The sequence below is a fragment of the Cherax quadricarinatus genome, chromosome 18, assembly GCF_038502225.1.
Source record: "Cherax quadricarinatus isolate ZL_2023a chromosome 18, ASM3850222v1, whole genome shotgun sequence".
NCBI classification, from domain to species: Eukaryota; Metazoa; Arthropoda; class Malacostraca; order Decapoda; family Parastacidae; genus Cherax; species Cherax quadricarinatus.
In genome coordinates, this window is record NC_091309.1 from 40,073,699 (window position 1) to 40,217,877 (window position 144,179).

Here is a 144,179-nt window from a genome sequence, read left to right on the forward strand (position 1 = left end):
CATACTTCCATTCAATTCTACATGTAATTGATTTGTGGTCGCTAGCACCCAGTTCCTCTGAAACTTCTAAATTATTAACAAGGGATTCATTGTTTGCCAGAACTAAGTCAAGCAGGTTATTACCCTATGTAGGTTCTGTCACAAACTGCTTCAAAAAGCAATCCTGAACTACTTCTAAGAAATCGTATGATTCTAAATTCCCAGTCAAGAAATTCCAATCAATATGACTAAAGTTAAAGTCTCCTAGAATTACTACATTATCGTGCCTTGTGGCCCTAACAATTTCCTCCCATAGTAGTCTCCCCTGGTCCCTATCTAAATTTGGGGGACGGTATATCACACCTAAAATTAATTTTTCATGCCCCTCTGAAAATTCTATCCAAACAGACTCTGTATGTGTTACTTCAGACTTAATACTCGTTTTTATGCAACAGTTCAAGCGATCTCGGACATACAATGCCACCCCACCCCCCTTCCCGATACTTCTATCTACTTGGAACAATTTAAAACCCTGAATGTGACATTCTGCAGGCATGTCCCGACTTTTTGAATTAAACCACGTCTCAGTAATGGCAAATACATCTATGTTACCTGCACTAGCAACTAGTCTCAACTCGTCCATCTTATTCCTAGCACTGCGACTATTTGTGTAATAAATATTTAATGACCCTCCTATCTCTTTACCCTTCCTGCTCCTTTCTGTTATTCCACTAAACCTATTACTGTCATTGTCAATTAGTGGCACTGGCTTTCCAATATCCTCCTCATTTTGCCTATTACTAGTTCTCCTAGTACTCATGTTACTACCCTGCGACTTCACAGTTTTCTTGCCAAAACCCATACCACTAACTATTCCTAGTTTAAAGACCTAACAGCTCCCTCCACTGCGTTGGCCAGTGCTCCCACCCCACACCTAGACAAGTGAACCCCATCCCTGGCATACATGTCATTTCTGCCATAGAAGAGGTCCCAGTTGTCAATGAATGTTACTGCATTTTCCTTACAGTATTTGTCCAGCCAGCAATTGACACCAATTGCTCTGGACAACCATTCATTTCCAACTCCTCTCCTTGGCAAAATGCCACATATGACAGGTTTCCCACCCTTCTTTCTAAATAATGTAGATCTTAATATTACGGATTGCGAAAAAGATTTAGGAGTTCTGGTTAGCAGTAATCTGAAACCAAGACAACAGTGCATAAGTGTTCGCAATAAAGCTAATAGAATCCTTGGCTTCATATCAAGAAGCATAAATAATAGGAGTCCTCAGGTTGTTCTTCAACTCTATACATCCTTGGTTAGGCCTCATTTAGATTATGCTGCACAGTTTTGGTCACCGTATTACAGAATGGATATAAATTCTCTGGAAAATGTACAAAGGAGGATGACAAAGATGATCCCATGTATCAGAAACCTTCCCTATGAGGATAGACTAAGGGCCCTGAAACTGCACTCTCTAGAAAGACGTAGAATTAGGGGGGATATGATTGAGGTGTATAAATGGAAGACAGGAATAAATAAAGGGGATGTAAATAGTGTGCTGAAAATATCTAGCCTAGACAGGACTCGCAGCAATGGTTTTAAGTTGGAAAAATTCAGATTCAGGAAGGATATAGGAAAGTACTGGTTTGGTAATAGAGTTGTGGATGAGTGGAACAAACTCCCAAGTACCGTTATAGAGGCCAGAACGTTGTGTAGCTTTAAAAATAGGTTGGATAAATACATGAGTAGATGTGGGTGGGTGTGAGTTAGACCTGATAGCTTGTGCTAACAGGTCGGTTGCCGTGTTCCTCCCTTAAGTCAATGTGACCTGATGTGGCATGCAAAGAGTACGTAACCTTTATTCGGCGCATGGACACACCCTCATTTACAGGCTATCTCCCCCAACCAGCGAACCAGGTTGCTAAGAGTTGATGATGGGGCCCCATCGTTCAACTAGTGACCAGGTTCTAGCCAATAAGAAGGTGGGATTGACAATCGCAGAGGTTATGTGGATACCGCTCTCCTGTCTGCCCTTGTCATTCCCACTCTAGAGCTGGTTGAAGCACGGTCTGCTATCTTGTGGCTTCTATTTCTGCCTTGCTTACCGTGGAGTGCACTATATTTATCACTGTACATAGTGTACATATTGCTGTTATAATTGGTGAAGGATAATATAAGTCTAAACTTTTTCTACTGTGTTTATTTGCTCCCATTACACCTGGGATAACAGGCCATTTGAAATCCTAGGTTGTAATATGGGTAGCCTGTCCGAGAGCTGGACTTAGAGAAACGGTTGAGCTTAGGGTGAAGCTTGTAGCAGGAACATTGTGTAGCTTGCTGTTTCGCTTCGCTTTACAAATTTTGCGTGTCAGTTGCTTATGATCAGCCTTGCTATTGTGTGATCGTTCAACAGCTCGCTACTAGCTTGTTCAGTGTGCTCGCTTCGCTACGGTCAATCTTGTGTGCAGTCGGCTTTGCTTGTATGCGTATTCTGCAATCGTACTGTGCATAGCTAAGCGTGTTCTGCAAATTAACGTGTTACGTTGGGGTATTCGTACTGTGCATAGCGAATAACTTATGCCACCTAGACGAGTCAGACGTCTGGTGTCGGCATATACTTTGCATAACCTACCTAAATTGTCCCTACAGCGTTGTTGGCAAATTGCTCGTTCCATTGGCATTCCCTATAAACGCACTCTTACAGCTGCGCAACTGCGTTCACTTATTGCTGACATACTTATTGAAGAAGAGATGGCACATCAGACTCCTCCCTCTACGGGAGCTAGGGCAAAAACTACTATGTTCTCGCAGGAGGAAGATGATACACCTACGGAGCAAAATGGTCAGTATAGTGCAGCTGGGTTGTCTCAGGGTGAATCAGCGTCGTTGGCACTTCAGCTGGCAAAAATCAATCTTGAGCAAACTAGGGAACAGAGAGCATTCGCAAGGGAAGAATTTGATAGGGAAAGAGAAAGGAGGCAGTTTTCGCATTCTGTAAACGATTTCAGTTTACAAAAAGCAGTACAGCTTGTTCCCCGCTTCAATGAGGCCGAACCAGAGCAATTTTTCGAAAGCTTCGAAAATCAGGCTCGAGCCTTGAGGTGGCCGGAACAGCACTGGGCAGCGTTGGTTCATACAGCATTATTGGGTAAGGCACAGGAATTTACGTCGGTATTAACTGACGCTGAATTCTCTGATTATCAAGTAGTGAAGACCACAGTGTTGGGAGCATATACATGTATCCCAGCTAAATATCGTAAGACCTTCAAATTGAACAGGCGGCAGCTTGGTCAATCCCTGGTGGACTTTGTGAGACAGCAAACCAAAGCTTTTACCAGCTGGTATAAAGCGAGTGGTGTCTCTAACTTTGAGGAGCTGGTGCAGCTTATTCTGATTGATAACCTGCTGGAGTCTGTGGGACCAGAGGTTCGTGTCTTTCTGCAGGATCGTGACTTAACCACTGCATTGGAGGCGGCCAGGTTGGCTGATACCTTCGAAACGAACCGCTCCTTGTCCGAGCGGTCCCGTCTCTCTTTTCAACAGTCTGGCGTGAGCAGAGATCGACAACATTGGAGAATGAAGTGCCAGCCGGAGGGAGAGCGTCTACGACATCCAACCAAGTCACCTGGTGAGCCACGCTTCTCAACATATGGTCCCCCTGCGGAGAGGCAAACTACTTATGGAGCATCTCGACAACAATATCCAGAGAGGCACCAGCCAGAACGACACCACTTGCAACGTCATCAGGGAGTAAAGGGCAAGCCTGTCGTCTGCTTCAGGTGTAATAAAGTAGGTCATATCAGTTCCAACTGCCCCCAAAAACCTCAACCCATCGGGAAAATCTCTAATATCCCTAGTAACATGTCCCCTAGAGAAGTAGAAAAAGGTATGGCCCCTTATTATTGCGAAAGTCTTATTTCCCTTCAGGAAAACTCAGAACCAACTAAAGTAAATACCTTTAGAGATACTGGAGCATATTGCTCACTTGTCAGAGAAGGAATATTACCCCTTTCAGAGAATACTTCCTTGAATTCATCAGTTTTATTGGAAGCCTATGGAGGAACTATATATTCTGTTCCTTTGCATAAAATTTATGTACAGTGCAAATATTACACTGGGTACTTGACTGTAGGTATCTCAAAAGGATTTCCCATGAAAAATGCCATGTTATTACTGGGTAATAACATTACTACTGTTACTTCGTGTCCTGAACCTATAATGATTAATGCTTCTCCAGTGTTGGCCATAACTTGGGCAACATCCCAAGGGCTGTCTGGGGAGAATGTTGACCTATCCTTGGACGACTCCGATCTCGGAATAGCCACGTTGTTTTATGAGACACACCGGCCGGAGTCTCGTAAATCAAGTGAACAGACCCCGATCAAGCCTTCCTATTCCCAGGTTGCAGGATTGCCAGATGTCTCTGTTTCCATGCCCGAGGGACTGTCCTTCCGGGAGGAACAACGTAAGGACCCTTCGTTAAAATTCGCTTTTGAGGCAGCCATGGGTAAATCCTCTTTGGGTCATCCAGTCAAGTATGAAGTTAAAAATGATTATTTGGTATGCACTGAGACTGGTAAGGAGACAGAGGGCCGGCAATTATACGACAGGTTAGTGGTTCCAACCAAGTATAGACCTCAGATATTAAATATAGCTCATAATACGTCATCAGGAGGTCACTTAGGAATTACAAAAACCTTGTATAGAATCACAAAAGAATTTTATTGGCCAACATTAAAGAAAGATGTGAAGAATCATATTAGGTGTTGCCGAGAATGTCAGCAAGTTGGAAAACCTGGACATTCTATTAAACCTGCACCTCTCCAACCCATACCTGCTGATGGAGAACCTTTTGCAGATTTAATTATAGATTGTGTAGGTCCACTACCTAAGTCAAAGTCTGGAAATCAGTATTTATTTACAATTATGGATAAAGTAACCAGATATCCTGAAGCGATCCCAATGCGTAGTATCAATACTAAAGCTATTCTCAAAGCTTTAACAAAATTCATTTCTTGTTTTGGCATTCCTAAAACTATACAAAGTGATCAAGGTACTAACTTCACTGCCAAAGCATTTAGGGAAGTATTAACTAGGTTAGGGATAATTCACAACTTATCCACTGCCTATCACCCTCAGTCCCAAGGCGCCTTGGAAAGATTCCACCAAACATTAAAAACAATGATGAGAAGTTTTTGCATGCACTTTCCGACAGATTGGGATGAATCTCTACCATTGTTGCTGTTCTCAGTACGAGAGACGGTGCAAGAGTCTACAGGGTATAGTCCGTTTGAGCTGATCTTTGGGCACAATGTACGAGGTCCTCTTCGGGTGCTCAAAGAAGGATGGATGGGAGAAGACGTAAGCTCAGCACTCTACAACCCGTCTTCAAGGTTGCAGGTGGCACGTGAGTTAGCCACGGCTAAGCTAAAGACAGCTCAAAGTAAGATGAAACAGAGGTATGACAGAAGTGCACAATTCCGCTCCTTCCATCCAGGAGACAAGGTGTTGGTGCAGGAACCTATACCTGGCCACACCTTGAAAGCTAGATTTACGGGACCTATGCAGATAGTAAGTAGATTATCTGATTTAAATTATGTGGTAGCTCCCATTGATAAGACCTCAAAAACAAAAACTTACCACATAAATCAAATCAAGGCCTTTCATACACCAGATAAAGTCCCAGTAATGACTCTGTCCTCTACCTCTGAGGACGACTCTGACTCTTTGCACTCTATCTCTGAAATTAATACTAAACTTTCAAATTCTGTCCTCCTCAAGGATCCTAGCCCGTTAATGGATGGATTATCTGAAATACAAGCAACCAATTTAACTGAGCTTCTACAGTCATATCCTAATATTTTTTCGGATGTGCCGAAAAAATGTACGTTAGGTTACCATGATGTAGATGTGGGAAAATCTAAACCAATTAAACTCTCCCCCTACAGAGCTAATCCTGAAAAGCAAAGGTTACTTCAGCAGGAAGTAGACTTCTTGTTAGAACATGGTTTAGTGGAGGAGTCGTCTAGTCCATGGGCTTCACCGTGCATCCTAGTAAAAAAGGCTGATGGAGGGTTTCGTATGTGCACAGACTACCGTAAAGTGAACGAGGTCACAATTACAGATGCTTACCCTCTTCCTCGTCTGGATGACGTAATTGACTTTGTGGGTAAGGCTACTTTTGTGTCCAAATTAGATCTCCTTAAAGGTTACTATCAGGTACCTTTGACAGATAAGGCGAAGGAAATCTCTGCCTTCGTGATTCCAGGAGGTCATTATCAGTATACAGTTACCCCCTTCGGAATGAAAAATTCCCCCTCTTCATTCCAGAAACTCGTCCATCAGGCTATTAAAGGACTTGAAGGCACGGCAGCATACCTAGATGATATTGTTGTGGTGTCTGATACTTGGGATCAACACCTACTTAGACTTAAAGCTCTGTTTGAGACCTTTAAGAATTCCCAATTAACAGTTAATTTGTCTAAATCTTCCTTTGGCCAGGCCACTGTCACTTTTCTAGGCCATGAAGTAGGTAGTGGTAAAGTTGCACCTAAACTTGCTAAAGTTCTTTCGATTAAAGAATATCCAGTTCCTCATGATAGGAAATCTCTTCAACGTTTCCTAGGCATGATAGGATTTTACAGAAGATTCTGTAAGAATTTCTCAGATATTGTAGCCCCTCTTACCTCTCTTACCAGTCATAAAGTTCCCTTTAATTGGACGTCAGATTGTAACACTGCTTTTAATAAAGCAAAAAGATTATTGTGCTCTGCACCCATTCTCTTGTCTCCAGACTTCTCCAAACCTTTTTCATTACAGGTTGATGCTTGTGAGTCTGGGGTTGGGGCGGTACTATTACAAATCGGGAACAAGGAGCTGCAGCCAATCGCATACTTTTCAGCCAAGTTCCAGCCACATCAGAGAGCTTACTCTACCATTGAAAAAGAAGCCCTCGCGCTGGTAATGGCTTTGGAGCATTTCGATGTTTATGTGGGCCAAACATTGCAGGTGGTCACAGTCTACAGTGATCACAACCCGTTAGTCTATCTCCAAGCCATGAAGAATCACAACACAAGGCTTATGCGTTGGACTCTCAGGCTGCAGCCCTACAATATTTTTATTAAATATATTGCCGGCAAAGAAAATGTGTTGGCAGACTCTTTGTCAAGAGTCTAGTTTAATATTTTATTTAGGTTAGGATGTATTTGTGGTAACCCCCCTTTCAAGCTCTTTTTTTTTATCCCCTGATGTGGGGGTTTTTTTTTAGTGAGGGGATACGGGCTACCGTCCGCTTGTATCTTGGACCTATGTTGGCTTATCTGACTGCTGTCTCACTCTGAGTTTAGGGTTTGGCTTTCAGGCACTAGGAAAGCTGAGCTCTATCTAAGAGTTGGATGGTGGAGAGGATAGGCGGTCCCATTATTTTGTGCCATGGCGGCACGGTTACCACTGGGAGGTGGCAGCCTAATCCTGAGCCTTCTCGGGGGTGGGGGTGTGGCATGCAAAGAGTACGTAACCTTTATTCGGCGCATGGACACACCCTCATTTACAGGCTATCTCCCCCAACCAGCGAACCAGGTTGCTAAGAGTTGATGATGGGGCCCCATCGTTCAACTAGTGACCAGGTTCTAGCCAATAAGAAGGTGGGATTGACAATCGCAGAGGTTATGTGGAATAAGAACATAAGAACATAAGAAAGGAGGAACACTGCAGCAGGCCTGTTGGCCCATACTAGGCAGGTCCTTTACAATTCATCCCACTAACAAACATTTGACCTACCCAATTTTCAATGCTACCCAAGAAATAAGCTCTGATGTGCAAGTCCCACTCAAATCCAACCCCTCCCACTCATGTATTTATCCAACCTAAATTTGAAACTACCCAAAGTCCTAGCCTCAATAACCCAACTAGGTAGACTGTTCCACTCATCTACTACCCTATTTCCAAACCAATACTTTCCTATGTCCTTTCTAAATCTAAACTTATCTAATTTAAATCCATTACTGCGGGTTCTCTCTTGGAGAGATATCCTCAAGACCTTGTTAATATCCCCTTTATTAATACCTATCTTCCACTTATACACTTCGATCAGGTCTCCCCTCATTCTTCGTCTAACAAGTGAATGTAACTTAAGAGTCTTCAATCTTTCTTCATAAGGAAGATTTCTAATGCTATGTATTAATTTAGTCATCCTACGCTGAATGTTTTCTAACGAATTTATGTCCATTCTGTAATATGGAGACCAGAATTGAGCTGCATAATCTAGGTGAGGCCTTACTAATGATGTATAAAGCTGCAGTATGACCTCTGGACTTCTGTTGCTTACACTTCTTGATATAAATCCCAGTAATCTATTTGCCTTATTACGTACGCTTAGGCATTGCTGTCTTGGTTTAAGGTTGCTGCTTACCATAACCCCCAAGTCCTTTTCGCAATCTGTATGGTTAAGTTCTACATTATTTAACTTATAAGTGCTAGGGTTATGGACACTCCCGAGCTTCAGAACCTTGCATTTATCTACATTGAACTGCATCTGCCACTTTTCTGACCAAGAGTAGAGTTTGTCTAAATCCTCCTGAAGTTCCCTAACATCTACGTTTGAATCAATTATCCTACCTATCTTCGTGTCATCGGCGAATTTGCTCATATCACTAGCAATTCCTTCATCAAGATCATTGATATATATTATAAACAACAACGGGCCCAAGACTGATCCCTGTGGAACGCCACTTGTTACTGATCCCCACTCGGATTTAACCCCATTTATGGACACTCTTTGCTTCCTGTCTGTGAGCCATGATTCGATCCACGAGAGCACCCTTCCCCCAATGCCATGAGCTGCTACTTTCTTCAACAGTCTTTGGTGCGGAACTCTATCAAATGCCTTACTAAAATCTAAGTAAATAATATCAAATTCTTTATCGTGGTCAACAGCCTCAAAAGCTTTACTGAAGAAAGTTAATAAATTAGTTAGACAAGACCGGCCTCTTGTGAATCCATGCTGAGTATCATTAATCAAGCTATGCTTATCGAGATGGCTTCTTATAATCTCAGCTATAATTGACTCTAGTAATTTGCCTACAATTGAGGTCAGGCTTATTGGGCGGTAATTTGACGGTAACGACTTGTCCCCTGTTTTAAAAATAGGAATTACATTAGCCATCTTCCACATATCAGACACTGCACCTGTTTGAAGAGATAAATTAAAAATATTAGTTAATGGTTCACAGACTTCCATTTTGCATTCCTTTAGAACCCTTGAAAAAACCTCATCAGGACCCGGTGACTTATTTTGCTTCAGTCTGTCTATCTGCTTCACAACCATTTCACTAGTGACTGTGATGTTACATAATTTATCTTCTTCTGATCCACTATAAAAATTAATTACCGGAATATTATTAGTGTCTTCCTGTGTAAAAACCGAGAGAAAATAATTATTTAAAATCGAGCACATTTCATTCTCTTTGTCAGTAAGATGCCCATAGTTATTTTTAAGGGGACCTATCTTATCTCTGACTTTTGTTCTATAGACCTGGAAAAAACTTTTTGGGTTAGTTTTAGAATCCCTAGCAACTTTAATTTCATAGTCCCTTTTAGCTTTTCTTATCCCCTTTTTAATGTCCCTCTTAATGTCAATATACTGATTCATAAGATGACCCTCGCCTCTTTTGATACGCCTATAAATTCCTTTCTTATGCCCTAGTAGATATTTCAGCCTATTATTCATCCATTTTGGGTCATTTCTATTTGATCTAATTTCCTTATAAGGGATAAACGTTCTTTGAGCAGCATGTATTGTGTTCAGAAAACTGTCATATTGATAGCTCTCTTCGTTACCCCAGTCAACAGATGATAAGTGTTCTCTAAGCCCATCGTAATCTGCTAAGCGAAAATCTGGGACTGTTACTGAGTTATCCCTACTATCATACTTCCATTCAATTCTAAATGTAATTGATTTGTGGTCGCTAGCACCCAGTTCCTCTGAAACTTCTAAATTATTAACAAGGGATTCATTGTTTGCCAGAACTAAGTCAAGCAGGTTATTACCCCTTGTAGGTTCTGTCACAAACTGCTTCAAAAAACAATCCTGAACTACTTCTAAGAAATCGTATGATTCTAAATTCCCAGTCAAGAAATTCCAATCAATATGACTAAAGTTAAAGTCTCCTAGAATTACTACATTATCGTGCCTTGTGGCCCTAACAATTTCCTCCCATAGTAGTCTCCCCTGGTCCCTATCTAAATTTGGGGGACGGTATATCACACCTAAAATTAATTTTTCATGCCCCTCTGAAAATTCTATCCAAACAGACTCTGTAACTTCAACTTAATAATGTCATGCCATTAGTTGTCAATGAATGTTACTGCATTTTCCTTACAGTATTTGTCCAGCCAGCAATTGACACCAATTGCTCTGGACAACCATTCATTTCCAACTCCTCTCCTTGGCAAAATGCCACATATGACAGGTTTCCCACCCTTCTTCCTAATTATCTCTATTGCTGACCTATACCTGCTAATCAGGTCCTCACTCCTACGTCTGCCAACATCGTTGCCTCCAGCACTGAGACAGATAATAGGATTGCTCCCATTACCTCTCATGATGTCATCCAGACGGCTAACAATATCCTTCATCCCAGCCCCAGGAAAACACACTCTCTGCCTCCTACTCCTATCCTTCAAACAGAATGCCCTATCCATGTACCTAATCTGGCTATCCCCAACAACAACAATGTTTTTACCTTCCTTGGCGTCGTCCGTAGTGATGCTCCGAGTAGTCGACTCACATTCGCCAGGTAGCATTACACCACTTGTAGAATTCGTCATGACGTTCTCGATGGTCTTCGTTGGGGTTTCTAGGGATGTCTCACTCACGTCTGCCAATGCTTCCTTGGTGCTCGTTGTGGCATTCCCAGTAGAACACTCACATTCGTCAGGTAGCACCGAGAATGAGTTGGAAGTTTCCACGGCAGTCTTCTGGTTTCTCGTTGTTTCTGCCTCTCCAACCGTTTTCTTAATCTTCAGCTTGGTTCCATGTTGCCCGGCCACTGACCAAGCTCCCTTCTTAACCTGGGGACTCACAACAGGTGGATTACTACGAATCCTCTTGTTCTCCTCCGTTAATCGCCGTATCTCCAGTTTAGCAACTCTGAGTTCTTCTCTCAGCTGCTGGTAAAGCTGCTCAAGAGAGGGCATCCTGGTTCAGATTCACAGAGAGCACACAAACAGGTCTTCACAGAGCTAAGTACACGTCACCACTGAGCTAAGTACACGTCACCACTGAGCTAAGTACACGTCACCACTGTGCTAAGTACACGTCACCACTGCTAAGTACACGTCACCACTGCTAAGTACACGTCACCACTCAAAGCTAAGTACACGTCACCACTGAGCTAAGTACACGTCACCACTGAGCTAAGTACACGTCACCACTGAGCTAAGTACACGTCACCACTGAGCTAAGTACACGTCACCACTGAGCTAAGTACACGTCACCACTGAACTACCCTATTTCCAAACCAATACTTTCCTATGTCCTTTCTAAATCTAAACTTATCTAATTTAAATCCATTACTGCGGGTTCTCTCTTGGAGAGACATCCTCAAGACCTTATTAATATCCCCTTTATTAATACCTATCTTCCACTTATACACTTCGATCAGGTCTCCCTTCATTCTTCGTCTAATAAGTGAATGTAACTTAAGAGTCTTCAATCTTTCTTCGTAAGGAAGATTTCTAATGCTATGTATTAATTTAGTCATCCTACGCTGAATGTTTTCTAACGAATTTATGTCCATTTTGTAATACGGAGACCAGAACTGAGCTGCATAATCTAGGTGAGGCCTTACTAACGATGTATAAAGCTGCAGTATGACCTCTGGACTTCTGTTGCTTACACTTCTTGTTAGGTAAGACACATATGCAACAGTTAGGTATCTTTATTATGAAACGTTTCGCCTACACAGTAGGCTTCTTCAGTCAAGTACAGAAAAGTTGATTGAAGCAGAAGATACTTGAAGACGATGTAATCAGTCCATCACCCTTAAAGTTTTGAGGTGGTCAGTCCCTCAGTCTGGAGAAGAGCATTGTTCCATAGTATGAAACAATATGGAGATGAAGTGACAGGATGGAGCTTTTTATAGCGCCAAGAGATGAGACGTAGGCCACTAGGAGAGGCCTACTGTCAGACACTGCAGCATCATGGGATCTTCTTACAAAGAATTCTTCAACGCTTGTTCAACCTTTGGACAAAGACCTACTTCGACTAGTGGATGGTACCACTATGATCCCGCCTCCGTCTGCTTCAAGTCACCTCACTACAGTATATAAGCCACGTCTACGGCCCTATGCTGTACATTCTACAAGATTGATGGACTGAACACATCGACTCCAGGCTGAGGGACTGATTACCTCATACTCCTCCTCTCCTTACGCCTTCCTCTTTGTATTGGACTGATGAAGCCACTGTGTGGCGAAACGTTTCCTGAATAAAGATTCCCATATGCTACATAAGTGTCTCAATCTTCAACTTGTCGGTTTTTCAAACCATTCATCACAACTGTCAGACACTGCAGCATCATGGGATCTTCTTACAAAGAATTCTTCAACGCTTGTTCAACCTTTGGACAAAGACCTACTTCGACTAGTGGATGGTACCACTATGATCCCGCCTCCGTCTGCTTCAAGTCACCTCACTACAGTATATAAGCCACGTCTACGGCCCTATGCTGTACATTCTACAAGATTGATGGACTGAACACATCGACTCCAGGCTGAGGGACTGATTACCTCATACTCCTCCTCTCCTTACGCCTTCCTCTTTGTATTGGACTGATGAAGCCACTGTGTGGCGAAACGTTTCCTGAATAAAGATTCCCATATGCTACATAACTGTCTCAATCTTCAACTTGTCGGTTTTTCAAACCATTCATCACACAGGAGAGGTAAGAACTCAGATGCTGAGAGGTCAGGTCCCTCTCAAATCCAGCCGCTCTCACTAGTGGAAGTTGTCGAAGTTGATTGCAGGTCTGTACCAAGATACCCTTGTGTTGCAGTGTCTGACAGATTGAACATTAAAATGGTATAAAATACCGACAGGTTGTTAGATAAGACACATATGCAACAGTTAGGTATCTTTATTATGAAACGTTTCGCCTACACAGTAGGCTTCTTCAGTCAAGTACAGAAAAGTTGATAGAAGCAGAAGATACTTGAAGACGATGTAATCAGTCCATCACCCTTAAAGTTTTGAGGTGGTCAGTCCCTCAGTCTGGAGAAGAGCATTGTTCCATAGTATGAAACAATATGGAGATGAAGTGACAGGATGGAGCTTTTTATAGCGCCAAGAGGTGAGACGTAGGCCACTAGGAGAGGTAAGAACTCAGATGCTGAGAGGTCAGGTCCCTCTCAAATCCAGCCGCTCTCACTAGTGGAAGTTGTCGAAGTTGATTGCAGGTCTGTACCAAGATACCCTTGTGTTGCAGTGTCTGACAGATTGAACATTAAAATGGTATAAAATACCGACAGGTTGTTAGGTAAGACACATATGCAACAGTTAGGTGTCTTTATTATGAAACGTTTCGCCTACACAGTAGGCTTCTTCAGTCAAGTACAGAAAAGTTGATAGAAGCAGAAGATACTTGAAGACGATGTAATCAGTCTATCACCCTTAAAGTTTTGAGGTGGTCAATCCCTCAGTCTGGAGAAGAGCATTGTTCCATAGTATGAAACAATATGGAGATGAAGTGACAGGATGGAGCTTTTTATAGCGCCAAGAGGTGAGACGTAGGCCACTAGGAGAGGTAAGAACTCAGATGCTGAGAGGTCAGGTCCCTCTCAAATCCAGCCGCTCTCACTAGTGGAAGTTGTCGAAGTTGATTGCAGGTCTGTACCAAGATACCCTTGTGTTGCAGTGTCTGACAGATTGAACATTAAAATGGTATAAAATACCGACAGGTTGTTAGGTAAGACACATATGCAACAGTTAGGTATCTTTATTATGAAACGTTTCGCCTACACAGTAGGCTTCTTCAGTCAAGTACAGAAAAGTTGATAGAAGCAGAAGATACTTGAAGACGATGTAATCAGTCCATCACCCTTAAAGTTTTGAGGTGGTCAGTCCCTCAGTCTGGAGAAGAGCATTGTTCCATAGTATGAAACAATATGGAGATGATGTGACAGGATGGAGCTTTTTATAGCGCCAAGAGGTGAGACGTAGGCCACTAGGAGAGGTAAGAACTCAGATGCTGAGAGGTCAGGTCCCTCTCAAATCCAGCCGCTCTCACTAGTGGAAGTTGTCGAAGTTGATTGCAGGTCTGTACCAAGATACCCTTGTGTTGCAGTGTCTGACAGATTGAACATTAAAATGGTATAAAATACCGACAGGTTGTTAGGTAAGACACATATGCAACAGTTAGGTATCTTTATTATGAAACGTTTCGCCTACACAGTAGGCTTCTTCAGTCAAGTACAGAAAAGTTAATGGAAGCAGAAGATACTTGAAGACCTCTCAGCATCTGAGTTCTTACCTCTCCTAGTGGCCTACGTCTCACCTCTTGGCGCTATAAAAAGCTCCATCCTGTCACTTCATCTCCATATTGTTTCATACTATGGAACAATGCTCTTCTCCAGACTGAGGGACTGACCACCTCAAAACTTTAAGGGTGATGGACTGATTACATCGTCTTCAAGTATCTTCTGCTTCTATCAACTTTTCTGTACTTGACTGAAGAAGCCTACTGTGTAGGCGAAACGTTTCATAATAAAGATACCTAACTGTTGCATATGTGTCTTACCTAACAACCTGTCGGTATTTTATACCATTTTAATGTTCAATCTGTCAGACACTGCAACACAAGGGTATCTTGGTACAGACCTGCAATCAACTTCGACAACTTCCACTAGTGAGAGCGGCTGGATTTGAGAGGGACCTGACCTCTCAGCATCTGAGTTCTTACCTCTCCTAGTGGCCTACGTCTCACCTCTTGGCGCTATAAAAAGCTCCATCCTGTCACTTCATCTCCATATTGTTTCATACTATGGAACAATGCTCTTCTCCAGACTGAGGGACTGACCACCTCAAAACTTTAAGGGTGATGGACTGATTACATCGTTTTCAAGTATCTTCTGCTTCTATCAACTTTTCTGTACTTGACTGAAGAAGCCTACTGTTTAGGCGAAACGTTTCATAATAAAGATACCTAACTGTTGCATATGTGTCTTACCTAACAACCTGTCGGTATTTTATACCATTTTAACTTACACTTCTTGATATAAATCCCAGTAATCTATTTGCCTTATTACGTACGCTTAGGCATTGCTGTCTTGGTTTAAGGTTGCTGCTCACCATAACCCCCAAGTCCTTTTTGCAATCTGTATGGCTAATTTCTACATCATTTAACTTATAAGTACTAGGGTTATGGGCACTCCCAAGCTTCAGAACCTTGCATTTATCTACATTGAACTGCATCTGCCACTTTTCTGACCAAGAATAGAGTTTGTTTAAATCCTCCTGAAGTTCCATAACATCTACGTTTGAATCAATTATCCTACCTATCTTTGTGTCATTGGCGAATTTGCTCATATCACTAGTAATTCCCTCATCAAGATCATTGATATATATTATAAACAACAACGGGCCCAAGACTGATCCCTGTGGAACGCCTCTTGTTACTGATCCCCACTCGGATTTAACCCCATTTATGGACACTCTCTGCTTCCTGTCAGTGAGTCATGACTCGATCCACGAGAGCACTTTTCCCCCAATGCCATGAGCTGCCACTTTCTTTAACAGTCTATGGTGCGGAACTCTATCAAAAGCCTTACTAAAATCTAAGTAAATAATATCAAATTCTTTATTGTGGTCAACAGCCTCAAAAGCTTTACTGAAGAAAGTTAATAAATTAGTTAGACAAGACCGGCCTCTTGTGAATCCATGCTGAGTATCATTAATCAAGCTATGCTTATCGAGATGGCTTCTTATAATCTCAGCTATAATTGACTCTAGTAATTTGCCTACAATTGAGGTCAGGCTTATTGGGCGGTAATTTGACGGTAACGACTTGTCCCCTGTTTTAAAAATAGGAGTTACATTAGCCATCTTCCACATATCAGACACTACACCTGTTTGAAGAGATAAATTAAAAATATTAGTTAATGGTTCACAGAGTTCCATTTTGCATTCCTTAAGAACCCTTGAAAAAACCTCATCAGGACCCGGCGACTTATTTTGCTTCAGTCTGTCTGTCTGCTTCACAACCATCTCACTAGTGACTGTGATGTTACATAATTTATCTTCTTCTAGCCCACTGTAAAAATTAATTACTGGAATATTGTTAGTGTCTTCCTGTGTAAAAACTGAGAGAAAATAATTATTTAAAATCAAGCACATTTCATTCTCTTTGTCAGTAAGGTGCCCATAGTTATTTTTAAGGGGACCTATCTTATCTCTAACTTTTGTTCTATAGACCTGGAAAAAACTTTTTGGGTTAGTTTTAGAATCCCTAGCAACTTTAATTTCATAGTCCCTTTTAGCTTTTCTTATCCCTTTTTTATTGTCCCTCTTAATGTCAATATACTGATTCATAAGATGACCCTCACCTCTTTTGATACGCCTATAAATTCCTTTCTTATGCCCTAGTAGATATTTGAGCCTATTATTCATCCATTTTGGGTCATTTCTATTTGATCTAATTTCTTTATATGGGATAAACGCTCTTTGAGCAGCATGTATAGTGTTCAGAAAACTGTCATATTGATAGCTCTCTTCGTTACCCCAGTCAACAGATGATAAGTGTTCTCTAAGCCCATCGTAATCTGCTAAGCGAAAATCTGGGACTGTTACTGAGTTATCGCTACTATCGTACTTCCATTCAATGCTTAATGTAATTGATTTGTGGTCGCTAGCACCCAGTTCCTCTGAAATTTCTAAATTATTAACAAGGGATTCATTGTTTGCCATAACTAAGTCAAGCAGGTTATTTCCCCTTGTAGGTTCTGTCACAAACTGCTTCAAAAAACAATCCTGAAATACTTCTAAGAAGTCGTATGATTCTAAATTCCCAATCAAGAAATTCCAATCAACATGACTAAAGTTAAAGTCTCCTAGAATTACTACATTATCGTGCCTTGTGGCCTTAACAATTTCCTCCCACAGTAGTTTCCCTTGGTCCCTATCTAAGTTTGGGGGACGGTATATCACCCCTAAAATCAGTTTTTCATGCCACTCTGAAAATTCTATCCAAACAGACTCTGTATGTGTTACTTCAGACTTAATACCCGTTTTTATGCAACAGTTCAAGCGATCTCGGACATACAATGCCACCCCACCCCCCCTCCCAATACTTCTATCTTCTTGGAACAATTTAAAACCCTGAATATGACATTCCGCAGGCATGTCCCGACTTTTTGAATTAAACCACGTCTCAGTTAAGGCAAATACATCAATGTTACCTACACTAGCAACTAATCTCAACTCGTCCATCTTATTCCTAGCACTACGGCAATTAGCATAATAAACATTGAAAGACTCTCCTTTCTCTTTACCCTTCCTGCTCATTTCTATTTTTCTACTAAACCTATTACTGTCCTTATCACCCAAGGTCCCTGGCTTTTCAATATCTATCTCGTTCTTATTATTACTAGTTCCCCTAGAACTCGTAATATTACTACACTGGGACTTCACTGTTTTCCTGCCAAAACCCATACCACTAACTATTCCTAGTTTAAAGTCCTAACTGCTCCCTCCACTGCAGTTGCCAGTGCTCCCACCCCACGGTTTTACAAAGGGGCATTCCTGTCTTACGAATTTACTAACTTTTATTCACTAAGGTGTTTGAGGAGGTAGATCATGGTAATGAATATGATATTGTGTATATGGACTTCAGTAAGGCTTTCGATAGAGTTCCACACCAGAGGCTATTGAGGAAACTTAAGGCACACGGAATAGGAGGAGAAATTTTTTCCTGGGTAGAGGCATGGCTGACAAATAGGCAGCAGAAAGTTTGCATAAATGGGGAGAAATCAGAATGGGGGCACGTCACAAGCGGTGTTACTCAGGGGTCAGTGTTGGGCCTATTGTTGTTCACAATTTATATAAACGACATAGATGAGGGAATAAATAGCGACATAAGCAAATTTGCTGATGACACCAAAATAGGCCATCCAATTCATTCTAATGAGGACACTACAGCACTCCAGGATGATTTGAATAGATTGATGCAATGGTCGGAGAAGTGGCAGATGCAGTTTAATATTGACAAATGCAAAGTTATAAATGTTGGACAGGTAAATAGCCATGCCACTTATAAACTAAATAATGTAGATCTTAATACTACTGATTGCGAAAAAGACAACAGTGCATTAGTGTTTGCAATAAAGCTAACATAATTCTTGGCTTCATATCTAGATGTATAAATAATAGAAGTCCTCAGGTTGTTCTTCAACTCTATATATCCTTGGTTAGGCCTCATTTAGACTATGCTGCTCAGTTCTGGTCACCGTGTTACAGAATGGATATAAATGCTCTGGAAAACGTACAGAGGAGGATGACAAAGATGATCCCATGTATCAGAAATCTTCCCTATGAGGATAGATTGAGGGCCCTGAATCTGTACTCTCTCGAAAGGCGCAGAATTAGGGGGGATATGATTGAGGTGTATAAATGGAAAACAGGAATAAATAAAGGGGATGTAGATAGTGTGCTGAAAATTTCCAGCCAAGACAGGACTCGCAGCAATGATTTCAAGTTGGAAAAATTCAGATTCAGGAAGGATATAGGAAAGCACTGGTTTGGTAATAGAGTTGTGGATGAGTGGAACAAACTCCCGAGTGCAGTTATTCAGGCTAAAACTTTGTGTAGTTTTAAAAATAGGTTAGATAAATATATGAATGGGTGTGGGTGGGTGTGAGTTGGACCTGACTAGCTTGTGCTGATGGGTCTGGTTGTCATGTAGGGGAGCAATGGAACGTAAAGATAATCGAGGAATAACGGAGTAAGGGGAGTAAGGCAGGAGAGTCTGAGTCGAGTGATTAGCGGTGAGCGGTAGGTAATGTGAGGTCACTGGTGACTACACCTTCACCTCTCATTACTCTACCCACCACCCTACTCACCCTCTCACTACTTGAAATAAAAATAAATGAATAAATGAGTAAACAGGGACAATGAATATTACTCTTTGTACAATAATATATTTGGCAACAGGAGTATTATTGTGTTTAGATAAATGGGGTGGTATATATATAAGCAGTGAGACAAGGAATTCAATAAACTTGACGAAAATTAATATAACTTACAATATAGTTCAGAGGACAGTTCACCACAGGTCCCAAGACCTACACAGCACGAGTACTGCTCCAAGCCAGTACTCTGCCCAATGTCTCCAACAGTCTCCTCCAGAGACTTCAGCAGCCTTCTCCGGAGCCTGCACCCCAGCAGCAGCTCCTCTCGAATCTCCTGCTCAGAGCTCTGCACACAGCAGCAGCTCTGCTCGAAGTCCCTCTGCTCAGAGCTCTGCACACAGGAGCTCAGTTGTTCCTTGGGCTTATATTTCCCAAGAGCACCCCTCACAATGGGGTGTGCACCACGTGTTTTGACCTGACGTGGAGGTCTGACGTCATCCAGAACAAAAGACCTCAGTCTTAAGCTGAAAAGGCGTGGCTGACAGACGTTTGCCAAGGCAAGGTGTGACCATATAATTAGGTCTCCCTAGAGACCTCACAAGCCCAGCTTATCTGAGAACTAAATTAGACTATTTTAATCCTAACTCCTTAATTCTATTACAATACAAAGACAAAATTATTCAACTACATATATTTCCCTCAACTCCCACAAGGCAGTATAATCAGTACACCTCACAGTTGACCAGCATAAGAGTTGCTCTCTGGTGCAAAGCCTCCTTACCCGTCATTTCTCCTTAAAACTAAATATCGGGCTCCAGTGCCTTCCCTACTTCTACTAGAAATGCACTAGCCAAAACTAGTCACCCTTGCACATTAACCATTGGGCTAAACCTCTCTAGGCTTCTTTGGCATGGAAAACTGCTCCAACGGGTTGCATTCTTTCAAGTAACTGCAACTGGACCACTTCACGACCACCGAGGTAGCATTTTCAGCACACTTCACATGCACACTTCAACATCTGAAAATCGAGACAGGGCAGGCATCGCAGCTAAGACCCTCCATTATCCTATGCCACTACTAGGATTCACTGGCCTCATAAAACAAGGTAGCCATGATCACTGGACCGTTTTCAAGGTCACCTTATTCCACACAAGTAACACTAACACTTCTGGCAAGTCAAAGTAAACTGGGAGCATCTCACACTCTTAATTGTCTCTCATGGCTGGCAGGACATCCCCGCATACTGGTTGTACAGGTTGACCAGCAAGGCAGGATACGCCTCCATACCACCCTTGATAGCAGGCTGGTCCCAGCATCTGGAGTCCATCTCCGCAGCTCACATCCTTCCACATCTCCGAGGATGGCAGCTTCTTCATAGTAGATTCTCCTGTCCTGGCACACCAACCAGAATCCCTCATACACCACTGCAGCATCACTGCCATCATCTCCTCTTGAGCTAGGCAGCATCACAGCATCACAACATGGCTACAGCATTGCAGCACAGTCCCAGCATCTCAGCATCACAGCACGGCCACAGCATAGCATCACAGCACCACAGCACAGTCACTGCGATATCGCAGGTCCCCGGGTGATGGTCCCAGAGGCTGGGTGACACAGACAGACACCCACTACAATGGATAACAGACCAGGGCAGCAATACATCTACTGGGGCACATCAGCTGGGTGACTGGGCACATCAGGTGGATAGCAATCATAGGCAGATCTTCAATGGGTGACAGTTGTGGGTGAGTCTTCCAAGGCGGGCTGGGTGACTTCTCATTCCTCTGTAAATATTCAATTTCGGCCAGTAATTGCTTCCCCCAAAAGTCTCACCCAAACATGGATATTCCCCACCATTTATCCCAAACCAACAACCAACTCCACCAAATATAATAATACAACCACACAATTACTCAGACCCACCATCAAAAAAGGTCAGTTAAGGTCACTAGGATTATAATATCACACAGATATTTACTTTAGCTTTACACACACAAGAAAAAAAATGGTAGCAAATGGTAGCATAACGTAAGTATAACCGAGCAGTCAAAAAGGCACATGGGACTGATTCCTATTATAAAAATAGTAAGAATCACCACCGCTTAGACACCATGTCATGTAGGGGGGTAATGGAACGTAAGGATATAAGTGGGGAATATGGGAGTAAGGGAGTCAGTAGGCAGGAGATGGCAGGAGAGGTGAGAGATAGGTGGGTAGATGACTGCCACCATGTCATGTAGGGGGGTAATGTAACGTAAAGATAATCGGGGAATAACAGAGTAAGGGGAGTAAGGCAGGAGAGTCTGAGTCGAGTGGTTAGCGGCGAGCGATAGGTAATGTGAGGTCACTGGTGACTGCACCTTCACCTCTCATTACTCTACCCACCATCCTACTCACCCTCTCACTACTTGAAATAAAAATAAATTAATAAATGAGTAAGTAACGGGAACAGTGAATATTACTCTTCTACTCAAACATCGTTTATTATTAAGTCTTTCCACAATAATATCTTTGGGAACAGGAGTACATTATTGTGTTTAGATAAATGGGGTGGTACATATAAGCAGTGAGACAAGGAACACAACATGACGAAAATGAACATAACTTACAATATAGTTCAGAGGACAGTTCACCACAGGAACTAAGCCACAGGTCCCAAGACCTACACAGGACGAGTACTGCTCCAACAGTCTCCTCCATAGACTTCAGGAGCCTTCTCCGGAGCCCTGCATCCCAGCAGCAGCTCCTCTCGAATCTCCTGCTCAGAGCTCTGCACACAGCAGCAGCACTGATCGAAGTCTCTCTGCTCAGAGCTCTGCACACAGCAGTAGCTCAGCTCGAAATCTCTCGATCATGCTGTTCCTTGGGCTTATGTGGTGGTCCAAGCACCCTCCACAATGGGGTGTGCACCACGTGTACGGCCTGATGCCGAGATCTGATGCCAGTGATGAACAAAGGAGCTGAGACCTAAGCCAAAAAAGTGTGACTCTGACAGACACTTGCCAAGGAAACCAAACCATACCCCGGCCGGGATTGAACCCGCGGTCAGAGAGTCTCAAAACTCCAGTCCGTCGCGTTAGCCACTAGACCAGCTAGCCACAATAAGATTCGTCCAACTAGGTGTATTTCTACACCATAGGAAGGTTAGTACAGGCACCACTGTGACCACAAATGCAAGTTTTTAAAGATGAATCTCCAGCTAGCCTGGCCATGACGAACTTTAGCTCAAGGCTCTTCACTGCCGTCAACATGACTCACGAAATCGTAATGACACGATTGCAAACAAACCATACCCCGGCCGGGATTGAACCCGCAGTCAGAGTCTCAAAACTCCAGCCCGTCACATTAGCCACTAGACCAGCTAGCCACAATAAGATTCGTCCAACTAGGTATATTTCTACACCATAGGAAGGTTAGCACAGGCACCACTGTGACCGCGGGTTCAATCCCGGCCGGGGTATGGTTTGTTTGCAATCGTGTCATTACGATTTCGTGAGTCATGTTGACGGCAGTGAAGGGACTTAAGCTAGAGTTCGTCACGGCCACGCTAGCTGGAGATTCGTCTGTAAAAACTTGCATTTGTGGTCACAGTGGTGCCTGTGCTAACCTTCCTATGGTGTAGAAATATACCTAGTTGGATGAATCTTATTGTGGCTAGCTGGTCTAGTGGCTAACGCGACGGGCTGAAGTTTTGAGACTCTCTGGCCGCAGGTTCAATCCCGGCCGGGTCTTCCTGTACCACTGTCTGGTCCTCCTGTACCACTGTCTGGCCCTCCTGTACCACTGTCTGGTCATCCTGTATCACTGTCTGGTCATCCTGTATCACTGTCTGGTCCTCCTGTACCACTGTCTGGTCCTCCTGTACCACTGTCTGGCCCTCCTGTACCACTGTCTGGTCCTCCTGTACCACTGTCTGGTCCTCCTGTACCACTGTCTGGTCTTCCTGTACCACTGTCTGGTCTTCCTGTACCACTGTCTGGTCTTCCTGTACCACTGTCTGGTCCTCCTGTACCACTGTCTGGTCTTCCTGTACCACTGTCTGGTCTTCCTGTACCACTGTCTGGTCTTCCTGTACCACTGTCTGGTCCTCCTGTACCACTGTCTGGTCCTCCTGTACCACTGTCTGGTCCTCCTGTACCACTGTCTGGTCCTCCTGTACCACTGTCTGGTCTTCCTGTACCACTGTCTGGTCTTCCTGTACCACTATCTGGTCCTCCTGTACCACTGTCTGGTCCTCCTGTACCACTGTCTGGTCCTCCTGTACCACTGTCTGGTCTTCCTGTACCACTGTCTGGTCCTCCTGTACCACTGTCTGGCCCTCCTGTACCACTGTCTGGTCATCCTGTATCACTGTCTGGTCCTCCTGTACCACTGTCTGGTCCTCCTGTACCACTGTCTGGTCTTCCTGTACCACTGTCTGGTCTTCCTGTACCACTGTCTGGTCCTCCTGTACCACTGTCTGGTCCTCCTGTACCACTGTCTGGTCTTCCTGTACCACTGTCTGGTCTTCCTGTACCACTGTCTGGTCCTCCTGTACCACTGTCTGGTCCTCCTGTACCACTGTCTGGCCCTCCTGTACCACTGTCTGGCCCTCCTGTACCACTGTCTGGTCGTCCTGTACCACTGTCTGGTCGTCCTGTACCACTGTCTGATCGTCCTGTACCACTGTCTGGTCCTCCTTTACCACTGTCTGGCCCTCCTGTACCACTGTCTGGTCCTCCTGTACCACTGTCTGGTCCTCCTGTACCACTGTCTGGTCCTCCTGTACCACTGTCTGGTCGTCCTGTACCACTGTCTGGTCCTCCTGTACCATTGTCTGGTCCTCCTGTACCACTGTCTGATCGTCCTGTACCACTGTCTGGTCCTCCTGTACCATTGTCTGGTCCTCCTGTACCACTGTCTGATCGTCCTGTACCACTGTCTGGTCCTCCTGTACCATTGTCTGGTCCTCCTGTACCACTGTCTGGTCCTCCTGTACCACTGTCTGGTCCTCCTGTACCACTGTCTGATCGTCCTGTACCACTGTCTGGTCCTCCTGTACCACTGTCTGGTCCTCCTGTACCACTGTCTGGTCCTCCTGTACCACTGTCTGATCGTCCTGTACCACTGTCTGGTCCTCCTGTACCATTGTCTGGTCCTCCTGTACCATTGTCTGGTCCTCCTGTACCACTGTCTGGTCCTCCTGTACCACTGTCTGGTCCTCCTGTACCACTGTCTGGTCCTCCTGTACCACTGTCTGATCGTCCTGTACCACTGTCTGGTCCTCCTGTACCATTGTCTGGTCCTCCTGTACCACTGTCTGATCGTCCTGTACCACTGTCTGGTCCTCCTGTACCATTGTCTGGTCCGCCTGTACCATTGTCTGGTCCTCCTGTACCATTGTCTGGTCCTCCTGTACCATTGTCTGGTCCTCCTGTACCATTGTCTGGTCCTCCTGTACCACTGTCTGGTCCTCCTGTACCACTGTCTGGTCCTCCTGTACCACTGTCTGGTCCTCCTGTACCACTGTCTGGTCCTCCTGTACCACTGTCTGGTCCTCCTGTACCACTGTCTGGTCCTCCTGTACCACTGTCTGGTCCTCCTGTACCACTGTCTGGTCCTCCTGTACCACTGTCTGGTCCTCCTGTACCACTGTCTGGTCCTCCTGTACCACTGTCTGGTCATCCTGTACCACTGTCTGGTCCTCCTGTACCACTGTCTGGTCCTCCTGGTCTGTACCACTGTCTGGTCCTCCTGTACCACTGTCTGGTCCTCCTGTACCACTGTCTGGTCCTCCTGTACCACTGTCTGGTCCTCCTGTACCACTGTCTGGTCCTCCTGTACCACTGTCTGGTCCTCCTGTACCACTGTCTGGTCCTCCTGTACCACTGTCTGGTCGTCCTGTACCACTGTCTGGTCCTCCTGTACCACTGTCTGGTCCTCCTGTACCACTGTCTGGTCCTCCTGTACCACTGTCTGGTCCTCCTGTACCACTGTCTGGTCCTCCTGTACCACTGTCTGGTCCTCCTGTACCACTGTCTGGTCGTCCTGTACCACTGTCTGGTCCTCCTGTACCACTGTCTGGTCCTCCTGTACCACTGTCTGGTCCTCCTGTACCACTGTCTGGTCCTCCTGTACCACTGTCTGGTCCTCCTGTACCACTGTCTGGTCGTCCTGTACCACTGTCTGGTCCTCCTGTACCACTGTCTGGTCCTCCTGTACCACTGTCTGGTCCTCCTGTACCACTGTCTGGTCCTCCTGTACCACTGTCTGGTCCTCCTGTACCACTGTCTGGTCCTGTACCACTGTCTGGTCCTCCTGTACCACTGTCTGGTCGTCCTGTACCACTGTCTGGTCCTCCTGTACCACTGTCTGGTCCTCCTGTACCACTGTCTGGTCCTCCTGTACCACTGTCTGGTCTTCCTGTACCACTGTCTGGTCCTCCTGTACCACTGTCTGGTCCTCCTGTACCACTGTCTGGTCTTCCTGTACCACTGTCTGGTCCTCCTGTACCACTGTCTGGTCCTCCTGTACCACTGTCTGGTCCTCCTGTACCACTGTCTGGTCCTCCTGTACCACTGTCTGGTCTTCCTGTACCACTGTCTGGTCCTCCTGTACCACTGTCTGGTCCTCCTGTACCACTGTCTGGTCCTCCTGTACCACTGTCTGGTCCTCCTGTACCACTGTCTGGTCCTCCTGTACCACTGTCTGGTCCTCCTGTACCACTGTCTGGTCCTCCTGTACCACTGTCTGGTCCTCCTGTACCACTGTCTGGTCCTCCTGTACCACTGTCTGGTCCTCCTGTACCACTGTCTGGTCCTCCTGTACCACTGTCTGGTCCTCCTGTACCACTGTCTGGTCCTCCTGTACCACTGTCTGGTCCTCCTGTACCACTGTCTGGTCCTCCTGTACCACTGTCTGGTCCTCCTGTACCACTGTCTGGTCCTCCTGTACCACTGTCTGGTCGTCCTGTACCACTGTCTGGTCCTCCTGTACCACTGTCTGGTCCTCCTGTACCACTGTCTGGTCCTCCTGTACCACTATCTGGTCCTCCTGTACCACTGTCTGGTCCTCCTGTACCACTGTCTGGTCGTCCTGTACCACTGTCTGGTCCTCCTGTACCACTGTCTGGTCCTCCTGTACCACTGTCTGGTCCTCCTGTACCACTGTCTGGTCCTCCTGTACCACTATCTGGTCTTCCTGTACCACTGTCTGGTCCTCCTGTACCACTGTCTGGTCCTCCTGTACCACTGTCTGGTCCTCCTGTACCACTGTCTGGTCCTCCTGTACCACTGTCTGGTCCTCCTGTACCACTGTCTGGTCTTCCTGTACCACTGTCTGGTCCTCCTGTACCACTGTCTGGTCCTCCTGTACCACTGTCTGGTCCTCCTGTACCACTATCTGGTCGTCCTGTACCACTGTCTGGTCCTCCTGTACCACTGTCTGGTCGTCCTGTACCACTGTCTGGTCCTCCTGTACCACTGTCTGGTCCTCCTGTACCACTGTCTGGTCCTCCTGTACCACTGTCTGGTCCTCCTGTACCACTGTCTGGTCTTCCTGTACCACTGTCTGGTCCTCCTGTACCACTGTCTGGTCCTCCTGTACCACTGTCTGGTCCTCCTGTACCACTGTCTGGTCGTCCTGTACCACTGTCTGGTCCTCCTGTACCACTGTCTGGTCCTCCTGTACCACTGTCTGGTCTTCCTGTACCACTGTCTGGTCCTCCTGTACCACTGTCTGGTCCTCCTGTACCACTGTCTGGTCCTCCTGTACCACTATCTGGTCGTCCTGTACCACTGTCTGGTCCTCCTGTACCACTGTCTGGTCGTCCTGTACCACTGTCTGGTCCTCCTGTACCACTGTCTGGTCCTCCTGTACCACTGTCTGGTCCTCCTGTACCACTGTCTGGTCCTCCTGTACCACTGTCTGGTCTTCCTGTACCACTGTCTGGTCCTCCTGTACCACTGTCTGGTCCTCCTGTACCACTGTCTGGTCTTCCTGTACCACTGTCTGGTCTTCCTGTACCACTGTCTGGTCCTCCTGTACCACTGTCTGGTCTTCCTGTACCACTGTCTGGTCCTCCTGTACCACTGTCTGGTCTTCCTGTACCACTGTCTGGTCCTCCTGTACCACTGTCTGGTCCTCCTGTACCACTGTCTGGTCCTCCTGTACCACTGTCTGGTCTTCCTGTACCACTATCTGGTCGTCCTGTACCACTGTCTGGTCTTCCTGTACCACTATCTGGTCGTCCTGTACCACTGTCTGGTCCTCCTGTACCACTGTCTGGTCCTCCTGTACCACTGTCTGGTCCTCCTGTACCACTGTCTGGTCCTCCTGTACCACTGTCTGGTCGTCCTGTACCACTGTCTGGTCCTCCTGTACCACTGTCTGGTCCTCCTGTACCACTGTCTGGTCCTCCTGTACCACTGTCTGGTCCTCCTGTACCACTGTCTGGTCGTCCTGTACCACTGTCTGGTCCTCCTGTACCACTGTCTGGTCCTCCTGTACCACTGTCTGGTCCTCGTGTACCACTGTCTGGTCCTCCTGTACCACTGTCTGGTCCTCCTGTACCACTGTCTGGTCCTCCTGTACCACTGTCTGGTCTTCCTGTACCACTGTCTGGTCGTCCTGTACCACTGTCTGGTCGTCCTGTACCACTGTCTGGTCCTCCTGTACCACTGTCTGGTCCTCCTGTACCACTGTCTGGTCCTCCTGTACCACTGTCTGGTCCTCCTGTACCACTGTCTGGTCCTCCTGTACCACTATCTGGTCCTCCTGTACCACTGTCTGGTCCTCCTGTACCACTGTCTGGTCCTCCTGTACCACTGTCTGGTCCTCCTGTACCACTGTCTGGTCCTCCTGTACCACTGTCTGGTCCTCCTGTACCACTGTCTGGTCCTCCTGTACCACTGTCTGGTCCTCCTGTACCACTGTCTGGTCCTCCTGTACCACTGTCTGGTCCTCCTGTACCACTGTCTGGTCCTCCTGTACCACTGTCTGGTCCTCCTGTACCACTGTCTGGTCGTCCTGTACCACTGTCTGGTCGTCCTGTACCACTGTCTGGTCGTCCTGTACCACTGTCTGGTCGTCCTGTACCACTGTCTGGTCGTCCTGTACCACATGTTGTCCTTCACTGTTCGTATTCTTGTGGTCTTCTTCTCTGCTGTTTTCAATTAACTTTGTTTCTCATTTTCATCATATTTATTAGTCTTGTGATGTGACAGTATGCTGTTATTCTTTTGTTTTTTTCCCCCATTGCTGCTGTATCTATATATTTTCCTGGCATAATACGTGTATATATGTTTTCTGTATTGTAGCTCATGTTTCTATTTGTGCGTTTTGTGCAGGTATATTTTTCTCTCTCCTTCATTTTGTCATCTGTATCTCTGGTTTAGCTTTATCTGTTATGTCTGTGTTGGTGTTATAGTAATAGCCTATCATTCCACTAGTTTTGAATTTTGGTTTTACTTGTCTGTTTACTTAGTTTTGTCCCACTGTCTGTGTAGTATATATTAGGTCTGATCATATATTCATTTCTTACGGGTCAAGACTTGTTTTACACATTGGTACTTGGCCCAGGATATAATTTCAGCAGGATTAGAATTTCTAATACATTTGCTTAGCAATGTTTTTTCCTGGTGGGCGACCCACAACAGTGGGCTAAGACACAGGTACCAAGTTGTACTGGAGAACAAATAGAACACAGCTGCAGAGGAACTTATTGAGACGTTTGGCCTGTAGAGCAGGCGAAACGTCTCAGTAAAATTCCTCTCTGCAGTTGTGTCTTTGTTCTGCATTTGTCGGTTTTGGCATTAATCTGTTCTTTTACTGCTTGGTAACTATGATAGATATAATGTAGTACACAGCAAATTGGTAACGATGGGTATAACGATAACTTTAGGAAGGGTAGGGGGGTGTAGATCAAGTGTTTGCAGTGAAGTATATAGGTGAACAGTATTTAAACAAGGATAAAGATATTTTTGTGGCATTTATAGATTTAGAAAAGGCGTATGAAAGAGTGGATAGGGGGCAATGTGGCAGATGTTGCAAATGTATAGAATAGGAGGTAGGTTATTGAAAGCATTGAAGAGTCTTTACGGGGATAGTGATGGAGATTATTTCCCAGTAAAAGTAGGCCTTAGACAAGGATGTGTGATGTCACTATGGTTGTTCAATATATTTATAGATGGATTTGTAAGAGAAGTGAATGCTCGGGTGTTGTCAAGAGGTGTGGGGTTAAAAGATAAAGAATCCAACACAAAGTGGGATTTGTCACAGTTGCTCTTTGCTGATGACACTGTGCTTTTGGGAGATTTTGAAGAGAAGTTGCAGAGGTTGGTGGATGAGTTTGGTAGGGTATGTAAAAGAAGACAATTGAAAGTGAATATAGGAATAAGTAAGGTGATGAGAATAACAAAAAAATCTGGTAACGGAAGATTGGATATCAGATTAGAGGGAGAGAGTATGGAGGAGGTGAATGCATTCAGATATTTGGAAGTTGATGTGTCAGCAGATGAGTCTATGAAAGATGAGGTAAATCATAGAATTGACGAGGGGAAAAAGATGAGTGGTGCAGTGAGGACTCTATGGAGACAAAGAACTTTATTCACGAAATCAAAGAGGGGAATGTATGAGAGTATAGTTATACTAACACTCGTGTATGAGTGTGAGGCATGGGTTGTGAATGTCGCAACAAGGAGAAGGCTGGAGGCAGTGGAAATGTCATGTTTGAGGGCAATGTGTGGTGTGAATATAATGCAGAGAATCCAGGGTTTCAGGGAGCACCAGAGCTCCAGGGAGCACCATGGCTCCAGGGAACACCAGGGTTCCAGAGAGCACCAGGGCTCCAGGGAGCACCAGGGTTCTAGGGAGCACCAGGGTTCTAGGGAGCACCAGGGTTCTAGGGAGTACCAGGGTTCTAGGGAGCACCAGGGTTCAAGGGAGCACCAGGGTTCTAGGGAGCATCAGGATTCCAGGGAGCACTAGGGTTCTAGAGAGCACCAGGGTTCTAGGGAGCATCAGGGCTCCAGGGAGCACCAGGGTTCCAGGGAGCACCAGGGCTCCAGGGAGCACAAGGGCTCCAGGGAGCACCAGGTTTCTAGGGAGCACCAGGGCTCTAGGAAGCACCAGGGTTCCAGGGAGCACAAGGGCTCCAGGGAGCACCAGGGTTCTAGGGAGCACCAGGGCTCTAGGAAGCACCAGGGTTCCAGGGAGCACCAGGGTTCTAGGAAGCACCAGGATTCCAGGGAGCACCAGGACTCCAGGGAGCACCAGGGCTCCAGGGAGCACCAGGACTCCAGGGAGCACCAGGTTTCTAGGGAGCACCAGGGCTCTAGGAAGCACCAGGGCTCCAGGGAGCACAAGGGCTCCAGGGAGCACAAGGGCTCCAGGGAGCACAAGGGCTCCAGGGAGCACCAGGGTTCTAGGGAGCACCAGGGCTCTAGGAAGCACCAGGGTTCCAGGGAGCACCAGGGTTCTAGGAAGCACCAGGGTTCCAGGGCTCCAGGGAGCACCAGGGCTCCAGGGAGCACCAGGGCTCCTTGGAAGCTTGTTGGGATTCCTTGACAACTTTCATAACTGACAAAGGAAACTTTATTATTTTATTGTTTTATAATTTGTATTTTTGTTGTTTAATGAGTGTGACATTGATAATAATGAAAGCATATGCTGAGAGAGTTTTTGAGATGCTTTTACACTATTATAATGTAAATAATAAGATATCCAAGATTCAAAAGTGGTAGAGACAAGTGGTGCCTCCAGGCATAACAAAGACGTATCTCTTGTCAACACTGCTGACCAGCAACACTGCTAATAACCAACACTGTCAACTAGGAACACTGCTAAACCTAGCAACATTGTTGCTAGGTTTAGTTCTCTTGGGTCACCATATTTAAGACCATGTTAATATTGTTAATTAAATTTAAGATATCTTGTCTTGCATTCTTAGAATACACAGGTTTCATTCTCCTATGTGAAGGTTAATTATGAATTGTTCCAGTTACGTTATTGTGTATTTTAATTCTTCATTGCAATAAATTAAACAACCAAGATACATTGATAAAGGTTATTTTGGGAGTCAGGCTGTATGGGCATCATTAGTTTTTGTTTAATTTGGATTATACTTTATTATATAGCTATAATAAACCTGACTACTTTATAAAGATATATGTAGTGTGAGCGTCCTTGGTAATGGGTGGGTAAATCACAGTTTTCTTGGATAAGGTTCCACTATTTTGTTTTTTTTGTAGCAAAAGGCTATTTGGCATTAAGTTTTTACACCCCTGGGTCTAGGTTGCCAGAAAGCCACAGGTGGGCTGTGCTGCCTGGTGTCAGATGAGCCTGGCTGAGACCACAGGTGGGCTGTGCTGCCTGGTGTCAGATGAGCCTGGCTGAGACCACAGGTGGGCTGTGCTGCCTGGTGTCAGACGAGCCTGGCTGAGACCACAGGTGGGCTGTGCTGCCTGGTGTCAGATTTTTTATAATGGTCCTGGACGGATCAAAAGATGTTGAAAATTGTCCAGGATGGATCGAAACATTTAAACTTTATCTATTTAAATTTTCTCTCCGTGGTAATGTGGGATAATTGTAAATATTTTTAGCCACGGTATTGTGGGTTGTGAATTTTTCTATCCACATTATTGTGGGTTAATTTTGATTTTTTCTATCCTCAAGTAGTAATTTAAGTTTATTCCCTCCACAGTATTGTGAAATATTTTTTGATAGCCTGAATGTTAGTATTGTATAGCATATAGAACATTACACTTTCTGTACACTTTCAGAGGAATATGGAATGTCCCGTACATCACTGGAGTGTACCTCATTCAGAAAGATGTCCTGGAGAACCCTGACACACGACCAAACTACATCTACAAGCTTCATGATGCTGACATGGCCATGGCCACCAACATGAGGGAGAAGGTGAGTGTCACCCTCCAACTCATTTCTGCTCAGTAATCTGGAAAACGTGAGCACTGGTTAGAATGTAGACCATATTTTGAGACCGCCTAGGAAATAGCACGCATTCGAATGTATACGGTTTATTTTTCAAGGATTCCAGGGGTCATTGCCCCCCCCCTCCAAGACTCGGTTCCATACCAGTTACTGGCCTGACTGACCAGGCACTTGGTGCTGGCCACATGCAATCCCTCCATGATCTTTTAGGTGTAAATTACGATGTGCTCCTCTTGCTTATGTTCAAAGAGCACAGTTTCAAAGACTTCAGGTGCTCCCAGTACATAGTTTAGATATTTCACTACATTTTTAGGTCTCATTGTAAACTCATAGCTCTCACCAGTGCCATTTGTAAATTGTTAGCAAACTTAGTTAATAAATGTCTCATTTAATATGTCGACTCTAAACTGTCTCCCCGTCATTAATTTGGTTTTATCGCAAGCCATTCCTTATGCCTCTGAGGCAGCCTTCCACTTTTCTCAGGGATTTTCTGTCTCAGACACACTAGTGTTTGAATGAATAAGTCTTTTCCTTGATTTTTGTACAAGATAAAGGCATACCACTAATCTGCGCCCTTAGTACTATACTACTTTAGTACTTTATTCCTACTAGCTATTTTGTACCTTTATGACTCCAGTTATTCTTATTAGCTATTTTATACCTGTATGACTCCAGTTATTCTTAATAGCTATTTTATACCTGTATGAATCCCTATCCCCGTATGTTCTAATGTGAAGGCTTACTCAGCCCTGTAACAACTTCAGACAGTATTACCAAGGCTGGCTCCTCCTCAGGAAAATTAATGAATAGAAAAAGAAATAATAATTCACAAAGATAAGCACTTTATTATTTATTAATGCAAAGATAAAACAGTGAAACATGAAGGTGTATCCTATTTGAAAGAAAAAGGAAAAATGAAATGAAAAAATGACATTTGAATTCAACGCTAATATGTACAGTTATACTGGGGTGTCTGGTGGAGGTTGACACTGTCTTGTGGAAATTGTAGCCGTTACTGATGATGTGGGGGAGGGGGTCACAGGTGTTGGTGACAACCCAACGGCTAGTTCTTCACAGAGTCTATAACCTTGAATAGTCAGTCCAGATGACAGGAAAGCAGGTTCTTTACCACTACAAAGATGAGGGGTTGTTGTCTGCTGTCGCCTACAGTTAATCAGGTAGGTAGATCCAAAAAGTGATGTCTCCGGACTTTTGCAAAAGTCCTTCTCCTTCAACACTTCTCGTTGGTTGGCAGGTGACCCGATCTGTCATTCCAAGCTGGAAAGAGAGACAGGTTACCCACTGCTTAAGAAATCACTCTCCATGATAAGTACAATACCTAAAAGACGTGGTGATTATTAAGACATTTAACATGGAGATCAAGGCTGAAAGGACTAAGTTTATTATTGGTCAAAAGCGAAGCTTTCAACCAATAAGTCCACTAGAATAGGAGCAGGCTTTTACTTACAGTTGTGCTGGGAGCTGCGAGTCGAGTGATTACTGTTTGGCCGGAGCCCCACACGTCACCTTTCGGGGTGGGGAAAAAGGGGGGGGGATAGCGGGAGCTAGACTTACCCTACTTTAACAAGCAGCCGGCAATCAAACTATCGTTACCATATACTCGCTCGCTACTCCTCTCTGTTGAACTTTTCCCTCACATCTAACGTTACATTTCTAGATCTCCTCTTCAATTGTTGAATGTCTTTTCAAAGAAAGTAATAAACAGACATTTACCAGAGTCTGAAAACATTTTGAGCTCGGAGTTATATGCCATACTCGTGGCCATCTTATACATTGTAACTATGCCCACCTCATTTGTTGCTGTTTTAGACTCTCAAAGTGCCTTACAAGCTGTCCAGAAATACGGCTCTCGACGTCCCATCAGGCTTCATATGCAGCAGTGGTTATATCTAATTTCTAGCGAGGACAAAGAAGTCATTCATAATAATAAAAGTAGTCTTTTTTTCTACAAGCACATGATACAACTATTGCAGATCTAATATCATTGGCATACTAAATCGTAATAACATGAATACAAACAAACCACTGCCGTGAGTTCTAACCCCACCTGTACAGTGGTTTGATTGGCACACTGTATAGAAAACCCCTGAGCATTTCTGACAACTTAGGCTAATCTTATCCCCACAACAGTTGACTAACACCCAGGTACCTGCTTACTGCCAGGTGAACAGCATGCATCATCGAGGTCTGGGGCCATCTAGTGACCCTGGAATAAAAGAGCCATGGGACTCTCCCTTGGAGGCAGAGATAGGAAACTGCCATGGCATAAGAGAAGCCCTCTTTTTAAGACAACAGATCTCCCTTTCTCTTAAGAAAATTGGGTAACGGCAAAAATAGGCCAGGTGCGCCTCTTTGTAGTTAAGGCAAGAGGGAAGGAGGGAGGGAGGCTGCAGGATGGACTGCTATGGTCAGCAGCACCACAGACAGGGCATTCTGCCTCTGACCTGCAATGTTTGGCATAGTGGCCAAACCTCCATCATTTTTGACATTGTGGGTTAGGGATCACCTCCCATACTTAAAGGCATTGTCCTGCTACCTAAACAGATAGTGGCAGTTAACAGCTGTCAAAAGTTAGCCTTGCTATATTACAAGGATAGTGCCTCAGCCCATGGGTAGGGAGTACGTAAATGTCATCTTTAATAATCGGGAGATTCTGGAGCCTGGGTTGCTCCAGAATGTCATTACATGTGAGAAAGTCACATTGTATGAGTGTATGTGGAAGTACAATAGATCTACAGCAAGAATTTACGGAGATGTGCTTTCAAATCATAACTGGTGTGTAGTCAGCAACATCAAGAAGTGAGAGATTATGTGCCTGCTCTGCATTTTGTACTGTGACAATGCATGTGCCACTCTTAAGAATACTTAAAGAAATGTTGCCCAACATGACAAAGGAGTACCTCGCTGATGCTGTGGCCAGAAAGATAATCAGTTGGAGAAGTTGATTGAAGTGTAAAGAATATTGTCCAAGAATTATTATTATAATCAAGGGGGAAGCGCTAAACCCGGAGGATTATACAGCACCTGGGGGGGGGATGTGGAAGGCATTCAGGCTTAATTCGGGGAACTGGAGCACAGATCCAATTCCCTAAATCAAGAGCCCCTCACCAACATCAAGGAACCTTCCTTGAGGGGTATTGTCCAAGAAGAACTTTGAAACAGAGTGTAAGGGGAGGAATTGCTTAGTTGGACGTTTCTTAGAAATGTGAGAGGAAACTGAGGTAGGGTCAACAGCGACAGGTTGAGTTCGTTTGCATGGAAGGTTAGAACTGGGTCGTTCAAAGTCATGTATGATTCAAAAAAAAAATCAACGCATATGCGCATATGCGGAGAAGCTGGGATCATAGTCATAGCTGAGCGGAGGTCAGAAGTGTCTAAAGGGTCAGTCGGAACCACGGTATCAGAGGAGGGGTAACAGAACATTACCAAGAGAACATACCAGGGTGGAAGAGAGGTCTAAAGAAAGGTCCGAAGGAGTGCCAGGGTCTGTAGGGGGTGCTGTAGGAAATGTCCCGGGAAGTTGTGGGTCTTCATGATAAGTTTCCCATTTATTTATTTATTTATTTAGAACAAGGAGGAAAAAAAGGGGGGGGGAGGGTGGAAGGAATGTAGAGGGATAGCTCCCAGGGAAAATGAAAGGGATTGTATATCCCCCTCTGCATCAAATAGGGTCCTCAGTGTAGCCAGCAGGATTGCGTGTGTGTGTGTGAGGGGAAATCACGCGCGGTCGAGCTCCGTCAAAAATTACTTTTCCTGATAGTCCCAAGTGGGAACAGAGGACGGGAAATAAGCGTGTGCAACCATAAAGTGATATACTTCCTTGTGAACCAACATAAAAGGAATATCAGTGAATACCAAATAGAAAAATATGGATTACAGTGTCATATGGAGAGTGCCGGTTAGAACAATGGTTACTCTGGAAATAAGGCTGACCATCACTAGCGAACTATTGCCAGATGTCGACACAAGTGGAAATAAACAAACAGATATTGAACTATCTATAAGTAATATGGCGAGTAACAAATATATATATGTGTAGTGGCATAGTGAAATAAATTGTAGATACGAGTAATCTAAATTATCCCCAGTATAGCGTAAAATATATGGTGTAGCATATGGGAATATTTACAAGCAACTGGCACTAGCGAACTATTGCTGGAGGTCCAGAGAAGCGGAAATAATGAAGGAATATTTACTACAGTCAAAAGTATTAAAACGAGTGATGGTAGCATTGAGGTGCAGGGAATCACAGTATACATAAATTAAGATAAAATCGATGAAAAGGCATAAGTCTACTATGTGACGTGTTTTTCCCCATTACCTCTCCTAAGTTTACTGCTATGGAAGTGGAGAGGAAAGTTACTGTACGTCTAGTGCCGTGTGAACAATATAACCATCCCAGTGTAGTGCAGTGAAAAGAAAAGTGTATTTTGAATGAATACATTGTATATCCTTGAGATAACCAGTGTACAACACAGTGACAAAATCTTTCTTTCTTTTAACACACCGGCAGTATCCCACCGAGGCGGGGTGGCTCAAAAGGAAAACCAAAAGTTTCTCCTTTTACATTTAGCAATATATACAGGAGAAGGGGCTACCAGCCCCCCACTCCTGGCATTTTAATCACCTCTTACAACATGCATGGCTTACGGAGGAAGAATTCTGTTCCACGTCCCCATGGAGGTAAGAGGAAATAAACAAGAACAAGAACTAGTAAGAAAATAGAAGAAAACCCAGCGGAGTGTGTGTATATATGCTTGTACATGTATGTGTAGTGTGACCTAAGTGTAAGTAGAAGTAGCAAGACGTACCTGAAACCTTGCATGTTTGTGAGACAGAAAAATAGACACCAGCAATCCTTCCATCATGTAAAACAATTACAGGGTTTCGTTTTACACTCACTTGGCAGGACGGTAGTACCTCCCTGGGTGGTTGCTGTCTACCAACCTACTACCTAGTAGTGACAAAATACCAGTGATAAAATAAAAGGAAATAAAATAAAAAACAATTGTGAAGTGTGGCAGTGGTGGGTGAGTGTACTTGTCCTGGTGTTGACATGTGACAAGTGATACACCAAGGTACCAGTGATACACCAAGGTACCAGTGATACACCAAGGTACCAGTTACCACATAAAACGAAGAGACGAAAAGGATTTAAATAGGCAGTGATATAGTAAACTGAGTTAATCCTTTTAATCCCGAGTGTAGTGTAAACCTATGGTATAATTATATGGGAACAAGTTGAAATTGCCACCCGCACCCCACCTCCAAGCCCCCGCCTCGTGCCTCCACCCCATCCCCCGCCTCGTGCCTCCACCCCATCCCCCGCCTCGTGCCTCCACCCCATCCCCCGCCTCGTGCCTCCACCCCATCCCCCGCCTCGTGCCTCCACCCCATCCCCCGCCTCGTGCCTCCACCCCATCCCCCGCCTCGTGCCTCCACCCCATCCCCCGCCTCGTGCCTCCACCCCATCCCCCGCCTCGTACCTCCACCCCATCCCCCGCCTCGTGCCTCCACCCCATCCCCCGCCTCGTGCCTCCATCCCATCCCCCGCCTCGTGCCTCCACCCCATCCCCCGCCTCGTGCCTCCACCCCATCCCCCGCCTCGTGCCTCCACCCCATCCCCCGCCTCGTGCCTCCACCCCATCCCCCGCCTCGTGCCTCCACCCCATCCCCCGCCTCGTGCCTCCACCCCATCCCCCGCCTCGTGCCCCCACCCCATCCCCCGCCTCGTGCCTCCACCCCATCCCCCGCCTCGTGCCCCCACCCCATCCCCCGTCTCGTGCCTCCACCCCATCCCCCGCCTCGTGCCCCCACCCCATCCCCCGCCTCGTGCCTCCACCCCATCCCCCGCCTCGTGCCCCCACCCCATCCCCCGCCTCGTGCCCCCACCCCATCCCCCGCCTCGTGCCTCCACCCCATCCCCCGCCTCGTGCCCCCACCCCATCCCCCGCCTCGTGCCTCCACCCCATCCCCCGCCTCGTGCCCTCACCCCATCCCCCGCCTCGTGCCCCCACCCCATCCCCCGCCTCGTGCCTCCACCCCATCCCCCGCCTCGTGCCCCCACCCCATCCCCCGCCTCGTGCCCCCACCCCATCCCCCGCCTCGTGCCCCCACCCCATCCCCCGCCTCGTGCCTCCACCCCATCCCCCACCTCGTGCCCCCACCCCATCCCCCGCCTCGTGCCTCCACCCCATCCCCCGCCTCGTGCCCCCACCCCATCCCCCGCCTCATGCCTCCACCCCATCCCCCGCCTCGTGCCCCCACCCCATCCCCCGCCTCGTGCCCCCACCCCATCCCCCGCCTCGTGCCTCCACCCCATCCCCCGCCTCGTGCCTCCACCCCATCCCCCGCCTCGTGCCCCCACCCCATCCCCCGCCTCGTGCCCCCACCCCATCCTCCGCCTCGTGCCCCCACCCCATCCTCTGCCTCGTGCCCCCACCCCATCCTCCGCCTCATGCCCCCACCCCATCCCCCGCCTCGTGCCCCCACCCCATCCCCCGCCTCGTGCCTCCATGGCACGAGGCGGAAAAGGAGGAAAATGAAAATAGAGGTGAAAACCAAAGAGTGAAAGTAAGTGCAAGAGTAGAAAACGTCATACAGAGCAAATCGGAAAAGGAAACAGGGATACATAACATAGCGGAAAGAGGAAGGGAGGATGAGAAAACTAGAACAGGAACAAACGAAAACGAGCAAAGGGAAGAAATTAGCCTAGAAGAAAGTGAACAAGGGAACTCATATCAGGTGGCAGAACTTAGGAATGACACAGAATCAATAAATATTGGTAGTCAGAACATTTGCAGTTACTATGCTAAAGGTATGTGCCTATATGGCAGAGATTGTTGGAATAAACACACCAGAAAATGTGCGAACATGTTGAGGAAGGGAAAGTGTCGTTTCAGCAAAGAGTGCAGCAGGTACTTCCATCCAGTAATTTGTAAAGCTTCAACGCAGTCCAGAGAATGTTATGACCTGAGCTGCCCAGATCATCATGTAAAAGGAACGCGGCGCTACAGAGTTAACAGAGAAAGGGAAATTGAACAGCATTCTTTTTTAGACAAAAAGAGAAAAGATCAAAACAAAGGGAGAGACAAACAGGGGGAATGGTACAGAGAGGACAGGTGGGCTCAAGGCCGAATAAGCAAACAAACGCAAAGCCAGTACTGGAGAAACCAGGGGAGTATACACCAGGGGATATACCAGGTAGTACACCATCAGTGGTACTAATGAAACACAAAGCGAGACAAAACATCCTTCTTGGTAATTCCTTCTTCATATTTGCAAATATACAGGGTTTGAAATCAAATAAAAATAGCAAAGTTTGTTATGTCAGTGTGCTCCTGACAGAAGCGAATGCCATGTTCAGAACATTTACAGAAACACATACAAGGGATGTTTTGGACGGAGAAATAAAGATAGAAAACTACAACATGTATAGATGTGATAGAACCAACAGGTCACAGGGAGGAGTAGGAATCTATGTAAAGGATACTTTCTGTTACACAGAAGTGCTGAATTCTACGAATGATATAGTAGAAATTCTAGGCATTGAAGTTGTAAATAGGAATTTGGTAATTATCCTAGTATACAAACCACCATCGGCAACTGCTGAGGAATTCACAGATCAGTTAAGTAAGATAGATAGCTATCTGGATAGGCTAGAAAGTCCTACACCAAATATTTTACTCTTTGGAGATTTTAATCTCCCTCATGTAAAATGAAAGATGGCACAACGTAATGTTATACCAGAAATATCTCCGGGAAGCAGCCTGGCTCAACAGGCACATACCTGAGAAATAATGAGGTTTTGTGAAAAGTACTCATTAAACCAACAGGTAATTGATCCCACTAGAAATGAAAATACCCTGGATTTGATATTTACAAACTACGAGGAAATGATCAGAGACATAACAGTTTCCAAAACTATTTACTCTGATCATAACATCATAGAGGTTCAGACTAGTATTAACTCAGGGGTAGGAAACTGCATCGCTAAAGCTAGAGACGGAATGTTCAGTAAGTTTAATTTTAACAACCATAGAATTAACTGGGAAAAATAAACCAAGAGCTATCAGACATACCCTGGGAATCAGACATGAGCACCCTGAATCCCCACCAGTGCCTAGAGAAGCTGAATACAGTAGCATACAAAGTATGTATGAAACATGTACCATTGAGGAAACCCAGAGGAAGATCAGATATAGAGAGAGAACGTAGGAGATGGTACAGAAGAAGAAAACGGGTTACTGAACTGCTTAAAAACACAAATATGCTACAACAGAGGAAAGATAGACTTAGCAGAGAGATCACTGAATTAGAGCAAAAACTTAGGATGTCATACCTCACAGAAGAAATACAAAGGGCCATAGAGGATATTGCAAGAAACCCAAAATATTTCTGTTCCTATGCAAAATCCAAACTGAGAACTACCTATAGAATTGGATCATTATTGAGAGGAGATTCGTATTCTGACGATGAACAGGAAATGAGTGAAATCCTAAAAGAACAGTACGAGTCGGTGTTCAGCAACCCACTAAATGACAGCAAGGTAGAAAATGCAGAAATATTTTTCACTCCAGAAGGCCGCACAGACCAACTAACTGACAGTGCAAATCCCATAGATTTCGAAAAAGAAATGGAAAACATGCCCACTCACTCAGCACCTGGACCAGATTCATGGAATGCTTTATTTATAAAGAAGTGCAAAGTACCACTAGCACGAGCCCTCAGTATTCTTTGGAGAAAGAGCTTGGATCTAGGTGAAATACCGGAGGCCTTAAAGAGTGCAGACGTCCCCCCTTTGCACAAGGGAGGCAGTAGAGCGCTAGCTAAAAATTACAGACCAGTAGCCCTAACCTCTTACATCATAAAAATCTTCGAAAGAGTGATGAGACGGCAGGTTATAAATTTCATGGACCAGCACAACCAATATAACCCAAACCACCATGGTTTTAGAGTAGGACGATCATGTCTGTCACAGCTGCTGAACCATTATGACAGAATTACGTAGGCACTGGAAGACGACAAAAACGCAGATGTGATTTACACAGATTTTGCAAAGGCGTTTGACAAATGCGATCATGGAGTGATTGCGCTCAAAATGAAGGCTGTGGACATTACAGGGAAGGTAGGCAGATGGATTTTCGGTTTCCTAACACACAGAACACAAAAAGTAGTAGGGAACAGGGCAAGATCCAGCATCAGCGAGGTCAAAAGCTCAGTGCCCCAAGGTACTGTCCTGGCACCTCTGCTGTTCCTCATCCTCATAGCAGATATAGACAAAAACACCCGGCACACTTTTGTATCATCATTTGCAGATGACATTAAAATAAGCATGAAAGTCAGTACGGTAGAGGACACTGAAAAAGTACAGGAAGACATAAACAGGGTTTTCCAGTGGGCAGTGGAAAACAACATCACGTTCAATGGTGATAAGTTCCAGCTGCTTAAGTATGGAAAGAATGAAGAACTCAAAAGGAGCACTATATACAAAACTCAAGAGGGCCACCAAATAGGAACACGTAAAAGACCTAGGAATAATTATGTCAGTGGATCTTTCTTTTAAAGACTATAACAAGACAAAGATCACGACAGCCAGGAAGATGACAGGGTGGGTATTGAGAACTTTCAAAACAAGGGAAATAATGCCGATGGTGACACTCTTCAAATCGCTAGTGCTCCCTCACTTAGAATATTGCTCAGTGCTGACGGCCCCGTTCAGGGCAGGAGAAATATCGGAGCTGGAACAAATACAGAGATCGTTTACGGCTCACATTGAGCCAGTAAAGCACCTAAACTACTGGGAACGCCTGCAAGTCTTGAACATGAACTCATTGGAGTGGAGGAGAGAGAGGTACATGATAATATATACCTGGAAGGTACTCGAGGGCTTGGTCTCAAATCTGCACACTGCCATAACAACATACTGGAGTGAGAGATATGGGAGGAAGTGTAAAATAAACCCAGTGAGGAGCAGGGGTACGGTGGGGACAATAAGGGAACACTGTATCAACATCCGGGGTCCCAGACTTTTCAACATCTTACCAGAAGATATCAGAAACACTGCTGGAACAAGTGTGGAAGCCTTCAAGAGGAAACTAAACAAGTATCTTCACCAGGTGTCAGATCAACCAGGCTGTGATGGATATGTGAGGCAGCAGGCCTCCAGCAGCAACAGCCTGGTTGACCAGGCGAGCACCAGACGAGCCTGGCCCATGGCCGGGCTCAGAGAGTAGATATACTCTCGAAATTCTTCAAAGGTATAAAGGTAAGGTATATCATACCCTACCCTTCATGCCAGTAAACCAGCAATCTATAATAGCAACCTCACACATCCACCAAGCCACCTCAGTGAACAAAAGAGAGGGTGGCTGGAAATCAGCCACCTTCAAGGCCTGATCTCAGACCGAGCTGCGGGGGCATTGACCCCGAAACCCTCTCCAGGTATTTCCAGGTATAGGTATACCTCCATCGGCCACCACCTCCAGAAACTGACAGGCAGCCTCCAGAGTTACACCCGTTACCTGAAGGACACTGAGCCACCCCCTGGAACTCCAGAGCTGGAGCAGGACATCCCCAGATGATCCAGATTCCATGGCAAACAGCACCACTACCAGGGATCTTAATGGAATGGGATGGATATCGACACCCTTTACCTACCCTAGGATCTAGAATTTCAGAGGGTGAAACCCCAAATGTCAAAAGTGGGAAAGCGAAGAGAGGGGAGGGATGGGGAAAGGACAGGGAAGGGAAAGGATGGGATAGACTCAGTTGTTGGAAGACCAGTGGGTCTCGTTCTTTAGACCAAAAGTCTCTTCACTGTGCCAGGGAGCCTCCCTGTTGTCTTATTAGACTGTCCTATCTATTGAAAAGCATGCAGAATTCTTCCTTTGACATCTTCGACATTCTGACATGCTCACTTTAACTGCCTTCCTATTCATTAATGCAGATCATCTCTATGAACACACACACTAACCTTTTGCACACTGATGTTAACTTTACACCTTCATTAACCCTCATCTTCAGTATTATTACAATAAAAATTACGAGCTAAGCCCACAAGGGTCATACAGTGCTGCAGAGCAGCATGTGCTCAAGATATGTGAAGAGCAGAGACCAGCGAGGGTTAAGAGTATGCAAGAGACAATTGTGTCTAAGGTTGGGCTGTCAACGAGGTCAGATGAAGTATGTTAGAGTGGTGATGACACGGAGGTAAATTCTATGTCTGCTGGTAGACAGGACAGTCTATTGGTAAGTGGTAAACTGACAATGGAACTTTACATTTCTCAAAGTAGTGCTGGGCACTTCCACGAGGTACCCATGAGCAAGATGTGTGTGTCCGATACAAAGGCAGGAGAGTGGTAGTCTCCCAAACATTGTTGCAAAGTTGTCTGGAAATTATTGCAAAATAGTCTGAAAAAGGAATGAAATGAGGTCATCAGCACAGTGATGACTTCATTTCCCATATTAGATGGGAGAACAGAAGCAAGGTAATTGATAGTGAGTAGAAAAAGAATGGTACCAAGAACATTACTGTGAATGACACCTTCAACCTGGACATAGTCAAGGAAAAACATATTAACACATACAGAAATGTCTCTCAGACAAGAAATTTTTAAGGAAAAGTGGCAGGTTGCCCCGGAGGCCTAAGGAATGAGCTTGGGCCAAGATGTTACATCACCAGATAATGTCATACACTTTTTCAAGATAAATAAAAAAAAGATTGCAATAACCTGGGTGGGCTAAATTGGGATGACCTGACTATGGGTCAGGTAGGTGGTTTTGGTTGCCAATATGACGTTTTTCAGAGCATAGTTCTAGCTGCCCAGACAACTTTTGTTCCAAGTAGGGAAATTAGTTCTAACAAAAATGATCCCAAATGGATGAACAATAGATTAAAACGTCTCATTGGTCGAAAGACAGGCATATTAAAAGAGGGGATGGGCAGTTAAGAAATCAATATATTCAATTAAAGAGAGAAATAAAGAAAGGAATAGAAAAGCAAAAAGGGATTATGAGGCTAAGGTCACAAGGGATTCGAAGACTAACCCAAAAGGGTTCCTTCAGGTATACAGAAGTAAGATTAGGGGCAAAATAGGCCCACTTAAGAGTAACTCAGGTCAGATCACTGACAGTGATAAGGATATGTTTGGAATTTTCGATACTTACTTCCTCTCAGTTTTTACCCAGGAAAGTCGCAAGGGGTCAGACATATCAAAGGGTCAATGGGATCCTCGGTACCAGAGGTGGGCAATAAGGTGTTACCCAAAAGAGGTATGGGGTTCTTTGAGAGGTCTGAAGAAGGGCCCGATGACATGCTAAGGTGTAGGGGAGGATGCCACTGAGAAAGGAAAGGAAGGGGTCAGGGAGGAGGGATTTCATGGCTATGTCTCTCCATGATAAGGTTCATTACTTTTTTCCTTTTTCAAAACAAAAATTGTGTGGAAGGATAGCTCCACACACTTTAGTTTCATCCCCCTGCATTTGATCCTACTCTTTTTGGGCCGTTGGCTATCCTGCAGTGCTCCTTGTGAGCCCTTGGCTCTCCTGCAGTGCTCCTTGTGGGCCCTTGGCTCTCCTGCAGTGCTCCTTGTGGGCCCTTGGCTCTCCTGCAGTGCTCCTTGTGGGCCCTTGGCTCTCCTGCAGTGCTCCTTGTGGGCCCTTGGCTCTCCTGCAGTGCTCCTTGTGGGCCCTTGGCTCTCCTGCAGTGCTCCTTGTGGGCCCTTGGCTCTCCTGCAGTGCTCCTTGTGGGCCCTTGGCTCTCCTGCAGTGCTCCTTGTGGGCCCTTGGCTCTCCTGCAGTGCTCCTTGTGGGCCCTTGGCTCTCCTGCACTGCTCCTTGTGGGCCCTTGGCTCTCCTGCAGTGCTCCTTGTGGGCCCTTGGCTCTCCTGCAGTGCTCCTTGTGGGCCCTTGGCTCTCCTGCACTGCTCCTTGTGGGCCCTTGGCTCTCCTGCAGTGCTCCTTGTGGGCCCTTGGCTCTCCTGCAGTGCTCCTTGTGGGCCCTTGGCTCTCCTGCAGTGCTCCATGTGGGCCCTTGGCTCTCCTGCAGTGCTCCTTGTGGGCCCTTGGCTCTCCTGCAGTGCTCCTTGTGGGACCTTGGATCTCCTGCAGTGCTCCTTGTGGGACCTTAGATCTCCTGCAGTGCTCCTTGTGGGCCCTTGGCTCTCCTGCAGTGCTCCTTGTGGGCCCTTGGCTCTCCTGCAGTGCTCCTTGTGGGCCCTTGGCTCTCCTGCAGTGCTCCTTGTGGGCCCTTGGCTCTCCTGCAGTGCTCCTTGTGGGCCCTTGGCTCTCCTGCAGTGCTCCTTGTGGGCCCTTGGCTCTCCTGCACTGCTCCTTGTGGGCCCTTGGCTCTCCTGCACTGCTCCTTGTGGGCCCTTGGCTCTCCTGCAGTGCTCCTTGTGGGCCCTTGGCTCTCCTGCAGTGCTCCTTGTGGGCCCTTGGCTCTCCTGCAGTGCTCCATGTGGGCCCTTGGCTCTCCTGCAGTGCTCCTTGTGGGCCCTTGGCTCTCCTGCAGTGCTCCTTGTGGGACCTTGGATCTCCTGCAGTGCTCCTTGTGGGACCTTGGATCTCCTGCAGTGCTCCTTGTGGGCCCTTGGCTCTCCTGCAGTGCTCCTTGTGGGACCTTGGATCTCCTGCAGTGCTCCTTGTGGGCCCTTGGCTCTCCTGCACTGCTCCTTGTGGGCCCTTGGCTCTCCTGCACTGCTCCTTGTGGGCCCTTGGCTCTCCTGCAGTGCTCCTTGTGGGCCCTTGGCTCTCCTGCAGTGCTCCTTGTGGGCCCTTGGCTCTCCTGCAGTGCTCCATGTGGGCCCTTGGCTCTCCTGCAGTGCTCCTTGTGGGCCCTTGGCTCTCCTGCAGTGCTCCTTGTGGGACCTTGGATCTCCTGCAGTGCTCCTTGTGGGACCTTGGATCTCCTGCAGTGCTCCTTGTGGGCCCTTGGCTCTCCTGCAGTGCTCCTTGTGGGACCTTGGATCTCCTGCAGTGCTCCTTGTGGGACCTTGGATCTCCTGCAGGGCTCCTTGTGGGCCCTTGGCTCTCCTGCAGTGCTCCTTGTGGGCCCTTGGCTCTCCTGCAGTGCTCCTTGTGGGCCCTTGGCTCTCCTGCAGTGCTCCATGTGGGCCCTTGGCTCTCCTGCAGTGCTCCTTGTGGGCCCTTGGCTCTCCTGCAGTGCTCCTTGTGGGACCTTGGATCTCCTGCAGTGCTCCTTGTGGGACCTTGGATCTCCTGCAGTGCTCCTTGTGGGACCTTGGATCTCCTGCAGTGCTCCTTGTGGGCCCTTGGCTCTCCTGCAGTGCTCCTTGTGGGACCTTGGCTCTCCTGCAGTGCTCCTTGTGGGACCTTGGCTCTCCTGCAGTGCTCCTTGTGGGACTTTGGCTCTCCTGCAGTGCTCCTTGTGGGCCCTTGGCTCTCCTGCAGTGCTCCTTGTGGGACCTTGGCTCTCCTGCAGTGCTCCTTGTGGGCCCTTGGCTCTCCTGCAGTGCTCCTTGTGGGCCCTTGGCTCTCCTGCAGTGCTCCATGTGGGCCCTTGGCTCTCCTGCAGTGCTCCTTTTTCTTGTCCTTAGACTGACCCCACTTCTAATTCTGCTTAGTTTTTCCCCATTCCTCAACTATTGCTACTACGTTTACTACTGCCTCCCTTCACTCCCCCCCCCCATTTTTCTCTCTTTTGCCACTAAACTACTCTCCCTACTTATTATTATTATTATTTTTCTTCTTCTTCTTCTTCTTCTTCTTCTTCTTCTGCTGCTGCTGCTGCTGCTGCTGCTGCTGCTGCTGCTGCTGCTGCTGCTGCTGCTGCTGCTGCTGCTGCTGCTGCTGCTGCTGCTGCTGCTGCTGCTGCTGCTGCTGCTGCTGCTGCTGCTGCTGCTGCTGCTGCTGCTGCTGCTGCTGCTGCTGCTGCTGCTGCTGCTGCTGCTGCTGCTGCTGCTGCTGCTGCTGCTGCTGCTGCTGCTGCTGCTGCTGCTGCTGCTGCTGCTGCTGCTGCTGCTGCTGCTGCTGCTGCTGCTGCTGCTGCTGCTGCTGCTGCTGCTGCTGCTGCTGCTGCTGCTGCTGCTGCTGCTGCTGCTGCTTCTTCTTCTTCTTCTGCTTCTTCTTCTGCTTCTTCTTCTGCTTCTTCTTCTGCTTCTTCTTCTGCTTCTTCTGCTTCTGCTTCTTCTGCTTCTTCTTCTTCTTCTTCTTCTTCTGCTGCTTCTGCTTCTTCTTCTTCTTCTGCTGCTTCTGCTTCTTCTTCTTCTTCTTCTGCTGCTTCTGCTTCTTCTTCTTCTTCTTCTTCTTCTTCTTCTTCTTCTTCTTCTGCTGCTTCTGCTTCTTCTTCTTCTTCTTCTTCTTCTTCCACCTACCTACCTCTTCCACTACTTTCTCTTGTTCCCGTCCCTGTTCCCACTCTCCTATGTATATGTTACGTAGAAATGTGGGATACCTGGGGGCTAGAGCCTTTTCTGAGGGCAAAGGTAAAAGTTACACTCATCTCAAGTTTATTCTCTATAAGGGTTACAATGTGGGGTTTACAGGTTTTGGGTATTGTGTGGTTTACATGTTATAAAATACTAATTACAGAGGGGGCCACTAGGACACCTAGCATGGCTAGGCATTTCGAGCAGACTTAGATTAATTCTTAACATTAAATCCTTGCAGATTATGGTATTAAGGCTAAGTGACTACATTATAATTTGTGAGTTTAGCAGTGTGAATACTTTTGTTTTGGCACAATACAAAGTGTCTATATTGGAGTATCATAGGCAAACTTATGACTAGTTAGGATTTATTATTTTAAGATTAAGATTAGTATTTCTGGGTTTATAGTCAGTGGGTGAGTGAGTGTAATTGTGAACCACCAGGTGGTTATCATGTAGTTAGTTGTCGGGGTGGATCAGGGAGATAATATGTTTTCGAACTGTAGTTTTGAAAGTGATGAATGTGTCTGCAGTTCTAGAGTTTTCAGGTAGGGTGTTCCAGATTTTAGGTCCTTTGAAATACATTGAATTTTTGTAAAGGTTTAGTCGAACACGGGGAATGTCATAGGGATGTTTGTGTCTGGTGTTATGCCTGTGGATCCTGTCACAACTATCAAGAAAGCATTTTAGGTCAAGGTTAATATTGGAATTTAAGGTCCTGTAGATATAGATTGCACAGTAGTAAGTGTGGATGTTCTGAACAGGGAGTAAGTTTAGATCTATGAAGAGTGGGGGGGGGGGGGGGGGGTGTTGCCAGGGATGGGATTTAGTGATTATTCTTACTGCAGCTTTTTGTTGGGTTATTATTGGCTTTAGGTGTGTTGCTGCAGTTGAACCCCAAGCACAGATAGCATAGGTGAGGTATGGATATATAAGTGAATGGTATAGTGTGAGAAGGGCAGTTTGCGGCATGTAGTATCGTATCTTGGAGAGGATCCCCACCGTTTTGGATACTTTTTTTATGTGTTGGATATGGATGCTGAAATTTAGGTTGTTGTCGAGATATAGGCCAAGGAATTTGCCCTCATTATGTCTGGCAATTAGAGTGTTGTCGATCTTAATGTTAAGTTGCACAAAACCTGCTCTGCTACCAAACATAATATAGCAGGTTTTGCCAGTGTTAAGTGTAAGTTTATTGGCTGTCATCCAAGTCGATATTTTGAGCAGCTCCTCGTTAACAATGGTGTTCGAGGGTGGCAAGATTAGGGTGGGAGATGACATAAGTCGTGTTGTCAGCAAAGAGAATGGGTTTCAGGTGTTGGGATATGTTTGGAAGATCATTGATGTAAATGAGGAAGAGCAGGGGTCCAAGGACACTTCCCTGTGGAACTCCAGTATCAAGTGGCCGTATTGATGAGGCTGTCTTTAATGGTGACATACTGATACCTATTAGAAAGGTGGGATTTAAAATATGCAAGTGCATGGCCTCTTATACCATAGTGGTCAAGTTTGTGGAGTAGGATGCCATGGTCTACTGTGTCAAATGCTTTTCTTAGGTCAATAAAAATTACTAGCGGATATTCCTTATTTTCCAATGCTGTGTAAAGCAGGTCTAGCATTTTTATAATTGCATCATTAGTGCTTTTATTTTTCCTGGGTCCAAATTGGCAGGGGTTGAGTATGTTTTGTGACGTTATAAATGAATATAGTCTTCTGTGCACGAGTTTCTCGAAGATTTTAGATAGCAATGGTAAGTTTGATATTGGCCTATAGTTGTTTACGTCTGTAGGCCACCCAGGGCTATCCCAGTCAAAACAGAAAGTGCTAAACCAGCATTTGTACTTCAGTGGGTTGGTTAACAGAGGGTTAGGCAAAAATTATAGTTAGGAAAATATATCTATTTATTCAACATAACACTATACACACACACTCTAGAAACACCTTCATCTATCTTCTATCGTAAACTCCCAAATGACGGCTCACAAGAAGCAGGCGGCTGGAGGTCCAGCCACCATAACCACTAGGCCTAGTCAGCGCCAGGCCATCACTACTCAACTACCAACCCCATTTCTTATTTCCTCACTCATCCCACAGCACCCTGACCATGTCAGAGCCTAGGTGAGCATACAGGTAAGCCATAGAAGAGCCTATGGCTTGGGTTAGCTAAACAAAAGGAGTACACAACTACAAACTTAGCTTAAATACACAGCATCTCTGACGCCAGCCTCCACACCATGCTGACTCCACGTGGCTCCTCCCAGCCACGCTTACCCCGCGTACCCAAACACAGTCGGAAAATAAATACCTAGCAGGATTTCTTTATAATTACCGTTAGAGTACTTTACAGTACCCCGAAATGCACATTATGAATTATAAAATTATTCTTTACAATTATAGCATTCATACTATTATGGCACACTTCTCCACTATATGTACATTACAGTGTCATGCAGAACCTGCATAACACCCCCACCCCCAGACCATAGGTCTCACTCTGCTAGTGGGGTCCCTACAGACAATGCTAGGCAAAAGGAAAGAGAAAACAAAAATGAATCCCACATTAAGGTCTGAGGCAATGGGCAAAATGATAACTTGGGAATGACCACCATACAATCATGGTCTTTTGGTACTACAAATATGCAATATTAACACACTGAGGTACTAGACTGCGGACATGTGAAACTCGCCGAACATAAAAGTGATCAAGTTCTATGCTAAACGAGCCCACAGTCACGCTCCTAGACAATTGTGTCAGGAAAAGGCACCATCACAAGACAGCGCTGGCCAGGCACCGGCATTGATGCATTTTACCTAAATTACATCAAGCAAACTTATAAATGAGCAAGTTAACTTTGTACATAAGTGCCCCTGAGGAATGCCATTTTATGAAGTAACACCAAAGTTCAGTATGTTGCAAGGCAGACCAAACTTTATGTGCCACCAATAAAAAATTTTTAAACAGTAAGCACATTTTCCAGGAGGAGTTCAAAGAAAAGAAAAACAGATTTTACATGTTAAATTCTACTTAGAAAGCAACATCGCATTATCACTCCCATCTCACAGGAATCTTTAGTAAACAAAACTGTTTCCCCATGACACACCTCTGCGAGAATCAGGAGAGCACAGGAGGGGGGAAAAATATCAGTCCTCCCCAAAAAAACGGGTGGATAGTCACATAAATCTTGTTGGTGGGACTGTGGCCATAAAACCCTGGAGTCTTCACTGAAGACCCCCAAAAGGTGGACCTCCCAGGCCAACACCTACATGTCATTCCAAGGACCCTGGAGTCACCCCAGCGGTGATCCAAAAAGGAGAAAAAAATAAATTAAAAGGTCCTGGAGAACCAAAACACCTTGGATCAAGAGACATGACCCAAACAGTGGGGGGCATCACTGCCAACCCCACATTCACTAAAACTTACAGGTCCAACAGTCCCTACACCAACATAAAATGGAGGCGAGGCATCCCAGCCAACACCTAAAAAATGTAGCATACCTTACCTAGGCATGGCACTTGATGTGACTACCCCCAAAACACACACACACTAGGGAATCCTGATACCTCCAGCTCCAGCTCAACCTGCCCTTCTCCTTTAGGTGGTCCAGGGTTCCATCTACTCGTCTACCGCAAATCACTGCAAAATAAGAATAGATAAGTGATCTATACACTACATTGTGCACTTTAAACACGAGACAAAGCATCAGCAACCACATTCTCTGCTCCTTTCACATAATGAATCACAAGATTAAGAGGTTGGAGAAACAAGGCCCACTTCGTAAGTCTCTGATTGTGGTTCCTCATTAAGTGAAGGAAACGTAAAGGATTATGGTCACTATACACAGTTATAGGGTGAACTGATGATGATATATACACCTCAAAATGTTACACTGTCAACACTAAAGCAAGAGCCTCCTTTTCTATGGTGGCATAGTGCTGCTGGTGTTTCTTCAGTTTTGCCGAAAAGTAGCTGACTGGCAATAATTGTCCCGCTACTTCTTGCAGTAACACAGCCCCAACACCAGTATCACTGGCATCTACTTGTAGAGAAAATGGCAATGTGAAATTAGGACTAGCCAGCACAGGAGCACTTGTATGCAAAGCTTTTACATGTTCAAATGCCCTCTGACACTTCATATCCCACACAAATGTATGCTTGGGGCTAGTCAGGTCAGTGAGTGGAGAGATCACCTTTGACAAATTTGGACAGAACCTTCTATAAAATGTTACCATGCCCACAAAACGCATAACCTCCTTCCGGTTCTTTGGTACAGGATAATTGTCTATAGCCTCCACCTTGGCATTCACTTGGGCCACCTTCCCCTGGCCAATAACATGCCCAAGAAAAGTTACCTGGGCTTGCCCGAAAACACTCTTTCCCAAATTAACTGTGAGCTGAGCACCAGCAAGCCTAGAGAAAAGCTCTCTAAGCTGCCTCACATGCTCTGTCCAACAGTCGCTAAAAATAATCAGGTCATCAATATAACACCTCACGTATAACTTCCTGCATTCTGCGTTGAAAACAAGAGGGTGCATTACGAAGCCCAAAGGGGAGAACCTTGAACTGAAAAAGCCCATCTGGCATTACAAAAGCAGAGATGTCACTGGCACATGGGGTTAAAGGTATTTGGTAATAACCCTTCAACAGGTCTAACTTTCTTACATATTTAGCTCCCCCCACTGCATCAATGACATCATCCATTCTAGGAAGAGGAAAACAATCAGCCTTAGTTATTAAATTAACCTTACGGTAGTCAGTGCACATCCTCATGGTGCCATCTGGTTTAAGAACCATCGGACAGGGGGATGCCCACTCACTCTCGCTTGGTATTATTAAATCATTGTCAAGTAGAAATTTCACCTCCTTCTCCATACTTTTTCTCTTTTGTGGGTTCATTCTATAAGGGACCTGTCGAATTGGTTCAGCTTCCCTTACATCTATATCATTGGGCTTTAGCTTGCTTACATGAGGGATATCCCCAAACAAATCCTCAAAATTTCAGAGAAGCTGAACCATCTCAGCAACCCTTTCCTTACTAAGACCTAACATACATTGTGAAGGGTCTTTTAACAATGCCCTGTTACTAAGGTGTACATCTGTGGCCCCCTGTGCATCAGTGTCGGCCCCTGGGTCACCTACTATATTTACACATGCCATACCTCTTTGGTGGTACCTTTTCAGCCTGTTTATATGTACCACCTGTTCAGACTTCCGCCGCCCAGGTGTGTGAATTCTGTAATTTTCATCTGTGACCTTTTTCACCACCTTGTATGGCCCACTGAACTTTGCTTTTAAGGCATTACCAGGCACCGGCTCCAATGCTAGTACCTCCTCCCCCACTTCAAAGGTACGAGGCACGGCCTTGCGGTCAAATTGTTTCTTCATCTTGGTTTGGCTGATGTGCAGGTTCTCAGCCGCCAGACACTTCATGTGATCCAAACGGTCTCTGAAAGCTAGAAAATCCTCCGAGGGGGCAGCCTCGCAATCCTCACCAAGCCAGTAATCCTTCAAAATCGTCAGTGGTCCCCATACCTGGTGACCATAGATCAGTTCAAAGGGACTATAACGTAATGAGTCCTGAGTGCTGTCCCGGATGGCAAATAAAAGGAGGGGGATACCCTCATCCCAGTCCTTCTGGTACTGGGCACAGTAAGCACGCAGCATAGTTTTGAGAGACTGGTGAAACCGCTCCACAACCCCTTGACTCTCTGGGTGATAGGCGGTGGAGGTCATCATTTTAACCCTTTGGGGGTTTCGGACATATTAGTACGTCTTACGACCCAGGGTTTTTGACGTACTAGTACGCCTAAATTCTAGAGCCCTCAAATCTAGTGAGAGAAAGCTGGCAGGCCTACATATGAAAGAATGGGTCTATGTGGTCAGTGTGCGCAGTATAAAAAAAATTCTGCAGCACAGTGCGTAATGAGAAAAAAAAAAACTTTGATCGTGTTTTTGGTTTAAAACAGCGACTTTGCACTGTATTTTCGTATGGTATTTATTGTTGTATTCTAGTTTTCTTGGTCTCATTTTATAGAATGGAAGACATATTACAGAAATTGAGATGATTTTGACTGGTTTTACAATGAAAAGTACCTTGAAATTGAGCTCAAAGTAGCAGAAATGTTCGATTTTTACCAAAGTTCAAAAGTAAACAAATCATGCCAAGTGTCCAATACACATCAACTGGTGAGTCTAATATTCTTTCACAAGTGGGCTGATATTATTTATACCATTTCTACACTAATGCAGTAGTCTGCATAACAGTAAATCTTATTTTTTTTGTAAGAATAAAAATTCAAAGTAGAAAGCCAAAGAAATATAAGAGGGGCCTGGGGATGTGACTAACGAACAGAGAACTTGTTATTTTAGTGCCAGGAATGTCTTTCTTGTTTATTCTGGACCCTATTCGGAAATTGGCATCTTTTGAAATTTGTGTAAAATTGGCAAAATTGCTAAATTCTGACCACTTTATTGGATAGTTGAAATCAGTAAATGGTGGTTTCTTGTACTCATTCGATAGAAAAAATGGAGTTCTAGCGAAATAGTTATGATTTTTGTCGACTAGTACACTAGAATTGGCCGAAAATAGGGCTCATAGTGGGCAAAACTGCCGATGCGTCAACATCGTCGAGACTGCTAACTTCGCGAGAGCATAATTCCGTGAGTTTTCCATCAAATTTCATACTTTTGGTGCCATTATGATCGGGAAAAGATTCTCTATATTTTCATAAGAAAAAATAATTTTTTTTTTTAATTTTGCCGACCCTGAGAACAAGTCTCTGGGAGGACCTGTCGACCCCCAAAGGGTTAATATTAAACTTCCCCAAAACCATGTGAAAATGTTTAGATGTAAAATTTGACCCCTGATCTGTTGAATTTCCTTAGGGATCCTGACCTGCGTAAAAAATTTCACCAATGCTCTCAAGACCACGCGTGTTGTAATTTTACGTAGTGGAATGGCCTCCGGAAACCTGGTAGAGGAACAAATAATAGTAAGTACTGGTTTCCCATCTTGGTCCTGGGTAGTGGCCCACACAATCCACCACCAGCCTGCTAAAAGGTTCTCCGGCTACTGTAATAGGGTTAAGAGAGGCAGGTTTAATTCCTTGATTAGGTTTTCCTACCCTTTGGCGAACTGGGCATGTTTCTACATACTTACCCACTGATTCCCATACCTGGTGCCAGTAAAAACGTTTAGAAATCTTGCCCATAGTCTTTTTAACACCTAAATGTCCTCCCATGGGAACATTGTGGGCCAAACACAAAACCTGATACCTAAATGGTTCCGGCCTTGTTCCATCATTAGATGTTGCATCCGATGGGGTCTTTCGCATCAAAATACCGTCTGCAAAAAAGAAACATTTAGTTAATTGAAAGGCCTCTTCCTCGGTAACAGCAGATGACCGAATAGCTTTTAGGGTGTCATCACACCCCTGGGCCTCGATCAGCTGCTCTCGAGTAGGAGTCGCCCCCCCTATACCAGCTCCAAGACCCCCACTCAAACAGGGTCCTGCCTGGGATGGTTCATCACAACCCCAAGCCCCCTGCAAGCTAGGCTCGAGGAATATATTTCCCAAACTCAAATCATCCCCAGGATCTAAAGAGTCACAGAGAGAGACTGCCCTCTTATCTTTTGACATTTTCCTGGTTACTGCACACACTGGAAATAACTCGGGCAAGGTAGCCCTAGCTTTTTCCTCCTAACTCTGTGAGGCTGTGTCTCCCCAAACTAGAGGTTCCTCACTTTCAAGACAACCCATGACATTATTGCCTAAAAGTAAGTAAACACCTTCACAAGGTATATCCTCTGTGATACCTACAGCTAAGTAACCACACTGGTATGCAGACTCCACCCATAACCTGTGCACTGGAGTCTTAACAGTGAATCCAGTAATTCCTTTGAGCAAAACGTCCAACCCAGTGTATGTGTCATCCGACACTGGCAATATGCCCCTACGAAGCAAGGTGTACGTGCTACCAGTATCCCTCAAAGACCTAACACCTGTTACCTTACCTTCATTTTGGTGTAATGCCACCGTGGACTTGTTTGTAAAGACCTTCATCCGAGGGTCCAAAACTGCTGAGTTACCTGATATACCTGGAGGTGGTGCTTCAATATTAGCTACCGTGTGGGTACCTGGTGTATCTACCTGAGAAGCTCCAGCAAGTGCCTGATCTCTACGCATCTTCTTGCAATACAGCTGCAGATGGCCCTGTTTATGACAATAAGTACAGTAATAAGGTTTAAAGGCCCCCTGCCCATTTGACCTAGGTTGGATCCCTTGACTCTGGGGAACTGGGCTCGTCCCACCTGTTTCTTGTAGTCCTGGACCTGTGACAGCTGACTTAAAACCTTCTCGAGTAGGTACCGGAAAATTAGACTTATTAAAACTCTGGTGGTTATTAGGCTGATAAATGGGTGGCTTAAACTTCTGAAATTTCTTATTCCTATTGGTGGGTGGAGAAAACTTACCATTATTAGTATGTGGGGTGTGGTAACTACTACCAACTCTTTTGGTTAGCTAAAAATCTGTCACCCAGCTCTAAAGCATTATTAAAATCATCAAGATCCTTTTCTTCAAGATATGCCATAAGGTCAGGAGGAACATTTCTCAAAAGATCCTCTAGCAAAATTAAGGTAATTACACCCTCATAATTGCCTACCACACCCTTTGAGCGACACCACCTATTTACAAGTGACATCTTCTCCTTACCATATTCCACCAAAGACTGCCCTGCTTGAAACTTTAGTCCTCTAAACTTCTGCCGGTACCTTTCCGGCAACATTTGATAAGCCAGTAAAACTACCTCTTTTAGTTTATGATAATCAGAAAAGGCTGATCCCTCTAAAGAACTAATGGCCTGTAACCCTTTACCAACTAATTGGGGTCTCGCTAATGTTGACCATTCCTTTTCCGGCCAAACTTGGGATTTGGCCGTACTTTCAAATAACAGAAAAAACTGGTCTGGATCTTTCTCTAGGAATTTGGGCACAAATTTTATGGCTTTATCCAAATGAAAAACATCTACCCTCGTGTCTGTGTCTGGGTGAGAAGCAAGCTGCCTCTCTTTAGCTCTTTCTTGAGCCCTAAGCTCCTCTAAAGCTCTCTGTTCCTGGATCTTTGTGCGTTCATTTGTATAAGTTCTACTTCCTTATCCAGGTCCCTAACATGGGAATTTGATTCAATGTTACATTCCAAATGCATGTCATCCCCAGAATGTTCACTAGTGTCAGCCATTTTGGGAAATAATAGCACCAAATCTTGCTATTAGCCACAGAACTTACTGATATAAAATAATAAAGCACACAGCAAAGTACATACACTGAAGTAGTATATTCACAAGGAGTGATTGTCATGTGACTCCCTTAAATTAAATAGGATTGCACACAACAAGAAAATCCTGGCAGAAAAATGGAGCTATTGCACCTGCAAAGGAAAATTATTCCCAGAAAATTAGATAAGCATAACCTACCCAAAAATCAGCAAGATTGCACCTGCAAGGAAAATTATGCACAAAATATCAGGTAATAATAACACCCTAAAAACCAGCAATATTGCACACAAAGGTAAATTATTATTTTAGTGTGAGTATTATAGTGAATGCTTCCTCTAACCAACCCAGTAAGGAATGATTATTGACTTTCCTGGTTGCAAACTTGAATTACCACTTACAAAATTTGATAATTCTCCCATATACAAGCCCCCATGTTATGCAGAAATGTGGGATACCTGGGGGCTAGAGCCTTGTCTAAGGGCAAAGGTAAAAGTTACACTCATCTCAAGCATAAACAGGCCACCCAGGGCTATCCCAGTCAAAACAGAAAGCGCTAAACCAGCATTTGATTTGTTAACAGAGGGTTAGGCAAAAATTATAGTTAGGAAAATATATCTATTTATTCAACATAACACTATATACACACTCTAGAAACACCTTCATCTATCTTCTATCCTAAATTCCCAAATGACGGTACACAAGAAGCAGGCGGCTGGAGGTCCAGCCACCATAACCACTAGGCCTAGTCAGCGCCAGGCTGTCACTACTCCACTACCAACCCCATTTCTTATTTCTTCACTCATCCCACAGCACCCTGACCATGTCAGAGCCTAGGTGAGCATACAAATAAGCCATAGAAGAGCCTATGGCTTGGGTTAGCTAAACAAAAGGAGTACAGTACACAAAACTACAAACTTAGCTTAAATACACAGCATCTTCGACGCCAGCCTCCACACTATGCTGACTCCACGTGACTCCTCCCAGCCACGCTTACCCCGCGTACCCAAACACAGTCGGAAAATAAATACCTAGAAGGATTTCTTTATAATTACCGTTAGAGTACTTTACAGTACCCCTAAATGCACATTATGAATTATAAAATTATTCTTTACAATTATAACATTCATACTATTGTGGCACACTTCTCCACTATATGTACATTACAATGTCATGCAGAACCCTGCATAACAGTATATACTAGCTACTTCCCTCTTTTCTGTTAGTGTGACTTGTTAATGGTCCAAGTCAGACCGAAACTTCATCGTAAGCTCCTCTCTCCTACGTGCAGGTTATTTGTGTATTGTTTGAAAGGTGAGTAAACATGTGTTTGTCCACTAGTTGTCTTCTGTATGGGTCATTGTACCCTTGGGCACAAATATATTTTTTCCCCATTTCAGTATGATACATTTTACCCAACATGAAATTACAGTGGAATATCATGGCTTGCTAACTGTTGAATGTTATGCAGTATATTCTAAAATGCCCTAAATAATATACCAAAAACATTGTAGTTTTAAAAGTAAAATAGCAAGGGTAATGTGTCCTCTAAATAATACAGAATTAAGAAAAACTTTTTCTGTAATTGCACAGTGGCACATTCCACCCCCTCCTGTTTACCCTCCCACCCTCATTAATCCTCTTAGAGATAAGTAATTATAGAGCTTGAGAGTATGAAATGTAATTTCGTAATTTTTTTTTTTAAGGGGGGGGGCTTTGGCTTTAAATATCACCTTCCAGTTTACATTGGAAAAACCTTGTATATACCACTAATTTTAAGGTATAGTACACCTAAACTGTCAAAGTAAATTACACTGTTTACATAAGTATAACGTATATTTAATTACAGTACTGTTGTAATGAATGCACTATTAAAGGCTTCATAATTTATTTTTAAATGTATAAATCAGTGTTTTTATTTGCTACATACATATATATTAACGCTTATTAATATGTACACTATTAATAATAGTATATGTTGTTTTTAAATACAATATTTTGTAAGTTAAATGTTAATGAAAGTATCACAGGTATTCCAAATATTACTCTGCATGCAAATGTAGAACATAATAAACTTATGGCAGTTGTGAGATAATAATGTTGCATGTTGGAATGTTTGCAGGGAGTGTTCATGTATGTGAGTAACATGGAGGACTACGGTCACTTGGTGGACCCTGATTACTTCCCGACAAAGTATTTACACAATGATATGTGGCAGATGAAGGCTAACCGTAAGGACTGGGAGAATCGTTACATATCCCCTGAATACTGGAAAGCTCTCAGCCCTACAGAGCTCAATGAAATGGTAAGGCAGGTTGACCAAAAAATGAAATATTAACCTTCATTCATTAAATACCTGTACAGAAGTGGACAAGCATCACATTTCAAATAATCCTTTGAACTCCAGGACTCAAGTCTGGATAAATGATTTACCTGAATCGCTTCATAAATATTACTTTGCTCACACTCCAAAAGCACATCACATCTGACACACCATCTGGATGCTCAAGTTCCTACCACTAAACTCCTACTCACTTTCCCTTCAATCTTTTATGAGATGAGCTCTGTCCCTCCTTCAGCCATGGATTTATGCACACTTATTCATCATATTCTGCTCCTTGCTCACTAAATGCCCAAACCACTTCATCAACCCTCAGAATAATAACTTTTGCAAGTCCCACACCATCTTCCAATTTCTACACTTCGGTTGCTTTGCCTGATGTTTACACTGCACATTCAAATGTGATATCATCTCAACCTCCTGGCTACAATGTTTCAAAGTTCATGCCTTATACTCACATAAAAATGTTGGTACCACCCTGGTACATTCTTTTCTTTACTCCATAGAAAATTTTCTTTCTGTAGTATACCTCAGCACTGCATCTTTTTTCCTTCATCTATTCTTCAGTTCACTTCCTCTGTCAGTGACCTAACTGACATGTCCACTCCCAGATATCTATGTATATACATTCACTTTATCTATACTCCTCTTTTTCATTCACATACCAAATTTTTCATTGATTAAACTCTATCACTCTCAACACCTTGCTCTTTTCATGTTCATTTTTAATTTCATTCTTTACAACACTGTCCCAAAGTGGCCCACCAACCATAGTGTGCGTGTGCATGTACGTATTCTGTATTGTAGCTTCAATCACATATAAATTAATTATATTATGCTTAATATTATTTGTAAATGAAAAAGAACAGTACCAAATTCAAAGTATTGGGCAAATATTCTTTGTTAAAAAAGTAAATTAAATTAGATAGGGAATATTATGGCTCAGGAACACATCTGATTATTAATGGGTACTTTTAGGAAAATAGGTTCCAAGTTCCAAACTCTTGACTTGGGAACAGTTTTCAGGAATGTATTAATATCATAAGTTGGGGCTCTGCTGTACTCTCATGTAAAAGTAAACAAGTTACACAAATTTCCAAGCACATTGAATGCACTTTAACCCCTTCAGGGTCCAAGGCCAAAATCTGAAGTGGTGCTCCAGTGTCCAAGAAATTTTGAAAAAAAAAAAAAAAAAAAAAATTTTCTTACAGAATTAAAGAGCATATTTTTGTGAAGGTAATAAGACAAAAAAAAAAATTCTGATCAGTACTTACTGAGATACAGTGCCAAGAAGTTTGTCAAAAATGATGTGGTGGCGGCAACATCGACGAATTCCACATACGAGCATTACATTATTTAGCGGTTTTTATAGTTTTTTCTTTTCTTTTCCAATTTTTTTCTTTTCCTACTAACATTTGGGGCCTGAGAGACCAATACTGTATATAATGTATATATATTAACTCACTGTATTGAACACAATAACCGCACTAAAGTTATCATATTATTGTTTACCACTGTTGTTTATTACAATAAACATGCACAAATATTGTATAATACTAATGTTCTATCATATATTTACATATTTACAATCACTGGACATGGTTTTAGAACTGCTGGAGCTTGTGGAACTCCTTGAAACAAGGCACCATGCACAGAGGCACCTTACATTCCTCACACATAAACCGAGTGTCTTTGCATCTTTGTTGCCGTTGTTTTGTTTGTGCACAGACGATGCATCTCTTCTGAGCAAATTTCTTCTGAGTTGAAGGAAGCTGTATTATGAAATGATCACCTTCCCTCCTCAAACGCTTGGGTATATCCTGAGTAATTCGAGGACCTTGTTGTATAGCAGGTGTTCTTACCTGGTACTTCATTATGAGTTGTCTGACAACAGACAAACAAAATTCACCATACGGTAGTCTGTTGCCAGTCTTTATTTGGTACATATTATGTGCATTGAGCATTGAAATGTCCATGAGATGGAAGAAAAGTTTCATGTACCACTTGTAACTCTTACGAACACAGTCAACAAAACCAATCTGCATGTCACATTTGTCAACCAAGTGCATGTTTTGTGTATAATCAATCACTGTCACTGGTTTTCGAATACGTTCATTAGTCACTTGATCAACTTTGCCACTGTCTTGCATTTCATTACGGTGAATGGTTGTCAACAATGTGACATCTCGTTTGTCATGCCACCGTAATGCCATGATGTCATTGGCAGTAAACACCTGCACGTCATCACCACGAGCACCTGTGTTGAGCCTGGGCATATGTTTACGATTAGAACGCACTGTGCCACACACATCTGTCTTGTTCACTCGCATGAAATCACTGAGTAATGGGCTTGTGTAACAGTTATCGGTATATAATGTATGCCCCTTACCAAGATAAGGTGCCATCATGTTTCTCACTACGTCACCTGAGATACCCAATAACATCTTGGTATCTTTCAATGTTTTACTTCCCGTGTATACAACAATATCCAACACCAAAGAATAATTCAAAGAATTCCAATTCATTCGCCGTGGTTCCAAGGGGACAAGTAGGTAGAATTCCACTTTGAGTCATCAAAGTGGTGAGGCTTGGGAACAAAATTGGGATTTTGCTGCCAATCCCACATACGGTTTGCTGGTGGATACTGGACATCATAGGCTGGTTGTGCGGGTGGTTGTGGTTGTGGTGGGCTGGTGGCTGACGCTCCGCTTTGTCCTTGAACTGACGAGTCAGCAGCGTGGGTCCCACCCTGGGCTGGTGAGTCACGCATGGCGGTGCCACTACCATCACCACTAACACCATCCACTGATGCCTGTGGTCTATCCATGCCAAGTGTAGCCACATCATCCTCACTATCACTACCTAAAATTGGTGTAGGGCCACGGGATGTACTCCCTCCCCTGGGCACAGCATAGGGTACACTACCCGAGCGCATGCGGCGGCGAACATACCGACGCTTCACTGGTGAATATGATTCCTCACTATCACTACTCGAATGATCGTCGAGCACAATAAAATCACAATCCACGTCACTATCATCATCATTACTGAAGTCAGAGGCCTGGCCACGCGAAAATATTAGTTTTCTTTTGCGTTGAGGCACAACCGACCGTGAGTCACGAGTGCCCACACCAGAGGTAGAAGGTTGAGGATCGTCAGGGTTTTCTGCACTATTATCGATATCCTGGTCATTCTTTTCAGTTACTAACTGATCAAAGCCATAGAATTCGTCTTCATTTCCACTTCCATCAGTGTCAGAACTATCAGATAGGAAGAGGAGAGTCCCAATTTTCCAGGGAGTGAGAGCTGACTTGCGACGAGGCATGGTGAACAAGGGTAACTGAGCCGGCGTTCCCACAATGCTATGCGGGCGCCTAGATTTTTTGTTTATGGCGCACACCCACCACGCAGACCCGTTCTCTCACATGTAGGCCTATGAGCGCTTTCGCGCTAAATTTGACGGTGCTAGAATTTTGGCGTAGATCTACGGTTTGGACACTCAACGTGAAGCCGTAGATCTATGGGACGGACCCTGAAAGGGCTAATTTCTCAACAAAATTCCACTGTTCCTCTCCTGCTACTGGTAAAATGTTTATTACTGTTGCACAATACAATACAGTAGGACCCCCCATATCTGCGGGGGTTACGTTCCAAGGACCTACCTTGGATACCAAAACCAGCATCAAGGAACCTTGATGCTGGTGAGGGGCTCTTGATCTAGGAAATTGGATCTGTGCTCCAGTTCCCTAGATTTATAATAATAATAATAATTATTATTATTATTATTATTATTATTATTATTATTATTATTACTATTATTATTATAACGAGCAAGCTTCAGTTTTCTAAATTAATCCGTAAATGGTCCAAACGTATATATACCTTTTTACCGCTAGTGCCCCAAACGTATATATATGTTTTATTTTCCCTACCTTCAAATTTGGCATGATTGACCTGAGATGCCTTGTCAGCATAGAATGAGTCCTAACACTCAGTGTGTGCGGTATTAAAAAAATCTGGGACCACTTAGTACCTTGTGGGAGCACTAGTTCAAATGAGTGCCAGCTAGAACAAACAGCACAGTAAACACCTGGGATTCACTGATGTCATGTAGTATTAACACTCCCATTTTAAGAGGAAAGTGATTTTGACCCTGAGTTTAGTGGCTTTGAGGTGGATGTGGCCACAAGTGGTTGAAGAAATATAAAAAAACCTTTATAATAACCCATATGCAATATTTGTGCAACACCCTTTCAGAATGTCTTATAATCTGTGCCCTAAGTCAAGAGAAACAGTTCTGGCTGGTTGGCAGGCTGGCTGGCTGGCTGGCTGCCTGGCTGGCTGGATGACTGGCTGACTGATTGGCTGGCTGGCTAGCTAGCTGGCCAGCTGCATGGTGGCCAGCTGTGTGGCTGGCCGGCTGCTGGTGGCCTGGCTCTATCTCCGTTTGTCTTTGTCTCTATCTGTTTCTGTCTCTGTCTATCTCTTTCTATCTGTCTGTCTATCTCTGTCTAACAGGTACACATAAATTCAAGTACACCTACCATCCGACTTACGACCGAGTTCGGTTCCGAGAAACTGGTCGTAAGTCGAAATGGTCGTAAGTCGAACTCTACTACTGAATATCAACAAAACATTTTTGTAATGACTTTATTTTATTGTTTTATTTTGGTATTTCATGTTTTACTTTACTTTTTATGCTGTTAGTACTGTATTTTATACTGTAAGGTTTAGGATAAACACTGTGTACAACACAAATAGCTGTTTATTTCCCAGAAATTTGGCATAAAAAACACGGTCGTAAGTCGAGTGGTCGTAAGTCGAGCAGGTCGTAAGTCGGATGGTAGGTGTATACATAGTGTAAATTACCTAGGATAACCCAAAAAATGCAGACAAAGTGCTATACTCTGCTTGAAGATGTGAGTAAAGGTGATGATGCAGTCTTGTGGCTTTCTCTGAGACAGAGCTAGACAGATAGACAGATAGACAGGGAGCTTGACAGACAAACAAATAGACAGACATGTTTGTGTACCAGCAAAAACAAAGGAGAGCGATGCTCATCAAACATCACCTCTAATCTTTTCTTATCTGCTGCACCCTCCCCTCACCCTCCTGTATGCTCATCAAATGTCGGCTCTTATCAGTTGTTATCTCATCTTATCATGTCAGTCAGGGGTGGACTTTGTTTTTCATGCTTCAAGGGAACATATTATTTTATTATTACGTAATTTTCTCTTCTTCCTCCTCCTCCTCCTCCTCTTCTTCCTCCTCCTCCTCCTCCTCCTCCTCCTCCTCTTCTTCTTCTTCCTCCTCCTCCTCCTCTTTCTCCTCCTCCTCTTTCTCTTTCTCCTCCTCCTCCTCCTCCTCTTTCTCCTCTTTCTCCTCCTCCTCCTCTTTCTCCTCCTCTTTCTCCTCCTCCTCTTTCTCCTCCTTCTCCTCCTCTTTCTCCTCCCCCTCTTTCTCCTCCTCATTATTATTATATACTTCCACATATCCAAATCATTGCTGGGACATATAAATACAGTACTTTGTTTATATTCCAAGACAATAGTAAATGATCAAGGCAGGTGTAAATGTCCACCTGTCAGTGTGTTTGTGACAATGTGAGTACAATTTCAGTACATAATACTAGTGTCAGAACAAAGATTGGATATAAAATGACAAGAACTGCTACAAATTGTAATTATCAGAACATAAAAATTACATAAAATATGAAAAATAGAAAAATAGGTATATCGGCAACACTTCTGCAAGCAGCAGGACTCCATGTTGCTGTCACATGAGCATCCAGTGCCAACTTCTCAGCCTCATATCTCCATAAGTACTGACCATCATTTTTTTTTATTCTAAAATACTTAAAAAAATGTGCTCTTTTTTTTCTACATGTTTTATTTTTTATTTTTTTTCAAAATATTCGGGGCGCTGTGCGAGTGAACGTATATATACGTTTGGACTGTTTAAGGGTTAATATTTTATTATTACTGGTGTACTGTGAGTATTGCACAAACTTTAACTGAGAGATTGCATTGCCTTGACTTCTGTCAGAAATGTTGTCCTACTTTTGCTGCAGTGAACTCTGATTTTATTAATGTCTAAAAGTCACACCTACTAGTAATTTGTATTTTATTTTTGTAAAAATAAAAGTGTTTTAAAATTATAGAACAATATTTGCACAAAGCCTAAGAGAATGACAAAATGCTCATATTTAATACTGAATAAAAATCTAGGATAGTTTATCATAGATGTATTGTTGCAGCACACTAGAGATACACAGTGCTATTTCAGTATTTATGAAGCATCGTCATCTAGACTCTACACTGTGATATTGAGAGAGGAAATCCCACAGACTAAAATAAGGAAGAATTGTAGTCTACATATTTCAACCTCCTTTAGGTATTCTGCTGAAGGGGACCTCAGCTCGAGGTCAGAATATATAGACCATGAGTCTTTCTCGTTTATCTCCTGTGGGATTGCCTCTTTCATTGATCAGTGTTTATTACACTTTAGTGTACCAACTGTGATATTCTTATAATATTTTGTGTTTTTGTTTTTAATCAGCCTTGCCCTGACGTCTTTTGGTTCCCAATCTTCACACCAAGATTCTGCAAAGAGCTTGTTGAACTGGCAAATGATAATGGTGGTTGGTCAGATGGTAGTAATAATGTAAGTATGGTGGTTGTTGGTCACATGGTCAGATGGTTTTTGAGCAATAGTATGCAGGACCTGCAGTGGTGTGTCAGTACTACCATCAAGATGGTCCAGATGACACTTAGTTGTATTATTAACTACAGTTATAACCACAAAGTGACTGAGTGATGGTGAAGTGTTATTCTCTTTTCTTGGTCACCGTACATCAGTGGGGGACTGCTAGTGTGTTATGAAAACAAAGTTTTACCTATGTGATTGGCTTTATCAAGACATTACAAAATTAAGTCTGCTGTGTGAGGGAACATAGTGGTTAATAAAAATTGCCATTGCATTTATTCCTACAATATTATATGTATTTACAGTGGAACCTCAAAAATCGAACTTAATCCGTTCCAGGAGCTAGTTCTAAATTCGAAAAGTCTGAAATTCGAAGCAATATTTCCCATAAGAAATAATGGAAATACAATTAATCCATTCCAGAAACCCAAAAATATTCACACAAAAAATACATTTTATAGAGACGAATTACAGTTTTACATACAACAAATACTATGGTTTTTAATTATGTTTAGTAATACATATAAAATAACATTTTTACTTGCCTTTGTTGAAGATTGGTGATGGCATCTGGAAGATAGGGAGGAGGAGAGAGGGAGTTGGGGTTAGTGTTTGGAAGGAGAATCCCCCTCCATGAGGACTTCAGGTAAAGCCCTCTCTGGGGTTACTTCCCTTCTCTGTCTTTTAATGCCACTAGGACCAGCTTGAGAGTCACTGGACCCCTGTCTCACAAAATAACTGTCCACAGTCCTCTGTTTCTGGCGCCTCTTTAACATTTCCCTAAAATGGGACATGGTTCTGTCACTGAACTTGTTGCAAAGATGGCTTATTTCAGCTTGCTCAGGGTGGTACTTCTGCACAACCATTTGGACATCATTCCACTTGGCACAAATCTCCTTAATCTTTGAAGAAGGCATCTCATCCACTCCCTCTTCCTCCTCCTCTGAAGCAAGTTCCTCAGCTGTGGTCTGATACTGCTCCAGATGAAGCTCTTGCAGTTCTTCATTGGTTAGCTCTTCCCTGTGGTCCTCCACCAACTCTTCCACATCCTCACCACTCACCTCCAACCCCAGGGTGTCCCCCAATGCCACAATAGAGTCCACAACAGGCAGGGTCAGCCTCAAACCCTTCAAAATCCCTCTTTTGGACACAATCTGGCCACAATTGTCTCCAAGCAGAATTCAAAGTCCTGGAAGTCACTCCCTCCCAAGCCTTACCTTTTTGGTTAGCATATTGACACCTTTCGCAACATCAGCTTCCTTGATTTGTTCTTTCTTTGACAGGATAGAACTGATGGTCGACTTGTTTTTCCCACACATCCTGGCAAGCTCAACAAGTCTCACACCACTCTCATACTTCTGTATTATTTCCTTCTTCACATCTATGGTGTTTCTCACTTTCTTTACCACAGGGGTACCACTAGCAAGTTTCTTTGGGCCCATGGCAGCTTATTTCACAGTCCCACAAGCACTAAACACAACGAAATAATCGTAAAATGCGTGAATGAGAGCGCAGGTTAGTGTTCACTCAAGCATAAACAAAGCTAGACTGCTCATAGCGCCTGCGCAGGGACCCGGACAGAGCGGGCAGCAGACAGGTCCTGTACCCGGCGGTCTGAAAATAGGGGCGCGTTCGATAATAGGGACACAGTTTTTCCAAAAAAATGGTTCTATTTTCCAAAGGTTCGATATGTAATACGTTCAATTTTTGAGGTTCCACTGTATATCACTGAAATATTTAAGTCCCAGCACTTGTAAGAAATATTATTTTCCAATAGTCATACCTTGAAGATATTGAAATATTTTATGATACTGTACATAATAAATTGTGTACACTTGGTAACAGCTGGTGCAACTTTATGACTATCTTATTTCTCTCTCCAGCTGTGCATTATTTTCTAGCATTCACACTATACTCTTTGTGACCTTTCAGTGCACTTTTTTATTATTCTTAAGTTAACTGGTGCTATTTTTAATTTGTATTTTTATATTATTAGATTAAATCTAGTTGTACTATAGCTCATTCTAGCTCAAAACATAGACTCCACAAAAGTCATTATATTAGACCTTAGTGCAATTACAAGTGAGAGTCTTGTTTTATTTTAAATTTGTATTTTTATATTACTAGTTTATACCTAGTTGTACTTTAGTTCATTCCAGCACAACACATAGACAACATCAACTTCATTATGTGTAGTAGTGACTATACTCTATATGACCAAAATACTCTAGCTATATACTTATCCAAGCTTCCCACCACTACAGATATCAGTACCAGAACTCAACACATAACTCAGGATATAAATAACCATAATTTAAACCTAGAAGATGATTGATCACATTGACCCTGATCTAAACCTCCATAATCTGACACCCAATCAAAACCTATTGGAAAGTAACTGCCTTTATTACACAGCATCACAAGCCAGCACTATCCTAAACAATGCTAAAAGCCTATCAGTACTTAACTACAACATCAGGTCCTTAAGCAAACACTATGATGACCTCCTGGCACTCCTTGAATCACTAAAGACACCCTTCTCCTGCATTATTCTTACTGAGACCTGGCTTAAGCAGGACACAATAGATATCTACCCTCTACCAGGATACACAGCAATTCACAACTGCAGACCAAACCAAGTTGGGGGTGGTATTGCAATCTATTACTCTAACCAATTATCTTGTATTAGCACTACTTGCTTTAGTGATGAATATGGGGAATACATTTTTGCTAATTTTACTGTAAAAAACCTTAAGACACCTATAACAATCGGTGCCATTTACCGGATACCTCACACAAACATCCCAAATTTCAGTGAGAAATTAAAGTCACTAATAACAAACAGACAAATGAATAAGCACCACCTTCTCTTAGCTGGAGACTTCAACATCAACCTTGGCTTACTAGATGATCAGCCTGTAACTGATTTTATCAACAATATGAACAACACACTTCTCATACCAACAATAACTAAACCAACCAGGCTCACTGAGACAAGTGCAACCATATTAGACCACATATGGACCAATATACTAGACCCCCTTAAATCAGGGATAATCACAGATAGCACTACAGACCACTACCCTACCTTCCTCCTGACAAACATTAATAAACCACCACTTGAATACAACAAAGTCTCATTTAGACTCCATGACGAGGCCTCAATAAGGAAGTTCACAACTGACCTAGAGATTGTTGACTGGCCTACAGAATTCTCCAAGGCCAATGGTATTGATGACTGGACAGACATTTTTCTTAACAAATTACTTAGATTATACAACAAACATTGTCCTATAAAAATGAAACAGATCACAAACAAACGGCATGGTTGCCCATGGCTAACCAGCACTATTCTGAAATCCATTGACAAGAAACACCAATATGAAAAGCAATATAGACAGGGCTTAATACACAAAGATATTCTTAAACACTATTCATCACTTCTCACCAAAGTAATAAAGAAAGTCAAACAACTATACTACTCCAGTAGATTCACAGACACTAGAGGAGATATAAAAAAGACCTGGAAAACACTCTCTCAGATTCTAGGGACCCACAAACTGAAAAAAAACAAGAATATTGTCCTAACTAAACCTAATGAAACACCACTACATCCCACTGACACAGCTAACAAGATAAATGACTTCTTCTCAACCATAGGATCTAATCTCGCCGATAAAATCCCACATACTAATGCCCATGCCGGGGACTACCTAGATGGGAATTTCCCAAATTCCTTCTATCTTGCACCAACTGAGCCCTCGGAAGTCACCGAGATTATAAAGTCACTTAAAAACAACTCAGGGAATCTGTCTAATGTCCCACCATTACTGTACAAGCGAGTGGCCCATATCCTTTCGCATGCTATTTCATTACTTTTTAACAAGTCACTAGAAACTAGCACCTTCCCGAAACTACTCAAGATGGCAAGGGTTGCACCAATACATAAAGGTGGTGACCCTACAGACTTAAACAACTATAGGCCAATATCAAACTTACCATTGCTATCCAAAATCTTTGAGAAACTCATGCACAGGAGACTATATTCATTTATAACAGCACAAAACATACTCAACCCCTGCCAATTTGGATTTAGGAAAAATAAAAGCACTAATGATGCAATCATCAAAATGCTAGATCTGCTTTACACAGCATTGGAAAATAAGGAATATCCACTAGGAATTTTTATTGACCTAAGAAAAGCTTTTGACACAGTAGACCACGACATCCTACTCTGCAAACTTGACCATTACGGTATAAGAGGCCATGCGCTTGCTTATTTCAAATCTTACCTTACTAATAGGTATCAGTATGTTACCATTAAAGACACAGCATCAACAACACGGCCACTTGATACTGGAGTTCCGCAGGGAAGTGTCCTTGGTCCCCTGCTCTTCCTCATATACATCAATGATCTTCCAAACGTATCCCAACACCTGAAACCCATTCTCTTTGCTGACGACACGACTTATGTCATCTCTCACCCTAATCTTGCCACCCTCAACACCATTGTTAACGAGGAGCTGATCAAAATATCGACTTGGATGACAGCCAATAAACTTACGCTTAACACTGACAAAACCTACTATATTATGTTTGGTAGCAGAGCAGGAGATGCACAAATTAACATTAAGATCGACAACACTCTAATTACCAGACATAATGAGGGCAAATTCCTAGGCCTATACCTTGACAACAACCTGAATTTCAGCATCCATATCCAACACATAACCAAAAAAGTATCCAAAACAGTTGGGATCCTCTCCAAGATACGATACTACGTGCCGCAAAATGCCCTTCTCACACTATACCACTCACTTATTTATCCATACCTCACCTATGCTATTTGTGCTTGGGGATCAACTGCAGCAACACACCTAAATCCAATAATAACCCAACAAAAAGCTGCAGTAAGAATAATCACTAAATCCCATCCCTGGCAACACACCCCCCCACTCTTCATAGATCTAAACTTACTCCCTGTTCAGTACATCCACACTTACTACTGTGCAATCTACATCTACAGGACCTTAAACTCCAATATCAACCTTGACCTAAAACGCTTTCTTGATAGTTGTGACAGAACCCACAAACATCTCTACGACATTCCCCATGTCCGACTAAACCTTTACAAAAAGTCAATGTATGTCAAAGGCCCTAAAATCTGGAACACCCTACCTGAGAACTCTAGAACTGCAGACACATTCATCACCTTCAAAACTACCATTAGAAAACATCTTATCTTCCTGATAAACCCCATCAACTAACTACACGAATACCACCTGGTGGTTCACACTTACACTTTCACTCACCCATTTGACCATAAACAATCTTAAAATAATGAATCCTATGATACTCCAATACTGAAACTATGTACTGTGCCAAAACAAAAGCATTCACATTGCTAAACTCACAAACTAGTATTTAGTCACTTAGCCATAATACCAACTTACCTCATAATTTGTAATATTTTAAAATAAAGAATTAAACTAAGTCTGCCCGAAATGCCTAGCCATGCTAGGTGTTCTAGTGGTACACTCTGTGATCATTATTTAACTACATGTAAACCACACAACAACCAAATTCTGTAAATTCAACATTGTAATCTTTATAGTGAATAAACTTTGAATTGAATTGAATTGAATTGAATTGAAAAGGTAGAAAACTAAAAGTAAAACTTGTTAGGTATATACATCTTTTATATAAGACAATTTTTTTTATTACTGACCTCTTTATTTACACATGTGCTTCTACTTGTAATATTTCTGTATTTATTATTACTTTACTATGCTGGCAGCTACCAGTGTGGCTGCTGTGACAAAAATGCTCTCACAGCCCTCATTGTTTTATGTTCAAGTTCTTTTTTGGTTTATTTTCAGATTTTATTCATCTAGAAATTCAACTACCATCTCATCACATACTCCTTTATTAGATCTTACCACCTGTTTAACCCTTAAACTGTCCAAACATAGATCTACGTTCACATGCGTAGCGCTCCAACCTTGATTTTCCCCATTTGAAAGCACGTAAAAAAAACGTAGATCTACGTTCAGAGCCTGTCGCACATCAACGTATACCTACGTTTGGACAGTTTAAGGGTTAATTTTACGTGGGCCACATAAACGAGAAGTGGGAGGTGCTGTGGGAGCTGTGTAGAAGAATCGTAAAACTATCACATATGTTTGTCCTAATTAATTATGAGGGGAGGGAGGAAGAAGTAGGTTTGAGTGAGGTTCCTCACACTGTAGGTGTGTGTGTGTGTGTATGTGTGTATGTATGAAAACTTTCTGCACCTAGTAAGTTGTATTTAACAGTAGACAGATGAGAACATGCACACATGAGCATTGTTCCTCAGGATCCCAGACTAACTGGTAGTTATGTGCATACTTTTAACAGTAATGACATGTTTCTCATGATCCCAGACTAGCTGGTAGTTATGTACCTACTGTTAACATTGTAATGACATTATGTCTTGTTCCTCAGGATCCCAGACTAGCTGGTGGCTATGAGAATGTACCTACAGTTGATATCCACATGAACCAGATGGACTTTGAACAAGAGTGGTTGTGGATTCTCCGTCACTATGTGAAGCCGCTAGCTGAGAAAGTTTTCCTTGGCTATGATAGTGATGTAAGTTTCACTAAATGTTTCATGAGTTTTTAACTTAATAAACTAAGAAACAGAAACTCTCTGATTTGGGAATTATAATACTACTGTGTAAATTTATTCTCGAGTATATGGGTTAGGTAATATTTCTAAGCCCCTGTGTTTCTAATTTATATTCTTAAAAGCACACATTTTAATATCCAGAGAAAAAATACTGTCATATCAGTACCCTTTGAGGCAATCTAGTTTATTCTCATTTTTTGCTCCCAAAAGCAACTCTGGGAAAGGGAGCCCCTGGAGCAACTAAAACCATATGGAGTCAGACTGGGAGACATTTTTAGCCATTATGTTTAAAGACCAGCCTCCCTTGTTTAGGTGCCAAGAGTAATGAGTCCAGCCTGTGGCCTGGGTAAACATCTTACCTCATTTAAGTCACACCAACTAAGGGAAAAAACAGACTCAAAGGAGGATTTACTGACAGCCTGTAGGAGGATATATGTGGTAGAGAATCTTCTAGTTGGTTGACTGGCCACCAGGACACTTGTGAAGAGAAAAGTGGCATTTACTGATGGATATCATCATCAGAGTTGGATGTGGAAGAAGCAAGGTGAAAGGAACCCAAGCGAATTTCTGAAGTGATGAGATCTTGCCATGGACCTGGAGACAAAAAAAAACTCACCTCAGGGAAGCCATGAGGAGTCCCCTGGGAACCAGAGGTGCATGATATGCAGTGCCCAGTATATGTTGCCTGGTAGGTAAGCTGTATACCACTGAGGATCAGCTACGAAGGTATGTGAGTCACCAGTGCCAGAGGACCCATGATGCTCCAGTGTCACAGCATGGATAGGAGGCAAACACTTATCCATGTGGTTACTGCTGTAGAGAAGATACTCTGAACCCATGTCAACATCAAGCCTGAATCTAGAAAGAAAACAGAAGACAACCAGGTTACTCAAGTTGGGTTAATGTGTCCCAAGAAGGGCAACTCAAAGGTTGAAAGGCATCCCAGGGGGCTAAGGCATCTTGAGAGACCCATTGCAAATCAGAGGTAAAGAAGAATAGACAATTAATCTACCAGGGTATTGCCTAGATGCTGAGGTAAATGCAAGGGAAGGAGATGGATGTTCAGCTTCTCACAGAATAAGATCTTTGTGAGGGAGATGACAACAACAGACATCTTAAATTCCAGATGTAGAGGCTAAGCGAGTTCTTTGTGAAAAAAGACTGCTAAGGTTGACTATCATAAAAAGTAGCACTAGTATATAACTACAGTGTGGCACTACTTGCTGCATAAATCATTCCAATTTGTTTTTCTCCATTTATTGTTATAACCTGCTCACTTTTAGCCCTAGCCAGTTCACTGAAAATGGGAGACACTGAGGGCATGAAATACCTTTAACACAGACTCTGATAAGTTTCAAACATACTATACCAATAAAGGGGTAACCCCAAACAGTTGTCAACTAGTAAGTGTATCTTATGACTTTATTCAAAAAGAACTAAGCAGGTTAAACCCAACTAAGACCACTGGCCCGGATAACATCCCGTCTAAGTTCCTAAAAGATGGTGCTTCTGAACTGTCAATCCCTATTGCTCACATAATAAATCTATCAATCGCCACTAATACCGTACCGGATGGGTTCAAGGAGGCCAGAGTTACTTCTATCTTCAAGAAAAATAGTAGGTCTAATGTAAGCAACTATAGGCCTGTTAGTATACTCAGTATAATATCCAAAATTCTAGAGAGGGCGGTGTACTCTCAAGTAGTTAAGTACCTTAATGACAACAACATTCTCCATAGCTATCAATCGGGCTTCAGAAGATCTTACTCAACCAACACCTCCCTAATTAATCTGATGGATTACCTGAGAAGTGAAATGTCAAAGGGGAACCTCATAGGTACGGTAACCTTAGACCTGCAAAAGGCCTTCGATACTGTCAACCACAATATATGTAAGAAACTTCAAGCTATTGGTATAGGTTCTGTAGACTGGTTTAAGTCCTACCTTAGCAACAGGAGACAAATTGTCAAAATCAACTAGATGGAATCAGAACCCCTGCCAATAGCATGTGGAGTTCCCCAAGGTAGTGTTCTGGGTCCCTTATTATTCTTAGGTTATGTCATTGACATGCCTATCAGTGTCAAGTGCAAACTCCTACTGTATGCAGATGATAGTGCTCTGTTAGTGCCAGGTAAAGACCCACAAGATATAGCTAATGTTTTAACACTGGAACTGGAGTCCTGCAGCAAATGGTTAGTAGACAACAAACTATCATTACACCTCAGGAAAACTAAAGCCATTCTCTTTGGCACGAAACATAAACTGAGAAGGGTAAATAATTTTAATGTCCAGTGTAATGGGGAGCCCATCACTTCAGTTTCCTCAGTAAAATATCTGGGAATCCCCTTTGACCCATGCATGTCAGGAGAGTCAATAGGGAACAGTGTAGTAAAGAAAGCGAATGCCAGACTGAAGTTCCTCTTAAGACAAGCACGGTGTCTACCTACTGAGGCTCGCAGGACCCTATGTCTAGCCCTTACACATTGCCATATGGATTACACTTGCTCTTCATGGTACTCTGCCTTGACAAAAAAACTGAAAGATAGACTGCAAATCACCCAGAACAAAATCGTAAGATTCATCCTGGGGCTGGGACCAAGAAAGCATGTAGGCCAGAATGAATTACAGCATTTGGATATGCTGAATGTTGAAGACAGAGTAAAACAACTGAAGCTAAATCATGTTCATAAAATTGCTCACAAACAGTGTCCAGAATATCTTGCTGTCAATTTTGTCAAGGTTGGGAACCAAAGTAATCATAGTACTAGGGGGATAGAGCACAACTTTGTAGTACCCACAGTCAGTGGCCGGGCTTCAAACACCTTTTATTGTACAGCAATAAAGGAATGGAACAGACTGCCCACACATGTCAAAGCCAGTCATAGCATGAACCAGTTCAAGAAGACTGCCAAAAGGTGTCTGATGAATGTAGCTACAGAAAAGGAGGGGAATGATTTTCTATTTTTTAGCTAACATACGTGTAAATTTTACCTTATACCTAGTAATGACCCTCGTATTGTAGATAGTCTTAATGACCCTCACATAGTAGATAGTCTTTTTAGTATGATAAAAAGATGTTATCTTCATTATAGAATAATAAGAAAATATTATAACCTTTATATTATAATAATAAGGTAAAAAGGACCCCAATGGAAATAAGTCACTCTGTCTGACTTTTTTGGGTTATCCTAGGTTCTCTACACATATTCTGCTATGTATGATAATTCTATGTAACTGTATTTGTGTATACCTGAATAAACTTACTTACTTACTTACTTAACCTAGGATAACCCAAAAAAGTCAGACAGAGTGACTTATTTCCATTGCCTTCACTCAGAGTATCATTTCTTCTAAAAATGGTGTTACATGAGAATGGGAGTGTTCCTTTTTATTTATTCTACCGTATCAATGTAGAGAAACTTGTACACAATGTAACTTGTACACAAACCAGACGTGTACACTTTGTTTGTTTACAAAACTTACGTTCGCCTGGTTTGTTTACATAACTCTGCGCCTGTCCTCCCTCATGTACTCATTCTCTATCTCTCTCTATCTCTCTCTATCTCTCTCTATCTCTCTCTATCTCTATCTCTCTCTATCTCTCTCTATCTCTATCTCTCTCTATCTCTCTCTATCTCTCTCTATCTCTCTATCTCTCTATCTCTCTCTCTCTCTCTCTCTCTCATTTATTCATTTTATCTAGTTTACTCACTCCTGACCCTACATTATGACTACAAATATTTTAAGGTAAGTAATGAGTCAACTGTATATGCATTTTATCGCTCAGGGATGCTTAATCTTTATGTTATGTTCATTGATTGAAAATCTGTATGCCTCACATTTTCAAAGTGCTTCTTTGACTTCTCATGTTTTTCAGTTTTTTCTTACATTTTGGTTATACAGGTCCGCCATCACAAATCCGGCAATCAGTTATTCGGTTCCTTCAGTAATTCAGCACTAATTTTGGCTAGCATAATTTCAAATTTCCAGGGTCGCCACACCAACCTGCTGGTACTGTTTGGTGGCGCTACTTGCTGCATAAGTCATTCCAATTTCTTTTTCTCCATTTATTGTTTTAACCTGCTTACTTTTAGCCCTAGCCATGGTTTCAATGAATAAAAGAAATGCTTCTCATTATGTAAAGCACCTACACAGTACATTATCCATTAAAGATAAGGTGGCTTTGAAGCCACTGTTGGTTGTCATGAACTCAATCTCATGAAGCAGGAGAATATGCTTTATTATTATGCTAATATCAACACTACAGCTTATTTGCCTATCACAATTGATCTAATATGACATAATAAACAATATAAATAACATAAAACATGTTAAATACTCCAGAATGAATAATATTTGGCATAACACCAAGCAGTTCGACAGCATTACGAAGAGGATATGTTAAACAAATACCATTTTCCTATCCTTGTCTTGGTGGCTTATATTAGAGAAAACGGAGTATAGCACAGGGCTAACTATGATATACACTCTTACTCCACCATAATCATGAAACAAAAAAGTTATTTTCTCTCTATAGATTATCACACATAGCATATGTGTAGAAAACCTAGGATAACCCCAAAAAAGTCAACGTGGCTTATTTTTAGTACCTGGCTTGGGTTAGCCATATATAATTTTTAGTAAATATTCGATTCCCAGCCAGGGTAGAAACATTAGGCGTGTTTCTTTACACCTGTTGTCTATGTTTACCCATTAGTAAATGGATACCTGGGTGTTAGTCGACTAGTGTGGGTGTTATCCTGGGACACTGACCTAATTTTCTTGAAATACTCAGCATAACAAGTGCCTTTCTATACAGTAGTATGTCACTGATGTCAGCTAGGCCTGTATACCTTGTACATGTACATGTAGTAAATAAAGATATTATTATTATTATTATTATTATATTATTATTATTATTTTCTCAATTGTTTGTTGGGTTATCTTATTCAAACTTGGGCAATGTATGATGGAAAGATACTTCTTCACATACACCAAAAATGAAAGAAATCAGACCATAAATAGCGGAGTTCACTTCTCAGCCATTAGCGGCCGCTTAGCGGTATATTTTTGTATGGTTGTTATGGTTATATTCTCATTTTTTTGGTCTCATTTGATAGAATGAAAGATATATTACAGAAATAGATAAGATTTTTGATTGCTTTCATGACAAAAAGTACCTTGAAATTGAGCTCAAAGTAGCGGAAATGTTCAAATTTTGCCGATGTTCAATGAACTGTGTAAGTCAAGTTGGTTAATTTTATTAAGTTTATTCTAACCTAACCACTCTGTAATTCGGCAAACTCAGTAATCCGGCACACTACAGGTCCCAATGATGCCGGATTTGTGATGGAGGACCTGTACAGTGGTACCTCAAGTTATGAACTTAATTCGTTCCAGAAGGCTGTTTGAGTGCCGATACCAAACGAATTTGTTCCCATAAAGAATAATGTGGAATAAACCTTGGTAATAAATACCGACAAGTTGGTTTAGAAAGACACGTAAGCAAACACTATAACATATTTATTAGAAAATGTTTCGGTCCTGGGACCTTGATCACTTCTAACATACAGAGGTAGGAAGACGTTATATATAGGCGGAGAGTGAGGTGTGACGCACGTGACCTGAGGAATGTCATAAGAACATAAGAATGGAGGAACACTGTAGAAGGCCTACTGGCCCATGCGAGGCAGGTCCTTATCAAAAACAACCTCTGCCTATGATGAGGACGGGTAGACGATGAAATCACGTGACTCCTGTGTTGTTGGGTTGGTGCTGCTTAAGTATCATGTATGCCAATGTTTTTGAAATTTTGTAGTTTCCAGTGTTGCGTTCTATAGTGTCGGTGATGGCAATTAGTGAGGCTTCTAGGCACCGTCGGCGTCTGAGGTCTGGTTCGGTGAGAACGAGTTGTGCCTCATTCCAGTTCATCAAATGCCCCGTGGAGTCTCTGTGGAGGACACATGCGTACCTTACATCGTCTCTGTTAGAGGCATTTCGATGCTCATTCAGGCGGACTGCAAGACCTCTGCCTGTCTCGCCTACAGAGATCTTGCAGTCCGCCTGAATGAGCATCGAAATGCCTCTAACAGAGACGATGTAAGGTACGCATGTGTCCTCCACAAAGACTCCACGGGGCATTTGATGAACTGGAATGAGGCACAACTCGTTCTCACCGAACCAGACCTCAGATGCCGACGGTGCCTAGAAGCCTCACTAATCGCCGTCACCGACACTATAGAACGCAACACTGGAAACTACAAAATTTCAAAAACATTGGCATACATGATACTTAAGCAGCACCAACCCAACATATCTGTCCATAGTGGCCTGTACCTCTCGTTCCTTTATGACTTCCCTAAAGTGTTTCACAACATTGTCAGTGTAATAGTCACCAGCACGGCTTGCAATAGCTGTGTGAGGGTGATTTTCATCCATAAAGGTTTGCACTTTCAGCCACATTGCACAGATTTCCTTAATCTTTGTAGTAGGCAATTTCTTCAATTTCTCTCTCCCCTCCTTTGAACCAGTTTCCTCAGGTCTGGCCTCTTGCTGTTGAAGTTGATCTATCAGCTCATTAGTGGTTAGTTCTTCATTGTCCTCCTCCACCAACTCTTCCACATCATCCCCACTAACCTCCAACCCCAAGGACTTCCCCAATGCCACAATTGATTCCTCAACTGGCATACTCCTCTCAGGGTTAGCCTCAAACCCTTCAAAATCCCTTTTGTCTACACATTCTGGCCACAGTTTCTTCCAAGCAGAGTTCAAGGTCTTCTTAGTCACTCCCTCCCAAGCCTTACCTATAAGGTTTATACAATTGAGGATATTAAAGTGATCTCTCCAAAAGTCTCTTAGAGTCAGTTGAGTTTCTGAGGTCACTACAAAGCACCTTTCAAACAGAGCTTTTGTGTACAGTTTTTTGAAGTTTGCAATAACCTGCTGGTCCATGGGCTGCAGGAGAGGAGTGGTATTAGGAGGCAAAAACTTCACCTTAATGAATTTCATGTCCCCATAAAGTCGCTCTGCCACGTCTGTAGGATGACCAGGGGCATTGTCTAACACCAGGAGGCACTTAAGTTCTAATTTCTTTTCAGTTAGGTAATCTTTCACATTGGGGGCAAATGCATGGTGTAACCAGTCATAGAAAAAGTCCCTAGTGACCCATGCCTTACTGTTTGCCCTCCACAGCACACACAAATTTTCCTTGAGGACATTCTTTTGCCTGAACGGTCTGGGAGTTTCAGAGTGATACACTAATAAAGGCTTCACTTTGCAATCACCAGTAGCATTGGAACACATCAACAAAGTAAGCCTGTCTTTCATAGGCTTATGTCCTGGGAGTGCCTTTTCCTCCTCAGTAATGTAGGTCCTGCTTGGCATTTTCTTCCAAAACAGGCCTGTTTCATCACAATTAAACACTTGTTCAGGTTTCAGTCCTTCACTGTCTATGCACTCCTTGAATTCCTGCACATATTTTTCAGCCGCTTTGTGGTCCGAACTGGCAGCCTCACCATGCCTTATCACACTATGTATGCCACTACGCTTCTTAAATCTCTCAAACCAACCTTTGCTGGCCTTAAATTCACTCACATCATCACTAGTTGCAGGCCTTTTTTTAATTAAATCCTCATGCAACTTCCTAGCCTTTTCGCTTATGATCGCTTGAGAAACGCTATCTCCTGCTAGCTGTTTTTCATTTATCCACACCAATAAGAGTCTCTCAACATCTTCCATCACTTGCGATCTCTGTTTCGAAAACACAGTTAAACCTTTGGCAAGAACAGCTTCCTTGATTGCCTTTCTGTTGCCCACAATAGTAGAGATGGTTGATTTGGGTTTCTTGTACAACCTGACTAGGTCGGCGATACGCACTCCACTTTCATACTTATCAATGATCTCTTTCATCTCTATTGGAATTCTAACCCTTATTGCTGTAGGGTTGGAACTAGAAGCTTTCTTGGGGCCCATGGTCACTTATTTTCCAGATAAAGCACCGAAAACACTGTAATAATACGAAATATTCCGATTGTATGCTTGGATGTTACCGCGAGGCTGGCTGGTAAACAATGCCACCGGCGGAACATATGAGGCTGGCTCAGGCCGCACACTGGACGCGTCTCGGACGAAGGGCGGTGAGCGGGTTTTTGGGCGGTATGCGAGGCAAAATTTTAGCGATCAAAGCGTCCGGTATGCGGATTGTACGTTATGCAATGCGTCCGGTATGTGGGGGTCCACTGTATTTTTAAAACTGTCTTTTGTCCATGTTACATCACCTCCAAACAGCAAACATGGGAAGCAAAACAATGCATTTTTTACTTCACAGCCACACAGCCAACTTTTCTGTTGGTACCAGTCAGAATTAAAGCTACAAATATACTTCTTGTTCTTGCTTATTCCTGGCTGAGATATTTGAATATCAGGTGTTGAACGGCCTCTTTTCTGCACTGTAACTTTCTCATGGAGAGAAAGCTGTGAAAACTTAAGCTGTTGAAGTTTACTTAAAGTCACAGAACTTATTTCTTGGGGATGCAAAGAGGCCATGATTAAATTATTAAAATTTTCTGTAAAATAAAAGAATCGAAAAAAAAACTATGATAATCATCTAATTCTACACTTTGTCACATTCAAGAATATGGTACATGGTTTTTAAGCACAACACATGTCACTGAGTCAAAAAGAAACACTACCTTACACTTGCACAACAGGGTTGGCACCGTGTCAGTGACAGTGCTCTCTCTACCTAGCTTGCAGTGTCATATCTTGGACTTGTGCACATGTGCACAACAGCCAAACACTGAGTCGTTGGAATGGTGAAGCACACAGTTCCATACAAGGATTTTTTGTAATTTTTTCATGTACTAGAGGATGGCTACTGACATTAAGCTTAAGGATTATATAATGTACAAGTGCAGTGGACCCTCTCTTATCATTGGGCTCTGTCTTCATGAATTTTAGTTATCGCTGACTTTTTTCATAAAAATATTGGCTCAGTTTTCATTACTTTCCTCCATTCTCATTGGTGGTATGGTACCTGTCCGAGTGCCACGTGCACACAAAGCCTCCCACACACACATTCTGAGGCAGCGTCGCTTTGTTTCTCGGTGAGTGAACCTTATCCTGCGAGGTCATAGGAAACATTTCATAACAATTCATTGTTTTTTGCACTTGTTTATTCTGTGTGACTGCTAAATAAGCCACTATGGGCCCAAAGAAAGCTGCTAGTGCCAGTCCATTGATAAAGAAGGTAAGAAACGTGGTAGAATTCAAGAAAAAACTCATAGCAAAGTACCAAAGTGGAGGAGGAAGAGAGAGGGGAGAATGTGCCTTCTTCAATGATTCAGTGATTCCACGATATGTACGATTCTAAAGCAGTAGGAGTCGATAAAGGCTATAGTGCCAGCCAGCAATAAAGTGTAGCATTAACAGTGTAGCAAGTTAAGTGATTAAGCGATAGAGAAAGGATGAAATGAAACTAACTCCTCCAATGTTATTGGAGGTATATAGGGCCACTGACAAACATATGCCACCCTGCCTATCTTCCACCACCCTAAACCAATGTCAGCATCTCCAAGATAAAGCAGGTGTAAATATTTCTTATTTATCAAGTATAAATACAGTAGATCGTCATTTAACATGGTAGTTACGTTCCTGAAAATGGCGTGTTAGATAAAAAAACAAACCATGTTAGATGAACTGAAGAACTTATGGGAAAAATAGGGTTATGTTCTAGGGAGCCCCAAAAGAGCCAAACAACTTTTTTTTTAGACCTCCACATCTTACAAAAATAAAAGTGAATATGGAATTGTAGTTCATTGTTGTGATGTATTATGTTGCTTTTACTGGTTAAGACTACAAATGTAACAGAAATAATAGTATTTCTTACCTTAAATTGTGGGTGCTGGTGTTGATGATTGTGAAGAGAGTGGAGAGTTATGCTGTGGCCCTACTGGGCTGAGGTGGATGGTAGAGGTTCTGGTACTGAAGGTACTGATGATTGTACTGGAGTGTCTAACTTCAAGTCATTCAGTCAGTCAAGCCAGTCAGTCAGTCAAGTTATTCAGTCAAGTCAGTAAATCTGTCATTCAGTAAGTCAGTCATTCAGTTAGTCAGTTAAGTCATTCAGACAAGTAAGTAATTAAGTCAAGCCAGTAAGTCATTCAGCCAAGTCAGTAAGTCATTCAGTCAAGTCAGTAAGTCAGTCAGTCACAGAAACACATGTTTACCTCTTTCCATGTGTGCAAAGTAACACTTCATTACAGTTATCTCTTGTCCAATATCTTTGTTTCCTTCATTAATTCTAAGACTTAAATGCTTATACCTTTTCTTGCCACTTTCAGCAACACTGGTATGCCTACTGGGTGTCATGATTGCTTGACAGATACAAGATGTAGTAAAAGATCAAAACACAATTCACAAACACAGCTAGCTAATAGCAGAGAAAGACTGGACACACATGAAGTATGAATGCTGGGATGGTGGGGTGGTGTCGGGACGGGGGTGGCAGGGGATGTTGGGAAGTCTCCCCGGCTAATCCACAACAAGGCAGCTGCTTGAGGAAAAGGGATTTTTTTTTCCTTTCCGCAAACTGAACCATATTCAATTAATTTTACATGTTACATAAAATTGTGCAGCAATTCTTCAGTCATGCTATACCCAAATCTTGCCAAATAAACTCATGCTAAATGACTCTCTACTGCATTTCTTATAAATTAAAGTGTAAATATTTCTTATATATAAATTGCATACATTGTTTGTGTGAATAGTGTTGGTGGCTTCTGCTGCCATCTCCACTACCACAGTGGCCCTTATAAACCCAACAACAACAACACGACCACCACTCCTCACATACGTAATGACATTATATTCATTCTAGAGTATATATCATGTTTCTATGTTATTAATATTGTTTATTATGTCATGTTAGATTAATTGTGATAGATAAATAAGCTATGGAATATAGTTATTCTCTATAAATTGTAGTTTTTTTTTATACTTTTGGGTGGATAAATTAGACACATGGGTATCTTTATTGAGGAAACGTTTCGCCACACAGTGGCTTCATCAGTCCATACGTAGGAGAAACTTGAAGAACAGGAGGAGAATGATTACCTCATTCTCCTCCTGTTCTTCAAGTTTCTCCTGACTGATTACCTCATTCTCCTCCTGTTCTTCAAGTTTCTCCTACGTATAGACTGATGAAGCCACTGTGTGGCAAAACGTTTCCTCAATAAAGATACCCAAGAGTTGCACATGTGTCTAATTTATCAACATGTCGGTTCTCTGAACCATTCACCTACAAATACTTTTGGGTGTCTAAAACGGATTAATTGGACTTACATTATTTCGTATGGGGAAAATGGTTTCAATTTTCATGAATTTCACATTTCATCAGACTCTCTGGAACAGATTAATCACGAAAAGGGAAGGTCCACTGCATAAAGAAAGAATTAAAGAAAAAAAGACTCATTATATTGAATGTTATCGATAATATCGAGTGAAAATAGGTGTTGCAGTTCCGCAGTGCCTATATACGAGCCGCCACTGGTGTCCAGGGACTATATGTGTGTATATATATTATAGAACAATAATAATAAACAACTTTTTTATTGTTGGTTTGTGTAAAGACATTTTGTAAACAATATAATGATAATGTTTGTGCAGTTACTGTGTTGCATACAACAAATGGATATATATCCATTATGCATTATATTGGTCTCACAGGCCACAAAAGTTACTTGAAAAATAAAATATTAAAAAATAAAAGAAAAAGTACAATAAAAGTAAAAATAATATTGCCGAGTAAGTGGCAGTCGCCGATGTTGCCATAAGTGGTTCACTTCGTCAACTTCACACTTCTACATCTCAGTAAGTACTGATTGCAATTTTTGTTTTTTCCTTTCAAAACACTCACAAAAATATTCTTAAGATTTTGGTAAGAATTTTTTTTTTTTTTCGAATATTTTTCGACGCTGAGAGTGAGTTTGGGATCAGGGATCTCGACTGTGAAAGAGTTAAGAAAACTGTTATTTGGACCTGCAGGAGCAGTGATGGTGAGATGACATTCTCATAACATTCAACATCTCTGCCATATATGTGAAAAATAACCCTCATCAGAGGTTCCTTGATTCAAATGAGGGGCTCTTTATTTGAGAAATTTGAGTTGTGCTCTCTCTGTTTCCTTAACCCTAAACGGTCCAAACGTATATATACGTTCTTATGCGTAGCGCCCCAAACGTATATATACGTTTTATTTTTCCTGCCTTCAAATTTGGCATGATTGGCCTGAGATGCCGTTTTGTTTATTTATTTTTTTTTTTATTAATTTGAACATGATACAGAGAAGTATAAGGAATACAATTTTTAAAGTGCAGCATGCCAAAGCCCCTTGTATGCAGAGCATTATGGGCAGGCTTAAAATTAACTTAAGATTAACTAAGCAATGAAGTATTAGTGGTAAAACATTATTGTAAACAGATAACAATTAAGCACAAATGAGTATTACAAAAACAGGTCGTATGGTTGCTTGCATTGCTGTACAATCAGTATTTACGTATTTATTTATTTATTTATTTATTTATTTATTTAATTAATTTGAACATGATACAGAGAAGTACAAGGAATACAATTTTTAAAGTGCAGCATGCCAAAGCCCCTTGTATGGACAGCATTATGGGCAGGATTAAAATTAACTTAAGATTAACTAAGCAATGATATATTCAGTGGTTCAAAAATTATTGTAAAACAGATAACAATTTAGTACAAATGAGTATTACAAAGACAGGTCATATGGTCATTTACTGTGTTGCTGTGTAATCAGTAGAATGGAGTATTCTGTTAGGTAATGAAGTTAAATAGTAATAAAGTTTGATTGGGTCATAGGTTGACATTTATGAGATACAATAATGAGATATATATATATATATGTAAGATACAATTTATGAGATACAATTATTCAGTATTTATTTAATTGTGGGTGAGTAAGTGATTTTTGAGAAGAGACTTGAATTTATAAACAGACAGTGTTTCTTTTATATTCACAGGTAATGAATTCCAGATTTTAGGGCCTTTTATGTGCATTGAGTTTTTGCATAGCGTGAGATGGACTCGAGGAACATCAAAGAGTGATCTGTGCCTTGTGTTATGGTCATGTGTTCTGTTGAGGTTGGTAAGGAGACGTTTGAGGGGAGGGTTTATGTCAGAGTTAAGTGCTCCATGTATGTAGTAGGTGCAGTAATAAGTATTGATGTTTCATATTGTGAGTAGGTTTAGAGTTTTGAATATTGGTGGAGTGTGCTGTCTGTAGTGGGAATTTGTTATTCTGACTGCAGCCTTTTGTTGGGTGATTAGTGGTCTGAGATAGTTTATTGTTGTTGAACCCCATGCACAAATTCCATAGGTGAGATAGGGGTAAATGAGTGAGTGATATAGGGCCAGGAGGGCTGAATGCGGAACATAGTACCGTATCGTTGATAGTATGCCTACGGTCTTGGAAATTTGTTTGGAAATTTGTTGTATATGTGTTTGAAATTTGAGTCTATTATCAAGGTGGATTCCTAGGAATTTTCCCTCTGTGAGTTTTGTGACAAGTGATCCATTTATCATTATGTTAAGAGACACATCTGCAGCTCTGTTACCAAACTGAATGTAGTAGGTTTTGTCAGTGTTTGGAGTAAGTTTGTTGGTCCTCATCCAGGTTGATATTTTCTGTAATTCGGTATTTACAGTATTGGCTTGCATGACTGGGCTCGGGTGAGAGTAGACGTATGTAGTGTCATCTGCAAATAGTGTGGGTTTGAGTAATTGCGATGCATTTGGTAGGTCATTTATGTATATGAGAAAGAGAAGAGGGCCTAGGACACTTCCCTGTGGGACACCAACTGTAATTGGCTGTGCGGAAGAGTTTGCCCCATTTGTGTACACATATTGGCTTCTGTTGCTGAGGTATGACTAAGTAGTTGAAGGAGTGCCTTCTTATACCATAGTGCGACAATTTTATGTGGAGCAAGTCGTGGTCAACTATATCGAAAGCTTTACGTAAGTCAATGAAGATCCCCAGTGGGACTTCTTTTTTCTCTATTGCTGTATAAATATGTTCTAGCATGTAGATAATAGCATCATTAGTATTTTTATTAGGCCTGAACCCAAATGTTGTGGGAGATGAGGTAGGAATAGATACGCTTATGGATTAATTTTTCAAAGATTTTAGAGAGAGGGTGTAAGTTGGATATTGGCCTATAGTTATTCAAGTCTGTGTGGTCTCCTCCTTTATGGATCGGGGTGACCTTTGCTATTTTGAGAACTGTAGGGTAGGTAGAGGATTCAATGGATTTGTTAAAGAGTGTTGCAATGATTGGTGATAGCACCTGTGACACTTTTTTGTATATAATGGGTGGTAAGGTATTTAAATCTCCTGTCTTGTTTTTTAGTCTTGTTTTTTAGTTTGTTGATAATAAGGGAGACTTCAGTTGGGTTAGTCGGAGCTAGGAACATTGTGTTCGGGTAGTTGCCAGTGAGGTAGTCATTCGGTGGGGTATCTGAGCTTCAGATTTTATTGGCAAGGTTTTTTCCTATAGTGGAGAAGAAATCATTGAGTCTGTTTGCTGTTTCAGTAGGTGGGAATTGGGGTTCATCTGGTTTTGTTAATTCAATTTCGCTATTTCGTGTTATCTTTTTTGTTCCTAGTATTTCTGATAGGGTTTTCCAGGTCTTTTTTATGTCACCTCATAAGTTGGATGATCTGTTCTCATAATAAAATTTTTTAGCCCTTCTTATTAGGCTGGTTAGGATTGACGAGTAACGTTTTGTTTGGTCTCTGGTTATGTGGCCCATTCTGTACTGTTTTTCGTATAGGTGCTTTGTATTTATGGATATGAGGATACTGGGTGTTAGCCAGGGACTGTTCAGTCTCTTTGCAGTCATCTGTTTAGTTTTTTTAGGGCAGTGCTTGTTATAGAGGTATTGGGTCTTTTTTAGAAAATTATTAATACATTCGTCAATATCTGTATAGATTTCTAGCTCAGTGTGCCAGTCAATGTTTGTCACTGCTGCTGTGAAGTTATTGATAGCTGCCTCATTGTGAAGTCTGAAAGTGACTTTAGTAGTGTCTAGGGGTAATTTGCCAAGGTTTGTTATGAGGAAGGTAGGGTAATGGTCTGTGGTATTATCTGTGATTATGCCTGATCTTAAGGGGGATATGGTGTTGGTCCAGATGTGGTCTAGTAGGGAAACACTAGTCTCTGTAACTCTTGTAGGTTTTGTTACTGTTGGTAGCAACATGCAGTTGCTCATAGTGCTTGTGAATGGGTCCTAACACTCAGTGTGCGCAGTATTAAAAAAAATCTGGGACCACTTAGTACCTTGTGGGAGTGCCAGTTAAACTGAGCGCTAACTAGATTATTATTATTATTATAATCAAGGGGGAAGCGCTAAACCCGGAGGATTATACAGCGCCTGGGGGGGGGGGATGTGGAAGGCATTCAGGCTTAATTCGGGGAACTGGAGCACAGATCCAATTCCCTAAATCAAGAGCCCCTCACCAAAGCGCTAACTAGAGCAAACAGTGCGGCAAACACCAAGGATTCACTGATATAATGTCATATTAACACTCTTCTTTTAAGAAGAAAGTGATGTTAACCCCAAGTTTAGGGTCTGTCTATCTCTGTCTTCCTCTGTCTGTCTGTCTTTGTCTATCTGTCTCTGTATCTCTTTCAATCTGTCTCTCTTTTTCTATCTGTCTGTCTATCTCTGTCTCACAGGTACACAAATACAAGTATACATAGTGTAAATTACCTAGGATAACCCAAAATATCCAGACAAAGTGCTATACTCTGCTTGAAGATGTGAGTAAAGGTGATGATGCAGTCTTGTGGCTTTCTCTGAGACAAAGAGCTAGATGGATAGACAGATAGGCAGGGAGCTTGACAGACAGATAGACAGACAGACATGTTTGTGTACCAGCGAAAACAAAGTGAGGGCGATGCTCATCAAATATCACCTCTAATCTTTCTTATCAGCTACACCTTCCCCCACCCTCGTGTATGCTCATCAGTCAGCTCTTATCAGTTGTTATCTCATCTTATCATATCACTGTCAAGGGTGGACTTTGTTTCTCCTTCTCCTCCTCCTCCTTCTTTTCTTCTTTTCTCCTCCTACTCTTCCTCCTGTTTTTCCTCTTCCTCTTCTTCCTCTTCCTCTTCTTCCTCTTATATACAATGGACCCCCGCTTTATGATCACCTCCCAATGCGACCAATTATGTAAGTGTATTTATGTAAGTGCGTTTGTATGTGTATGTTTGGGGGTCTGAAATGGACTAATCTAATTCACAATATTCCTTATGGGAACAAATTCCGTCAGTACTGGCACCTGAACATACTTCTGGAATGAAAAAATATCGTAAACTGGGGGTCCACTGTACTTCAGTCAGATGAGTCGAAGCAGGAGGAGGCGGGATCACAGTGGGACCTGCCACTAGTGTAAGTAGGTCGTCGTCCTAAGGTTGGACAAGCGTTGAAGTCTTTGTACCAAGATCCCGTGATATTGCAGTGTCTGACAGGTTTTGAAAACTGACAACTTGAAGAATTGAGACACTTATGCAACACATGGGAATCTTTATTGAAGAAACGTTTTGCCACACAGTGGCTTCATCAGTCCAATACAAAGTAGAAATGGGTAAGGAGAGGAGGAGTTTGAGGTAATCAGTCCCTCAACCTGGAGTCGATGTGTTCAGTCCATCACTCTTTTAGGAAGTACAGCATAGAGCCAGAGAGGTGGCTTATATATTGCAGTCATCACATCTGTCAGACACTGCAACATCATGGGATCTTGGTACAAAGAATTCAACGCTTGTCCAACCTTAGGACGATGACCAACTTACACTAGTGGCAGGTCCCACTGTGATCCTGCCTCCTCCTGCTTCGACTCATGTGACTGCAGTATATAAGCCAACTCTCTGGCCCTATGCTGGACTTCCTACAAGAGTGATGGACTGAACACATCAATTCCAGGTTGAGGGACTGATTACCTCAAACTCCTCCTCTCCTTACCCATTTCTACTTTGTATTGGACTGATGAAGCCACTGTGTGGTGAAATGTTTCTTCAATAAAGATTCCCATATGTTGCATAAGTGTCTCAATTCTACATCTATCCTGGCAAAGAAAGAACAAATCAAAGATGCTAATGTTGCAAAAGGAGTAGCTTTTCTAACTAAACAAAGGACACCGATAATGGAAGAGATGGAAAAGTTATTATTATTGTGGATTAAGGAAAAAGAATTAGTGGGAGACAGTGTTGTGGAGTCTACTATTTGTGAGAAGGCAAAGCAGTTGCATGAAGATCTTGCAAAGAAAATGCCTGGAACAAGTGCTGTAGTTTGTGAATTTAGGGCCAGCAAAGGCCCTAAAGCATGGTGAGGCTGCAAGTTCTGACAAAAGTGCAGCTGAAAAGTATGTTCACGAATTCCAGGACTGTGTAAAGACTGAAGGATTCGAACCCCAACAAGTTTTCAATTGTGACAAAACAGGCCTGTTTTGGAAGAAAATGCCAAAGAGGACCTACATTACCCAGGAGGAAAAGGCACTGCCAGGACACAAGCCTATGAAAGACAGGCTTACTCTTTTGTTGTGTGGTAATGCTAGTGGGGATTTCAAAGTGAAGCCTTTACTCATGTATCACTCAGAAAATCCCAGAGTGCTTAAGAAAAACAATGTCATGAAGAATAGATTGTGTGTGATGTGGAAAGCTAATCATAAGGCATTGGTCACAAGGCAAATTTTCAAAGAGTGGGTTAATGATGTGTTTGGCCCAAGTGTGAAAAAATACCTCCTAGAAAAGAAATTGCCACTCAAGTGCCTCCTGTTACTGGACAATGCTCCTGCACATCCTCCAGACTTGGAAGACCAAGTGTTTAGGGACTTCAGTTTTATAAAAGTGAAGTTCTTGCCTCCTAACACCACTCCTCTCCTCCAGCCCATAGACCAGCAGGTCATTTCCAACTTCAAAAAACTCTACACAAAAGCAGTGTTTCAAAAGTGCTTTGAAGTGACCTCGGACATTCAGTTGACCATAAGAGAGTTCTGGAGGAATCACTTCACTATCCCCCATTGCATAAGCCTTATAGGTAAGGCTTGGGAGGAAGTGACTTCCAGGACTTTGAACTCTGCTTGGAGAAAACTGTGGCCAGATTGTGTCCAAGAGAGGGATTTTGAAGGGTTTGAGACTCACCGTGACCATGACCCTGCCGACCCTGTGGACTCTATCGTATCTTTGGGGAAGTCCCTGGGGTTGGAGGTGAGTGGTGAGGATGTGGAAGAGTTGGTGGAGGACCACAGGGAAGAGCTTACCACTGAAGAGCTGCAAGAGCTTCAACTTGAACAGCAACAGACTGCAGTTGAGGAACTTGCTTCACAGTAGGAGGAAGAGGGAGTGAAGGAGGTGCCTTCTTCAGAGATTAAAGAGGTGTGTGCAATGTGGACCAGGGTGCAAGCTTTTGTAGAGAAACACCACCCTGACAAAGCTGAAACAAGCCATATCTGAAGCATGTTTTGTGACAAAACCCTGTCCCACTTCAGGGAAATCTTAGAGATGCCAGAAACACAGCACTCTGGACAGTTATTTTGTGAGACAGGGGTCCAGTGACTCTCAAGCTGGTTCTAGTGGCATTAACCCTTTAAGGGTTTCAGCCGTACTAGTACGGCTTATGCACCAGGGTTTTTGATGTACTAGTATGCCTAAATTTTAGCGCCCTCAAATCTAATGAGAGAAAGCTGGTAGGCCTACATATGAAAGAATGGGTCTATGTGGTCAGTGTGCGTGGTATAAAAAAAAATTCTGCAGCACACAGTGCCAAATGAGAAAAAAAAAAACTTTTACCGTGTTTTTGGATTAAAACAGCGACTTTGCACTGTATTTTCATATGGTATTTATTGTTGTATTCTAGTTTTCCTGGTCTCATTGTATAGAATGGAAGACATATTACAGAAATTGAGATGATTTTGACTGGTTTTACAATGAAAAGTACCTTGAAATTGAGCTCAAAGTAGCAGAAATGTTTGATTTTTACCAAAGTTCAAAAGTAAACAAATCATGCTGTGCGTCCAATACATGTCAACTGGTGAGTCTAATATTCTTTCACAAGTGCACTGATATTATTTGTACCATTTCTACACTAATGCAGTAGTCTGCATAACAGTAAATCTTCTACTTTTTTGTGAGAATAAAAATTCAAAGTGGAAAGCAAAAGAATGTAAGAGGGATGTGGGGACATGGCTAATGAACAGAGGAAATGTTATTTTAGTGCCAGGAATGTCTTTCTTGTTTATTCTGGACCCTATTCAGAAATTGGCATCTTTTGATATTTGTGTGAAACTGGCAAAATTGCTAAATTCTGACCACTGTATTGGATAGTTGAAATCAGTAAATGGGTGGTTTCTTGTACTCATTCGATAGAAAAAATGGAGTTCTAACGAAATAGTTATGATTTTTGTTGACTAGTACACTGGAATTGGCCAAAAATAGGGCTCAATGTGGGCAAAATCGCCGATGCGTAAACATCGTCGAGACCGCTAACTTCGCGAGAGCATAATTCCGTAAGTTTTCCATCAAATTTCATATTTTTGGTGCCAAGATGATCGGGAAAAGATTCTCTGTCTTTCCATAAGAAATTTTTTTTTTTTTTTTTGAAATTTGGCCGACCCTGAGAACTAGTCTCTGAGAGGGCCTGTCGACCCTGAAAGGGTTAAAAGACAGAGAAGGGAAGTAACCCCAGAGAAGGCATTACTATCTAAAGTCTTCATGGAGGGAGATTCCACTTCCAAGCACTAACTCCTCCCTCTTTCCTCCTCCCTATCTTCCAGAAGCCAGCATTAGCCTTCAATAAAGGTATGTAATACTTACATAACTGTAAAAAAAAATATTAATTCGGTTATCAGCCAACCTTCAGGAACGGATTACGGCCAATAACCAGGGGTCCACTGTATATTTTGTTTTAGAAGAAAATGTTTATTTTCATATTACTTTCAGGCTCGGGCAATTATGAACTTCATTGTACGATACAGACCCACCGAACAGTCCTTCCTTCGGCCCCATCATGACTCTTCAACTTATACAATTAATGTGGGTTTGAATCGCCCATTAATTGATTATGAGGTAAGTTTGATTATAATATAGTTTACAAGCAATTTCAGAATGTGCTAATATCATTTGACTTTAATTGCTTTGTGTCATATTCAGGTAATAAGCGACCTCAGTGACATGATAGCAGATACTTCTTAAATAAAGTTAAACACTTAGTATGGGTAAAGTAAAATAAAGATAATTTGGCAGTAACTGTGATCAGGAAAAAATAGAATCATCATCACTCCTGTTTTCCCAGTTTGTGAGCATAGGTTGCACCTGCTTAAAAACAAATTAATTTTTTTTGAAGGAAAATGGGGTAAAATATGTACAGCACTCTTCAGAGTGACACAAATTTTGTTTTGTTGATTTCCTGCACATGGTAGCAGCATTAGAGAATGTAACTTTAAGCACTAGCTAGTTATTCATAGTAGTAAAGTATTTCAAGCCATTTCATAACATAAGTATAAAGCACTACATGATTTGTTACAGTAAAACTTGTCACTAGTTCATTATCATGTTATTGTTTCCATGCAGTTATTTTTGTTGCCACATCTCATTGTTCATATACATACTTCATTGTTTCACATCATGCTCATTCTCTTCACCTTCTAAGTCTTCCTCCTTTCAAACTCACAGATATACGCTTTCTTCACAGCTTTTCCATTATCTATCAATTGTACATTGGCAACCTAATGGGGTTTTTCATGAATAAGACTCAAAATGCAGTTAACATCTCCACACTTTCTGACATAACACTATCTTTGATTGACTCTGAGGAAGCTGTTGACAGAATACAGGTCCAGACTTGTGGAACTTCATATCCATGAACTGCACGAAACCACTCTTCATGCCTTTAGTAGTCTGTGGAGGTGTCTGGACACAGTTGTCATCCCACATTTATTAAAAAACACCAATATTGCCCGACTTCCCAAAGGTGGCAGTTAAGCAGTTGCAAAAATCTGTAGTCCAGTAATTATAAAGTCAATTATCAGAATTTTTGAATAGGCCCTAAGAACCAAGATTGTTACTCAGGACAGGTTAGATTTAGATTATTATTATTATAATCAAGGGGGAAGCGCTAAACCCGGAGGATTATACAGCGCCTGGGGGGGGGGATGTGGAAGGCATTCAGGCTTAATTCGGGGAACTGGAGCACAGATCCAATTCCCTAAATCAAGAGCCCCTCACCAACATCAAGGAACCTTCCTTGAGGGGGGTTAGATTTAGAGCAGCTTGCTCTGGGCTTCAACAGTTACAAGACTATCACAGACATGGTCCTGGGTATGCTGGAAAACAGACTAAATGCTGATGTAGTGTATGCTGATTTAGCAAAAGCCTTCAGCAGGTGTTACCATGGTTTGATAGCACACAAAATGTGTGCAAAAATAATAGCTAGAAATGTGGACAGGTGGATATTTAACTTTTTAATAAATAGAACCCAGAGAATAGTAATAAACAGTGAAATTGGAGGCTACCAGTTAAAAACTCTGTTTCTTAAGGCTTGGTACTTGCCCCACTTCTGTTTCTTATATTCAACATAGAAAAGGACATAAATCACAGCACTTTTTCATTCTTTGCTGATGATACTAGAATTTTTGTGAGTGATATCTTTTGAGGACAAAGTGAATCTTCAAGCAGGTATAAATCAAGTCTTCCAATGGACCACAGACAATATGATGTTCTAGGAGAATAAATTTCAATTGCTTTACTATAGAGGAATTGAGAATAGACTGAAATAGAATACAAAAGAAACTTGAATCATTCAGTAGTGAAAGTTCAATGTGTGAGGCTTGAGAGTGGCAACATCAGAGGATCTCACAAACATCACAACCATATTACTCTTGCTACTACAAGGAAAATTATAAGCTGGATAAGTAGAGATGCTGACCTAATAATGATACTCTTTATGTCACTTGTTCTCTTCTCTCCAGGCTAAAATGCTTCTGTAGAGTAATGGCCTGCTTCATGACAGGAGCAATGCAGAGTAAGAAAACAGAACTTTCACTGCCTATATAAATGCAGTTCCTTGAATATAGGTGAGACAAATACATCATAATTTCCATACACCTGGAAAAATCCTTGAAGGACTAGTCCCAAATCTGCATACCAATTTAACTCTACACGAAAGCAAAATACATGCACTCCTAATAAACCATGGAATGTATTGGGGTTGAACAATTGCAATAACACCATGGTGAGTTTACAACCATGTCATTATAGTACCCCCCAGTAAAAAGCAGGGGTACAATGAGCATAAGAGGGAGCTTGATACATGGAAGAGGCCCTCTAATTTTCAACACCCTTCCTTTGTGCATAATAGATATTAGCAACAAACCTGGTACCTTCAAGATGGACCATGATAAGTTTTTCAAGTTGGTTCCTGATCAGCTGGACTGTGTGCATATATTGAACTACGTGCAACCACCACCAGCACCCTGGTCAATCAGACCAATAACCAGAAGATCTGGTCTGGGAGCAGGCCATAAGAGTGATGGCCCCTGGGATCATTGCAAAATAGATATGACTATATGGTTGTAGACTCCCATGACCTTAGGCCAATTTCATGAAGTGGTGAGGTTTGAGTGGTGGTAGGGGGGACCTTTTGTCTCGGAGAGGCACCACAATTACCACAGAATGCTTCTTAACTAAGAACCCAGCATCTCTTTCAGCATAAATGATGATATTTCCCCTTTCATCTAAATTGTTTGACACATCCGATAATATGGACCAAATCATGGATTTAGATTGTAGAATGTGGTAAATACTTTGAACAGCTTTACTTGCTCTGTGATGATATATGTATTATGAAAATGAATTAGTCACAACAATAGCAAATTGATAATGATAGAGTATATTTGATAACATTAGAAGTGGAACATGTTAAACCCTTTCAGGGTTGGTGCTGCTAGCTGGTCTAGTGGCTAACGCGACGGGCTGGAGTTTTGAGACTCTCTGACCGCGGGTTCAATCCCGGCCGGGGTATGGTTTGTTTGCAATCGTGTCATTACGATTTCGTGAGTCATGTTGACGGCAGTGAAGGGACTTGAGCTAGAGTTCGTCACGGCCACGCTAGCTGGAGATTCGTCTGTAAAAACTTGCATTTGTGGTCACAATGGTGCCTGTGTAACCTTCCTATGGTGTAGAAATATACCTAGTTGGACGAATCTTATTGTGGCTAGCTGGTCTAGTGGCTAACGCGACGGGCTGGAGTTTTGAGACTCTCTGACCGTGGGTTCAATCCCGGCCGGGGTATGGTTTGTTTGCAATCGTGTCATTACGATTTCGTGAGTCATGTTGACGGCAGTGAAGGGACTTGAGCTAGAGTTCGTCACGGCCACGCTAGCTGGAGATTCGTCTGTAAAAACTTGCATTTGTGGTCACAGTGGTGGCTGTGTAACCTTCCTATGGTGTAGAAATATACCTAGTTGGACGAATCTTATTGTGGCTAGCTGGTCTAGTGGCTAACGCGACGGGCTGGAGTTTTGAGACCCTCTGACCGTGGGTTCAATCCCGGCCGGGGTATGGTTTTATACTTTTGGCTGTCTGGAACAGATTAATTGTATTTCCATTATTTCTTATGGGGAAAATTAATTCGGCTAACAATAATTTCATCTAACGATGAGCTCTCAGGAACGGATTAATATCGTTAGCCGAGGGTCCACTGTATATATCTGCACAGGGGAGTGGAACAATTTTTCCTCCATAAGCCATGCGTGTCATAAGAGGTGACTAAAATGCTTGAAGCAAGGAGTTAGTAACCCCTTCTCCTGTATAAATTTCTAAATTTTAAAGGAGAAACTTATGCTTTTCTGTTTAGGTCACCCTGCCTCAGTGTGATACGGCTGGTTTCTTGAATGAAGAAAGCTGTATGTGTGTGTGTGTATATATATATATATATATATATATATATATATATATATATATATATATATATATATATATACTATACATACACACACACACACAAAGTGCCAGTTTGGAACCCTCACCTACCCAAGCATGTAAGGAATCTAGAGAAAGTGCAAAGGTTTGCAACAAGACTAGTCCTGGAGCTAAGGGGTATGTCCTGTGAGGACAGGTTAAGGGACCTGACAACACTGGAAGACAGGAGAAATAGGGGGATATGATAATGACATATAAAACACTAAGAGGTATAGACAAGGTGGACAGAGACAGCATGTTCCAGAGATGGGACACAACAACAAAGGGTCACAGTTGGAAGCTGAAGACTCAGATATATCATAGGGATGTTAGGAAGTATTTCTTCAGTCACAGAGTTGTCAGGAAGTGGAATAGTCTGTGTAGTGAAGTAGTGGAGGCAGGATCCATACATAGCTTTAAGAAGAGGTATGATAAAGCTCATGGAGTGGGAAGAGTGACTGGCTAGCAGCAGCCAGTTGAAAAGGGAGGCCAGGAGCTGTGACTCGACTCCCCGAAACCACAACTAGGTGAGTACACACACACACACACAAACACTCACACTCACACACACTCACACACTCACACACACACACACACTGTAGGTGATACTGGAAAACTTCATGTACCAACACGTAAGGGACACTAAAAGAGAGAGAGGAGAGGATGAACCAGCAAAACTGGACCTAGTATTCACCTTGAGTAGTGCAGATATTGAGGACATCACTTATGAAAGACCCCTTGGGGCCAGCGATCGTGTGGTTTTAAGCTTCGAATACACAGTAGAGCTACAAGTGGAGGGGGAAGCAGGAAGGCCCAGGCATATGAAGCCAAACTACAAGAAAGGGGATTACACAGGAATGAGGAACTTCCTGAACGGGGTTCAGTGGGACAGAGAACTGGCAGGGAAGCCAGTAAATGAGATGATGGAATATGTAACAACAATATGCAAGGAAGCTGAGGAGAGGTTTGTACCCAAGGGTAACAGGAATAATGAAAAAGCCAGGATGAGCCCATAGTTCACCCAAAGATGCAAGGAGGCAAAAACCAAGTGTGCTAGGGAATGGAAAAAGTATAGAAGGCAAAGGACCCAGGAGAATAAGGAGAGCAGTCGTAGAGCCAGAAATGAATATGCACAGATAAGAAGGGAGGCCCAACGACAATATGAAAACGACATAGCAGCAAAAGCCAAATCTGACCCAAAGCTGTTATACAGCCTCAACAGGAGGGAAACAACAGTCAAGGACCAGGTAATCAGGCTAAGGAAGGAAGGAGGAGAGACAACAAGAAATGACCATGAAGTATGTGAGGAGCTCAACATGAGATTCAAAGAATTATTCACAGAGGAGACAGAAGGGGCTCCTGAAAGACAGAGAGGTGGGGCACACCACCAAGTGCTGGACACAGTACACACAACTGAGGAAGAAGTGAAGAGGCTTCTGAGTGAGCTAGATACCTCAAAGGCAATGGGGCCATATAACATCTCCCCATGGGTCTTGAGAGAGGGAGCAGAGGTGCTACGTGTACCCTTAACAACAATATTTAATACATCTATCGAAACAGGGAGATTGCCTGAGGCATGGAAGACAGCAAATGTAGTCCCAATTTTTAAAAAAGGAGACAGACATGAAGCACTAAACTACAGACTAGTGTCACTGACATGTATAGTATGCAAAGTCATGGAGAAGATTATCAGGAGAAGAGTGGTAGAACACTTAGAAAGGAATGATCTCATCAACAGTAGCCAACATGGCTTCAGGGACGGGAAATCCTGTGTCACAAACCTACTGGAGTTCTATGACAGGGTGACAGCAGTTAGACAAGAGAGAGAGGGGTGGGTAGATTGCATTTTCTTGAACTGTAAGAAGGCATTTGACACAGTTCCACACAAAAGATTAATGCAAAAACTGGAGGACCAAGCAGGGATAACAGGGAAGGCACTACAATGGATCAGGGAATACTTGTCAGGAAGACAGCAGCGATTCATAGTACGTGGCGAGGTGTCAGAGTGGGTGCCTGTGACCAGTGGGGTCCCACAGGGGTCAGTCCTAGGACCAGTGCTGTTTCTGGTATTTGTGAACAACATGACGGAAGGAATAGACTCCGAAGTGTCCCTGTTTGCAGATGATGTGAAGTTGATGGGAAGAATTCATTCAGTCGAAGACCAGGCAGAACTACAAAGGGATCTGGACAGGCTGCTGACCTGGTCCAGCAATTGGCTCCTGAAGTTCAACCCCACCAAGTGCAAAATCATGAAGATTGGGGAAGGGCAAAGATGACCGCAGACGGAGTACAGTCTAGAGGGCCAGAGACTACAAACCTCACTCAAGGAAAAAGATCTTGGGGTAAGTATAACACCAGATACATCTCCTGAGGCACACATCGACCAAATAACTGCTGTAGCATATGGGCGCCTAGCAAACCTCAGAACAGCATTCCGACATCTTAATAAGGAATCGTTCAGGACCCTGTACACCATTTACATCAGGCCCATATTGGAGTATGCGGCACCACTTTAGAACCCACACCTAGCCAAGCATGTAAAGAAACTAGAAAAAGTGCAAAGGTTTGCAACAAGACTAGTCCCAGAGCTAAGGGGTATGTCCTATGAAGAAAGGTTAAGGGAAATCGGTCTGACAACACTGGAGGACAGGAGGGTCAGGGGAGACATGATAACGACATACAAAATACTGCGTGGAATAGACAAGGTGGACAGAAACAGGATGTTCCAGAGATGGGACACAGAAACAAGGGGTCACAATTGGAAGCTGAAGACTCAGATGAGTCAAAGGGATGTTAGGAAGTATTTCTTCAGTCATAGAGTAGTTAGGAAGTGGAATAGTCTGGCAAGCGATGTAGTGGAGGCAGGAACTATACATAGTTTTAAGACGAGGTATGATAAAGCTCATGGAGCAGGGGGAGAGAGGTCCTAGTAGCGGTCGGTGAAGAGGCGGGGCCAGGAGCTGAGTCTTGACCCCTGCAACCACAATTAGGTGAATTAGATGAGTACACACACACAGTACAGTCTAGGGGGCCAGAGACTACAAACCTCACTCAAAGAAAAAGATCTTGGGGTGAGTATAACACCAGGCACATCTCCTGAAGTGCACATCAACCAAATAACGGCTGCAGCATATGGGCGCCTAGCAAACCTCAGAACAGCATTCTGACACCTTAATAAGGAATCGTTCGGGACCCTGTACACCGTGTACATTAGGCCCATATTGGAGTATGCAGCACCAGTTTGGAACCCACACCTAGCCAAGCACATAAAGAAACTAGAGAAAGTGCAAAGGTTTGCAACAAGACTAGTCCCAGAGCTAAGAGGTATGTCCTACGAGGAGAGGTTAAGGGAAATCAACCTGACGACACTGGAGGACAGGAGAGATAGAGGGGACATGATAATGACAACCAAAATACTGAGAGGAATTGACAAAGTGGACAAAGACAGGATGTTCCAGAGATTGGACACAGTAACAAGGGGACACAGTTGAATCACAGGGATGTTAGGAAGTATTTCTTCAGCCACATTATTATTATAATCAAGGGGGAAGCGCTAAACCCGGAGGATTATACAGCGCCTGCCCTTCAGCCACAGAGTAGTCAGTAAGTGGAATAGTTTGGGAAGTAATGTAGTTGAGGCAGGATCCATACATAGCTTTAAGCAGAGGTATGATAAAGCTCACTAGAGTGACCTAGTAGTGACCAGTGAAGAGGCGGGGCCAGAAACTCGGACTCGACCCCTGCAACCTCAACTAGGTGAGTACAACTAGGTGAGTACACACACACACACACACACACAATCTCTCTCTCTCTCTCTCCTTTCAAGAAACTAGCCATATTCCACCAAGGCAGGGTAGCCAAAAATGAAAAAAACGAAAATTTCTCATTTTAAATGTAGTGATATATACAGGAGAAGGGGCTAGTAACCACTCCTCCTGTATACATTACTAGTAAAGTTAAAAAGAGAAATTTTCGTTTTTCTTTTTTGGGCCACCCTGCTTAAGTGGGATACAGTCATTTTGGTGAAAGAAAGAACATATAAATAAAAGAAGAGAAAGACATCGGCTTTAGAATTAAACATACTATATTTTCAGGGAGGTGGAGCTCGTTTCATCAGATACAATTGTTCAGTGGTGAACACGCGTGTTGGCTGGTCATTGATGCACCCTGGTCGCCTGACGCACTATCATGAGGGACTCCAGACTACAAAAGGAACACGTTATATTATGGTGTCCTTCGTTGACCCTTAATGTAATATGCATACGTAGCTTTGCGAGCATTTTTTAATATTTCTTTGTGTTTTGTTATGTGAAATGTATTGGATGTAGTGATCAGTAGCATAGCCAGGATTTCAATCTGTGGTGAGGGAGCTTACATGTCATAAAATGCTGAAAAAATTAAAAGAAATAGTTTTTAAGGCACGATTTTTTAGTATGTGAAATTTCTTAATTATTATTATAATCAAAAAGAAGCGCTAAGCCACAAGGACTATACAGCTGAAATTTCTTAAACTATCATTATCATTGGTCAATATAATTCAGTGAAAATTTTCCATTAATTGAAAATAATAAAAAGTATTTGAATCTGGGAGAGACTTTAGGCCCTTTATTCCTCCACCAGTGGCTGCACTACAGGTAATGATTATTGTATTTTTTAATTATATAAATCATGACAAGGCTCAACATTAACAAATCTCTGCCTTTAATAGTAAATGTCTTGAATGTGTTTATTTTTAAATTTAACATGACATACTATAATTAGTCTCATTTACTGTTTATGCTTACTCTGTATTTTAATATACAGCTGTAACTGTTTTCTTGTGAGCTGCTATATGTTATCGCTGTATAGTCCTTGTGGCTTAGCGCTTCTTTTTGATTATAATAATAATAATAATAATGCTATATGTTATCATATCTGTTTTTTGTATTTTTAATGATATAACTGCGATTGAGCTCACCCTCGTCTATTCCAAACCTCATGGTGGGTAGAATTCAAACTCACGGTAAGCCAGTGCTAAAACTAGCAGGTCAGTCCTCAAAGCACTGCACTGTGCTGGATTATTAAGATTCAACCAAGTATATTTCTATCTACTAAAGTTAGCATGGGCCCCATTAGTTTATAGAAATATGCCTTTGGATAAATCTTAAAAGGCTAGCAGAGTACAGTTATCATAGTGCATGCCTGCTAGTTCTGTGACTGGCCTACATTATATCTGAATCCTGTTCCAGGAATCATTTACAATGGGTTATTACAATTTCATGAGTTATTTTTTTTATACTTTTAAAATTATTGTTATCATGAATGTGTTCATTTTAAAGTAAACAAATGACATGGAACAAATTTGATTCCTACTCTTATTAACTTTTATTTTAATGTTCACCTTTAACTTTTATCTTGTGAGTAACTGTATATATGTATTATTGTACATTTGATTGTAGTGTCCAGTAACTGTAAACATATGATACAATGAGTGTCAGATTTGTCAGGGTAATTTTTCACATGACAACTTTCTGCATGTATAGCAGGCTTTTTTTTTTTTTTTTAATTAAAAAAATCTGTGGTACAGTCTGTAAAAAAAATCTGTGGTACAGTCTGTTCTATAGATAAAATGTTATGAAGGTAAAAGTTTTATCTTGAGTTTTGCTCTGTATTTATGCATTTCAACCATTGTGTTCACTATACACTGTCTTTCTCTAAAATACAGATAATGGCTTTTGCTTAGGATGTTAACCTGACATTTATAAATACTGATTAAAATGGCAGTTTATTTCTAATGCCTCTTTTATGATCTCTGCTGTAAGTCACAGTATTAATTGAAATAAAAGCTATAAAGAAATTTGTTAAATACAATGTTGTATTAGTATTTCATATCCTTCAAAGCATTGTGATGCTTGAAAAAATTGTGCAATTTTAGGCTTCAACCATTTCACTGGCCATGCCGTAGCACTACAGCTCTGAGGTCACTCCTCTTCAAGGGGGGCTCCTTGGCGTGGTGAAGAGGCTCTTGGTCTGAGGAATTAGCCCTGTCGGTCTTCTTCCTCAGACCGAACCTAATTACCCCCCATTCTCCCCTCCCCTATCCCATCCTCCCCTTTTTCCTTTCCTCCTCCTCCTCCTCACCCCTCCCTTTTGCCCTTCCTCTTTTTAGCCTTCGTGATTTCTCCCACAGGCGCGCTAGTTCCTAGGTAGGGGAAAGGACACCGGGGTCCATCCCATTCCGTTGAGGTTTCTTGGCGGTGGCGTAGTTTGCCGTGGAATCTGGATTGCCTAGGGATGTCCCGATCCCTCTCCGGTATCCCGGAGTAGCTTTGGGTGTCTTTTGGGCGACGGGTGTATCTCTGGAAGCCACCTTTCGGATTCCGGGGGTGGTGGCTGAAGGAGGTATGCTTTGTGGCGGATATCCGGCCGCCCTCTCTTTTGTCCACCGAGGTAGCTCGGCAGATGTGAGGTTGCTATCCCAGATTGCTGGTTTACTGGCATGAAGGGTAGGGTATGGCACGGGTTCCATGCTGCATCTGCGTTACTAGCGGTGTCGAGTCCTCTTGGGCGCGGAGGGAGATTTCTGGCCCTTTCATTCCTCCTAGGAACTATCCCTCCCCGGTCCCCCCTTTTTTTTTCTTTTTTTTATTTTTATTTTCTTTTCTTCTTTCTTTTTTTTTCTTAAAAACAAAAAGAAAGAAGTAACCTAACCATGGCAGCCCTAGTCCATGAACCTGGTACCCCCGGGCCCCTTCTTGATACCGCACCCCGTTCTGACCCCGCCTCGTCTTTGGACCACTCTTCAGACATTCCTCATGCCTCTGTACCTATTGCCGGTGCTGTTTCCTCACCCGCTTCAGGTACTGAGGCCTCGACTGACTCCTTCGATTTATCAGACCTTCGCTCTCCTCTGACTATGCTTCCGGCCTCTCCCTCTACGGTGCGGCAATTTTCAAATCGCCGACCCGTTCCACGTCGGACCAACTCTGGTCCCACGCCTAAACGTCAACGACAATTACCTGCTGATGATACTTCTCCACCTTCACCTTCTCGTTCTTCTCAGAAACGATCGACACGTCCTTCACTACCTTTCCACGCTCAGTTTCAGACTGAACAGTGGACTAAATTCTTCACTTTACGACCAACTTCCTCTACTGCCTATCTTTCTGACCATAGTATTGGCAAGGCACTCCTACGCCATGTTGGTAAAGATATTTCTTTTCATGCTCTTAAGAGCGGTACGCGCATCATTACCGTACAGAATGCTACCCAGGCTCGTGAGCTCTCTCGTCTTTCCCATATAGATACTGTTCCTGTCACCCTTGAAAAACATCATTCCCTCAATTCTTGTAGTGGTACCGTTATTCTGCCCCATACCATAGTTCAACAAAATTTCCAGACATGTGGCACCGACATTCTAGAACAGCTGGAACTCCAAGATCTCCCAATCCTCAAGGTAGACACTTACGTTCTTCCTGCCCGTGGGCGGAGACGATACCCTAGCAATGTGGCTCGTTTAACTTTTGACAGCCGAGAACTCCCATCCTCCGTTTATATAGCAGGACATCGGTTACAAGTTCGAAAGGTGATCCCTACACCACAACAGTGTAGAAATTGCTGGCGATTTGGCCATCCAGCGAAATATTGCAGATCTATCGCCGAATGCCCAGTCTGTGGTGCCGATGACCATTCTAATACGTCTTGCAATCGATCTCCCTCTTGCCTTAACTGTCATGAGGCTCACCCTTCGTACTCTCGCCGCTGTCAGGTCTATTTAAACGAGCGGGAAATCCGTTACCTCAAAGAGACAGAAGGTCTCCCTTATGCCATGGCAGTTTCTCATCTCCGCCTCCAAGGGAGACTCCCACGTGTTTCTTATTCCCGTGTTTCAAAACGTCCCCCCACTTCTGGTATCCCATCTTCTACACCCACCTCTGTGGTTACCTCTCCCATAATCACTCCTGTATCTAATCCTTTTGCTGTCCTCGGCTCAGACGTCCCTACTTCAACGCCTCAGTCTAATCTCGCTTCTTCGAGTTCTCTCTTACAAGCCTCCGTATCGACGAGACCTCGTACGACACCTCTTCCCAATCGTCCCTCTACTTCTCAAAAGTCAAAAAAAGGTCCGGTAACACCTCCTACCCATCTTCCACCTCCTCATTTTACCCTCCCTGTCTCTGTCCCTAGTTCTTCCCCTCTCACTGGCTCAGTTACAAGTGCAGAGGTTCACCCTCCTCCTCGTAATGTACCTTCCTCCCCTGTTCCCTCCCAAGTTCCTTCCTCTTCTGCCACCTCCCAGGTTCCTGTCTCTTCTGTCCCCTGCCACGCTTCTCCAGTTCCCTCCACCCTTTCGCCCCCCCCTACCTTGGTACAGTCCAATACAGTTCCAATCTTTACTCATCCTCCCCCTACCATTCCCAATATTGTCTCCCATACGACATCTCTGAATTCCGAAACACTTGAAGCAATCTCTGAATATATTGCAGAGACCAAACCATCAATGGACACTGATCCACCTTCCGTTCTTTCTCTCTCCTCTGCTCCATCTGCGCAACTCCTTTCTTCACAGCGCACCGTTCCTTCGCTGCTTGAACATTTTCCACTGCCTCCGCATGTGGACTTTTCTAACCCTTCTAGTCCGTAGGAACCCTTACCTGCGGATTTCAAGTATCTTTATCATTGCCAATCATGGCCTTTTTACAGTGGAATATACGCGGCCTCAGGGGTAATCGGGGTGAGCTTCAGATGTTACTCTCCCAGTTTGCCCCTGTTGGTGTTTGCTTACAGGAACCAAAATTACACTCTGCTGTTATTTCTCACATCTCAGGCTATAATTTATTGTATTCTTCAGATCCTTTTCCTGATGGGACCTTTAATGAAAGTGCCCTTCTTCTCCGCACTGATATTCTGTACCATCAGCTATTTATTCATACTTCGCTGCATTACACAGCAGCCCGTATCCACTTACATAGGTGGTATACGCTCTGTTCTTTATATCTCTCTCCTTCTCGGGCATTATCTATTCCGGATTTTGCCTTCCTTGTTTCGTCATTACCGCCACCGATTCTGTTACTTGGTGATTTTAATGCCCACCATTTCCTCTGGGGAGGGTCTCACTGTGATTCCCGTGGAATTCAGTTAGAGGCTTTTCTTGCCACCCACCCCCTCCATGTTTTAAATACAGGTACTCACACCCATTTTGATCCTCGGACTCATACTCTCTCTTGCATCGATCTCTCAGTTTGCTCTTCCTCCGCCGCATTAGACTTTACTTGGTCTGTTCTCCCGGACTTACATGACAGTGATCATTTCCCAATCATTCTTACTTCCCCTTCATATACGCCACCTCTTCGCACCCCACGCTGGCAATTTAATCGGGCAAATTGGAACCTTTACTCACACCTGACTGTTTTTAAAGAGGTTCCTTCTTCGTCCTCCATCGATGAGCTTTTACACCTCTTCTCGTCCTCCGTTTTCACCGCAGCTTCTCATTCTATACCCCAAACTTCGGGCAGGCATTCTCAGAAATGCGTGCCTTGGTGGTCTCCTGCTTGTGCTCGTGCAGTACGTTTGAAACGCGCTGCATGGGGCAGGTACCGGTACAATAGAACCACAGAGCGACTCCTTGATTTTAAACAGAAGCGTGCGATCGCTCGCCGTGTCATCCGTGACGCTAAACGCACTTGCTGGCGAGATTATGTCTCCACCATCACCTCTGCTTCCTCTATGAGTGCAGTCTGGAAAAAAGTACGAAAACTGAGTGGTAAATATTCTCCTGACCCGGCTCCTGTTCTGCGGGTTGCCGGTGTTGATATAGCAAACCCACTAGATGTTGCCAATGAAATTGGCAATCATCTGGTCCGTATTTCTCAGGGACTCCATCTATGCCCCTCATTTCTTTCCTCAAAGTCTGCCAGAGAGTTAGCACCCTTGGACTTTTCTTCTCTCAGAGAAGAACAGTATAATGTGCCTTTTACACTTCAAGAACTGGAGGCAACACTCTCAGCTTGTCGATCATCGGCAGCTGGGCCCGACGACATTCATATTCGTATGCTACAACATTTACATCAGTCAGCCCTTGCAGTCCTATTACGCCTTTACAATCTTATTTGGTCACAAGGAGTTCTTCCACAGCTGTGGAAATCCGCCATTGTTCTCCCTTTCCGCAAACCAGGCACTACGGGACATGAAACCTCCCACTATCGTCCCATTGCTCTTACCAGTGCAGCTTGCAAAGTAATGGAACGTCTAGTAAATAGACGTTTAGTGTGGTATTTAGAGACACACAACAGTCTCTCCACTCGTCAATATGGCTTTCGTAAGGGACGTTCTACCATAGACCCCTTACTGCGCTTGGATACGTATGTTCGTAATGCCTTTGCGAATAACCACTCAGTTATTGCCATATTTTTTGACCTTGAGAAGGCATATGACACAACTTGGAGGTATAATATTTTAGCCCAAGCCCACTCCTTAGGCCTTCGAGGCAATCTACCATCCTTCCTTAAGAACTTTTTAACTGACAGGCATTTCCGTGTTCGGGTTAATAATGTGCTCTCCCCGGACTTTGTCCAAGCTGAAGGTGTCCCCCAGGGATGTGTTCTGAGCACAACACTTTTTCTCCTTGCTATTAATGATTTGGCCTCTAGTCTTCCATCAAATATTTGGTCATCACTCTATGTTGATGACTTCGCTATTGCCTGTGCAGGCGCTGACTGTCACCTCCTTACAGTTTCTCTCCAGCATGCAGTCGACCGTGTTTCCAATTGGGCCACCACACATGGGTTTAAATTTTCCAGCACTAAAACCCACCAAATCACTTTCACTAGACGCTCTGTCATCTCTGATCATCCTTTGTACCTCTATGGCTCACGTATCCCTGAACGTGATACAGTCAAGTTTCTGGGCCTCCTCTTTGATCGTAGGTTATCCTGGAAACCTCACATTACCTCTCTGAAGGCAACTTGTCACAGCCGGCTGAACCTTCTTAAAACCCTTGCTCATCTTTCGTGGGGAGCTGATCGTCGAACCCTCCTTCACCTACATTCCACCCTTATTTTATCGAAACTTGATTATGGTGACCAGATCTATTCAGCGGCATCTCCTGCCACTCTCTCTAGCCTTAACCCCATTCATCACCAAGGATTACGTTTATGCCTTGGTGCTTTTCGCTCTTCCCCTGTCGAAAGCCTCTATGCAGAAGCGAACGTTCCATCCTTATCCGATCGCCGTGATGCCCATTGCCTGCGCTACTATGTACGCTCTCATAATCTCCGCAATCCTTCCATTTATAGAATGGTCACTGATATTAGTAGACATTCTTTATTTGTTCGCCGCCCCTGCTTACTCCGTCCCTTCTCTCTTCGCCTTCATTCGCTCTTGTCTTCTCTTCAACTACCACCTTTCTATGTACATGTAGCATCTCACTTTTCCCTACCCCCCTGGGAAGTTCCAGCTGTTCGAGTCTGTTCTTTCTCCCTCCCTTGCTCGAAAGCCCAACTGTCTACGGTCGCTTCCCGCTCTCTTTTTCTTGACCACTTTCACTCTCATTCTCATGCCATTGCTGTGTACACAGATGGCTCTAAGTCTTCTGACGGCGTAGGATTCGCAGCAGTGTTTCCGGACAGCGTCGTACAAGGGCATTTACTATCTTCAGCTAGTATTTTTACTGCTGAATTATATGCCATCCTTACAGCACTTATCCGTATTGCATCTATGCCTGTGTCATCATTTGTGGTTGTCTCAGACTCCCTTAGTGCTTTACAGGCTATACAAAAATTTGATACACCTCACCCCTTAGTCCTCCGTATCCAACTTTGGCTACGCCGCATCTTTACTAAGCATAAAGATATTGTTTTTTGTTGGGTCCCTGGTCATGTTGACGTACAGGGCAATGAACAGGCAGACACTGCTGCGCGGTCAGCAGTACATGACCTACCAGTTTCCTATAGAGGTATTCCATGTACGGACTATTTTGCTGTAATATCTTCCCACCTTCACACCCGTTGGCAACAACGTTGGTCTACTATGCTCGGCAACAAACTTCAGTCTATTAAACCGAGTATAGGTTACTGGCCGTCTTCTTATCACCAGTGTCGAGGTTGGGAGACTACTCTCTCCCATCTTCGCATTGGCCATACTCGTCTTACTCATGGATATCTCATGGAGAGGCGTCTTGCTCCTCTCTGTGAGAATTGCCAAGCTCCATTATCAGTCAGCCACATTCTGTTGGACTGCCCACTTTATCAACGAGCACGCAGAATTTACCTCTGTCGTCGTCTTCGCCCCGCTGCTCTCTCTTTACCTTCCCTTCTCGCTGATGGACCCACCTTTCATCCGGACTCTCTCATTGACTTTTTGACAACGACTGACTTACTTCACAAATTCTGATACTTTCAGCCCTTTCTACTTGTATCTCTTGCTACCCTCTACCCCCGTACTATCCCCTGCCCCGCTGTTTTCTGTAACCTGCTGATCATCCCCCCTCCCTTCTGCCATCCAATTCCCTTGCTTCCTTCCCTACCCTGCAGCGCTGTATAGCCCTTGTGGCTTAGCGCTTCTTTTTGATTATAATAATAATCTGAGGTCACTGGCTATGCCATAGTACTACACCATGATCTCAGCTCACTCAGATAAGCTGTGAGTGGTAAATCTGGGCCTAGATATGAGAGAATGGGTCTATGCAGTAAGTATGCACCACATAAAGACAGTCTTGCAGCATGCAGTGCATGAGAAAAACTGCAATCATGTTTTTGGTTTAAAACAGTGACTTTATGTTGTATTCTCGTATGGTTTTTATGGGTGTATTCTCGGTTTCATTTGATAGAATGGAAGATATATTACAGAAATAGAGATGATTTTGATTGGTTTCAATATTGAAAATAGCTTGAAACTGAGTTCAAACTAGCAGAAATGTTTTATTTTTGCCAATATTCAAGAGTAAACAAATCATATCACTCATCCAATACATGTCCAACTGGTGGGTCTGATATGCATTTATGATTGTGCTGATATTATTTATACATTATTATAATGCTGCATAACAGTAAATCTTTTATTTTTGTATGTGAATAAAAATTATTTATACAATTATTACAATATTGCATATTAGTAAATCTATTTTTTTGAGTGAATAAAATTTTTTTGTGTGAATAAAAAATCAAAATGGACTTAATGTGTAAAGCCTGGGAACATAACTATTGAACAGAGGAAATCATATTTTAGTACCAGGAATACCTGCATTGTTTATTCTGGATCCCATTTTGAAATTGGAATATTTCAAAATTTGAGTGAAATTGGCCAAATTACCAATATCTGATCACTTTATTGGGTAGTTGAAATAGTTGATTGGCAGTTTCTTGTGCTCAGTAGATAAAATGAAAGATATACTAGTAAAATAGCTAAAAATTTGGTCAACTGGAATACTGTAAGTGGCCTAAAACACGACTTGTAAAGTAAAAGATCACAAGCGCAACTAATGTGACATTTTTACTGTGGCAATGTTTCACTCTCCAGGAGCTTTATCAAGCTGTTACAAACAGTACATGGAACAGAGGGTATATATATAGGCTCAGAGTGAAGTGCAGTATTAGTGGTGGTAGTAGTAGTAGTGATATAAGTTGTAGTAGTAGTAGTAATATAATATGGTAGAACAATTAACTTGCACATGAGTAAAATGAATATAAAAGCTATTACTTGGGTAACATAAAAATACGTTAGACAAATATCTCTATTGGAGGCTGGATAGAGAAGGCCTGTTTCAATGTTCATTCTCTGTAATGTGCTTGTGTAGTATTAACAGGAGAGACTATGTGATGGCAGGATTTACTGTTTTCAGGAAGATTCTTGCTGAGACTTCAGAGATGGTGAGCCTGCCTTTGTTTTGCTTAATTGTATTAGAAATGGCAATTAGTGATGATTCAAGGCACTTGCGTCTGCAGAAATTAGTTTCTTTGATCACTAATTGGGTGTCCTTGAATTTCACGAGATGATTGGTGGAATTTCAGTGTTGTACACAGGCGTTGTTCAAGTTATCATTCCTACATGCATAAATGTGTTCATTGAGGTGGGTGTCGAAGTTTCTTGCTGTTTCACCTACATAAATCTTGTCGCAGCCTCCAACTTCTCGGTCTTTATCTCGGTAAGTACTGACCCTAAATTTTTTATCCTATAACATGTAGAAAAATGTGCTCTTCATTTTAAAAGAAAAAAAAATTATTTTTTTATTTTTCAAAATATTCGGAGCACCACGCAAGTGAATGTAGATCTACGTTTGGATAATTTAACCCTTTCAGGGTCCAAGGCCTAAATCTGGAGTCACACACCAGTGTCCAAGAATTTTCAAAAAAAAAATTTGTTATTTTTTCTTATGAAATCGTAGAGAATCTTTTTGTGAAGGTAATAAAACAAAAAGTACGAAATTTGGTGGAAAATTGACGAAATTATGCTCTCGCGAATTTTGATGTGTCAGCGATATTTACGAATCGGCGATTTTGCCAACTTTGACTCCCATTTTAGGCCAATTACATTATTCCAATCAACCAAATTCTTAGCTATTTCACTAGTATTACTTTTATTCTATCGATTGAGCACAAGAAATCGCCAAGTCAACTGTTTCAACTACAAAATAAAGTGATCGGAAATTGTTAATTTGGCCAATTTAACACAAAGTTCAAAATATTCCAATTTCAAAATAGGGTCCAGAATGAACAATGTAGGCATTCCTGGCACTAAACTAACATTTCCTCTGTTCATTAGTTATGTTTTGAGGCTTTACAAATAAATTCCATTTTGATTTTTTATTCACATAATGAATTTTTATTCACACCAAAAAATAGAAGATTTACTGTTATGCAACACTGTAATAATTGTATAAATATCATCACCATATTTGTGAATGTATATTAGACCCACCAGCTGATGTGTATTAGACGTGTGAGGTCGTTTGTTTACTCTTGAATATCGGCAAAAATTTAACATTTCCGCTACTTTGAGCTCAGTTTCAAGCCATTTCCAATGCTAAAACCAATCAAAATCATCTCTATTTCTGTAATATGTCTTCCATTCTATCAAATGAGACCAAGAAATCGCAAATACAACTATAAAAAACATACGAAAAAACACTGCAAAGTTGCTGTTTTAATCGAAAAATCGTGATTTCATTTTTTTTCTCTCATTATACACAGTGTGCTGCAGGATCTGTTTTATGTGGTGCACACATACCACATAGATGTATTCTCTCATATCTAGGCCCAAATGTACCACTCACAGTTTATCAGAGTGAGCTGAGCTCATGGCGTAGATCTACGGTTTGGACCCTGAACGTAAAGCCGTAGATCTACGGGACGGACCCTGAAAGGGTTAAGGGTTAACATGGTAGTTACGTTCCTGAAAACGCCATGTTACGTAAAACTGTGTTAGATGAACTGAAGAACTTATAGGAAAAATAGAGCTACATTTCTGAGAGCCCCAAAAAACCCAAACAACTTTTTTTAACCCTTTGACTGTCGCAACCCCAAATCCTGACGTGTCCTGGTGTCTAAAAATTTTTGGAAAAAAACAAAAAAAAATTTTTCTTATGAAATGATAGAGAATCTTTTCCCAATGGTAATGACACCAAAAGTACAAAATTTGATCAAAAACTTACGGAATTATGCTCCCGCGAAGTTAGTGATCTCGGCGATATATACGCATCAGCAATTTTGCCGACTTTGAGCCCTATTTTTGGCCAATTCCATTGTTCCAGTCGACCAAACTCACATCTATTTCTTTAGAGCTCCATTTTTTCTATCAATTGAGTACAAGAAACTGCCCGTTTATCGATTTCAACTACCCAATAAAGTGGTTAGAAATTGGCAATTTGGCCAATTTCACACAAATTAAAAAAGATGCTAATTTCAAAATAGGGTCCAGAATAAACAATGCAGACATTCTTGGCACTAAAATAACATCCTCTGTTCATTAGTCACGTCTCCAGGCCCCTCTTGTATTACTCTTGTTTTCTGTTTTGATTTTTTATTCACACAAAAAATAGAAGATTTACTGTTATGCAGACTACTGCATTATTGTGCAGTAGTCTGCATAACAGTACATAAGAACATAAGAAAGGAGGAACACTGCAGCAGGCCTGTTGGCCCATACTAGGCAGGTCCTTTACAATTCATCCTACTAACAAAACATTTGACCAACCCAATTTTCAGTGCTACCCAAGAAATAAGCTCTGATGTGTAAGTCCCACTCAAATCCAACCCCTCCCACTCATGTACTTATCCAACCTAAATTTGAAACTACCCAAAGTCCTAGCCTCAATAACCCAACTAGGTAGACTGTTCCACTCATCAACTACCCTATTTCCAAACCAATACTTTCCTGTGTCCTTTCTAAATCTAAACTTATCCAATTTAAATCCATTACTGCGGGTTCTCTCTTGGAGAGATATCCTCAAGACCTTATTAATATCCCCTTTATTAATACCTATCTTCCACTTATACACTTCGATCAGGTCTCCCCTCATTCTTCGTCTAACAAGTGAATGTAACTTAAGAGTCTTCAATCTTTATTCATAAGGAAGATTTCTAATGCTATGTATTAATTTAGTCATCCTACGCTGAATGTTTTCTAACGAATTTATCAGTGCACTAGTGAAAGAATATTAGACTCCCCAGTTGATGTGTATTGGACGTCTTGAACATTGGTAAAAATCGAATATTTCTGCTACATTGAGCTCAATTTCAAGGTCGTTTTCATTGTGAAACTAATCAAAATCATCTTTAATTCTGTAATATGTTTTCCATTCTATCAAATGGGACCAAGAAAATGAGAATACAACCATAAATACTATAGGAAAATACACCTCAAAGTCACCATTTTAATCCAAAAACATGGTCATAGTTTTTTTCTCTCATTATGCACTGCTTGCTGTAGGTTTTTTTTATACAGTGCACACTGACCACACAGATCCATTCTCTCACATGTGGGCCTACCAGCTTTCTTCTGCATGATTTGAAGCCGCTAACATTATTGAGCATATATATGTCTGAAACGCTGGCTCGTGAGACGTATATATATACGGCCGAAACAGTCAGGGGGTTAAGGCCCCTACATCTTACAAAAATAAAAGTGAATATGTAATTGTAGTTCATTGTCGTGATGTATTATGTTGTTTTTACTGCATAAGATTACAAATGCTACAGAAATATGATTATTTCTTACTTTAAATTGTGGGTTCTGGTGTTTGTGGATGATTGTGGAGAGTTGTGCTGTGGCCCTACTGGGCTGAGGTGGATAGTAGAGGTTCTGGTACTGAAGTTGATGGTTGTACTGGAGTGTGCATAAATTCTGTAACGGATTTCTGTTCTGTTTTACCCTGCAGTACATTAAACAATTGACGGTAAGGCATCAGCTGCTCTAGACACCATTTCAGGGTCCTCTTCAGTGGAAAAGTCTAAGTCATTCAGTAAGTCAGTTAAGTCAGTCAGTCAAGTCAGTCAGTCAAGTCAGTCAGTCAAGTCAGTCAGTCAAGTCAGTCAGTCAAGTCAGTCAGTCAAGTCAGTCAGTCAAGTCAGTCAGTCAAGTCAGTCAGTCAAGTCAGTAAGTTATTCAGTTAAGTCAGTAAGTCAGGCAGTCATTCTGTAAGTCAGTCACACAAACTCTGTTTACTTCATTTTATGAGCACAAAGTGACCTTCTTTACAGCCACAGGTTATCTCTTGTCTAATACAATGGAACCTCTGCTTGAGAACGCACCACCATGCAAATTTTTCAGGATACGAACAGTCGTTTGGTCAATTTTTCACTTCTGGATACGAACGAACTTTCATGATGCGAACTCTTCCCTCAAGGGAGGTTCCTTAACCCTTAAACTGTCCAAACATAGATCTACATTCACATGCGTAGCGCTCCGGCCTTGATTTTCCCCATTTGAAAGTATGTAAAAAAAAAAAAGTAAATCTACGTTTGGAGCCCCCCGCACATGGACATAGATCTATGTTTGGACAGTTTAAGGGTTAAATAAATAAAATATTTGTTTGTTTGCAAAAGTTACAATGTGTGTTTACATATAATATGATTGGAGCAAAGCAAGCCACTATCATGCTGAGGCATTTCGGGGAGACTTAACCTAATACAGTGGACCCCCGCATAACGATGGCATCACATAGCGATTATTTCGCATACCGCTTACTTTAATCACAAAATTTTTGCCGCGCATACCGATTAAAAACCCGCTCACCGATTTTCGTCCGAGACGCGTCCAATGTGCGCCCTCACCCAGCCTCACATGTGCCGCCCGTGCCATTGTTTACCAGGCAGCCTCCGCGCTAACATCCAAGCATACACTCGGAATATTTCGTATTATTACAGTGTTTTCGGTGGTGTTTCTGGAAAATAAGTGACCATGGGCCCCAAGAAAGCTTCTAGTGCCAACCGTACACCAATAAGGGTAAGGATACCCATTGAAATGAAGAAAGAGATCATTGATAAGTATGAAAGTGGAGTGCGTATTGCCGACCTAGTCAAGTTGTACAAGAAACCCCAATCAACCATCGCTACTATTGTGGGCACCAAAAAGACAATCAAGGAAGCTGTTGTTGCCAAAGGTTTAACTGTGTTTTCGAAACAAAGATCGCAAGTGATGGAAGATGTTGAGAGACTCTTATTGGTGTGGATAAATGAAAAACAGCTAGCAGGAGATAGCGTCTCTCAAGCGATCATATGTGAAAAGGCTAGGAAGTTGCATGAGGATTTAATTAAAAAAAGGCCTGCAACTAGTGATGATGTGAGTGAATTTAAGGCCAGCAAAGGTTGGTTTGAGAGATTTAAAAAGCGTAGTGGCATCCATAGTGTGATAAGGCATGGTGAGGCTGCCAGTTCGGACCACAAAGCAGCTGAAAAATATGTGCAGGAATTCAAGGAGTATATAGAAACTGAAGGACTGAAACCTGAACAAGTGTTTAATTGTGATGAAACAGGCCTGTTCTGGAAGAAAATGCCAAGCAGGACCTACATTACTCAGGAGGAAAAGGCACTCCCAGGACATAAGCCTATGAAAGACAGGCTTACTCTTCTCATGTGTGCCAATGCTACTGGTGATTGCAAAGTGAAGCCTTTATTAGTGTATCACTCTGAAACTCCCAGAGCGTTCAGGCAAAAGAATGTCCTCAAGGATAATTTGTGTGTGCTGTGGAGGGCAAACAGTAAGGCATGGGTCACTAGGGAATTTTTCTATAACTGGTTACACCATGCATTTGCCCCCAATGTGAAAGATTACCTAACTGAAAAGAAATTAGAACTTAAGTGCCTCCTGGTGTTAGACAATGCCCCTGGTCATCCTACAGACGTGGCAGAGCGACTTTATGGGGACATGAAATTCATTAACATCAAGTTTTTGCCTCCTAATACCACTCCTCTCCTGCAGCCCATGGACCAGCAGGTTATTTCCAACTTCAAGAAACTGTACACAAAAGCTCTGTTTGAAAGGTGCTTTGTAATGACCTCAGAAACTCAACTGACTCTAAGAGAGTTTTGGAGAGATCACTTTAATATCCTCAATTGTGTAAACCTTATAGGTAAGGCTTGGGAGGAAGTGACTAAGAGGACCTTGAACTCTGCTTGGAAGAAACTGTGGCCAGAATGTGTAGACAAAAGGGATTTTGAAGGGTTTGAGGCTAACCCTGAGAGGATTATGCCAGTTGAGGAATCCATTGTGGCATTGGGAAAGTCCTTGGGGTTGGAGGTTAGTGGGGAGGATGTGGAAGAGTTGGTGGAGGAGGACAATGAAGAACTAACCACTGATGAGCTGATAGATCAACTTCAAGAGCAAGAGGCCAGACCTGGGGAAACTGGTTCAGAGGAGGGGAGAGAGAAATTGAAGAAGTTGCCTACTACAAAGATAAAGGAAATCTGTGCAAAGTGGCTTGAAGTGCAAACCTTCATGGATGAAAATCACCCTCACACAGCTATTGCAAGCCGTGCTGGTGACTATTACACTGACAATGTTGTGAAACACTTTAGGGAAGTGATAAAGGAACGAGAGGTACAGGCCACTATGGACAGATATCTTGTGCGAAAGAAGTCCAGTGACTCTGAAGCTGGCCCTAGTGGCATTAAAAAAAGAAGGGAAGTAACCCCAGAAAAGGACTTACTACCTCAAGTCCTAATGGAAGGGGATTCCCCTTCTAAACACTAACACACTCTCTCCCCTCCTCCCATCCCATCAATCATCACCAGATCTTCAATAAAAGTAAGTGTCATGTAAGTGTGCATGCCTTTTTCAGTTTGTGTGTATTAAAATTAATATTTCATGTGGTAAAAAAAATTTTTTTTTCATACTTTTGGGTGTCTTGCACGGATTAATTTTATTTCCATTATTTCTTATGGGGAAAATTCATTCACATAACGATTATTTCGCATAACAATTACCCCTCTTGCACGGATTAAAATCGTTAACCGGGGGTCCACTGTACTTATAGACTACTTAGGTCTAGACAGGTGAAAAGTGTACTAGTAGTGGTTACCAATGTTTTGCTGATGGTGGCACCAACTACTGGCAGCCTTTTGAAGTTTTTCCCTACTGTTGTTATTCTTTCTTCTTTCAACACACCGGCCGTATCCCACCGAGGCGGGGTGGCCCAAAAGGAAAAACGAAAGCTTCTCCTTTTACATTTAGTAATATATACAGGAGAAGGGGTTACTAGCCCCTTGCTTCCGGCATTTTAGTCGCCTCTTACAACACGCATGGCTTATGGAGGAAGAATTCTGTTCCACTTCCCCATGGAGAGAACAGGAAATAAACTAGTAAGAACTAGTAAGAAAATAGAAGAAAACCCAGAGGGGTGTGTACATATATATATGCTTGTACAAGTATGTGTAGTGTGACCTAAGTGTAAGAAGAAGTAGCAAGACGTACCTGAAATCTTGCATGTTTACGAAACAGAAAAATGGACACCAGCAATCCTACCATCATGTAAAACAATTACAGACTTTCGTTTTACACTCACTTGGCAGGATGGTAGTACCTCCCTGGGCGGTTGCTGTCTACCAACCTACTACCTAGACTGTTGTTATTATTATTACTATTATATTGTATTATTATTGTTATAATAATTATTATTAGTAGTAGTAGTAGTACATACGTGGTGAGGGGCTCTTGCTCTTGGGAATTGGATCTGTGCTCCAGTTCCCTAAATTAATAATAGTGATAATTATTATTATAACAATACATATGCACTAATAATAATAATAATAATGCAATACAGTGGAACCATTGACTTACAAGTTTAATCCATTCCATGATTTAGCTTGTAACTCAATTTGCGTGTACGTATATCAAATCAATTTTCCTCATTTAAATTAATTGAAATGCCATTAATCCATCCCAGTGGCAAGACAAAATATTTCAATATAACAACTCTATGGCTTATTTATCAATCACAATTCATCTAATATGACATAATAAACAACATAATTAACAGAAACATGATATACATACATCTATTTCCTTCGTTAGTTCTAAGACCCCTTCAGGGTCCAAGGCCAAAATCTGAAGTGGTGCTCCAGTGTCCAAGAAATTTTTAAAAAAAAAAAAAAAAAAAAAAAATTCTGATCAGTACTTACCAAGATACAGTGCCAAGAAGTTTGTCCAAAATGATGTGGTGGCGGCAACATCGACGAATTCCACATACTCGCATTACATTTAGCCGTTTTTATAGTTTTTTCTTTTCTTTTCCAATTTTTTTCTTTTCCTACTAACATTTGGGACCTGAGAGACCAATACTGTATATAATGTATATATATAAACTCACTGTATTGAACACAATAACTGCACAAAAGTTATCATATTATTGTTTACCACTGTTGTTTATTACAATAAACATGCACAAATCTTGTATAATACTAATGTTCTATCATATATTTACATATTTACAATCACTGGACATGGTTTTAGAACTGCTGGAGCTTGTGGAACTCCTTGAAACAAGGCACCATGCACAGAGGCACCTTACATTCCTCACACATAAACCGAGTGTCTTTGCATCTTTGTTGCCGTCGTTTTGTTTGTGCACAGACGATGCATCTCTTCTGAGCAAATTTCTTCTGAGTTGAAGGAAGCTGTATTATGAAATGATCACCTTCTCTCCTCAAACGCTTGGGTATATCCTGAGTAATTCGAGGACCTTGTTGTATAGCAAGTGTTCTTACCTGGTACTTCATTATGAGTTGTCTGACAACAGACAAACAAAATTCACCATACGGTGGTCTGTTGCCAGTCTTTATTTGGTACATATTATATGCATTGAGCATTGAAATGTCCATGAGATGGAAGAAAAGTTTCATGTACCACTTGTAACTCTTACGAACACAGTCAACAAAACCAATCTGCATGTCACATTTGTCAACCAAGCGCATGTTTTGTGTATAATCAATCACTGTCACTGGTTTTCGAATACGTTCATTAGTCACTCGATCAACTTTGCCACTGTCTTGCATTTCATTACGGTGAATAGTTGTCAACAATGTGACATCTCGTTTGTCATGCCACCGTAATGCCATGATGTCATTGGCAGTAAACACCTGCACGTCATCACCACGAGCACCTGCGTTGAGCCTGGGCATATGTTTACGATTAGAACGCACTGTGCCACACACATCTGTCTTGTTCACTCACATGAAATCACTGAGTAATGGGCTTGTGTACCAGTTATCGGTATATAATGTATGCCCCTTACCAAGATAAGGTGCCATCATGTTTCTCACTACGTCACCCGAGATACCCAATAACATCTTGGTATCTTTCAATGTTTTACTTCCCGTGTATACAACAATATCCAACACCAGGCCACTGTCACAGTCACAGAGTACAAACAGTTTTATACCAAAGCGTTTCCTCTTGCTCAGTATATAGTGCTTGAATGACAGTCTACCTTTGAACAAAATCAAAGACTCGTCAATTACAACATTCTTGAATGGATAAAAGTACTGTATATGCTGAACTTTTGTTTGAGATACATGAAAACATTTCTAATCTTATATAACCTGTCACTTCTGTCAGGCCTGGTTTTGTCAGAGAAGTGCAACATACGTAAGAGTAAGATAAACCTGTTCACTGGGATGATTTCACTGAAGACCGGGGTAGAAATTAGCCGATCTGTGGACCAGTATGCTTTTATATTATGCTTATAGACATGAGGCATAAGCATTATTGTTGCAAAAAGCAAATACATTTCTGCAACAGTCGTCTCTCTCCACCTGTGTAGTCTTGACTGTGGTGATATGATCATATTTGCCATGGTGTACTCAAAATACTTATTACTTTCCCTGACAATAGTTTCCATCAATGGCTGGTCAAAGAATAATTCAAAGAATTCCAGTTCATTGGTCGTGGTTCCAAGGGGACAAGTAGGTAGAATTCCACTTTGAGAGTCATCAAAGTGGTGAGGCTTGGGAACAAAATTGGGATTTTGCTGCCAATCCCACATACGGTTTGCTGGTGGATACTGGACATCATAGGCTTGTTGTGCGGGTGGTTGTGGTTGTGGTGGGCTGGTGGCTGACGCTCCGCTTTGTTCTTGAACTGACGAGTCAGCAGCGTGGGTCCCAGCCTGGGCTGGTGAGTCACACATGGCGGTGCCACTACCATCACCACTACCACCATCCACTGATGCCTGTGGTCTATCCATGCCAAGTGTAGCCACATTATCCTCACTATCACTACCTAAAACTGGTGTAGGGCCACGGGATGTACTCCGGGATGTACTCCCTCCCCTGGGCACAGCATAGGGTACACTACCTGAGTGCATGCGGCGGCGAACATACCGACGCTTCACTGGTGAATATGATTCCTCACTATCACTACTCGAATGATCGTCGAGCGCAATAAAATCACAATCCACGTCACTATCATCATTACTGAAGTCAGAGGCCTGGCCACGCGAAAATATTAGTTTTCTCTTGCGTTGAGGCACTACCGACCGTGAGTCACGAGTGCCCACACCAGAGGTAGAAGGTTGAGGATCGTCAGGGTTTTCTGCACTATTATCGATATCCTGGTCATTCTTTTCGGTCACTAACTGATCAAAGCCGTAGAATTCGTCTTCATTTCCACTTCCATCAGTGTCAGAACTATCAGATAGGAAGAGGAGAGTCCCAATTTTCCGGGGAGTGAGAGCTGACTTGCAACGAGGCATGGTGAACAAGGGTAACTGAGCCGGCATTCGCACAATGCTATGCGGGCACCTAGATTTTTTGTTTATGGTGCACACCCACCATGCAGACCCGTTCTCTCACATGTAGGCCTATGAGCGCTTTCGCGCTAAATTTGACGGCGCTAGAATTTTGGCATAGATCTACGGTTTGGACACTCAACGTGAAGCCGTAGATCTACGGGACGGACCCTGAAAGGGTTAAATGCTTACACCTTTTCTTGCCACTTTCAGCAACACTGGTATGCCTGCTTGCTTGGCAGATACAAGATATAGTAATTAAAACACAATTCACAAGCACCACTAGCTTGTAGCAGAGAAGAGAAACTAACTGGACACGTATGAAGTATGAATGGTGGGATAGTGATGTCAGGGAGTGGCAGGGGATGATGAGAGGTCTCCCCTGCTGATCCACAACAAGGCCGCCGCTTGAGGAAAAGGAAATTTTTTCCCCTCCTGCAAACTGAACCATGTTAAATTAATTTTACAAAGTGCTAAATAAGATTGTGCAGCAATTCTTCAATCGTGCTATACCCGAAATGTGCCAAATAAGCTCGTGTTAAATGATGGTCTACTGTACTAAATGAAAATTTAACTGAAATACTGTTCAGTAAACGAAAATATTAACTGCCTCTTACCTGTCAGAGGAGAGCTAATGGCAAATTTCTAGTGGCTTCAAATCTTGCGGGACAAAGATAGTGGGCCTGCATGTGAGAGAATGGGTCTGCATGGTCAATGTGTGCAGTATAAAAAAAATCCTGCAGCACACACTGCATAACGAGAAAAAACTGCGACCTTGTTTTTTGTTTAAAACAGCAACTTTTCGGTGTATTTTCATGTGGTATTTATAGTTGTATTCTCATTTTCTTGGTCTCATTTGATGGAATATAAGATGTATTATAGAAGTATAGATTATTTTCAGTGGTTTAAAGACTAAAAGTAGCTTGAAGTTGAGCTCAGAGTAGTGGAAATGTTCAATTTTTGCCGATGTTCAGGAGTATTTGATATTGTAGAGTTCATGCATTACTTTCTTGAAAGTTGTACCTCTTACCACACTCAGTTTACTCAAAATTTTTTACACATTTCGCCTGAGGCCAATAAGTGTTTTTCATTCTCATAACTTAATTATGGCCACAGATATGTTCTGCTTTGGCAGAATATATCGATGATCAACATCATTCATCATTGATGATTGTGCTTAAGTCTGCATACCTTTCATTCAAAGACAGTCAGAAGTCTTATGTACAGAATCTAATGTTCTTTTGTTGTGAGACCACCGTTACCTTGTTCATTTTCATGCAAATCACGTACAAAAATGTGTTTGGACTGCCGCCTTGTGGGATGCTCACCCTAGCAAGTACTGTTGACACAGACACCCTGAGATTAGTCATCTCAGTCTCACAAGTGGCTTTTAGGACATATTTCCATATATAAATTGACCTTGCAAGAAATTCCATGCACAAAGAACTGATTTGGTGTTAGTATCCCCAGCCTGCACCCTTAGGTTCCCTGAATTCAATGTTTATGCAGTCAGTGAGACTGGACTAATACTTAAGAGGAGTTACACTGTAATCTAACTCGCATTATTGTTGGGCGTGTGCTTGAGTCTAAGCCCTAAGCTCAAATTCAGAATGCTCCTCTATACATCATTGGCCAATTAAATACAGGAAAATTATTGGAATTGTCTTCCTGAGGGGGGCCTGGATAGAGACGAATACCCACAGTACTTCAGATAGCCCCTACACTCCTTGGTCACTAGGCCGAGTACTCTGAAGACACATGGGGCTCTGAGCTGTAGCCCCTGAGGCCTCGTTATCTCCATGATGTCCTGTCCTGGAAGAATGTGCTGGTGTCTGTTCGCCCCCCTCCTGCCTCCATTCAAGTTGGGGGTTGCTAGTTCACCTTATCTAATACGTACAACCTAATATTTGCCTATATTAAGGTCTAAGGCTACATTATTCAAATCAAAAGTTTATTCTCTGTAAAAATTACAGTGTGGGGTTTACATATTATAAAATATTGGTTACAATATGTGGTTTACATATTATAAAATACTAATTACAGAGAGGGCCACTATCATGCCTAGCATGACTAGGCATTTTAGGCACTATTAATTCTAATATTAGTTACTAACAGCTTACTCCTACCTAAACTGTAAATACTGAATTACAGAAAATATCTACCTGGATGATGATTAACAAGCTTACTCTCAACATTGACAAAACCTACTTCATTCAGTTTGGGAACAGAACTACAGATGTTCCTCTTAACATAATGATAAACAGATCACCTATCACAAAGGTCACAGAGAGAAAATTCTTAGGAATCCACCTTGATAATAGATTCGAATTTCAAACACATGTACAAGAAATTTCCAAGAAAATCTCCAAGACCGTAGGTATACTATCGAAGATACAGTACTATGTTTCACAATCAGTTCTCCTGGCCCTATATCACTCACTCATTTACTCCTATCTTACCTATGGAATTTGTGCACGGGGCTCAACAACAATAAATCATTTCAGACCATTAATTACCCAACAAAAGGCTGCAGTAAGAATGATAAACTCCCACTCCAGGCAACATACTCCACCAATATTCAAAACTCTAAACCTAACTCACCATACAAGACATCCATACATATATATTATTGTGCCTACTACATACATAGAACACTAAACTCAGATATTAACCCTCCCCTCAAACTTCTCCTTACCAACTTCAAAAGAACACATGACCATAACACAAGGCACAGATGTTCTTTGATGTTCCCAGTGTCCATCTCACACTGTAAAAATTTGATGCACATAAAAGGCCCAAAAATCTGGAATTCATTACCTGTGTGAATACAAAAGAAACACTGTCTGTTTACCAATTCAAGATTCTTCTTAAAAACCACTTACTCACCCACCACTAAATAAATACTGAATAACTATCTCATGAATGTATAACCTATGACCCTATCAAACTATGTTATTTAATTACATTACCTAATAAAATACTCCATTCTTCTCCATTTTCTTGAATGCACAGTAACTCATCTAATGACCATATGACCTGTTTCTGCACTAGAAATCATTGATTTTATTCGATTTGATCGGATTAATAAATTGTATTTTGTTATATTATACATTATGCTAAAAATTTGTACAACTATAATGCTTCTTAATTGAAATGTTCAAATTTCATTGTTTAAAATACTCATTTGTACTTCATGTTGTAATTTGTTTACTTTAATTTTTACCACTGAATATATCATCGCTTAGTTAATCTTAAGTTAATTTTAAGCCTGCTCATAATGCTCTGCTTACAAGGGGCTTTTGGCATGTACACTCAACCACTATAATTCCTTGCACAACTATGTATCATGTTTAAATAAAAGTTTTTTTTTTTTTTTTTCAACAAGTAGGCCGTCTCCCACCGAGGCAGGGTGACCCAAAAAGAAAGAAAATCCCCAAAAAGAAAATACTTTAATCATCATTCAACACTTTCACCTCACTCACACATAATCACTGTTTTTGCAGAGGTGCTCAGAACACAATAGTTTAGAAGCATATAAATATAAAGATACACAACATATCCCTCCAAACCGTCAATATCCCGAACCCCTCCTTTAGAGTGCAGGCATTGTACTTCCCATTTCCAGGACTCAAGTCTGGCTATATAAAAATAATCGGTTTTCCTGAATCCCTTCACTAAATATTACCCTGCTCACACTCCAACAGATCGTCAGGTCCCAAATACCATTCGTCTCCATTCACTCCTATCGAACACGCTCATGCACGCCTGCTGGAAGTCCAAGCCCCTTGCCCACAAAACCTCCTTTACCCCTTCCTTCCAACTTTTTTTAAAGGGTAAATCTATCAATTAGTACATGTAAACTCACTGTCTCTGCCAATGGTGTTTGTCTGGTGGGTGTTAAAGGCTCCTAAAGCTTTTTGACAGTGAATCTGTCCATGGAATTTCTTTGAGACTAAATAAATTTCTACATCATGAATAGATAAGACAAGATTTTGTTCAGATTTTTATCCCCAGAGAGATAGCCACCCCAGGATAACCCAAGAAAGGCAGTGCGTCATCGAGGGACTGTCTTATTTCCATTGGGGTCCTCAATCTTGTCCCACAGAATGCGACCCACACCAGTGGACTAACATCCAGGTACCTACTTGCTGGGTGAACAGGACAACAGGTGTAAGGAAATGTGTCGATATGTTTACACCCCACCAGAAATCGAACTAAGACCCTCTGCATATGAAGCAAGAGCTTTGTCAGCCAGGCCACATGGCCCTGTGATTCTGTGATCTTTATAATAACCACTGATATTAGTCATGCTAATGCTTTCAATCATCTCTCTTCTGTTTCATGTTTTGTAATGAAAGGGGGTAATGTGAAGGAAAAGTCAGCGAAATAGGCATGTGGTAGTTCAGACGCCAAGGGACTGTTACAGTGTGTTGCTGTCTGCACTGCCATCTAGTGGGCCACTGTAAAACTCCAGACTTCTTCAGCTCTGAGTTTCTTTAGTTTCTACTCCCACTAGTATTAACCCTTTCACTGCCAAGAGCCCTGCTCACAAACTTGCTCTCAGTGTCAAAGAATTTAAAAAAAAAATAATTTTTTCTTACAAAATGATTGAGAATCTTTTCCAGGTGGTAATGACACCAAAAGTATGAAATTTGATGGAAAACTTACAGAATTACACTCTTGCAAAGTTATTGGTCTCAGCGATGTTTACGCATCAGCAATTTCACCCACTTTGAGCCCTATTTTCAGCCAATTTCATTGCTCCAGTTGACGAAACTCATAGCTATTTTGCTAGAACTCCACTTGTTCTATCGAGTGAGTACAAGAAACCACCCATTTACCAATTTCAACTACCCAGTAAAGTGATCAGAAATTGGTAATTTGGCCAAGTTCATACACAATTTGAATAAAGCCAATTTCAAAATAGGGTCCAGAATTAACAATATAAACATTCCTAGCACTTAAATAATGTTTTCTCTGTTCATCAGTCACATCTCCAGGCCCCTCTTATACATGTATTATGCTTGCTTTCCATTTTGAATTTTTGCTCACACAAAAAAATAGATTTACTGTTATGTAGACTACTGCATTGTGTAAAAATGTAATATTAGCACATTTGTGAAAGCATATTAGAACCACCAGTTGATGTGTATTGGATGTGTGATGTGATTTGTTGTCTTGAACATCGGCAAAAATCGAACATTTCCACTAATTTGAGCTAAATTTCAAGGTACTTTTATTCTGTAAACCATTCAAAATCATCTCTATTTCTGTAATATATCCTCCATTCTATCAAATAAGATCAAGAAAATGAGAGTACAACCATAAATACCATATGAAAATGCACCACAAAGTTGGTGGTTTATACCAAAAACAAGGTCGGAGTTTTTTTTCCTCATTATGTACTGCATGCTGCAGGATTTTTTTTATACTGCACACAATGACCACTCAAACCCATTTCCTCATATGTAGGCCTACCAGCTTTCTCCCGCAAAATTTGAAGCCACTAAAATTTTGGCAAAATATTACGGGACCGACAGTGAAAGGGTTAAACTTACCTGGTGTGGGTTGGAGTTTGGGAAATCAGTTCACTTCTCCTGATCAGGTAAGATGATCTACCAGGAATATTGTTTCATTTATTTTGTATTTAACCTGGTTATCAGTAATTATACTGAAGTACAGTTACCACCTTTTGTCTTTCTTAATGTTATATAGTGGTACCTTGGGATACGAACTTATTTCGTTCCAGAAGGCTGTTCGACTGCTGATACTGAATGAATTTGTTCCCATAAGAAATAATGTAATTTAGATTAATCCGTTTCAGACCCCCAAAAATACACCTACAAAAGCACTTACATAACTGTCCGCGTTTTGAGGTGTTTGCATCCCGAGGTACCACTGTACTTAATAACCATCTTGTAACCAGTGTTTTTTTTTTTTCGTATATCAAGCGTCTACTGTGGATGACCACACGAGCAGCAGAGCTGATTATGAAAAAAAAAAAAACACTGGTTACAAGTTGGTTATTAAATATAATATTAACCCTTTGAGAGTTTTGGTCGTACTAGTACGTCTTACGCGTAGGGGTTTTTGTCGTACTAGTGTGCATAAATTCTAGCGGCCTCAAATCTCACAGGAAAAGGCTGATAAGCCTAGATGTGAGAGAATGGGTCTGTGTGGTGGGTGTGCGCAGTAGGAAAAAAATCTGGGACCCAGTGGTGCATTGTGGGAATGCCATCATAGTACACAATTTCCACCATGCCCTGTGGTAAGAAGTTCCTCACTCCTCGGCGAATTGGGACACTTTTGTTCCCCAGTGACAGTTCTAATACAGATGGAAGTGACAGTGAAGATGAGTTTCAAGGTTCTGGTGAGGTTTTGACCAAAACTAATGACCATAATATGGGTAATAGTGAGGAAAACCCAGACAACCCACAGCCTTCCACCTCTGGTGCTGGGCCATCTTGTTCACGTTCAGTTGTACCAGAATCAAAGAGGAAACTCCTATTTTCCAAAATCCCAGACTCAGATGTGAGCATTGGTGATGATAGTGATAGTGATTATGAACTACAAGCTCTTCAAACTTGTTCCAAGAATGGAGGAGGAGGAGGAGGCAGAGGAGGAGGAGGCAGAGGAGGAGGAGGCAAGAGGAGGAGGAGGAGGAGGAGGAGGAGGAGGAAGAAGAAGAGGAGGAGGAGGAGGAGGAGGAGGAAGAAGAAGAGGAGGAGGAGGAGGAGGAAGAAGAAGAGGAGGAGGAGGAGGAGGAAGAAGAAGAGGAGGAGGAGGAGGAGGAGGAAGAAGAAGAGGAGGAGGAGGAAGAAGAAGAATACATAATGATAACAATAATACATAATAATAATAATACATAATAATAATAGGTAGTAGGTTGGTAGACAGCAACCACCCAGGGAAGTACTACCGTCCTGCCAGATGACTGTGAAACAAAAACCTGTAACTGTTTTGCATGATGGTAGGATTGCTGGTTTCTTTTTCTGTCTCATAAACACGCTAAGATAACAGGGATATCTTGCTACTCCTACTTACACTTTGGTCACACTTCACAGACACGCACATGCATATATATATATACATACATCTAGGTTTTTCTCCTTTTTCTAAATAGCTCTTGTTCTTTTTTATTTCTTCTATTGTCCATGGGGAAGTGGAAAAGAATCTTTCCTCCGTAAGCCATGCGTGTCGTATGAGGCGACTAAAATGCCGGGAGCAATGGGCTAGTAACCCCTTCTCCTGTATACAATTACTAAAAAAGAGAAGAAGAAAAACTTTATAAAACTGGGTTGCTTAAATGTGCGTGGATGTAGTGCGGATGACAAGAAACAGATGATTGCTGATGTTATGAATGGAAAGAAGTTGGATGTCCTGGCCCTAAGCGAAACAAAGCTGAAGGGGGTAGGAGAGTTTCAGTTGGGGGAAATAAATGGGATTAAATCTGGAGTATCTGAGAGAGTTAGAGCAAAGGAAGGGGTAGCAGTAATGTTAAATGATCAGTTATGGAAGGAGAAAAGAGAATATGAATGTGTAAATTCAAGAATTATGTGGATTAAAGTAAAGGTTGGATGCGAGAAGTGGGTCATAATAAGCGTGTATGCACCTGGAGAAGAGAGGAATGCAGAGGAGAGAGAGAGATTTTGGGAGATGTTAAGTGAATGTATAGGAGCCTTTGAACCAAGTGAGAGAGTAATTGTGGTAGGGGACTTGAATGCTAAAGTAGGAGAAACTTTTAGAGAGGGTGTGGTAGGTAAGTTTGGGGTGCCAGGTGTAAATGATAATGGGAGCCCTTTGATTGAACTTTGTATAGAAAGGGGTTTAGTTATAGGTAATACATATTTTAAGAAAAAGAGGATAAATAAGTATACACGATATGATGTAGGGCGAAATGACAGTAGTTTGTTGGATTATGTATTGGTAGATAAAAGACTGTTGAGTAGACTTCAGGATGTACATGTTTATAGAGGGGCCACAGATATATCAGATCACTTTCTAGTTGTAGCTACACTGAGAGTAAAAGGTAGATGGGATACAAGGAGAATAGAAGCATCAGGGAAGAGAGAGGTGAAGGTTTATAAACTAAAAGAGGAGGCAGTTAGGGTAAGATATAAACAGCTATTGGAGGATAGATGGGCTAATGAGAGCATAGGCAATGGGGTTGAAGAGGTATGGGGTAGGTTTAAAAATGTAGTGTTAGAGTGTTCAGCAGAAGTTTGTGGTTACAGGAAAGTGGGTGCAGGAGGGAAGAGGAGCGATTGGTGGAATGATGATGTGAAGAGAGTAGTAAGGGAGAAAAAGTTAGCGTATGAGAAGTTTTTACAAAGTAGAAGTGATGCAAGGAGGGAGGAGTATATGGAGAAAAAGAGAGAAGTTAAGAGAGTGGTGAAGCAATGTAAAAAGAGAGCAAATGAGAGAGTGGGTGAGATGTTATCAACAAATTTTGTTGAAAATAAGAAAAAGTTTTGGAGTGAGATTAACAAGTTAAGAAAGCCTAGAGAACAAATGGATTTGTCAGTTAAAAATAGGAGAGGAGAGTTATTAAATGGAGAGTTAGAGGTATTGGGAAGATGGAAGGAATATTTTGAGGAATTGTTAAATGTTGATGAAGATAGGGAAGCTGTGATTTCGTGTATAGGGCAAGGAGGAATAACATCTTGTAGGAGTGAGGAAGAGCCAGTTGTGAGTGTGGGGGAAGTTCGTGAGGCAGTAGGTAAAATGAAAGGGGGTAAGGCAGCCGGGATTGATGGGATAAAGATAGAAATGTTAAAAGCAGGTGGGGATATAGTTTTGGAGTGGTTGGTGCAATTATTTAATAAATGTATGGAAGAGGGTAAGGTACCTAGGGATTGGCAGAGAGCATGCATAGTTCCTTTGTATAAAGGCAAAGGGGATAAAAGAGAGTGCAAAAATTATAGGGGGATAAGTCTGTTGAGTGTACCTGGTAAAGTGTATGGTAGAGTTATAATTGAAAGAATTAAGAGTAAGACGGAGAATAGGATAGCAGATGAACAAGGAGGCTTTAGGAAAGGTAGGGGGTGTGTGGACCAGGTGTTTACAGTGAAACATATAAGTGAACAGTATTTAGATAAGGCTAAAGAGGTCTTTGTGGCATTTATGGATTTGGAAAAGGCGTATGACAGGGTGGATAGGAGGGCAATGTGGCAGATGTTGCAAGTGTATGGTGTAGGAGGTAGGTTACTGAAAGCAGTGAAGAGTTTTTACGAGGATAGTGAGGCTCAAGTTAGAGTATGTAGGAAAGAGGGAAATTTTTTCCCAGTAAAAGTAGGCCTTAGACAAGGATGTGTGATGTCACCGTGGTTGTTTAATATATTTATAGATGGGGTTGTAAGAGAAGTAAATGCGAGGGTCTTGGCAAGAGGCGTGGAGTTAAAAGATAAAGAATCACACACAAAGTGGGAGTTGTCACAGCTGCTCTTTGCTGATGACACTGTGCTCTTGGGAGATTCTGAAGAGAAGTTGCAGAGATTGGTGGATGAATTTGGTAGGGTGTGCAAAAGAAGAAAATTAAAGGTGAATACAGGAAAGAGTAAGGTTATGAGGATAACAAAAAGATTAGGTGATGAAAGATTGAATATCAGATTGGAGGGAGAGAGTATGGAGGAGGTGAACGTATTCAGATATTTGGGAGTGGACGTGTCAGCGGATGGGTCTATGAAAGATGAGGTGAATCATAGAATTGATGAGGGAAAAAGAGTGAGTGGTGCACTTAGGAGTCTGTGGAGACAAAGAACTTTGTCCTTGGAGGCAAAGAGGGGAATGTATGAGAGTATAGTTTTACCAACGCTCTTATATGGGTGTGAAGCATGGGTGATGAATGTTGCAGCGAGGAGAAGGCTGGAGGCAGTGGAGATGTCATGTCTGAGGGCAATGTGTGGTGTGAATATAATGCAGAGAATTCGTAGTTTGGAAGTTAGGAGGAGGTGCGGGATTACCAAAACTGTTGTCCAGAGGGCTGAGGAAGGGTTGTTGAGGTGGTTCGGACATGTAGAGAGAATGGAGCGAAACAGAATGACTTCAAGAGTGTATCAGTCTGTAGTGGAAGGAAGGCGGGGTAGGGGTCGGCCTAGGAAGGGTTGGAGGGAGGGGGTAAAGGAGGTTTTGTGTGCGAGGGGCTTGGACTTCCAGCAGGCATGCGTGAGCGTGTTTGATAGGAGTGAATGGAGACAAATGGTTTTTAATACTTGACGTGCTGTTGGAGTGTGAGCCAGGAATGTCTGCATTGTTCATTCTGGACCCTATTTTGAAATTGGCATATTTTTTAATTTTCGTGAAATTGGCCAAATTGCAAACTTCTGGCCATGTTATTAGGCAGTTGAAATTGGTAAATGGGCAGTTTCTTGTACTCAGTCGACAGAAAAAAATGGAGCTCTAAAGAAATAGTTGCGAGTTTGGTCGACTGGAACAACTGAATTAGCCGAAAATAGGGCTCAATGTGGGCGAAATCAGTTTCATAAATATCGCCGAGGTTGCTAACTTTGCGAGAGCGTAATTCCATCAGTTTTCCATCAAATTTCGTTCTTTTGGTGTCATTACCATCGGGAAAAGATTCTCTGCCATTTCGTAAGAATTTTTTTTTTTTTTAATTTTTGCAACACCAGGAGACCTCAGGATTTGGGGTTGCAACAGTCAAGGGGTTAATTGACAAATTATGACACTACTGTACATGAAAATTACAACTGCACCTTCCTTGCTTTCACTGATGCAAATTGGTCTATGATGTGATCAAATTTTTTTTTTTTTTTTTTTGGTTTTTCCTCTTTCTACACTCAACAGAGCAAAATCAGTCTGCCTTGACCCATGGAAGCTCACAAATACAAAATTATTACTTTTAATTTACTGAATGATCTCTCACAGCTGGTGATAGAAACTCCAATGGTTAGCATTATCTGAGTAGCAATGTGAAGGTTGAGGAAGACATTCTCATTCCATACTAAACAATAAATTCGAGAGGCTCTTCAGGTCTTGATATATTCATGTGGTCTGACTTGATAGCAACATTCTGCAATCCAAGATTTCTTCATATGCCTATTGTCCATCAGCATTAGAGCTGTAAATTTGCCCAAATTTTGCATTTCTTCTTTTGACCATTACTATGGGTGCTGTAACATAGTCCCTCGACATCGAGAAAGAACTGAAACTTGGCATCGGTGTCATACAACCGAGCAAACCTTTCATCCATTTCTTTGTAAAGATGGTTGATTCTTTCAATGATTCTTTCATGATTCTTTCATGATTCTTTCAATTTCCTCCTTGGTTGTTAATCCAACATCTCTCAAGTTCTCATCAGCCATTCGTTTATTTTGTCTCTGATGTCTTTTAACTTAAATATTCCATTCTTGACAGAGACTGAGTCCTTCTTCAAGTGATTCACTGACCAATACTTCTCTTTCATCATCAAAATGATTTCGGAGGACTTTCAAATCTAGGGCAGTATCGTGAAAGTTCATGCAAGGATCCTGCAGCCTTTTTGAATATGGTCAATGTGAATGAGTACTCTGTTCCAAAATACAACAGTGGAACTTCAGTTTACGAGTGCCCCAACATGCGAGTTTTTCAAGATACAAGCAGTTGCTTGGTCGATTTTTTGCTTCCGGATGTGAGGGCTCTTGCACTTGATGTAGGGAATTGAATCTCATTTGTTTGTTGGACTATCTTATTGAAACTTGGGCAATGTATGATGGAAAGATGCTTCTTAATGTCCACCAAAATTGAAAGAAATCGGACCATAAATAACGGAGTTCATTCTCAGCTATTAGCAGCCCCTTAGCGGTATATTTTTGTATGGTTTTTATGATTGCATTCTCATTTTTTGGGTCTCATTTGATAAAATGGATACATTACAGGAATAGATATGAATTTGATTGGTTTCACGATGAAAAGTATCTTGAAAATGAGCTCAAAGTAGCAGAAATGTTCGATTCTTTGGCGATATTCAAGAGTAAACAAATAATGTCATCATCCAATACCTGTCCGACTGGCCAGTAATATACATAATCATGAATGGGTTGACATTATTTATACAATTATTACAATAATGCAATAGTCTGCATAACAGTAAATCTTCTATTTTTGTGTGTGAATAAAAATTCAAAATAGTAAGCAAGAGTATTATTATAAGAATATGTACATACTAATAAATAATACATGCAATAATAATAATAATAATAATAATAATAATAATAATAATAATAATAATAATAATAATAATAATAATAATAATAATAATACGTACATATAATATAATAATACGTAATACTATAATAATAATAATAATAATAATAATAATAATAATAATAATAATAATATGTTCTCCATGGGGAAGTGGAACAGAATTCTTCCTCCGTAAGCCATGCGTGTTGTAAGAGGCAACTAAAATGCCAGGAGCAAGGGGCTAGTAACCCCTTCTCCCGTATAAATTACTAAATTTAAAAAGAGAAACTTTCGTTTTTCTTTTTGGGCCACCCTGCCTTGGTGGGATACGGCCGGTTTGTTGAAAAAAAAAAAAAAAAAAAAAATAATAATATGTGCATACCACGTATAATAAGTTGGTTTGATCATGCCACCACAAAATGGCAGTGCATATCAAAACAAAGCTCGGCAGTCCACGTGTGCTTATGGAGTTTGCCTCATGGTTGAAGGAATTCTTGTGTTTTCCTTATGTTTTGTGCAGTTATTTTGCAAAATTTCTTGTTTCTAACCATGGGTCCTATGAAAGAAAGTCCACAGGAGAGCGCTGAGAAGAAAAAGAGGATAATTACCATGGATTTAAAGCAGAAAATCACTGATAAACACAGACAAGGTGCAAGGGTTAAGGATCTAGCCAGGCAGCACCTGCATAGCACTTCTACAATATGTACAGTACTAAAGCACAAGGATTCTATAAAGACTATAATACCATGAAAGTTAAGACACTTGTGCAACATCTGGTTATCTTTATTGTAGACGTTTTGCCATCCAGTGGCTTTATCAATACAGATTATTGGACATAATTAGAAAACAGAAGAACTATATACAGAAGATGAGGTAATCAGTCCCTCAGCTTTGGAGGTGGTGTTTAGAGCACCGTGGTGGTAGAGATTCTGAAGCACAGGCTATCTATCTATCTATAGATTCTAGGTAAGACCCCAAGAAGGGGTGAGTGGGGAAGTGGGGATAGAGGAAGAATAGGTTGGTTAGAGGAAGGGTTATTGTAAGAGGGAAAGAACCAGGGCTTAACCCAGTAGCTGAGCTGAAGGCGATTCAGGAGTTTGTGCGCAACTAAGGGGGGGGAAGAACAGGCAAGGAGACTGGCGCTTATATAGGTGTCAGTGAATAGGGACATGTAGCAGACGAGGGCATAGTCACTGGTAGGCGGGATTCCCCAGTGGAAGTAGGTCTTACGCAAATTGATGGGTTAGTTGTAGTAGAATCTGTATTGAAAAAGCCACTGGATGGCGAAGCGTCTACAATAAAGATAACCAGATGTTGCATATGTGTCTTAACTTTCATCTTGTTGGTATTGTATACCTGTCTTACACAACTATAATACCAACAAAGTGCATTACAATAATTTCTAAGCAGCGGACCTCTGTCAATGAAAAGATGGAAAAGCTGCTGTTAATGTGGTTGAGGGAGAGCAGCTCACAGGAGGGTATCATCTGCGAGAAGGCACGAGTCATTTATGCTGATTTGATGCAGAAGACCCCAGGCACTTCAACAGACGAGGCATAGCAAACATTTAAAGCCAGTCGGGGCTGGTTCAAAAAGTTTAGGAGGAGGACTGGCATTCACTCTGTCATCAGGCATGGTGAGAGAGCGAGCTCTAATGTGAAGGCAGCTGAAGATTCTGTCAAAACTTTTGCAGAAGTGATAGCAGCTAAAGAATAAATCCCTCAACAAGTCTTCAACTGTGACGAAACAGGGCTCTTCTGGAAGATGCCAAGGAGAACTTGCCTAACTGCAGAGAAGAAGATTCCAGGCCACAAACCCATGAAGGATAGGTTAACCCTCACACTGTGCGCCAATGTGAGTGGTGACTGCAAGATCAAGCTGCTGCTGGTATATCATTCAGACAACCCCAGAGTCTTTAAATCGCATAAGATTCTAAAAGAAAAACTGGACGTTATGTGGAGGGCAAACCCGAAGGCATGGGTCACCAGGCAGTTCTTTGTGGAGTTGGTAAACCTGGTCTTTGGTCCTACCATTAAGAGGTATCTCCAGGAAAATGACCTACCCCTGCAAGCTCTTCTCGTTCTGGACAATGCACCTGCTCACCCACCGAACATCGCAGACGACATAATTGAAGACTTCAAGTTTATAAAGGTTCTCTACCTTCCACCCAACACCACCCCTATCCTGCAGCCCATGGACCAGCAGATGATTTCTAATTTCAAGAAGCTCTTCACCGAGCACCTGTTCTACTGGTGCTTTGATGTGACAGAGAACACAAACTTGCCACTTTGAGAGTTCTGGAAGGACCACTATAACATCGTGATATGCCTCAAAATTATAAATGTGGCCTGGCAGGGTGTTACAAGGAGGACCTTGACCTCTGCATGGAAGAAGCTGTGGCCTGAGGTTGTGTCCGCAAGGGACTTCGAAGGATTCAAACCTGAAGCACCAGTGGTGGAGGAGATTGTGTCCCTTGGAAAGGGCATAGGCATGGAGGTGGATGAAGAAGTTGTGAACGATCTCATCGAGGAGCACTTCGAGGAGCTGACGACGGAGGAGTTAGATGAACTACATAAGCAGCATCATTAGGAGGTTTTGCAGGACATTCATACCACGGAGGACAAGTGAGATAAAGGAAATGTTGGGAATCTGGGAGAGATTATCAGACTTTATTGAAAAGAAACACCCAGAGAAAGCTTCAAGTGGTCGTGTGTTAGAGCTATGTAATGATACTTGCATAAGTCATTTCTGAAACATTCTGAAAGGGAGGAAGAACTATACCTCCTTGGACAGGTTTTTATTGAAACACCGTGCAGATGATAGTGTGAAAAGAGTGGAGAAATACCCAAAAATCAGTGAATAGTGAAGTAACATAAAAGTAAAAATTGTAGCAGTTAAGTGAAAAAGTGTATCATTAAGAGTGTAGGAATTAAGTGTACATAGCATTAGGAGTGTATCACCCAGAGAAAGTTTCGAGTGGTCATGCATTGGAGCTATTTAATGATACTTGCATAACTCAAAGTGTAGCATTAAGAGTGCAGCAATTAAGCAATTATGCAACAGAAAAAGGACAAAATGAAATGAACTGACAGCATACGCCGCTGTGCCCAGCATCTATTCCCCATCTCCAAGGTAAATGCTGTAGTACTGCATAATTTCTTTACATTTTCTGTTATAATAAGAGCATGGAAAGGTATGTAGTCACAAGCAGGAATGGCCACTGTGGTGGCCCTATACGCCACAACAACAACAATGGCCGCCGCCGTGCACTAGCCACATACGTAATGATATATTTCATTCAGTCTAGTGTATATATCATGTTTCTATGTTATTAACATTATTTACTGTGTCATATTAGATGAACTGTGATAGATAAATAAGCTGTAGAGTTGATATTAGTGAAATACGTATTGAAATATTTTGTCATGCCTGGAATTCCACTGGAACAAATTAATTCCATTTCAATTAATTTAAATGAGGAAAATTGATTCAATAAACGAGCAAATCTGGATGTGAGGAAGGCCATGGAATGGATTAAACTTGTAAGCCAAGGTTCCACTGTGCTGGTAAAGTAAAAAAAAACTTAACATGCGGTTATACAGCTGCCTTGCGTCACTTCTTGTTTCACTGGTTTCATTTTCATTGTCTATCATGTCCTGGAGAACTTAATAATATTTTTTAAATCTTTATTTCTACAAGCACATCTACAAGGTATACAGGCCTAATTGACATCAATGACATATTACTATATAGAAAGCCACTTGTTGTTTACCTGGAGAGAGTTCCGGGGGTCAACGCCCCTGCGGCCCGGTCTGTGACCAGGCCTCCTGGTGGATCAGAGCCTGATCAACCAGGCTGTTACTGCTGGCTGCATGCAATCCAACGTACGAGCCACAGCCCGGCTGGTCAGGTACCGACTATAGGTGCTTGTCCAGTGCCTGCTTGAAGACAGCCAGGGGTCTATTGGTAATCCCCCTTATGTATGCTGGGAGGCAGTTGAACAGTCTTGGGCCCCTGACACTTACTGTATAGTCTCTTAACGTGCTAGTGACACCCCTGTTTTTCATTGAGGGGAAGTTGCATCATCTGCCGAGTCTTTTGCTTTCGTTGCAAGTGATTTTCGTGTGCAAGTTCGGTACTAGCCCCTCTAGGATTTTCCAGGTGTATATAATCATGTATCTCTCCCGCCTGCATTCCAGGGAGTAGAGGTTCAGGAACTTCAAGCGCTCCCAGTACTTGAGGTGTTTTATCTCCGTTATGCGCGCCGTGAAGGTTCTCTGTACATTTTCTAGGTCAGCAATTTCACCTGCCTTGAAAGGTGCTGTTAGTGTGCAGCAATATTCCAACCTAGATAGAACAAGCAACCTGAAGAGTGTCATCATGGGCTTGGCATCCCTAGTTTTGAAGGTTCTTATTATTCATCCTGTCATTTTTCTAGCAGATGCGATTGATACAATGTTATGGTCCTTGAAGGCGAGATCCTCCGACATGATCACTCCCTGGTCTTTGATGTTGTTTTTTCGGTCTATTTTGTGGCCAGAATTTGTTTTGTACTCTGATGAAGTTTTAATTTCCTCATGTTTACCATATCGGAGTAATTGAAATTTCTCATCGTTGAACTTCATATTGTTTTCTGCAGCAGAGCAGACCATTTCAGGTAAATTATGACAGTTTTGTTCCAGGATGCAACCTACACCAGTCAACTAACACCCGGGTGCCCATTTTATTGATGGGGAACGTAGTTAGCTGGTGTATACCTGGAGTTTACCTGGAGAGGGTTTCGGGTGTCAAGGCCCTTGCAGCCCAGTCTGAGACCATGCCTCATGGTGGATCAAGGTCTCATCAACCAGGCTGTTACTGCTGGCTGCACGCAAGCTGACGTACGAACCACAGCCCAGTTCGTCAGGTACTGACTTTAGGTGCCTGTCCAGTGCCTTCTTGAAGACAGCCAGGGGTCTATTGGTAATCCCCATTAGGTATGCTGGGAGGCAATTGAACAGTCTTGGGCTCCATACACTTATTGTGTTGTCTCTCAGTGTACTCACAGCACCCCTGCTTTTCATCGGGGAAATGTTGCATCTCCTGCTGAGTCTTTTGCTTTCACAGGGAGTGATTTTCGTGTGCAGGTTTGGTACCAATTCCTCCAGGGCCTTCCAAGCGTATATTATCATGTATCTCTCTTGCCTGCATTCAAGGGAATACAAATCAACGACCTTCAACTGTTCCCAGTAATTTAGGTGCCTTCTGTGTGCTGTGAAAGTTCTTTGTACACTCTCCAGGTCTGCAATGTTGCCAGCCTTGAAGGGGGCCGTTAGTGTACAGTATATCAGCCAAGAGAGCACAAGCGATTTGAAGAGAATCTTCATGGGCTTGGCATCCCTAGTTTTGAATGTTCTCATTATCCATCCTATCATTTTCCTAGCAGATGAGGTAGATACATTATTGTGGTCTTTGAAGGTGAGATCCTCTGACATTATGACTCCCAGGTCCTTCACATTACTTTTCCACTCTATTGTACGGTTAGAATTTGTCGTATACCATTATATAATTTTAATTTCTTCAAGTTTCCCATATCTGAGTATGTAGTTGAAATTTCTCCTCGTTGAACCTCATATTTTTTTGAGTGGCCCATTCGAAGATTTGGAGTCTCACGGTGTCTTCAATGGAGGTCACTGCCACGGTAATCCAGGTGTCATCTGCAAAGGAAGACATGGAGCTATGGCTTACATCTCTACATCAGAATGAGGATGAGGAATATAATGGGAGCAAGTACTGTGCCTTGTGGAACAAAGCTTTTTACCATGGCTGCCTGAGACTTTACTCTGTTTACTACTAATCTTTGTGTTCTATTTGTCAGGAAGTTATAGATCCATCTACCAACTTTTCCTGTTATTCCTTTATCACACATTTTGTGTGCTATTACACCATGGTCACACTTGTCAAAAGCTTCTGCAAAGTCTGTATATACTACATCTGTATTTTGTTTATCCTCTACAGCATCCAGGATCTTGTCATAGTGCTCCAGTAGCTGGGACAGACAGGAGCGACCTGCTCTAATTCCATGTTGCCCTGAGTTGTTTAATTGATGGGTATCTAGGTGGTTGGCGATCTTGCTTCTTAGAACCCTCTCAAAGATTTTTATGATATGGGATGTTAGTGCTATCGGTCTGTAGTTCTTTGCAATTACTTTGCTGCCACCTTTGTGGAGTGGGGCTATGTCTCTTGTTTTTAGTGTGTGTGGGATGATCCCTGTGTCCATGCTCCCTCTCCGTAAAATGCTGAAGGCATGCGGTAGGGGCCTCTTGCAATTCTTGATGAACATGGAGTTCCACGAGTCTGGGCCTGGGGGAGAGTGCATAGGCATGTCATTTGTTGCCTCTTCAAAGTCTTGTGGAATTAGATTAATCAAAATTTTTGAGACAACCATATTTTGGGTTTCGCTCATAGAGAATTCATTTGGATTGTCGACCCTTAGTCTGGGCAGTGGCTCGCTGAACACTGAGTCATATTGGGACTTCAGTATCTTACTCATTTCTTGGCTGTCATCTGTGTATGTCCCATCCCGCCTAAACAGAGGCCCAATACTGGATGTTGTTTTTCCTTAGATTTTGCATAAGAGAAGAAGTATTTTTTTTTTTTCAGTTTCCTTTATAGCCTTTAGTTCTTCCTGTGATTCTTGTCTCCTGTAAGATTCCTTCAGCTTAAGTTCAATATTTGCAATTTCATTGACTAGTTTACATCTTCTCTTTCTTTTTCTAATGGAATGTGTCTTGAGCAGATCTCAAGAACCATAGAATTAAATTTTTTCCAGGCAAATGTTCAGATCCGTGTTGTTTAGGATATCTTCCCAGCTTGTTTCATTTAGGACAAGGTTTACTTGATCTCATTGTATGTTTTTGTTATTGAAATTGAATTTCGTGAAGAGACCTTTATGACTGCTCACATTTTGCTGGTCAGAAGCCCTGTGCATACATGTCTGTACCTCTATTATGTTGTGATCTGAGTGTATTGTCTTTGATACAGTCATATTACGTATCAGATCGTCGTTGTTAGTGAAGATGAGGTCCAGAGTATTTTCTAGTCTCCTAGGCTCTACTATTTGCTGGTTTAAGGTGAATTTGGTGCAGAGATTTAATAGTTCATTTGTGTGTGAATTTTCATCTAAGCTGCCTCCCGGGGTGATCTCTGTAGGGAAACACACCCAATGTTTCTACCCTCGCCTAGAATCGAACCCAGACATTTGCCGTGTGATGCGAAAGCTTTAGCCACCAGGCCACAGGGCCACTCGAAGTATCTCCTCAAGGTACTTGTTGATGGGTTTCACTTCTTCTATCCTTGCATTCCACTTGGTGTCGGACTCCGACTTAACTACAGACACAACATTTTTTAGTTTTTCCCAGCACTGTGTTGAATGAGAGAATACCTAGGTAACTTCAATGGTTCCAAAAACGTGACCATCATCGTATCCTTCTTGGCTGCATGTACAACCACCAAGCTGAGTGAGTGAGTATTGTTTTTCTCTCTTATTCTTTGATGAACACCACTTCTGTGTCCAGCCATCATGGCAGCATTGTCATAGCACTGTAACCGACAATCTTGTAGCTCCATTTTGCCCTTCTCTAGCTGTTTCAAGGTGTTTTCAGCTAAGTTCTCACCATCCTTCTGGTTTATTTGGATAAAAACGAGGAAGGACTCTCTAACAAGGACGGTTTTTTTTCAAAATCAACTTCCACGTACCTCATTGCTTCTGACACCTGCTCACTGTGTGATTGATCAGGAGTTGAATCGAACACGAGAACATCGTACTTGGCTTTATGAATGCTTTTAAGTAAACTCTGGTGAACAGTGGATGTCATCATATGGATGAATTCGTTCGGGACACCCGGTGAAATATAAGATATGGATCCAGGATTAATTTCCACATAGTGAGGTGTTCTTTCATGACAAGGTCAAAGATGGCCAGTAGTTTCAGTTAGCCAAGGAAATTTCCCACACTGGAGTCATCATGCATGTCAGGAGAATTGATAGGGAACAGTGCAGTAAAGAAAGTGAATGCCAGACTGAAGTTCCTCTACAGACAAGCACAGTATCTACCTACTGAGGCTCGCAGGATCCTATGCCTAGCCCTTATACAGTGTCATATAGACTACGCTTGCTCTTCATGGTACTCTGCCTTGACAAAAAAAAAAAAAAATGAAAGATAGACTGTAAATCACCCAGAACAAAATGGTAAGATTCATCCTGGACCTGGGTCCAAGAGAACATGTAGGCCAGGATGAATTACAACAATTGGATATGCTGAATGTTGAAGACAGAGTAAAACAACTGAAGTTAATGTCCAGCATATCTTGCTGCCACTTTTGTCAAGGCTGGGAACCGGAGCAATCATAGTATTACGGGGAGAGAGCACAACTTTGCAGTACCCATGGTCAGTTAGTTTAATATGTTTATTATGCACCGCATACCCATCCTGTGGGCGGTAGTCAAAAGATTACAGAGGTACGTAATTGGTCCAGGGACTGGACTCCAAAGTTTTGATAGCTGAGCAAGTTACAGAGGTAATGAACTCAAAATTACAAAGGTAATGAACTTACAATTTACAAAGGTAATGAACTCCAGGTAGGTCTGATCACAATCATGACAAGTTACAATGGTATTTACAGATTACAGAGGTACGTAATGGGTCCAGGTACTGGGCCCCCAAAGTTTTGATAGCTGAACTATGTACAAAGGTAATGAACTCACAAGTTACAAAGGTAATGAATCCTGTAAGAATGGTTACTTACGTTTATACATGGCTATAATCATGAACAAATTATAGAGTAATGAGCAATTCACACTTCCACACCCGGTCACAACTGTAATGAGTTATTGGTGCAAATATTGATTGAGTCACACACACACACACACACACACACATACACACACACACACACACACACACACACACACACACACACACACACACACACGTAGTGTAGTGGGTCACAAGCGCCAGGCTCCGAGAATCTTAGTGCTTTTAGGGCGTGTTTTAGCAGCTAGAAGCAACCAGTGTTAGTGACAACGTCAGTGAACAACCCTACAAGTGATAACCAAAGTATTAGCAAAAATAAATAAAGTAAAGGCGAGAGAAAGCCTGAAATTATACAACAAAATTTCGAAGTGCAAGTTCGTTGAGGCCTAGTTGGCACCTGTTGCCACATTGTTACACATATACAAAGTACAAAGCGAGTGACTAAAGAGAAAAGATCAAATAGAAGTAAGAGAGGTTGGCTAACGACAAACTGTGATGTAGCACACAGCGTGAACAAGCTAGCCAGAAAGGGGATATATATATATATACACATACATATACATAAATATATATAAGCAGAGGTGGTGGCAGCAGTAGGCCTGAGGGAGTAGCGCCGCCATAACAGGTTGGGTGTCATCACAAATAAGAAGTGTACTTACCAAAAGTGAAGTGTAAATTATAAAAGTAGCAGTATACAAGTGATAAGTGTGGTAAAGGAGGACTCAAAAGGGCAACGAGAAAAGAATAGCTGAAGAAGTCAGCGGCGGAAGGGCGAGGTGCACGAGTCATCATACAGCGAGCATCGTACAGCGAGCATCGTACATCAGGCATCTGGATGGACGTCCCCTCTGAGGAGTAACGTACAAATCACCTGTTTGTGGTTGGCGGGAAGTTTTTGAGTGGTAGAGCCGGCCCTGCGATCACTGGTGGCTGGCTATCACAAACCCTGCTCCAGAGGGATTATCATACACACAACACCTAGCAGTAGTAGTAGGAAGATAAAATTTGTAGGAGCAAGGAATAGGCAGGAGGATTAAGTCGGGGGTAATGGGACTACAGCCCTGACAACAGTTTCGAGAGATAATGTTTTAGGACACAAAGACAGTACAATCTGAGAAGCAAGTATTGGGTACACATGTAGTAAAAGGTAGTACATAACTGGGTGAAAGAATGACTTGTTAACACACGCTAGTATTATAATTATTAGAATTACTCTCAGTGTTAATGGTATCGTATTAGTATTATGGATACACAGGGGTGAATTGTATTTATTTATTTATTTATTTATTTATTTATTTATTTATTTATTTAAAAATTTGTGCACACATACAGAGGTACAAAAAATACAGAAAAGAGCAGTATGCCAAAGCCACTTATACTATGCATAGCATTACGGGCTGGCTTAAAATTAACTTAAGATGAACTAAGCAATGATGACATCGGTGATAAAACTTTAATGTAAACAGATTACTATAAAGCACAAGTGAGTATTACAAAGACAGGTCATATGGTTGTATGCATTGTTGTACATTCAGTAGAATGGAGTATTCTGTTAGGTAGTGTATTTAAAAAATAATAAAGTTAGATTGGGTTTTAGGTTTAACATTTATGTGATATAATTGTGAGAAACATTTAAGATATACAATTTATAAGGTTCAGTTATTCAGTATTTATTTGGTTTTGGGTGAGTAAGTGATCTTTGAGAAGAGACTTGAATTTATAAACAGGTAGTGTTTCTTTTATATTTACAGGTAGTGAGTTCCAGATTTTAGGGCCTTTTATGTGCATTGAGTTTTTGCATAGTGTGAGATGGACACGAGGAACATCAAAGAGTGATCTGTGCCTTGTGTTATGGTCATGTGTTCTGTTGAGGTTGGCAAGGAGATGTTTGAGGGGAGGGTTAATATCAGAGTTAAGTGTTCTATGTATGTAATAGGTGCAGTAATAAGTATGAATGTTTTGTATGGTGAATAGGTTTAGTGTATTGAATATTGGTGGAGTGTGCTGCCTATAGTGAGAATTTGTTATCATTCTAACTGCAGCCTTTTGTTGGGTAATTAGTGGTCTGAGATGGTTACTTGTTGTTGAGCCCCATGCACAAATTCCATAGGTGAGATAGGGGTAAATAAGAGAGTGATATAGGGCCAGGAGGGCTGACTGTGGAGCATAGTACCGTATCTTCGATAGTATGCCTACAGTCTTGGAAATTTTCTTAGAAATTTGTTGTATATGTGTATGAAATTTGAGTCTATTATCAAGGTGGATTCCTAAGAATTTTCCCTCTGTTAGCTTTGTGATAGGTGATCCGTTTATCATTATGTTAAGAGGGACATCTGTAGCTCTGTTACCAAACTGAATGAAGTAGGTTTTGTCAATGTTTAGTGTAAGTTTGTTAGTCCTCATCCAGGTAGATATTTTCTGTAATTCTGTATTTACAGTATTGGCTAGCGTGACTGGGCTCGGGTGGGAGAAGACGTATGTAGTGTCATCTGCAAATAGTGTGGGTTTGAGTAATTGCGAAGCATTTGGTAGGTCATTTATGTAT

General features: G+C 42.3%; 1 protein-coding gene across 1 annotated transcript; it reads left to right on the plus strand.

The window, feature by feature from the left end:
• Positions 1-31,821: 31,821 nt before the first annotated feature.
• On the plus strand, positions 31,822-102,314 carry LOC128689502 (multifunctional procollagen lysine hydroxylase and glycosyltransferase LH3). The gene is made up of 6 exons (XM_053777872.2): positions 31,822-31,998; positions 58,835-59,017; positions 65,612-65,716; positions 72,242-72,388; positions 92,448-92,573; positions 100,559-102,314. The coding sequence occupies exons 1-6, from the start codon at positions 31,969-31,971 to the stop codon at positions 100,712-100,714; spliced, it is 747 nt and encodes a 248-aa protein (XP_053633847.2). The 5' UTR covers positions 31,822-31,968; the 3' UTR covers positions 100,715-102,314.
• Positions 102,315-144,179: the final 41,865 nt, after the last annotated feature.

What these genes read in the sequence shown, in the direction of transcription:
- LOC128689502 (XM_053777872.2), top strand. Translation starts at nt 31,969, where the DNA reads ATGGCCATGGCCACCAACATGAGGGAGAAG. An exon ending in GGTCAGATGGTAGTAATAAT is followed by an intron (nt 65,717 to 72,241) that starts GTAAGTATGGTG and finishes CTTGTTCCTCAG; the next exon opens with GATCCCAGACTAGCTGGTGG. An exon ending in GCCCATTAATTGATTATGAG is followed by an intron (nt 92,574 to 100,558) that starts GTAAGTTTGATT and finishes CTATATTTTCAG; the next exon opens with GGAGGTGGAGCTCGTTTCAT.